Consider the following 144179-nt stretch of genomic DNA (forward strand, 5'->3'; position numbering starts at 1 on the left):
CAAACAAGTGCAACTTGTCACATGTAGGGATGTTGAGTTTGGGGATATTGGAGAAGTCAGACTAGTCGTGGTGTTATTAATCACAAATGCTATGCTGCCTAGGATAAGGTAAATAAAGTATATAAGCTCTTTTGTGGCTCCTTGTAGAGAAAAACATTGACATTGCAATGCCATCAAACTCTAGGATAGCATATCACGATTTGGCTAAAGTCTCCAATCTTTCCACAGCTTTTGGGTTAGTTGTTTGCTTCAAGGCTTATGTTTTTGAATTTGGCAAGCTTCCTAAAGGGCATCTTCATCTTGTTGCTCTTTCAATTTTGTGGTGATGCTATTTTCTGCCTTGATCAATGTTTGTATTGTGCTAGGGAGTAGAGCCTTTCAAAGTTTCTTTTTGTTAGAAACCTTAAAGTCAAAGATTACAACCTCTCCTCCTTGGTCTTAGCATCTCTTCAGTGGTTCTTCTAAATCTTCCCATTACACTTCACACCCTTGGTAGTAAAGAGGAAGGTCTACCTAACATCTTTTTAGTTGGGCCCCGTAATGCACTCAATAGTTTTTGTGGGGCCCCATGATGAAACTCATGTTTTTGATGGGTTTTGGTGGGGGCCTATAATGTAATCAATAGTTTCATGTGGCACTCTTGTATCTCTAGTGCCATCTCCACCATTGCTTGTGAACATTGAGGCATGTCACTAATACTCTCCCTCGGCTCCTCAAATTCATGTAGTTCCACATAGGCTAACATGGAGGACATGATCTCAAGTGGCTATATGCATGTGAATTGTTTTGGCTATGAAGGGTTGGTTCTCTGAGTCCTACAACTTCAAACCCCTAATCCCTATACCCTATATCCTTCAAATGACATATAAGCGCCTCTCTTTCTCTAGATGCTGGGGATAGCATTATCAATCATCCGAAGCATTTGCCTCTCTACCATGCATAGGAATAGGTAACACTTTGTGAAGCGCGAGTGAGAGATCAAGGGAGGCTCAATTTTTGCTTACACAATAGCTATTTTTGAAACATGCATGGTTAGATTAGGAAAGGAGAGAGAGCGATGTTGAGATTTCCCTTTGTTACAATAGGTTGCAATATGTTATTGTGCAATCTAGAAGCAATCTTAGGTAGGAAGATAATAAAATAGGTACATGCCAAATGCATGCTTTAGAACTCTAGGGGAAAGACTCATAGTGGTTGAAAAACAAACGTGATAAGGGAGCCCCTTCTAGATGGAACTGAGAGATAGTATTGAAGTGTGAATTCGAGTGTTACCATTCAAGGGCGGGAAGCACTCAAACATGGAAGAGCTAAAGGGAAAAGAGTTCAAAATCAAAAAGAAAAATAAAATAAAATAAAAAATTACATGAGAAAGTAAGTAAATGACATGGGAAATCTCTTTGAGGAAGGTTAGATGTCAGGGGGTAAAATGTTGAAGAGTGATGGTTGAAGTTAATGAAGAAGACCTAATGACAGTGGGCCTAAAAAAAGGGGGCTCAAGTGCCCATCAATAACTGCACTCGAATTGTATAAGAAGAAGAAGAGCATGAGAGGTGTATCCAAGTGCACATCTGAGTGTGCGATTTGATGCTAGCATAGAGCAAAAAGGGTAGTCTCTAAGGATGAGGTATTTTGAGAAGAGAAGATAAGCGGGGGGGAGTGTATCAAAAGAGAAAGGGGGAGTTGCATTCAGTGCATCATTTGAGTGGGAGCATGAATTGAGTATTGATTGAGCAATCGAACTGAGTTCTCTTAGTCATCTGAGTGTGATCAAGCTATCCAAGTGACTTCTCTTGAGTCATCTGAGTGCAAGCGGGCAATTTGAGTAATGAAAAAGAATCCACTCAAGTGATCCAAGTATGGGTGAACAATCCCACCCACTCGAGTGATTTGAGTGTGAGTAAGTCATCCAAGTGCAATTGAGCAATTTGAGTAATTAAGAAGAGTCCACTCAAGTGATCTAAGTGTGTGAGTGAGTCATTTGAGTGCAAGTGAGCAATCCAAGTAATGAAAAAGAGTCCACTCAAGTGATTTGAGTGTGTGCAGACAATCCCACTCGAGTGATCTAAGTGTGAGCGAGTTATCTGAGTGTGAGTGAGGTATTCAAGTGACTTCTCTCGAGTCATCCAAGTGTGAGCAAGGTATTTGAGTGACTTCTCTCAAGTCTTTTGAGTGCAAGTGAGTATCGAGACCTAAAACAGGCTTGACACTGGCTCTAAGTCTCTAATCGCGTCTCTATGCTCAACCGAAACACCCCACTGTCTCGCGGCGGCTAGGAGCATCTAGAGGCTGGATATTGATCTGACCAAATAAGCATTTGTATGGCTCATACTCCAATTGATAACCCATTCCAAAATCCTCACAGAGAGCCCCTATGCATATTGGTGTTATACACCACCGTAAAACAGACATAGGGAGGAGCACCCCTCGGCTAATTACCATGGCCCCACTTGGCCTCGAGAGATTCATCGTGAACACATAAAGCATGTATGATATATACTCCTCTCTTTTAAACAATCATTCCATGCGATAAAAGATAATATTTCCTGATCTTTTGATGTGACTTGATTAGTTAAGCTCTAATCAAGCTCAAAAGGGGGGACACTATACCACTCCCTTACATGTGATGTCCTCTTTAGTCACTCTTCTCGCTCTTACTCCTTCCTTTAGGAACACGTTCCTTGGAAGACTCCTCTCACCACCCAAATAACAAAGCATAGGTAGGCACCTAGCACCTTGGTACAGGGATCCAAGTAGTGCTGGACTCTCACTAGCCAAAACCACCAACCCCGATGTCTTCACTTAGAGGGATGCCATACCCTAAGGATGGGCGTCAGCTTGAAGGTGTTGTCCCATTGCGCACCCAAGAAAACACTGCTTTAGAATAGCATTCACTTGCTTAGGCAAGGTGGTGCCATCATTGGTATGTGTACAAGCTTGTGCACAAGTTTACAAAATGAGGATCTCATCATTTACCTCACTCCTTTTAACTTAAGCTATGCAATGTTCTTATTCTTCACCATTTGTAGTAGAAGTGATTTCAATCAAAGGTAAAATTTCTTTGCATCTCCTCTTCCATATCTTTGAACTGCTTTAATACTTCTTCTAGCTTTTACACTTTATTTTCCTAGTGTCTTGCAAGGGTTTTTGCAATACATTTAAAAAACCTTCTAATTGTAACAAAGATTGATATATTACATGATTTTGATTGATAATATTGATATATATGAATATTCCTATCTAAACATTGCAATAACCTAATAGAACTTATTCGCCATTCCCAACAAAAATGAGAAATAAAAAATGGAATTAAAAGGTGGATCTAGCCTAGTACTAGGATTATTTGGATATAAGAAACCATCTATCCAAAGACTAATGTTTTATTTCACTCTAAATGATATTGGGAAGCAGTTGTTACATCTAACCCTTGCTTGCTATAGGAGGTCTTTGTAATTGCATGCTTTTCATCCACACAAACATGTAAATCCACTTTCCTCTTGCGATTGCTTATGTCCATAAGCGGTTTTGTAAGGAAATGTAAGGGAGAAGAGGAAATCCACTTTCCTCTTGCAGTTGCTTATGTCCTTAAGTAGTTTCATAGGGATGTAAGGGAGGAGAGGAAATGGCGTATATTGATTTTTCAGTGTAATACTCATTTAGAAGGATTAGAGGGAAAAACAGAGCATGAAACATGCTTAGATAAACATGTAATATGGTTAAGCACATAAGAGATGAAAAAGACCACTTTTGAGAAGGGAGAGAAAAATGCACTTTTAGGATCAAAAGTAGTCTACCCTATTAATGTGGCACTTAAGGAGTAGTGGACCTTAAAGTTGTTGTTATATAACTACCTTTACAAGATCCCATGCACCACATGTGTGGGTATTAAAAAATATAAATGAATTTGGAGGTAATTTAACGAAAAATATTGTGAAAATTTTGAGTATTTTAAGTTGCAATATGAGAGGTACTTTTGCAAAAAAAAAAAAGATATATTTTAAAAAAATTGATCATTTTTGGGGTAAAAGGAAGTGTGACTTGCTGATGTGACACTTTTGGAAGAATGGTGAGTTTCAACTTGGAGGATGAAAAAGGGTAGTTACCAAGATAAAAAGAAGGGGGGACCCCCTCTTTTTTAGGTATAGTCCACCACAAAAAGTAGGATGGAGCCTAGGAATATAGGAATAAAATACAATGATGAATATGGAAGAGGAATTAATCCAAGATTAAGGTTTTATAATCAATTTCTTACGAGGCCCCTTTTTGAGTCCATATTTTTCCTAATACACTTGTGGATGCCGTAATAGCCAACAACAAACTCCAAAATTGTGAAACCTATAATTGGCAACTTGTGTCAAGCAACCTGCAATCTAAAACTACTTGTTTCTATTAGTCTATCATTGGTTATTAATGTCTAGTAACCTATAAACAATGTCTCTACAATGGACACTATAAGCCTTCACATATTTTGCAATATTTGTAAAACTTGTGCAGAATTGTAGAAAAAGACAAAATAGCCAATGTAACACTTAAGGTTAAAAATGAAGCCCAAATAGACCTAAAAATAGAGCAAATTGATCCCTTAAGGGCTTGCCACAATAAATTTTTGACCTCTTCACGCACGTCAAATCTCATCTAAAATGGAGACTATAAAGATTTATGTTGGCGATGCTCACTAGAGATTCCCTCCCACAATGTTTCTAGTTGATGGAGCCGCAATGAGAATGGGGATTGCACGCACACACGCGCGCACGCGCTCACGCGCACGCACACCCACACCCACACACACACACACACACACACACACATGCGCGCGCACGCACGCACGCGCACGCGCATGCGCACGCGCACGCGCACACGCACACGCACACACACACACACACACACACACACACAAGGTTGGAGGATGAGAAGGTTTGGGTACATATCCTAGCCATGCTAGACTTACCATTTTAGATGAGGACGACTTTAAATAACCAAACTAAAAGGGCGGGACAAAAAAAGAAAGGCCAGAAGCAAAAAGTGTAAAGCATTGCATACCTATGCACTTAATGCAATAGAAAAAATAATTGAAGTGAGAGTAGTCCAATCAAGTGAACTAGATGTTGAGGGTGAACCTATAAAACCACCAACCTCATGCTCATGAAAAAGAGATAATTCTTACTAGATACTCTCGATGATAAAGTGACAGATTATAAAATCTTATTGGGAAATCCAAAGTTGTGACAAATTTATCACAACCTTGAATCAAGGAAACCATTTTTATTATAAGATTCAAGTATTAAGGAAACCCCTTGAAATCCTCAACCTCGTATCGCGATAAGCAAGGGGGATTCAAGTATCAAGGAAGCCCCTTAGCATCCTCAACCTAGTACCTCAACAAACAAGGGGGATAAGGTAAAGAATTGATGGACTAAATGAATCAATAGAAAAAACAATGCGCTTATTTTTCAAGACACTCCCTTAAGTGAAACCAACATGAAAGTTCAAAAACCCAAAGGAGTATATAAGGTGAAAACAACCAATAACCTAGTCATAGGTGAAGAGTGCTAAAAGACAAGGAAACCCCTTGAGATCCCCAACCTAATATCTCGATAAGCAAGGGGGATAAGGAAAAGAGTTGATGAATGGGACCAAAAGAATTAATGGAATAAAATAATAAGCTTATAACTCAAACCACATCCTTAAGGGAAACCAACATGAAAGCTCAATAACCCAAATGAGTATATGAGGTGAAAACAACCAAGCCTCAACCAAGAACCTAGTCATAGATAAAGAGTGTGAAAAGACAATACCAAATTGGTAGAGCCTATGAGGTACTATAGAAGGCAAAGCACAATACTAAGTTGGCCACCCAAAAGTTTAGAATACAAAACACAATACTAAGTTGGCCACCCAAAAGTTTAGAATAGATACAAGTTTTCTATGAAGGAAATTGTTTCCTTTGGATACTTACACCCAATCAAAAGGTGTAGTCATTGTGTCCATGACAAAGAGCCAAGCCCAATCCAAGGGCTGGACAAGAGACAATGCCTCACACAAAAATTGTGAAGTCAACCAATGCTTTCAAGTGTGTCTTTAAGGCATAGAGTGATCCAAAGTTGACAACCCATAAAGCCGAGGGGCAACCAAGAAAGCCAAGGGACAACCAAGAAGCCAAGGCTTTGGCAACTAAGGACTCCATTACAATGAATCATGTATGGCACTTCAATGGCTTCAAGAAAGACTTTCTTTTAAAAAGCATCTATGAAACAACAGTGCCAAGATGTCCTGAGAAAGGGGAGTCATGGGCTTCCCAAAGGATATATCTTCTATTTGAGTGATTGGCTTGCCGGTATACATAATCTCGTTCTATAGTAGACAAGTCCACTATTGATACCATGGTTTTTATTCTTAAAGTCAAAATTGGTTCTACAATTGGTTTTTATCCTCATGAAAATCATGCTACAATGGCCAAACTTGGAGCCCAGATTATGGCAGGTCTCAGAGGAGTGATTGGCCAAATGGCAGTCTCAAAGATATGTGACCTATGTGGTGCTAACTTCCTTTTAAGTACTGATTGCCATTTGGGGTATGGACTTAGTTGGAGCTAGCCAAGAGAACTCTCTGATTGATAAAATTCTCACTGAGGAGGAGCTATATGTTGCCAGTAGACTCAGACAAGATACCATGCTACTCAATGTTGCATTGTTATTGAGTAGGCTGCCACAAGTACTCGATGCATGTGCCACACTCAAGTACAATCCTGAGTTCTACAATTGGTTTTTATCCTGAGTTCTACAATTAGTTGTTAGTTACTAGTATGTCAAAAGACATACATTTCAAAATTAGGTTTAGTGTGAGAAGCTCTTTGGATATATGTGCATGCAACTCCACATCATAAGCAATCCAAGAAAGTGGTTTTCCTTTGAGAAAATGGATTATTGATCGTACACATTCATGATGCTTCTCTCTTTTATAGAATAACATATTGCTTCCATTGATTATTTATTTTGAGGGTTTATTAGTGTCAACATTGTGTAACAATATCCTAGTATACAAGTCTAATAAATTATCCCCACAATTTGGAAGCACATTGTGTTGTCAAAACATGATCCCTAGCACAACATTAGTCACTTATCTAAGCCTTCTAACTAAAGAAAATTCTTGTTTTACCTCTCTTGCATAGGCTACTATACATGATTCCATTTAGCCAAAGTTATCTTTTGGCTTACAAAGTAAGAACAAGGAGTGAAACCATAACACAAAGTACCAGGATTTTTCTAGTCATCAAGTGCTTACTAGTTGCCATATGAGACACTAGAGAACTAGGCATAAGCCAATTCATGAATGGTTTAAAATGATAAAAATATCACTAGCTTCACGTGTGTAAAGTTTAAACCAAATGTTGTCAAATAGCCATATAATCAAAAAGGTGCTTCTTAAAAGGCCTATCAACTCGTGCAGAGATTAAGGTTGATTGCAAAGAAAATTTTCATGAAATTTATAAAAATGTGTTTACAACCATGACTCCCTTTTAATAAGTGGCATGTGAAGCATAGAACAATTTAATGAACATGGCCCTAGCATGCCTGTCAACTTGATGCCTTATAAGCATTTGGATTTACGTGCAAATTTTGCATGGCCTATGATATGCATATCATATATTCCCAAATACTTCTCATACAAAGGCATGTGAATGCATAATCAAGGCCTAGTTTTACACATGAAAAAGTGTTACAAGAATGATAAGAACAAAATTGCAACTAACAAATTTCTTTAATAGTTTGAAGAAATAGGGCTCCTCATATCTCTCAACTTGATGCCTTACAAGCACTTTGGATTTATATGCAAGTTTTGCATGATCTATGACATGCATAACATTTGTTTGATGTGTTACTCATGAACATATAAAAGCTTGAGGTATTGCCACATGCAAAAAAAGTCTATACAATTACAATGAGAGTCAACTAGTGGCTGTGTTTTTTCAAATTTTTAGATGTATGTGTGGAATGAACCGCTTGCCCACCTGACATTTAATGAGTTGCTCACATAAATTTGTGATTTGTTGTAAGATAAACTGCAAGTTTTCAAAAACCTTCAAAGACTAGAGAAGTTTCTCTTAAATCTTAACATTTATAAAAGTCACAAATATATAATTTATAGCAAAGGGGAGAGAGAGAGAGAGAGAGAGAGAGAGAGAGAGAGAGAGAGAGAGAGAGAGAGAGAGAGAGAGAGAGAGAGAGAGAGAGAGAGAGAGAGAGAGAGAGAGAGAGACTGTGTGTATACATATATGTGTTGTCTATTACACATGCAAATTGAATACAATTGACTAGTATACTTAAACAATAAACACCCAAACCCACTAATCCTATATACTACACTTATACACATGCATCCCATTCATACCCACACATATTTTCTTTGAAACTACTCACACGCATACACACAAACACATCCATTTATAAATCCTTCACCCATCCACCCATACATATACACTCTACATGTAAAGATATATGCCAAACACCCACATGCTTCCTCCCAATATACACACACGTTAATACAATCAATTGTGGATAATATACATCACTAGTTACACAAAGATAGAAAAAAAGAAGAAGGTAAAAGTCCCCCTAAATTTGATCATTGGTTTGATCTTGCTTGTCTTGATTAGAGCTTGAACTATGAACCTCCTATTTAAAAGGTTGTGCTCCAATCCAACGTGCCTCACAAGAACAATCATAAAGTGCATTGTTTATGTGTTTTGTCACAATGGCTTTTGCACACACAACAAGCTCATCTTATTATGAAGCAAACCACATGGCAAGTCTGACATCCTAAATATGAAATGCAAACAACTTTATAAAACATAAAAGAATTGAATAAAATAACAAATTTATTTAAAAATAAGAAAAAACACATGATAACTTCCCATGACAAAAACCATGGTTTACGATCCTATATTATTGAATGTTGATTACATAGCTATTTATATTCATATTATTTGTCTAACTTCAAAGAAAGTACAAATATCAATCAAACTACAATGTTATGAATTAAGAGGTTTCATGTAGCTTATCGCAATTGATACATAAAATTGTGTATAATGAATCATGATGTTTTGATATCACCATCATGTCAAGGACATACCAAAACTCCTAAAAGGACTTTGAAAACTCTGAATTTTAAATACAAATAAGGAAAAAACAACAAAACTAAGTTTTTATCATATTCTCATATTTTGCATGCGATCCTGCTACATTTGTAAAAAAAGCTTAGGCCATATAAGGAAAATAACAAAGCATTCCATAAAGAAAGTTTATTTTAATAAAAGCATATGTTAAATCTAATCATTTATTATTATTTATATTACAATATCAAAATAAATAACATAATAACATTAAAAATCAATGATTCCACTAATATTAATCACTAAAAAAGCTTAAATTTGTAATCCACAAGTAAAATAATAATAATATAATATAAATATATATAATTATGCATTATCCTTAATATATGAATTTATCTAAAGATTTTTTATACTCAATAATTCTTCAAAAATATTAATTTATCTATTTTTACCTAATATAGTATTTTTTATTATATCTATTGCACAATTCCACAATATAAGTTATACGTATCACATTCTTAACCTTATAATCTACAAAAAAAACTCACAATGATAAGTCTATTTTTCATAATACACAGCCAATTTGATTAGCACACACAAGCTAGTGGCACATGTTAGATGGACTAGTGGTAGCTCCATGCATAGATCCACCCTAAGTCCACACAAGCACGCACACAACACCCATTTCCTATATACACATGCATGCACACACTTAGTCCACCCATTAGATGGACTAGTGGCAACTCCATGCATAGATCCACCCTTAGTCCACACAAGGACGCACATAACACCCATTTCCCATATACACATGCATGCACACACTTATTAATGCACACCCAAACCACACATTTTGCACTCTCTCTCTCTCTCTCTCTCTCTCTCTCTCTCTTTGTGTCTCTCTCATTTCTAGTTTTTTTGTCACATAGATTTCACGATCTATCACCCCCCTTCCCTTCTTGAAGTTTGATCATACATATCTCTATCTTTTCCTCAATCTTGTCCTCCCCTCCCCAATAGTTCAAAGACGATAAGTACCCAAGATAGATGGTTAGATTTAGCTCTTTCCTTAACATTGATGTATGCCAAAAGACTTTCTCAACACACCCAGTAGTACCTCCCAAGCCAAGCCCATTAGAGACATAACAATCTCAACAAATTTGCAACTTTGAAGTATAAAATATAGTATCAAAGGACTCACTTGCCAAAGGCACTTTGCAAAGCTAGAAGAACAATTGTCGATGGAAATGGATAGGTATAAGAAGAAAGACAGCCAAGGAAATGGCAAACCAAGATGCAAGGTGGATAAGGAAGGAGACATATAAGCAAGTTATGACAAAACATTATCTTTTCAAAAGTTAATGAAGATTGATTGCAAAAAAGGTTTTGTGAGATATTTGTTTCATGCACATCTAGGATGTCTCCCTAATGGATTGGCATAAAGAAGCACAAGAGGAACTAAGGTTGATATGAGGTTCGATTGGGTGGTCCCATGGTGCCTCACCAAGCGAGTGAAGACTCCAACTTTGGAGTAGCAATAAAGCAATGAAAATGTTTCAAGCAAAACAAAACGTGGATCATAGATTAACTTACAAGCATAGCTTAAAGCATGACCAAGTGAAATCCCAAGCTAGAGGCAACTAGAAAGGAGGGCAAATGAGCAATTTATCAAGGTGAAAAGGCTATCATAGAGTTTAGCAAGCTGAACAATTTCAAAGCCTTTATGTCCCCAATGTTCCACACACGTTCTTAGAGTTTGCATTTAATAGAAACTACTACCAATCAATCTATTTGTCATTCTAAAACATTCTTCTTTCATTATACATCTTGCTTAGCTACCAATCAACTATTTGTCATTCTAAAACATTATTTCTTTATTATACATCTTGCTTTGGTTCAAGATTTAAGGACATGGTATCAAGTGAATAGGCTGCCTCAATGCAACAAAAGAGCACTAGTGTAAGCGTTCAATATAATGGTTCTTTGAGATGCTTCAATTGGACAATGCACACCCCCAAAAACATTTCTACCCAAGAACTCTCCAACCCTATGTGAGCATGTTCAACTATCCAAGTAGAGATGTATACTACCCTCAAGCAAAGAAGTCAAGAAGTCAAGATATGCTCAAAGCCAACAACAATAGTAAAAGCAATATCAAAAGTACAAGACAAGGTAATAACAAGAATGCCACTTGCCGAATGCTTGAATCTTCTCCAGTACAATATGGAAACTTTGTAGTCCATATCTCATTGTACTAGCACACCACCAAGATAATCAATGACTACCTTGTCTTTCTTTTTCATTTATTCTCATGACAAATTAATCATCAATAGCCACACCAAACAATGCACCTTAGATAAAAATTTGGCTTGAGAGGAATGGTGAGAATATGGACACACAATGTTTGTCACAATATGTTCTAGGGGTAAAAGCATCAGATGTTTACATTCATGATAAGAAGGGTATCGCAGGTTGGAAGCCAAAAGATCTATGAAAAAAATAATTTACAATGAAGCACCAGCATTTCAATTTTTGTGAAGGCTCCACAATTTTTAGCACATGAATCTATCTATCAGAACTTCAAACCTAACTAAAACGATCTTTGCATTGTCAACTCCATCGATGTATGATACAAGATCAAGCCCAAAAGAATAAAGCCCATAGTCTCACCAAGTGCTTTGGCTCTCAATAGTTTGCCATAAGGAGTCTTTTGAATCTTCCAATTGGTGGGTAAACTTCTTGCTTCCCATTCTAAAACTCAGAAGTCAACACCCAATAAAAGCACAGAGCTGGTAGTCAACCAGCCAGTGGCAAGCCCAGAAGTCAAAACAATATCACCAACAGAGCATGAGGTGTAAATTCTGTATCGAGAGCAAATAAAAGAACGGCCTGAAAAGAGTCGCACAACCATGACATTGGTTATAGGCCATCATACTTGTGCTCAAGGGTTGTAAGAACAACTCATTGTGCAAGATAAAAGTCACAAGAAATCCGCTAGTTTCAAGAGCATAAATATATTTCTGCACTACCTAAAGGAAACCAACTGATTCTAGACTTGCACTGTGACCTGTCAGGTGCAACTCTAAGGGCCATTAAAATAGCTTCGCCATTTCCTTAAGCAAAAATTAGTTCTTTGATGTTTCTTACTATCCTCTACTGCTTAGCTGAGAACCATTATCGCTGGCATGTGACATCAGCATGTGGCAGGGCAGGATGGTAACCTGTCATACAGTATAGTCTTCAATTTTGTGCTGCAATTACACGTTGAGGAACTGCAGCATAGGCATTGCTGCTGACGACTCTGAATTAGTCCAAGCAGGAGTTTACGATATAAGGGCACATTTCTCGATGTCATTGCACTGTTTGCTTCTTTACTGCAGTCTTCACAACATGTATACATCACTGATACACTAAAACTAATGGCAATTTATATGAAATCATGCACCAAGGTATTTTTTAGGAAAGACTGGCAACCAAAAGCCTTCTTGCTTACCACATTTTAAAAGTTCCAAGATATCATCAACTCTTAAATCGGACACTTCGGCTAATATTAGTACGTATTCCAGTAGACTCCCCTCCATAAGGTCCATCTGCATTCTTAACAGTCCGGACCTGTCCCTTGCGGCGAATGACAGCTTTCTGGTGCTTCAACTGCAAAAAATTACAGGGTACCTTTGTCTTATGTACCACACAAGGAATGGTTATGAGGAAATGAACCTTGAGATATGAATTTACCTTGTACTTCTTCCGTGGATTTTTTGTTAACTTCTTCCGATGAGGAGTAAGACCCTTATTCTTTTCCATCTGTATCACTAAATGATGTCAGCTATAATTACGGAGTCACACTGCATATGGACAGGCTGTTTTGGACTCACATGAAAATGAAAATAAGGACCTGAATATTTTGGAGTTGCAATTATAAGATGGAAAAAGTTGGTGTGTGTTAAGCCACAATGCACATGATTAGCCCTTAATGTAATATGTTTTTGTTGGCTAATTATATCAGCTCTCAAACAGCCCCAAAATGTTATTTTAGTCCATTATTTAGCAAAACACAAGACATGAAACACGTTAGAAAAAACACTAAACAGGGTTCAGTGCATGACCATTCCCCTTATCATTAATCCTAACCTTAAACCTAACTTATCCCTAACCTTAACCCTAACTATGAATCCAGCTCCTTTGCTGCGTTTATCTAGTTGTCACCATCCAGCCCATCTCCACAGCACATGCCCTATTGTTGCTCACCACTCCACGCCTTATTGCCGACTGCTCCTGTAACTTCTGCAACAGCTGCCGTCAGCCCACTGCCATCTTCCATAGCCTGCTACCTGGTGACACCTCAGCCAGGCTATCATCATCATATACAGCAGATTGTTTTTTACCCACAACAGGTGGTTTCCATTCTTCTGCTGTTACAGAAGCACCGTTCCTGTGTAGCAGGCGATTAATACCAGCAGCTGCCCTCTCCTACAGCCCCCTGACCTGTGTTTGGCAGCCCAGCTTCTCTTCCTGCTCATGGGCTGTTTACAATTTGCTGCAGTTATTGATTCCAGTCACATGTCTCTAAATGTTTGCTGCATTTGCAGTCATTGCAGCATTCCCCATCCTTGGAGACACCTCCCTTCTCCAGCATCAAGAGACCATGATCTGCTGCATTCTGGATTCATTCAGAGGTCAACACACTCCTCGCCATCCCCCAGCCCACTCTCAGAGACAGTGGCCGTTGGAGAGCATTCTGCTCCATTGGTCTCTCTAGTTGTACTTGATTCATCAATCATTATGTTATCAATTTGTTCTTTGGCTTATTCTGTACTTTTCTCTCAGCCCTACTATTTGAGTTCATTTGTTAGTCATAAGTTTTCATACACTGTTTTCTATGTGAACCCTAGTATCTCCTCACATAGTATTAAAGCTAGGTGCCTAAAGACACTTGATTCACTGTGCACGCTACCTTTATGGGAACAACAGCAGACTAACTCGTGATATCTCAGCCTTAATCACCCAAGTTCTCATCTTCTGAGACAATGCTACAGTAGAATATGAAGGATTGATGTCTGAGTTTCACTCCAGTATTTCTCACTTGTTTCTGACCTTTGGATTCATCTCATGGACTGTTATGCAGATCATGGTCACACTAGGCATAACAACATTGAGTATGCACTCCAGCTGTTCTCCGTTTCAAAGGGGGATCATCCGAAAGTTAAGTTGCCAAACATAGGCAATTACTTGCCAAATTCACTCTTATTGGCCTTTCAAAGCCGAAATATGACGAGGTTACTCTATTTCTCAACAAGCTCGTACGAAAGTACTGTAACTTTATGCAGCAAATTATCTCCCTTTCCTGTATGCCCACTTTCTATGGCTTAGAGGCTAGCTATTGCAATTCACAAGGCTTGGAGGACAAGTATACAGAAAGCCTACTTCTTCAGAGGGAGCTCCCCTTGTTTCTACTCTTCGAAGGGGAAAGCGGAGGCCAGTCAAAAGTCAAAGGGGGTTAGGGGTCATAATGCAAAAAATTCCTTTCAAGACAGCACTGAGAGACCCAATTGGCTAACTATCCCCAACAAAAATTGGCGATGCACCCATTGCTAGAAACCTTGCCAAGTTGGCAATGAGTGTTGTAGCAAGGCCAAGGGTACCCACCTTCTCAGATATCTGCTCCCATTGGAACCAAAAGAGGGTCTTCCACATCTCAACAACAAAATCAAGGTGCACACAACAATCAATGGTGTCCACCTCTCAATTCCAAATATTTCTGAGCGATGCACAAAATAGGATCCCCCAAAAAAAATAAAAAGTCAATGACCCGCTGCACCCCCCCCCCCCCCCCCCCCCCGCTGTAACACACACACACACTCTCCCCCATTCATTTCCTGGTAAGGTGGAATACACCTGAATGTTAACAAATGGCCTAGTGAGACAAGCATGTCGCCATTTATCCTAGTTTCCTTTGCCCTATCATAGTGTTGCATGTGTGTGTGTGTTTGCAAATGCCTGCACAAGTGCAAGCTCACACCCGTGACCTCACCCATTCGCTCACCCAAGCTGCATCATGCACGTGCACCCCCACACCTCCACATACACATGCACTACATATCATTCCAAGAGAAGGGTGCGATCCACATCCACACACACATACACATGCACTACATTTCATACCAAAAGGAAGGCAATGATATCAACCTTGACCTTGAATGCTAAAATGTATGAGAATGTTAAGTGAACCAGGAAAGAGGATGTTAGTTCTACCTGGTTTCACTTTGCTACATGCATGCTGGGAGTGATCATGAGAATATGGCCATAATTTATTGGCAGTGACAAATGGGTCATTTAGTCACTTGAAATCCAATTGGCAGATCCTAGAAGGCAGCAGCCATAATCGTCCTCTCACTCCTTAAGGGCAGGGACACATAAGTTGTGCAAAGCATCATTTAAAATTAAATAAGCAGCAAAAGCTGCAGAAACAGTAACCACAAAATGCATATCAAGAGCCCAAAAGTTCAAATAAGGAATGGGTGCAAGACATTTTGCAGCATCAGTAAGAATGTGTGGCTATTTTTTGTGCACTTTTGCTTCCTCTTATAAGAACCAAAGCTGATATCTCATTGTGAAAAGATCTTGCAATTCGCCTCTAAAGCATTAGATAAATAAAAATCTACCAGATAGATTGTTGGTTGACTTTTATTGCCATGGTGGAGTCAGCTGGAGGGTCTTCTAATACAAATGATTAACAATCCAGTTGGTCGCTAAGATTAACAAAAGGATGATCATGCTTTGTTCTTTGTTGGATAAGACGGTCGGCTTTGTGGATTGGACAGCAAGAAACCACATGACCTACATTTGGGCATGCCCTTCTCTTTCAAAAGTCATTCATTATTGCCTATCTATCTGATAGTTGTGTAAGTTATGCATGGTATAATTAAATAATTCAATTGAGAAGAAAAAATACATATAATAATACATTTTGTCCTTGTTTATCTCAATCATTTCTTAATGTCCTTGCAGCATGTTACTTCACTTAGCTTGCTAAACTAACCTGGTAGGAAATGTGCCGCTTCCCAACTTCGGGCTCCAATATTGGTTCAGAGATCTCAATCCTGCCCAGTAAAAAGAAGCTGTTTTTAGCTCTTCAGAAACTTAAGTCAGTTGAAGTCACAAAAGACTTCACTATGTCAAATATTTCATAAATCATAATCCAACATTCACAAAGTCTTATTCCAGCTCCAAGAGCATTCTACAAAGAGTTGAATGCCAAACGAGTGTCAAATTAGGCCTTCCCTCATTCATAAATTTAGAGAGACAAACAGCATATCTTCTCAAATAGCAAAGCACGACATGCTTTCATAATGGTCCAAGGTTCTAAATTTGACTGCATACTTTTTGTGCTTGAGCTCTTTTGCAGCCTGTTTAGCCTCTTTTAGTTGTTTTGCCTTTTGGTAGAAGTCATCTTCCTCCAGCTCAAAACTATCGTCATCCTCTTCATTTTGAGCTTCATTCTTGTCAGAAGAAACTTTTTGCATCTCAAGCTTCGCTCTTCTTTCGCCTATATCCTCCCTAGCTGGTAAATCCATATCTCCAGAGCCAACCTTTGGAAGAAACAAAACGTGATAATTGTCAGTCTTCTGTGACCTCATAAATCCCAACTTTGGCATGCTGCAAGGTTCCTTTATTCAGTAACTTAGTGAACAAATCAAACCTAGATGTTTCAAGGTGACAAGCCTAGTAACTGTTCAAAAATGCAAATTATACAATATACACCTGCCATTAGGATCAGCTCCAAGTTGGGGCCACAACGGCCACACATGCATCACAACTTGATTCTCTAAAATAAGAAGAATGCTAGTGGCATAAGGGATATCACAGAGAAAACATGTTTGCTGTTTTGTGTGTGTGCGCACGCGCTCACGCACGTGTGTGTGTGTACCAAAAGACACTAAAATCGAATGTAGAGCATGCGAAACAAATACATTCTATTTAATCATTTCAGTGTTATTAATGTAGCTTCCATACTTGATTGAAAGTTAAACCAGCACCATTACCTTAATGTGACACTATACATCAAAAGAGGAAATAATAAAACTATTTTTTACTGAAATAAGGCAGTACACAACAAAAGAATTCCAAAAAAGCACTCTCTCCTCAGTCTACAAAAGAGACATTGCAGACTACTATAATTTATACATCTAATCTGTAAAAAGGCAAAAAAATTATGCAGATAGACTGTCCTTTTCCATGTATACTGACATAACATGTGCTATTGAACTCTTGATTTCTGTCAACCAGGTCATGAACTAAGCAACAATACAATACATCTCTCAGTCAAAGGCCCATCATGTAGTTCACTGCTTGCTCAGGAGGTTCTACCTTGATCCGGAGTGATTCTATTGCTTGTGGTGATCCGGATTGAGGGGTTTTTCTGGACATATTTGGGACTTGTCGTGCACACTGCTGCAGGTCACCTCCAAGGTTTGGGATACCATCACATGGAAAAAGCTTGTGCTGATGATTAAGGAGAGAGGTTTACATGGTGAAGGGACAGCCAGTCGTGCCTTTGTGGCTGGCACATCTACAATCAGTAGAAGGGCAAGAAACCCAAGGAGCAAGAAAAGGAGGACGACAGAAGTTGAAGAGCTCGGATATCCCAAGTGCCCTAATTGTGCAAAGGCCACCAATTTGGAGTAGAAATGTTGAAAGAAATACCCCCACCTTCAACCAAGGGTGAAGGATGGAGCAAAGGAGTCCAAAGCTACACTGGCCATATCGAAATCTGTCTTTATCCATCTCTATGAGGTGGATAACAATGTACTTGCTGCTTCTTCAAAGAAGCCTTAGCTAGTGGACAGTGGAGACTCTACCCAAATGACTTGCCATCATGATTAGATATAGGATCTCAATGAGTTTATTAGTGTTGTGTAGTGACAGGTTAGGCACGGAGATCTAGACAAACAGTTGTTACGCGTAGTGAGAGACAAAGAGAGTGAGATAGAGCAGAATCAAGAGTGAGCACGTTTGTAGGTACAATGACGAGAGTGTACCTTTAGGTTTTTAGATAGATATATATGTGTAAGTACAAGTGCCAAGGGTGTGTTCACACCTGAGCACATTTAAAAGGCAGGAGGCCTTTATTTCCAACAACCTCCCACCTAAAGGCAATGTGCCTTAAGAGGAGAAAAGAATCAGCTAAGTCTAGGTATGTACAGAGCTGAAATATATATATCTATCCAACTCCCATCATCTGCAATTAGCAAACCGCTCTGCTGGAAGAGCCTTTGTGAGAAGGTCTGTAGGGTTATCATCTGTATGCACTTTGACAAGCTCAATGCTCTTCCTGTCAAGTACATCTCTAATGAAGTGGTACTTCACCTGCATGTGCTTGCACTCTGACTATCACAATGGAGAACAGGTAACTCTGAGATGCCAAGCTCCTTGCCAAGGGTTGCCATTTATCTGCTAACCACTCCCACTGCAAAGGCAATGCCAGGACGTGTAGCAAACATAGCATACATCAAACTGCCAACAACTAAAGCATATGGTATCTTGGCCATTTCATCCTTCTCATCATCAGATGTAGGGCTTTCCCTTGCACTCAGTTTCACATATGGAGGCAATGGAACCCCAATTGTTTTTCCCCCCTCCATATTGAAACGTTGCAAAACTTTGAAGATATACTCCTATTGAGATAGATAGAGTAAGCCTATCGACCTATCTCTAAGTATTCACATGCCAAGAATGTGATTTGCATCACCAAGATCCTTCATGTCAAAGCTGCCATGAAGACTTTGCTTCAATGAGTCCAAGGCATGAGTATCCCTGCCAGCAATCAACATGTCATCAACATACAAAACCAAGATAATCAGGCTGCCATTTGTTGTCTTCTTGGTGTACAAGCAATGATCCACTTGACTTCTATGAAAGCCTTGAGACTGCATGAATGTATCGAACTTATGATATCCTTCTCTTGGTACTTGTTTCAGCCCATACAAACTCCTTTTGAGTTTACATACCATTTTTTCTTTCCCTTGTTCAACAAACCCTTCAGGCTGCTGCATATATATGTCTTCATGCAGTTCACCATGTAAAAACGCAATCTTTACATCCATCTGTATGAGCTCCATATCCTCAACTGCAATGAGGCCCAAAATGGTTCTCAATGTAGTTATCTTGACTACACGAGAGAAAATCTCATCAAAGTCAATTCCATGCTCCAGCTTGTACCCCTTTGCAACCAATCTTGCTTTGTACTTTGGTGAGGAACCAGAAGTGATCTTCATCTTGTAAACCCATTTGCATGGAAGGGTTTTCTGCCCTTTAGGCAACTGCACCAAGTCCCAAGTGCCATTTTTTTCAAGAGATTCCATCTCTAACAACATGGCTTTATACCATTTCTTGCTGTCCTATTTGTCCATTGCTTCCTTAAAGCAAGACGGTTCACCACAATCCGTCAACATGACATAATCAGCCACATTATTTGCACCAAGAACAAATCTGTCAAGTTATCTAGTAGCCCTAGACGATCTCCTAACCCAATGGTCATTGTTTGCTGGTTGTTCCTGCAAATTTCCATTTTCAACATGCTGTCCTGGCATTTCAGCCTACAAATCAGCATTAACAGCTTGTTTTCCGGGCTGTTCCTACACATGTAGTGGCTCATTTTCATGGGCAATAGCTAGCTGATCATTTCCAGCATTCCCGGAATACAACCCTACTGACCTCCTCAGTCTTTTCGGACTGTTTGTGCATACGATCTTCCCAGAAGATAACGTCATTGCTGCGTACTACTTTCCTTTTCTGGGGATCCCATAATCTATACCCCATTTCACCCTCGTCACCATATCCTAGGAAAATGCATTTACAGGACTTTGGCTCAAGTTTTGCTGCGATTTTCTTTACAAATATGCACAAAAGCCTTGCAACCAAACACTTTCAGATGAGCATATAAAGGTGGCTTGCCCGACCACGCTTCTTGGGGAACTGCTCCCCCAAAGACCTGTTTGGTGACCGATTAATTAAGTGAACGGCTGTCATCTGTATGGTCCAATTCATATGCTCTGTAACTCTGTTTTGGGGCGGATTATGAGGGGCAGTGAGCTCCCTCTTTATCCCTTTGTTGTCACAAAATGCCTGAAAGGCCTTGGACACATATTCCCCACCATTGTCTGAGCGAAGACACTTAAGTGTCTTATCTGTCAGATTTTCAGCCAATGCCAATAAATTTTTAAACTTCTCAAGCACTTCATCCTTGCTACGAATAGGCTAAACCCATACTTTCCGTGTAGCATCATCGACAAAGGTGACAAAATTATTCTTTTCCCCTAAAGATATGTCAGAGTGCAGCGGTGCGGAAGCGTAGGACTGAGAGAGAGAGAACGCAGAGAGAGAAGGGAGAGAAAGAGACAGTGTACACTGAAGATCTGCTGTATAAAGAATGCTGAATACAAAGATATACACGGGCGCAGTGCGCTGGACTGCGTGTCTCCACCTCGACGATGCGACCTGCTGTCCACCTCGAAGTCTGCTGCAGTCTGCACTGTCTGCTGTCTAAAATCTGCGAACAGAGACAGAGATCTGCACGGCACCGGTCTGTAATCTGCGACAGAGAATAGTGGCCAGACTGCTGAAAACGTCAGCAATAAATAGGCGAAAAATCACCTAGAACGGGGCTCAAAACTGGGGCGCAGCCTGGAATAAGTGGCTGCAGGCAGTCGGACTGCCACGTGGCAGTCCGACTGCACAGTCCGACTGTCCAGCTGGACTGTGCAGCTGCTGCCTGCACCTGCTGCCTGTAAACAGGCTATGATCTCTGACACCCCCTCTCAGAGCCTGGACAGGGCAGAAGCCTGAGGGATCTGGAATGTTGCCGAAGTAGAGCCTGAGGAAGCGCCTTCGTAAACAAATCCGCAAGATTATCCTCCGTCTTGCAATACTCCACAGTGATGGTCTCATCCAAAAGCTTTTCTCGGATGAAGTGGTACTGGATCTCAATGTGCTTCGTCCGGGCATGAAAAACAGGATTCCTTGCCAAGGCAATGCAACTCTCATTGTCACATCGCAGCAATGTAGGACGAGTCTGGGGGCACCCAAGCTCCTCCAACAGTCTCCGAAGCCACACAACCTCGCATGTGGTGGAAGACGCGGCCCGATACTCCGCCTCAGTAGACGAAAGGGCTACCGTGGGCTGCTTCTTGCTACTCCAAGAAATGACACCTGCACCCAAAGTAAAGCAGTAACCTGTTGTAGACCGCCTGTGGTCCACGTCACCGGCCCAATCCGAGTCGCTCCAACCTGCAAGTACAAGATCTGACCCATCTATCCCTGCGGGGTAATGAATCCCCAAATCAGACGTCCCCCTCAGATACCGAAGTATCCTCTGAGCAGCCTGCCAATGCACCGTCTTAGGTTCACTCATGAACCCTGCCAAGAGACCAACAGCAAAACATAGATCAACCCTGGTGTTGAGAAGCCAAATCAAAGACCCTATCAACTGTCGATAGCGGGAAGCATCCGCCAAAGGAGAAGCTGAGTGGGAAGTGGCCTTCCAGTTCGGATCCATAGGAGTAGAGAGGGCCCGACAATCTTCCATCTCAAAAGACACCAAGAGCTCCTGAACATATCTCTGTTGGGAGAGAAAGATCCCCCTCTGAGACTGAAAAATCTCATGTCCTAAAAAGAAATGGAGTAGCCCCAAATCCGTCATCTCAAACGTCCGATGTAAAGCTGACTTTGTCTCCTGGACCTGCTGTGCATCATCACCTGTGACAATCAAATCATCAACATATAATACAAACAGCACACAACCATCCTCGGAAGTGTGAACATACAGCTGCGGATCGGCCTTGGACCGCCGATATCCCAACTGAGTCTGGAGGAACGAATCAATCTTCTCGTTCCAAGCTCGCGGGGCCTGCTTGAGACCATACAGGGCCTTCTTCAACCTGTAGACTTTCCCATCTGAAGAACCAAAGCCAGGAGGCTGCTCAACGTAGATCTCCTCCTTCAAATCACCATTCAGGAAGGCCGACTTCACATCCAACTGATAAACAGGCCATCTTCTATGGCCAGCCAAAGCAAGAACAGCTCTAATGGTTGCCATACGAGCTGTAGGGGCAAAGGTGTCATGACAGTCAATCCCTGGGCGCTGGGCAAAACCCTTAGCAACAAGGCGAGCCTTGTGCTTATCCAAAGTACCATCACTGAGATATTTGGTCTTGAAGACCCACTTGACTCCAATCACCTTCTTCTTCGGGGGGCGTGGCACAAGTGACCAAGTGCCATTCCTCTCAATAGCCTCCAACTCAGCTTCCATAGCTTTCTTCCATGGGGTGGACTGTAAAGCCTCCTTCACGGAGGTGGGCTCTCGATCCTGCATAACTCGGGACATCAAACAATAATTGGAGCACACAAGCTCCGAAGAATGCGCCTGGTGCCTCCGTGACCGCCGCGGACCATCCTGCGGTCCCCACTCCTCAGGAACCCCCTCGATCCCTGAATCACGGAGTGTGTCACGGGCCCAGCGAGGAGGAGGCCGAACCTCCCCTCGTCGTTCTCCATCAGTAGAAGACTCTAGAATGTCCACCGGTGGTAACTCCTCAGAAGGATCTGGTGGAACTGTAGACTCTGTGTCAGAAACAGAATCATAATCAAACGGCACAGGCTCCAGTGGAACTGTAGAAGGAGCCAAACTCTCCCCTGGATCTCCAAGAACGGGATGCTCCTCACCCATTGAAGAAGCCGGAACCTCCACAAACCGCACATCACGGCTCGTATATACATCCCGCTTAACGGGATCAAAGAGTCGGTAGCCTTGGGACTGGGAGCTGTAGCCAACAAATACCTGTTTGCGGGAAGCCGCTTCGAATTTGTCACGGTGACCTTTGGGAATGTGAACATAGGCATCACACCCAAAGACCCGAAAGTAAGAAACATCTGGCTTCGACCCAAAATACGCCTCAAATGGAGTCATCCCTTCCACGGCCGAAGTAGGAGATCGGTTAAGGATGTGGACTGCAGTAGCCACAGCCTCAGCCCACAGAACCTGGGGGGTCTGTCGGTGCTCCATCATGGTGCGCGCCATCTCGATCACACTGCGGTTCTTCCGTTCGAGAATACCATTTTCTTGTGGAGTATTCGTATTGGCAAACTCCTGGTGAATTCCTCTATCTGCACAAAACCGAGCAAATTCATTAGAGACAAATTCACCTCCCTTGTCGGATCGCAAGGTCTTCAACTTCCGGCCTGATCGGTTCTCCTCAAAGAGAAGCCAATCCTTGAAGTGCGAGAAAGCTTCTGATTTTAGTGCCAAAAAGTAGGCCCATGTCATCCTGCTATAGTCATCCACGATCAGCATGAAGTACGAGCTCCCACGCAGGGACTCATTCCTCATAGGGCCACATAGATCCGTAGATACTAACTCCACCGGTGAAGTAGACCGCCGCGAAGCGGTGTGGGGAATGGCATCCCTATGCTGCTTCCCCTTTATGCAGGAGACACATGGCTGCTGGCTCACCACTATATCCGGCAACCCTCGAGCAAGCTGTCCCCGTGACGCCTTCCGAAGATAGTCATAGTTCAGGTGACCAAACCTAGCATGCCATAATTCAGACTGTGACTGTGAGGTAAGAAGAAGAGTAGAGAGGGCAGTGGAAGACTTCAGTTTGTAAATGCCGTTCTCCTCATATCCACATGATAGAACCTTCCTCGACTCACGATCAAGGACTCGCACTGTAGAACTGTCAAACTCCACCAGAAGACCAAGGGAACAAATCTTATGGACTGAAAGGAGATGGTACCCCAATCCTGGTACATGCAAAACCTCTGAAGTATGGGTGCCACCTCGTCCATCCGGAATAAGCTGCATCTTACCCCGACCTGCAATAGAAACTGAAGAGCTGTCTCCAATGAGAACCTGCCCACGCAAAGGTCGCAGCTGGGCAACACCATCTGATGAAGGAGTCATGTGCCGTGAGGCACCACTATCAATAATCCACTCTCGAGATTGGGAAGCCGCCATCGCAGCATCAGAAGCATTCGGTGAAGCGTCCTCAATGACAACTAGATGTAGAAATGCAGCTGATGAGGGTGCAGCCACCGCTCCAGAATCCTTGGTGTCCTTCTTCTTGGTGTCCTTCGAGTCTTTGTCAGGGCAATCCTTCTTCCAATGGCCAGTCTTTCCACAAATATGGCATGTGGAGTCTTTGTCCTTGTCCTTCTCCTTGTCCTTCTTGGACTTGTTATCCCCCTTCTTCTTCTTTTGGTCCTTCCCCTTCTTCTGAGAGGCTTGACCTGTCAACGCCTCCGTCTTGGAAGCATTCTGTCCCTTTAACTGTTTCTCTTGGTCCAAGACCATAGGAACCAACTCCTCCCACCGAAGAGTAGACTCTCGCCCCGAAGCAATAAGGGCAGAGTAAAATGTACCGAATCGTGGCGGCAACTGGGACAAAAGTGTAATCGCTATGTCTTCGGAGGAGATCGGCTTCCCCGCATTCTGAACCTGCATCTGTAGCTGCCTTAGCTTGTTAATGTGTTCCCTTAGCGAAGAAGACTTATTGACGGACAAGGTCCGCATCTGTACCTCCAAAGAAACCCTCTTCATCAGGGTCATCCGATTGTACATTTGATCAAGCTCCAGCCATATCTCACGAGCCACCGTCAAGTGCTCGATGTGAGCGATCACGGCTGTAGTGCATGATAGGAAGAGAAAGGATCGAATCCTGGCATTCAGTTTGTCCCAATGAGACTGGGCCCTGGCCAGCTCCGCACGAGCATCGGAAGAGAGTTTGGACTCATCTCTTACCGAAGGCCGGTCAATATCTTCCTGTACCAACTCCGCCAAATCATAGGACTCCAGAATGGCCAACATCATAACGCGCCAAATGCGGTAGTTGTCGCCGTCGAGCTTCTGATCTGTAGGAAGAGCCGGTAGGACAGGCACCTTCCGGTCCATAATCGCCTGGAACTCCAAGTCCATCTCTGTAGACATCTTCACCTGCAATGCCTTCTCAAACGCAAAAGCAGCCCCCTCTGACTGAGTAGACTCAGCCTGCTAAGGCTCTTCAGCGTTCCGAAGCTCCTTCACCCGCCGGAGGCGATGAAAAAGCAAAACCTGCACTTTTAGGTTGAAAACTCAAACTTTCTCCGCGACAAACAGCAGTAAACAGCAGCAAATCCACCACCTGTACTCCTTTCCTGTGCGCCCACACTCGTTTCAGCCTTGTTCCAAGGCGCAGCCCTCCTGTCTGCCCTTAAACGCAAAAAACGCAAATTTGTGTCGCGATGGAAACTCCTCTTCAGGTTGATTCTGCGCTCAGTCAGCCCTCAAAAACTGCTCTGATACCATGTCAGAGTGCAGCGGTGCGGAAGCGTAGGACTGAGAGAGAGAGAACGCAGAGAGAGAAGGGAGAGAAAGAGACAGTGTACACTGAAGATCTGCTGTATAAAGAATGCTGAATACAAAGATATACACGGGCGCAGTGCGCTGGACTGCGTGTCTCCACCTCGACGATGCGACCTGCTGTCCACCTCGAAGTCTGCTGCAGTCTGCACTGTCTGCTGTCTGAAATCTGCGAACAGAGACAGAGATCTGCACGGCACCGGTCTGTAATCTGCGACAGAGAATAGTGGCCAGACTGCTGAAAACGTCAGCAATAAATAGGCGAAAAATCACCTAGAACGGGGCTCAAAACTGGGGCGCAGCCTGGAATAAGTGGCTGCAGGCAGTCGGACTGCCACGTGGCAGTCCGACTGCACAGTCCGACTGTCCAGCTGGACTGTGCAGCTGCTGCCTGCACCTGCTGCCTGTAAACAGGCTATGATCTCTGACAAGATAATCCTGGCATCTGACATACATCTGAATGTACCAACTCCAGAGGAGAAGATTTCAAAGAAAGAGACTTTTTATGAGATGTCTGTGCATCTTTACCATAAATACAATGATCACAGTGCTCGAAATCAGCATAACGAAGACAAGGCAAGTAACCCAAACGAGAAAGCACTTTCATTCTTGTTTGACTCATGTGTCCCAACCCGCCATGCCACAAAGAAACGCTTGGCTGCTCGGTCACGGCAACAACATGGTTACGCACACTAGATACATGAAGTGGATACAAAGTATCACTCTTGCAGTCTCTGGCAATCAATCTAGATCCCTTACATATCTTCCATTTTCCATCACCAAAGGTGGTATGAAAACCATCATCATCTAGCTGCCCTGTGCTAATCAAGCTCTTCTTGAGCTGAGGTACATGCCATACATGCTGAAGTGTAAAGACAAAGCCATGCTGAAACTGTAACTGCACATTGCCAATACTTGAAATGTCACATACATAGTTATCCTCAAGATGGACAACACCATGTTGACCCCCTGTATAGGTAGAGAACCACTCATGATAAGAGGTGACATGAAAGAAAGCACTTAAATCGAGAATCCAGATATGCATGTCATCATCTATATCTACAAGTAAAGCATGTGCATCAAAATGTGAAGAGACAAAGAGTACATCACTCCCACTATCACTGTCATGAGTGACTACATTCACCTCTTCAATTTTTACACTGCTCTTCCTAGGCTGACTGTCCTTCTTCTCTTCCTTGCTATCATCAGTCTTCTTGCCTTTTCCTTTCTCTTTCTTCCATTTGTAGCAATCACATTTAAAGTGACCCTTCTTGCCACAATGATGTCATTCAACATCTTTGCCACGTGATTTACCGCGTCCCTTGCTATCATACTTTCCCTTTTGCTGTGATTTACCCCTAGTATGCAAAGCACTGGAAGACTTACTAGATGCATTGTTCTGCCGATTCATCTCTTCCATAAGTAGAGCACTCTCTACATCAGCATACAAAAGGATTACATTAGAATTGCTCATAGCAGTCCTGAATATATTCCAACTTTCTAGTAGAGTGCAAAGCAAGAAAGTAGCCTTAGATTCCTCATCAATCATGAACTTCAAAGCAACCAGCTAGCTGAAAATGGAGTTAAACTCACTCAAAAGAGCAGACATTGCTGTACCCTCTTTCATACGCAAATCCATAAGCTTTTTCAGCCAATATACTTTGCTTGCAATAATCTTTTGTGCATACAGTTCTTCCAGTCTAGTCCATATAGCATATGCAGAATCCAAACCTTCAATGTTGAACAACAAGGAATCAGAAATCGATAGCTCTATGGTTGAGCGTGCAAGCTCATTTAACTCGTCCTAATCATCCTATTCAATGTCCGTGGGCTTTGCCCGTTTGGTTTTGATTGGCTTTGCCTGCTTCTTTTGCAACAAGATATTGTAGCACTGCTTTTGCCAAACTGCAAAGTTATGTGCGCCTTCAAGCTTCTTTATGTGCATCAGATTATTGTTGTCATTGCTGCCAGCCATGATTTTCAGCCCAAATGTGACCAAAAAACAGCAAATGCAGGCCCAAAACTGTCACCCAAGTGATCAAGGTACAAATAAGTACCAATCAGCAATAAATGACCACACAAAAGCATAGATTTCAGATCTATAAATGTAGCGCATTATCCAACTGATTACAGCCGTTCCAAGGGCATATGCATCACATTACATGAGAATCCCCAAATTTTAGCTGCAATTTCTGTTGTACATGTACCCACGGGCATAAAATTTGACACGAACAGTCAAAAGCCCCAAAATTTTGTGCTCAAAGTATCAAACACACATCTGTATTTTCTCTGTCATGCATAGAACATGCCAATTTTGCCAAAATAGAGAAATTTCAGCAAAACCCCCAAATTTTACTAAGTGTTGATGTCCAAATTGCGTGGAATTCAACTTGCATGTATATAAAATGACCAAACATTACACACATTTGGCCCAAACTACAAAATCCCCAAACTGCACGGGGTCCAATGTGCATCAATGTCGAAAAGTTGGGTAAATTTCAGCGCAAATTGTGCATGTACATGAAAAGCCCCAAATGTCGGGGACAAAATGTCACAAATTCCTGCAATTTCTAAGACAGATTTGCTTGTCCTGCCCAAATTCCCCAAATCTGGGAAAAGCCCCAAATTTTTGGGTCAAGATTGCACGAAAATTGGAAGTTGTGCCTCCACGCGTGAACTCCCGTTAGTGGGCAAAAGGAATTTCAAAAAAGAAATTGATTTTGTCAGAAAATCATGACGGGTCCATTGGTCCACCAGGCGGGTCGCATGATTGACGGCGCGCTAGCAGCCGTCCCCTGCCTGCCGCTCATCACGCATCGCGTCGTCAACGCCGGTTGGTCCACACCCCACCGGCTGCTGCCCATCATGACCAGTCCCGCCGACTGCTAGTCCTCGTTTGCAAGCTGCACGTTACCCGCTGCCCGTTGCAAGCCTAGTGCCCCGCTGGTCCTGTCGCACGCTCTCCTCGCTGGAGCCTGGCCTTGTCACCTATGACTGGCAACACGACTGCTTCTCCTGCACACAAGCCTGCCTTTGACTTGTCTCGCCTACTTCCTCGCGAACTGGAACTGTCGCCTTGGCAGTTGCCTCCTCACCGAGCTCACGCTTGACGTCTTGAGAAGCGTGCAAAACCTGATGGCTCTAATACCAATTTGTAGTGAAGGGTTAGGCACGAAGATCTAGACAGACAATCGTTACGTGCAATGAGAGACAGAGAGAGTGAGATAGAGCATAGTCGAGAGTGAGCACATTTGTAGGTACAATGATGAGAGTGTACCTTTAGGTTTTTAAATAGATATATATGTGTAAGTACAAGTGCTAAGGGTGTATTCACACCCGAGCACATTTAAAAGGCACGAGGCCTTTATTTCCAACATATTGTTTGTTGTTTTTCTTTTTACTTTTTTTTTTTTTGGGGGGGGAGGGGGGGGGGGCGGGGGGGTGGGGTGTGGGAGGGGGGGAGATTGTGTAATGGCATGCGAGATGAAGGCATTAGCTGAAGAGCTAAGCTGAGCTGAGAGTTAGAGAAGTGAACATAGAGATAGGTGTATCGTTGTGATGGTACACAAAAAATAAAAGAATGTATTTATATGTTAGGGTACATTAAGAGTGTCTTCACACCCGTAAGTCTACTTAAACGGAGACGAAGGGACTTTACACCCAACAACCTCCCACTTAAAGGCTTGAAGTGGTACCTTTAAGCTAACCAACTCCCACTAAACGAATGCAATGCTCATGCTGAGCCTTTGCAAGAGACTTAGTGAGAACATCTGCAGGGTATCTTGGGTTTTGACCTTAGTCAGTGTGACAAGACCATCATCCAAGACCTGTCGAATAAAGTGATACAGAACATCTATGTGTTTGGTACGTGCATGGAACATGGCATTCTTAGCCAGACATACTGCACTTTGGCTATCACAACCAAGCATTGGAGTACCTGAAGAAAGACCAAAATCCCTGACCAGACAGCCAAGCCAAATAGCTTCCTTAGAAGCTTCAGTGACTGAAATATATTTAGCTTCTGTAGTACTCAGTGTCATAATTTTTTGCAATCTTTAACACCAAGAGATAGTCCCACCAACCAAAGTAAAAACATACCCACTGGTAGATTTCCTAGTATCAAGATCTCCTGCCATGTCTGAATCACAAAATCCCTACAACTCTAGTGTACCCTTTCCATAGCATATACACTTTTCTTGTGTACCTTTCAAGTATCTGAAGATACATTTCACTGCTTCCCAATGTGGCTTGCCAGGGTTAGACATAAATCTGCTAACAACTCCCACTACATGAGCAATGTCAGGGCGAGTTGCAACCATGGCATACATCAAAGATCCACAAGCTGATGCATAAGGTATACCCTTCATGACACTAGCAACTGCATTATCCTCAGGGCTATCAGATTTGCTAAGCTTTGTATGTGGCAGTAAAGGCACACAAAGAGGCTTAGCATCAATCGTATTAAAACTGTCAAGTACTTTGCTGATGTACTTGTCCTGTGAGAGAAACAACAAATGTTGCCCTCTGTCTCTTTTAATGTGCATGCCCAAAATGTGTTCAGATGCCCCCAAATCTTTCATAGAGAAGGCTGAACTCAGTTGCCTTTTAAGAGCATTCAAAGTACTCTAATGCTGTCCTACAATCAGCATGTCATCCACATATAAAACCAGCACAATAAGGCTACCATCATCAACCTTTTTAGTGTATAAGCAGTGATCTGCATGACTGCGTTTAAATCCATGGTTGAGCATAAAGGTATCAAATTTTTTGTACCATTGTCTAGGGACTTGTTTCAACCCATATAAGCTATGTTTCAGCTTACAAACCAAATGCTCTTTTCCTGGAATAGCAAATCCTTTTGGCTGCTTCATGTACAAGCTATAGCTCTTCATCCAAGTCACCATGAAGGAAAACAATCTTCACATCCATCTGGTCCAACTCTAAATCCAAGGATGCAGTGAGAGCAAACAAAACACGGAGCGTAGTCATCTTCACCTCTGGTGAAAAGACCTCCTAGAAGTCTATGCCTTCCTTCTTTGTATAGCCCTTAGCAACCAAACGTGCCTTGTACTCGCGCTTCCCATCAATACATTTCACTTTGTAAACCCATTTATTAGGAATAGCTTTCCTATCCTTGGGAAAAGGTACAAGCTCCCATGTGTTATTTGCATATAGAGAACAACCTAAGAAAGAGCTTTGGTAAAGAGATTCACCAAGTTATCTTTTGTCTTACAATATTCCACAACGATAGTACCATCCAAGATCTTATCTTGAAGAAAATGGTATTGAATCTCTATTGCTCCATCCATACGTGAAACGACAAGTTCCGTGCAATGGCTATATAACTCTAATTGTCTCATAGAACTTAGGAGAGAGGTAGAATGGCTCTAAGGACAGCTAAGCTCTCCCATTTAGATGATCCTACTCTATACTCGGCCTTCATAGAAGATAGGACCACCATTGGCTACTTCTTGCTACTCCAAGAGACACACCTACACCAAGTAAGAACTAGAAACCAATAGTGAATCTCCAAAAGATCAACATCACCAATCCAAACGAAATCTATCCATCCACATGACACTACAACCGTGTCTCCTAAACCTACAGGATAGAAGATGCTAAGGTCAAGGGTACTCTTGAGGAATCAAAGAATTCTTGTAGCAGCCTAGCAATTAGTTTTTCTGGGCTCACTCGTTAACTCCAAAAGTAGACCTATCAAAAAAATAAAAAAATCAATCCATGTTTAAGGAATCAAATTAAGGATCCAATCAACAACTAGTAGTTGAAAGCATCAACAGTTGAGGAATACACATAGGCTGAAATCTTCCAATTAGGATCCATAGGGGTAGAGAGGGGACGACATGCAATCATCTCAAAGGCAATCAAGAGCTCCTACACATCCTGCTATGAGAAAGAAAGAAAGAAAGAAAGAAAGTTATATTAATGTCTACAAAAGGCCAAATCGACCTATCAGACCAAAATGCTACATTTCCTCCTCAAGAGCCTCAAACTTTGATAGCTCCACCTATATTACCTACAACAACCACAGGTTGCCTCGATCTCCAAGCATAGGGTGCTCCTCACCCCTCGCTACAACCCAGCTAGAAGCTCAACAAACCAAATGTCTCTACTAGAGTAGACATCCTAGAACTTTGGATCATAAATATGGTATGCAACTAACTTGGAATTATAGCCCATGAACACCTATCTAGAAAACTTTGAATCCATCTTATCAAGCTCCTTCAAAATATGAACATGCATGCAAAGACCCTAAAATAAGAAACACCAACTTTGCACCAAAGTAAGCCTCAAATAAATTTACACTTTGAATCATTGACATAGGTGATCTAGAATCTGAGGCATCTTCCAATGCTTCAACATAGTCATCGCCATCTCAACGACAGCCACGTTTTTTTGCACCAAGAAGCTGTTCTCTTGCCAAGTATCGGTGTTTGCGAACTCTTCATGAATACCTCACTCTGCACAAAAACAAGTCATCTTGTTGAAGGTGAATTCTACATCTTTATCAGCTCTAATTCTCTTTAGCTTCTGCCCAAACTAATTCATTGCAATGAACTAGTCTTAAAAGTTCAAGAAGCCTTGTGACTTAAGCTACAAGTGATATATCTAAATATCTTGCTATAACGATCCACAATAAGCATGATATATTTGCTACCCTTAAGGGACTCTCAATGCATCTATCCACATAAGTCAATGAAGATGAGCTCCAAGGGGCCCTTGGCCTGTCGAGAAGCCTTGTTTGAGATTGCATCATGCTGTTGTTTGCCTTTGATGCAAGACACACAAGGAGTATGGCTCACCTCAACATCTAGTAACCACAAACCATCTATTCATGAGACAAGCATGCCAGGTCTTGGTCTCGGATTGAGAAAAGAGAGGATAGGAAGTGAGGGCCATTGTGTTCTCGACCTTGTAAACACCATGTTCCTCCTTCCCATCGCACACCTTCCTTGTTTGGCCATCTAGAATCCAAAAGGATTCCACATTTGAACTCCACAACAAGGCCTAGTCTATATGTCTTGCTGACCAAGAGCAAATGGTGGCAAAGACCTAGAATATAGAGAACCTCCTATGTAAAGGCACCACCTCTACCATTGAGAATGATCTGAATCTCACCTATGCCATGAACAAGGACGCAAGAGCTATCAATAATATGGACTTGACCTTGTATCAAACACAAATAGTTTATTTCTTCTTTGGAAGAAGTCATGCGGCTAGAAGCACCGCTATCTACAATTCATTCATGAGTATGAGGGCCATCAATGCAACATTTAATGATAAAGGTGTCTCCAACACCTCTAGGTGGAGAAATGTTGATGATATAGGAGTAGCAGCTGCTCCAAAAGGCTTGAAATCCTTCTTCAACTTGTCTTTCTTGTCCTTTTTTTAGCAATCCTCCTTCCAATGCCATGTCTTGCCAAACTTGTGACAAGCGGTGTCCTCCTCCTTGGGAGTTGTTCTTTTCCTTCTCTTCTAGAGACACCCTCTTCATAGGCATCATCCTATTATATAGCTGCACCAAGTGTAACCATATCTAACATGCACTTGTCATAAGTTTCACATGAGCAATGAATACTTGTCTACAAGAGAGAAAGATGAACGAGCAAATGCAAGCATTCAAGTTGCCCCAATGTGCCTAGGCCTTCTCGAAATACGCTTGCTAGAATGCGAAAAAGTGGAAGAATCTTCAACCATCAGAAGATCAATGCGCTCACAAGCTGCACTAGATCATAGGACTCGAGGATAGCCTCTATCATCACCTTCCAGATGCTGAAGTTTTCACCAACCAATATCTGATCTTGGGGAGATCACTAGGACAAGGACCTTAAGATCCATGATAGCTTGGAATTCCATGTCCATCTCGGTAGACATGTTATTTCCGCCTTGAATAGATCACACATGCTGAGAAGTCCCCCACTGTGGTTGTGAAAACATAGCCATCTACGATTTCCTTTGCTCGAACCTTAAGGTTAGTCAACCGTTGCATGCAATTAAAACTCAAAATTTGCTTCGAAAGGCTTAAAGTACAGCCTTTTCAAGACTTCTACATCTATTCTCGCACACAAAAACAGCAAATAAGCCTCCATTCATGCGCACCTACACTCATTCCAATCATAAGTTGAGATGCAGCCCTCCCGCTCACACTTATAGCTTATAGAGTACAATCTGCACTAGATAAGCCTCAAAAAGTGCAAATTGCAATGTGCCAAAGCTGATCCTACACCTATGTAACTTGAAGTAGAAATGACTACGTAGTGTTCTTTGGCTCGAACATCATTTGCTAGAGCCGACCGTAGAGGGTCATAGGTCGTATGGTTGATGGACCCTTGTATAGCATCCATAACTTCTCTCGCGCCTCTAAAGCTATCTTGCATGAGGTAACCACCGAAAGCACCTCTTTAGAAATATACCTAAGAAGAGCAAAATAAGCACAGCATTATCTACACTCCAAGCAAGAATTGCTTCTGTCATACATGACCAGCAACCCCCCAAACCAAATTCCCCCCCCCCCCCCCTCTCTCTCCACCAAGCTCAAAAACACTTTTCCCACTTACATGGTCAAATTTTGCCAAGTGGCAACCTTCTAATCCCGTTTTCCAGCATTATCAAACTTATTAAATTGATTTCAGAATATTAGTTTTGAAAATCAATTTAATAATTATTTTAATGCCCAAAAAAATAATATCACAAACCAATAATTAAATTGGCTAGGCCAGTTTGTTGACCCTTAAACCAACATTAGTTAATTAATTAATGCCTAGTCTCTAATGCCACTACTTACATTCATGGCCAATAAATGGGTATGGGCCCAAATCTAACATCGGGTACCACCTAGTACTTGTCGGGCATAACTTATTACAACTTTTGTCTTTGGCACCAACTAATATCTCAGAGCCCTATGTCCCACATGATGAAATAATTAACTTACATCTCACATGCACAAGTCACCTTTGCATATTTGATTAACTTTCAATAAAATACTAGACAAAGCATTAAAATTTCGCCTCCTCATGACACCTCTGCTAAGTCATCCAACTTCGACTTGGATCCTCCGACCAAGGTGAAGGTGCACAAGATACAAAGAGGAACTTCCTTGACGCATCAACTAAAGTCTAGCAAGTTTTCAAATCTTGGAGCTAGAATTGACTTCCTAGTTCATGATGGATTGTTACTTGACAAGATTGACTTCTAGTCCAAGCTCACATGAGGAGACACGTTGGCAATCTAGTTGAAGATAGAAAACCTATATTCACGTATGCTCACATGTATTTTTTGACAGGATGGTCATGTATGGCACTACGAGGCATTGTTGACAAACACAAAGAGTTGCTATGGTTCTTCTCTATTTTTAGTTTCCAGTACAATCGACATTGATATCAGGTTCTCTTGGAGGCATCTTGGTAGTGGCTTGATCACCCACTCTTTGGGTATCCATGGTCCTATCTGGTGGTCTTTGTTGAATGGACTATGATGAGTCCTTATCATTGCATCATTATATTTTTTCAAACTACCCATGATCTAAGAGAGAGTATTAGCAAATTTATGAACTTATGAGTGAGTCCATGCATGTGGTTTAGTGGACCAAACATTACATTGATTTTAGGAATTTTTTGTATGTCATTATTAGGTGATTTTGGCATTTATGGCCAGCCAACCAGCATTTAATGTTGACTAACCTGATCATAATGATGGCATATTTTTATGCTATATATTTAGGCTCTCTCCTCCAGAGTCATTCATTTATAGCTTGCAAATTCCAATGCAAATCATATTGGAGAGAGGGAACCAGTACTTGTGCCCACGCAGGCAATGACTCACTATTGTACGCAACTATCTCATCTTTGGTAATATGGATTCCATCAAGCATATCTTTGAGTTCTCCCTTTGCAGTATTCTTTTGTCTTCTTCCATTTTCTCTTTTCTCTCATGTTGTGTAGCCTATTACAACAATCTTCTGCACTTCCATCATTGCACCCACTTCTAACAGAACCAACTCCTTCCACTTAAGGATCTTCGTCAGCCCTAAAGCAATCAAGGTGGAATAAAATGCATTGAAACAAGGTGGCAACAACAAAGTGATTGCCACATCCTCTAAAGTGATAGCCTTTCTGACTTTCTGAACCTACATCTGCAATTGCCACAGTTTATTGGCATGCTCTCACATAGAGGTAGGCTTGTTTGGGTTCTAAGTCTACATCTGTACCTCCAAAGAAACTCGCTTCATCACGATCATCCTATTGTAAAGCCGGTCTAACTCCATACATATCTCACGAGCATTAATCAGATGCTCAATGTGAGCAATCGTGATTGTCTACAAGAGAGAAAGAGAAACAAGCAAATGCCCCATTCAACTTATCCCAATGGACCTGTACCATCACTAGCTACATTTTCTCCCCTTGAGAAGTATGGAAGAATCCTTGATCATGGGGATCATGGGCTCAATCACAAGCTCCGCCAAATCATGAGACTATGATATGGCCAACATCATCACCCTACCAAATGCGGTAGATGTCATCTTCAAGCTTCTAATCCTATGGAAGAGCTGGTACCACCGAGACCTTGAAGTCTGTAATAGCTTGAAACTCCATATCAGCTTTGAAATACATGATTAGCTGAAAAATACTCAACACAAACTAGATAGCCCCTTTGACTTCAAAAAGGCAGCCTACTAGGGCTTCCTTCACTCGTCAAGAACATGAGTGGCAATGAAAAACTCAAATCTGCTGCAAAAGGCTGAAAATGCAGCCTTTCTCCTACTTTCACAATTGTTCCTATACAAACACAATAAATAAATGTCATTTCGCATGCATCTCTACTCACTCTAGCCTTGTGTCAATGCACAGCCCTCTCACTTGCCCTCGAACACTAAAAATGCAGCCTTCGAATCGCACTAAAATCTCCTCTTCAAGAATACCCACAATCAATCCACCCTTCAACATTGCTTTGATACCATGTCAGTGCAGCGATGCGGAAGCGAATGACCGGACTAAAACAGTAAATAAATGTCATTTTGCATGCATCTCTACTCACTCCAACCTTGTGTCAATGCACACCTCTCTCACTTGCAATGTTGAATACAAAAGACAATGAAACCGGCTTGTAAATCTAATCTATAGGGCAGTGACATAAATCTACCACATACACACTATTGAATTCAACAAAGAAAATAAATCGCATAAAGAACTTGATATGAATTAGCACAAATCTCAATCCCAAACTGATTTGATTTTCCAAATAAGGCCATAGACCTGATTGTCCAACAATCTTAGAGCTTTGCCCTACGCAATGCAACTTCAATTCACAGTCAAATTGAAATAATTCAGACCTATAAACATGCTATCCATAAGCCCTAATCTCTGGCATGCATTTGCCTTGAGATTGGATCTTGAGTTTAATGCTTTCAATGGCTAGGAAATTAGATCTGCACATCTGAATACATTTTTCCTAATGCCTTCCTTGAATCTTCAATGACTAGGCAACCCAAAACAAGGGGGAAATTGGGAGTTTCAATCTAAATCTTCAGCAGGCAACTCCACACCCAAAATGACTAAATTCTCCAAACCATAGCCACTGATCTATTGTAAACAGCAAACCCTAATTTTGATTTGCTATGAAACAAAGCTTGCACTGCCTAATAGAAAGAAAGGAGAAGAAAGAGATTGATTTCCAGCTATCAAACACCTCGGGATGGCTGCAAAACACTCTCCTCTTGCTATTCATTGCAAACAATCAGCAAATGTGCTTCTCCTTTTGTTGCTACAGCTCTCCATACTTGGGCTGACCACTTGCTCTTTAATCAAATCACATTTTTTATTAAGGGCTAATTAATGACTTTATCATTAATCATAAGGGTTAATTAATGACTTTATCATTAATCATAAGTGAGCCGCTCAATGGACGAAACTTTAGCTCACAGCCTACTTAATGACCTAAGAGCCATAAGTGAGCTATTGATTGGGTGAAACTTTCAATGTAACTCAACTTTAAGGTGCAAACTTTCAATTCAACGAAAGATTCACATTGCACCTTGTTCCTTTTACCTTGCTTTTATACAAGTTTCCTTTCAAGTGGAGCACTTGGATTACTGGGTGGACAATGTCTCTTTCACTCTTAATAGGGCACCTTTTTAGGCTTGAGAGGTGGTGTTGAGCAACCAAAGTCATTAAGTCTATTATATTACATTATTTCATATTTGGTTTACATTTACAGCCCCAAAAAGGAATTATTTGCTTCCTTTATTATTATCTAGGCACTACCCAAGAGAGTCAGGTGCCGCTCTAGAGAGTTCAATGACTTGTATGCCTGTAAATAGGGCATGGGCATTCATCCATCTTCACTCTACACTCACTCACTCATTCATTCTTCGTCATTTCCCCATTACACCTTCAACCTTAGCCCTCTGCTACTATGGTCCACACCCCTAACCTTGTGGATATATCAATTCTTGGTGCTATCTAGTTTATCGTGGAGCCTTACTAGCTGCGCTTTCATTCTGGAGGTCTTCTTCACATCACCATCAACTCCACACACTCCAAATTGCTGCATTTTGAGTCCACACAGCCTAACAGCCTATTCTTCATTATCTCCGTTGCTGTGTTTGCTAATTTCACTCCTCCTTGGGCTGGTATAGCAGATCATCTTCATCATTATTGTGTGTTTCCGGCTCTTGTTGCCACACCTAGACAACAATTCCCAGCCATCAATGACGGAGGTTGCATTTGTAGCAATTTCAGGCCGTCTATAACACTTTTCACCCTCTTTATCAACCCTGCATCAAATACCTAAGTTTTTTAGTTTTCTTCACTCCCAAAGGGTTGCACAGAAATCGCCTATTTGAGCCGCTTACACGGAGAGATCTTTATCAACATTCTTGGATTTTCTTCTCCAATTGACTGCTCAACAGTCTTCTTGACAGTAGCCATCATCTCAAAGAGATTAGCATCCCCGACAACTTGAGCACTGCATTTCGCCCTTATTGCTATCCTTCATCTTCCAGCATCTACTCCAACACCGCTTGGAGGACTACATTTCACTCCCTCCATAGAGCAAACCTTTTCCTTGTCATCAACATCTCTCCCCAAAGGACTATGTTTCAGTCCCTTCACAGGACAACTTCCTTCTAGGCAATGCCACTTGATCAACCAAGATAGTGCAACCACCTCTCTGCTCTATTGTATCAGCATGATTCAATGTTTATTATCTTCTTCTTCAGTGTTTTTGAGCTTCTCATATCTCCCCACAAACCCTATTGTCTCTTAACACAATATCAAAGCATACCATTCCATCTTTCAACAAATCATAAAGCATGATTGTTATCAAGGAACGCTTGAGCCAATCGTTGGCAATCGAGATCAACAGATGGCCAATTTGTTTTGGAAGGGGCTATTTGAAAATATGGGTACCATGCTGAAATTTTCTTCGTTCTTCCATTGACAAACAAATGGTCAATTTGAAGGGGCAAATTCCAATGTCTTGGATCTCTTGAGGTGCTATATATCAAAGCATAAGACACAGTGAGAGGAGGAGGAGTACTTGCCTTTGGTTGATTTGGGTATAATAATAAGTGCATAGTTCCATTCCTAAGGCTCCATTTGAGATTGTGGAGGGTGGCAAGAAAGTGCCTCCTAGTTTGCACTAAGGATAAGATCTTTGAGGCTAATCGCTATGTTGAGAACATGAATGAAGGTAAAGGAAGCACTTCAAAGATCGCAAGAGAAGCAAAAGAGTACAACCGATTACCATAGGCATGCATTGCAATTTGCATAGGCGATTATATATCATTGTGTTTTGAAAAGGCAAGGCTACAAAAGACGAAGGGCAGAAAGAGAATGTATCCAAAGCTGAATACGCATTACTATGGGCCATTTCAAGTATTGGGGTAGGTCAATGATGTTGTATATCGGTTGAAATTGCCTCCACACTAACAAATACATAATGCCTTTCATGTGAGCTTATTGAGGCCTTTTCATGGTGATGTTTGCCTAAGGTTGAGGAGCTAGATGAGATTTTGATACCCAACTAGTATAACCAGCCTTCCTTCTCGGATAGGGTGGTGATAACCTGATTTAAGAGTTAATTACAGCAATAAATAAATACACATAAAATGAAATACACACTTTACCATAACATTCTTGGACAATAGACACCTTGTTGGCCCCAAAATTGGCGCCCCTTGCGGTATTTCTTTAGCTTTTATTCAATTGGAAGGAGTACAACTTGAGATTCTTCAATCTCCTCCTGCTAACCAATTGCTCTTGCTATCATAAATGACCAGCAAGCCTTTTGGGTCATTTGCCCCTTGATTCACCCAGGACTTCTTCTCCAATTTGACCCTTGGCTGGCCAAATGCTGCCCCAAATCAATTCAAGATGGATTGGCTCCTGAAATCCCTTGATAATCTTCAATTATCAGCTGCTGATTTCAGTCCCTTGAGCCCTCAATCTCTGGCACGAATCCCAAGGTGGCTGCTAAACCCTAATTTCTGCTGTAAATTAGGGTTTACTGCAGAAATTATAGATCAGCCCACCAAAAATGGCTGAGATCTCCTCCGAATGGCTGAGAATTGCTGAGAATGGCTGAACATAGGCTGAAGGAGATCAGAGAATGCTGTAGAGAGAGAAAATTCTGAGATTTTTCGCGAAGAACTGATCAAATTCAGCAGCTTGCCTACTGTACCAGCCCCAAACGGATGCACCAACAACAATAGGAGCATCAGAGACTATGATCTTCAGGAGAAAGTGCATCAGCAGCAATTGCCAGCCTCCCAAGGTCTCCATCACCAAAATGGTCTCCAATGGCTAGGAAATGGCCCCAAAAGCTGGCAACAACAGTCCAACACCTCTTCCCAACAGGTCCAAAATGAAAAAACGAGATTTCCCTCTCCCTTCAGCCCTATTTAGCCTTTCCCCCACTTGCATGGGAAAGTTTTGCCAAGTGACATTTTTCTTAATCCATTTTCAGGAATTTCCAGCCATTTAATTAATTTTCAAAATCAATTAATTCTGAAAATTAATTCAGCCCTTAATCCATGCCCAAAAAATTGACCTTGCCCATCCAAAAATTAATTGGCTAGGCCATTTGCAATCCAAAGTGGTCCCATGCATTAATTGACCCTTGGACATGCATTAATCCATTAGTTAATGCCTAGGCCCTAGTATCACCACTAACACTTAATGGCCAATAATGGTCCTAGGGCAAACTGACACCATAGTTCACCTAAGAACCTAACAAGTATAACTTGTTACAACTTTTGCCTTTCACACCCATCTTTTTCACAGGGTCCTCGGGCCTTCAACTGTAAAAAAAAAAAGTAGCTTGCACCTCACATGTGCAACACATGTGCATCTTTTAATTACACATTTGATTAAACCTTTATTCAAATGTCAATTAAACATAAGCAAAGCATCAAATTTTCACGTCCTCGTGACAACTAGATTTGGGACATAAGAAAAAAATGGTTATAGATAAAACTTCCATGAGATATTTAGTAAAGTTTCAAAACTATTAACCAATGAATACTAAATGGATGAAAGACAGGACCATCCTCAATTTTTGCAACTTTATCTCAATGTTTTTCTTCTTAAACCAACTTTAGATCGAGCTTAGTCAAGTTCAACAAAGCAACACCGTCCAAAGCATTACTTGATACTCAAGGGAGAGGAAGCACTTCCACTCCTGAAGTGATGGATAACTCTAGTGTATAGTGGATCTCATATGTATTCGGCATGCATCCAAGGTATTATTACTGATAGTATGTCTACCATGAGATTACTATTTAGTATACTTATATCACTATAATTGATATGTATATGGATAAAATTTTCATCGTTGCTCTAAGACTTTACATTTGGATCAATTATCAAGGATATTTGGCTTTGATTTTATGGACAACAAGTATATTATAAGGTGCCATTGATAATTCAATCATGGTTTATGCTCAATCTATGCTTCACTATAGTTGATTGGTCATATAGCACTTGTGCTATTTTAGTAATGGATAAATTACATGAGGTAATGGAAGAAGTTTTGGAATTTTTTTTTTTTTGTATTATGTTTTGGTTATACTAACTAGAAATTTTCAGCATGTGTTTGGTAGTAGCATGATTAAGCAATAGTGGATGTTATTTTACTATGATGCCTTATGGAAATTTCAGTACAATATCTTCTACTTTTGACACATTGCAATGCAATTGGGGATGATTGCAAGGATTTCATGGGGAAGGTCTATCCTGAGGACATGTATTTTTAATGCTTTGCTTAGCATTTGGTTTTGGCATTAATCAAATGTACATATATAAGGTGCACATGTGACGTGCAAGTTAGTTAAGTCACAACGATGAACCAAGGACCCCAAGTTTACAATGGGTGTCAAAGGTAAAACTAATAAGTTATATTGATCAAGTACTAGTGGATGCCCAATGTCGAATTTGGCCTATGGCATTTAATTGGTAAATAAATGTTAGTGGTGACATTAGGAACCATGTTTTAATTATTTAATTAATGCTAGTTCAAGGACCAATTAATGCATAGGAACACTTGGGAGTCAAAATGGCTTAGCTAATTTAATTGTGGATGGGCTCTTTCAAATTTTTAGGCAAGAACAAAGAGTTGATTTAATTTTTAAATTTATTAATTCAAAAAATTAACTAAAATAGCTTTAAAATCCAATTAGAAAGCTACCACTTGGCAAAACCTTCCTATGCAAGTAAGAAGAGGTTAGTGGAAAGCCGAAGAGACCATTCTCGACTAAGGAAGAAAGGGGGAACCATTGGGCTAGCACTAAGACATACAAAAGGCCAAAGCTAATTGCACAACTGCCACAAGACGAGCAACAAGTTTCCTTCTCCACCACAATGAGAGGTGGCAACAAAAGACGAGGGCTCACCAATTGCACCGGAATTTTACCTCCCTGGGTTATCACGGGCATCAATGGGGCCAAAGTTGCACCAATACCTATACATTAAAATAGAACATTCAGTAACATCTGCTGATCCAATGTTGGTCACATAGTGACAAGTTCAAAGCTGCCTGCCCAAAGTTCTCAGTCCCTTCTTCTAGATCTTCCAATGAAAACAAATATCTATCTCTATCTGCCTGTATTATTTGCTTTTGCTAGGCCCTTGCATCTTCTTCATTGACTTGTAACACAATCTAGAAGGCCGAATGGCTTGATCAACCACTTATTGACCAGCATTGTCATCCAAGACTTAAGAGGTGTGCTAAAGCAATTGAATGGGGTTTGGATAAACCAACAGACAATAGACTTTAACTTGCAAGCACTCAATCTTAAGAACTGAAATTCTATAATGAAAAAATATAGTGGAGCCAGAATGCTCCTACACCTAAGCACAACCAAAGAGTGGCCCCAAAGCCTGGCACCCCTTGCAGTAATTATTTAATCATTGCTAAATTGCTGGTACAGCTATGTGAAGAATCTTGCTCCCTTGATCTCCAATCTCAGCCTTCAATAAGCCAATTCAATGAAGCTGCTCAATGGACCTGCAATGTTCAAAAACCCATCTTCAATTGCTCTCACCAACCAAGAGGAAGAATGCATCTAAGAATATCTGTTACGGATATACAAAAGCAAAAGAAGACCAATCTGCCTGAACCTAAGATCTCGCCAAGTTCTCCTGCTGCATTGCTAGGAAAGCCCAAATTAGATAAGGTCTTCACTTCCCGCACACCTAGCACACTAGCCTTCACCGTAAGATCACAATCTTGCCCAAATCCTTCACCATCAATGTAGAAGAAACCCTCCAATAAGATCTTCACAGCAGATCTTTCCCAAATGCCACAAATTTCAACAGGATGAACACATGACCTTGCAGGAAGTGCTCAAAACAGCTCCAAAACCATACAAACAGCCCCAGAACTGCACCATCTAACCATGGACAGCATTGCCTACACCAAAATAACCTTTACCCTGCTCAGAACTGCCACTGGCTTGTCCATAAAAGCCATTGCCAGCACACAGGACAACAGGCCAACAGTTAGAACAGCATGATCAGCTTTAGGAATAGCACAATCACCAGTCCAATGTGACTCACTAGTTGCTGGCAGCCACGATCTGCCTGATAGAGCATTCGTGTGGTTGAAAAGCTGCCTTCTTTTGCCATTCATGCATTTCTCCTTCTTTTCCTATGTTTTACCTCCCTTTCACATTTCAGTTTAATAATTAAAGCTAACAATAAAACTTAATTAATATTTTTCCATTAAGTTATTAAACATCAGTGTCCCAGCCCAAAACTTTGGCCCGTTCCCAAATTAATGAATTCAATGAAACTTTCATAAAACATGAAGTCTAAAGGTGCAAACAAACTTGCAAATTAATTAATTCATTGTTTATTTACAGAACCTTAGCAACTGATGGAACTGCCCATGTCCAACAGAATTCATGGAATGTTTTGGACTTGCCCAAAGGGCCATAGATAATTTCATGTCCCTCACGGGTCCTCTATGTGGCATCAGGAATTGTGGGGTGACAGTATACTCAGAAAGATGCAAATAATCCCCTCATGCTGCTTCTAAGAAAAACAACGAAGCTAGTGTCCATCAGTTCCTGGATGGAAGAGTGTAGGATGATCTACCATTCTGCTGTACATAATGTAAACTCTATTAATTGAACAGTCAAAGTGCCAGAAATCATCTTGCTTCAAAACTGAACTATTGCTAGAAGTAAAAGATGAGAAAACAAAACATCTTCAATTATAATAGTCATTGTTTGATCTCATTGTTTCGCCCACTAGACATGCTTGAACATGACTCTGCTGCAAAATAATTCCCTTTGAATCATGTTTCAATGTTTGTGAACATTTGTCTGTTCACACATCAGCCTATGTGCTGCTACAAGCACTGGTCCTAAACATTAACATGTGACTCTGACACACTAGCATTAAAAGTGAACCGCATAAGTAAATGTCAATACTTACACGTTTGCTGGCCTTCACTTTTGTACTAATAATTCTGTGCAATGACTTTTTCCTTGGCAAGATATCATCATCCTCACTACAACAGAGCTCAAAGTCAGTTAAACCCATAATTTCAGTTGAACAATCAGCAAAAGAATAAATGCAATGAACCAGACATATAAGTAGGCTCTTTCCAAACCACACTGATGCTCAATATGAGGTCAAACCTTTCAGATGATGCCAAAATTTTCTCTTGCTCAGATGATTTTCTCAATTTGTGTATCCCTGCAGCATCTTCACCCTAGGAAGTAAAAACAGATAAATCAATAACAAGGTAAACACCAATTCTCAGCTTCATCTTCGCCCTAGGAAGTAAAAATAGACAAAGCAATAACCCGGTAAACAACAATCCTTAGCTTTCAGACAAAAACGCAATCAATGTCAACGATTAACTTCCAAAGACACTAGCACCTTTTTAAAAAACCAATAAAGCTTAATAAAAACAAGTTGATGGCGTTGAATAAAGAAAAACAAGATGATGAATCAAACAGTAATATTTACACACCTGAAATTGTAGGATATTCCATAGGTCAAAGGGCGCTGTTGAGCCACTAAAATTCAGGTTGCACTAGTTAATAATTGCAATGCATTAAACCCTAGTTATTCTCCTTACAGCCCACTTCTACCTACTGCTGCCTATATGGAGACAACTTCATTGTTCTGCCTAATCAGGCAGAAGCGCCTATGGATGAGGATGCATTGTGTAGGGAGCGAAACTCAGTCCTCCAAGAAAGGGGATGCCAGAGAAGACACAGATGATGATGGACAGCAGTAGAGAGAGCAAAATGCAGTCCTCAAGAGTTGTAGATGATGACAAAGATGATAACGCTTTATCACGTAGTTCAATGTGCTCTTTTAAGACACCAGATGATGATGGACAGCAGTAGAGGGAGCAAAATGCAGTCCTCAAGAGTTGTAGATGATGACAAAGATGATAATGCTTTATCACAAAGTTCAATGTGCTCTTTTAATTGAAAATTAAGCGACGAAATCTCTCCCAATGGTGGCTGCTATAAAGACAATTGTTGGGCAGCCAATCTGGAGGAGAAAACACAAAATATGCTGAAGAAATCTCTTTGAAATGATGTGACTTGTGAGCTGAAGGCAAAAGAAAGTTGCCTATTGTAGAAGAGAAGAATGCTGTGTCAATGAAGTCAACAGCTGCTAATGAGAATGATTGGCATGTGTGTAGGTCGACAGCAGTAAAATGCAAAGATGATGAATGTGACGCCTGTGAAGATATGCTAGTGTTTGCACATAGAAAACAGAGAATGTACAAACACGACTAAAACACAATAACTCAGACAAAAATGCAAAACGCAAAACATAGAAGAAAGATGACTCTGAAGTGAATGAATGAATGTTGTAATTGAAGGAAAGAGCATATAAAATGCTCGAAGGCAAAGCTGTCCAACAATTGATGACACTCGTGGGAGCAGGCTGAGGAATAAGTTAGCAAGTGGCATCCACCAAAGACAAATCCCAAGGGCTGTAACCAGCTGACGGAGACTTCCAAGAACTGAGCAGCAGCAAAAGAAACTGATTTGAATCCATAGTTTCCAGAAACGACATTTCAGACTTGCTGAAATGGAATGGCCATTTCTGTTTCTTGGAAATGGCATTTCGGGCAGGTCAAGTAATAGACACAGTAAAACCCTCTTTCTAGCTGTGTTTTTTTGTTGATTGCTTGTTTCGCCTATTCATTGCATGTTTTGGACTGCTGCACCCACTCAAACTGCTGCGAACCTGCCCCAACTGCTGCACAACAGCCCATGGTCACCTTGGCAACATTGAAAGTTCCCTTCTTGAAAGGAAAGCTTCAGATGTGTCAATAGTTGCCAAGAGTTCCTAAAACGGGAGGTATGAACTAGGTTTTATACGAGTTTCCTAAAACATTAGAAACGAGTTTCATTTGAGATGGAAGAAAACTATAATGAGACTTTATATGTGTAGAGCATGACTCGTATTTTATCATAATTCATGATTCTATACAATGTAAATGAAGATTCAACATAGCATCAACATATACATGCATAATGGTCCATTATCGATGACAATATTGGCTTTTGGTTATAGAAGAAGCCATCAATATATACATGCATCATAGACTGTTGAGATATCGAGCTCCACTCGTGATATGCCAGGGTGACCGTTGTGCATTTATGTCACCGACTTGTCAGTTGCAGATGCGGTTGGTACACTGCCCATGAATAATAGCTAGATGACAGCTATCCTTATCTACTCTAGTTCGTGGCTCAGTTAGTATGCCACCTTAGTTAGTTGAGTTTGGTTTGAGACCCATATATAGGGTTCTTCTATTTCTATGTGCTTGAGTTCTTTTTGGCTTACACAACTAAGAAGAGGAAAATTGTTTTCAGCCTCCACCTTTGTGTGTATTCCCCCATTGTGCAAGCAAAAGCTACAAGTGAGACTCCTTCCTTCTCTCCCACAATCTTGACATGGTATCAGAGCCTTATTCGTGGTAAGGAGCTCAAGAAAGCAAACTAAGTTTACGGTGTTCTGGTAAGAGGACCAGTGTTGCTTTCATTTTTCTGTTTAGGGAGCAAGACTTTGCAGGTAGCACAGCCGAAAAGGGCAAGAGTGCATTGTCCAGATTGAGACGCCCTTCGTGGTGTAGCAAGAGGGCAGTATATGCTGCGGGACTGGGCTTTAGCCCTTGGTTGCTCTGTTTTTTTTATTTGAGGCCATTTCAGGGCCTGTTTTGGAGGCGGAAGTTTTCTGCACGCACTCAGGAAAATGCCATGTTTTATGCTATGCGACCACTGTTCTATAGGTCGGTGAAAAGTTACTGTAGAAATTGCGTCGTATGCCTGTGCACAGAGACATTGGGAGTTACAGAATCATCCTTGTTGCATGTTAATGCAAAATCGTCACTAGGAAGTGACTGTGTGGTCAAATACCACTTTCGTCAGTTTTGTAGATTTGCCCTTGTGAGGCTGACGCTGTGTTTTTTACAGTAACAGAATTTTTTGCAGTATTCTGTAATGGCATCTGATTCTCTTTTACAGATTGTCACTGAAAAGCTTGACAAGAACAACTTCCAAGCATGGAAGTTCAGAATGACGAATTTCCTTATGGGAAAAGGATATTGGGAATTCGTTGTAGGAGATGAAAAAGAACCAGTTCTTCCTAATGTTCCCAATCAACAGCAAATGCAGGCATTTAAAGCATGGCATGAGAGACCCAGGAAAGTTATGTACTGGCTGTCTATCAGCATTTCAGACTCTATGATTGTGCATATTCAAGATGCAAGTACGCCAAAGAAGGCATGGGATACTTTGTCAAAAATGTATAGCACAAATACGCAAGCCAGGAAAATGCAGCTCAAGCAAGAGTTGCACAATGTGCAAAGAGAAAGTATGAGCATCAATGACTACCACATGAAGGTGAAGAAGATTGCAGATGCACTTGCTTCCATTGGGTCGCCAGTGGAAGATGATGATTTAGTTTCCGTGACCTTGAATGGTCTAGGAAAGGATTATGCACAGTTCCGAACATCCATTTCCATCCGTGAAAGATTTCCTGATTTTGAGGAGTTGATTGCTCTTCTAATTTCTGAGGAGCAGAGAAATGGTAGTGCACCTTCTTCAGGTGGAACTTCAAAAGAAGCTGTCTTCTACTCAAATGCTGGAAGAGGTAGAGACAGAGGTAGAGGAGGCCGATCTGGAGGCCGTGGTAGAAATCAGAATATGCAGCAAACTCAAGAAAACCAGTCCTATGGAGGAGGACGTGGTAACTCTAGAGGCAAGGGGAGCCAAAGAGGTCGTGGTAGATAGCAAAGAGACCAAAATGCAAACAGCAATGTTGAATGCTACTACTGTGGTAAAATGGGTCATATGGCTAAAGACTGCTATAAAAAGCAGAATGACATTATGAACGGAAAATTGCAACAAGAGAATTATGCATCTTCTAGTAGACAAGGTGATGACAGAAATGAGCATTTGTTTATGGTGCAACACATGACCAATTCTGTGACAAGTGCAGAAGAAAGCAACGATGTGTGGTATGTTGACTTAGGTGCATCAAACCACATGACAGGTCATGCAGAATGGATGCAGGATGCAAGGAAAATGGAAAAACCAGGATTTGTGGAGATTGGTGATGATACTGCACATCCTATTGTGCAGATAATTCCTTTGTCTATGCAGGATGGGAAAAAGAAATACCTATCGGATGTATTTCATGTCCCGAATATCACCAAGAACCTAGTTTCTGTTGGTCAAATGGTTGAGCAAGGCTTGCAGGTCAGATTTAATTCTCATGGATGCTTTGTTGAGGATATGAAAAATAAAGGTCGCTTGATAGCAAAAGGAAATAAGAATGGCAGAATGTTTGCGTTGGATACAGACATGCCTGAATTGAGTGCAGCAATGTTTGCACATGGGACCGGTGTAGTTGTAGATATTGACATCTGGCATAAACACATTGGTCATGTTAATGTACAGCGACTTAAATCAATGCAAGCCCAAAATATTGTTGCAGGATTGCCTAAATTCAAGGTTGCAGAAATGCATAAGGTATGTGAAGCTTGTCAGTTTGAAAAACAGGCAAGGAAACCATTTCCTAGACATGTTCAAGAGAGTAAGAAGCCATTGGAATTAATCCACTCTGATGTGTGGACTACTAAAGCTGCATCTCTTGGAGGCTGTCATTATTTTGTCACTTTTATTGATGACTATAGCAGAAAAGTTTGGGTGTATTTTATGAAAAAGAAAAGTGAAGTTTTTGGGTATTTCAAAACTCTTAAAGCTATGGTTGAAAAAGAAACAGGCCTGCAAATAAAATGCCTAAGGTCAGATGGAGGGAGAGAGTACCTCTCAAATGAGTTTGCAAGGTTCTTACAGGAGCATGGCATAAAGCAGCAATATTCATGTAGTCATACCCCACAACAAAATGGAATTGCAGAAAGAAAAAACAGGCATATTGGAGAGGTATCTCGTGCCATGCTCAATGAAAAAGACCTGCCAGATTTTTATTGAACTGAGACAGTTGCTACAGCAGTCTACATAATGAACAGGACTCCCACTGCAGCAATACATGGGATGACTCCAGAGGAGAGGTATACTGGTAGGAAACCAGATATTTCTCATTTGAAAATTTTTTATTGCATTGCCTATGTTCATGTGCCAGATGAGTTGAGATCCAAGTTGGATCCAAAAGCTGAGAATTGCATCTTTATTGTTTACTCTTTGCAGCAGAAAGGGTATAGATGCTATAACCCTTCTACTCATAAGTTTACAGTGAGCAGAGATGTTTTTTTTAATGAGATGAGTAGCTGGTATAAACCAGTAAATGTGATTGATAATGTAGATGCACAAAATGGTAATGCTGCACAGAATTCACAGCAGCAGTCACAATATATTAGTGGACCTGGAGCGTCCTCTAGCAGTGGTTCACATTCTTCGCCATGGACAGGCAGATTGAGATCAGGAGAATCTTCTCAAAGCAATGCAGATAGTGATATGCAGGTATCACGAAAAGAAAAAGAGAAGGTAGATCAGCCCATGTTTGATGTGAATGCACGTCACTCTTATGTGGATGGTGAATTCAGTGGCTCAGAACAGAGCATTGATGATGAGTTGGGTATTCCTTCTATTGTTACATCTGGAGTAAGGAAGACCAGGGATGTTTTGAGAGCACCTGGGAGTGAACCTACTTTGCGCAGGTCTACCAGAGCTAGGTATCTGTGGATAGGCTGAAATATGATAGATTTACAGCCATTCACTATGCATATATGGTCAAAGTGATACAGGAACCAGAACCCACTTCTTTTGAGCAAGCCATGGGAAAAGAAAAATGGGAAAAAGCCATGGATGAAGAAATGAATGCCTTGGAAGCAAATGCTACATGGGAATTGGTACCTTTGCCTAAAGATAAGAATGCAATTGGTTGTAAGTGGGTTTATAAGGTGAAACACAATGCAGATGGTTCTGTGAATAGATACAAGGCAAGATTAGTAGTCAAGGGGTATGCACAAAAATATGGCATTGATTATGAAGAAACATTCAGTCCGGTTGCAAGGATGGCAACCGTAAGAGCAGTCATTGCTATGGTTGCATCAAAGGGATGGTCTTTACATCAGATGGATGTAAAGAATGCATTCTTGCATAGTGATTTGCAAGAAGAGGTCTATATGGAGCAGCCACCAGGTTATGTGCATGTTGTTCATCCTGAGTTTGTTTGCAGGTTGAAAAAAACCTTGTATGGCTTGAAGCAAGCACCTAGAGCATGGTCTGACAAGATAGGACAGTATCTTGTTACTATTAGCTTTCAGATTTCCAAGGCAGATTTCTCACTTTATGTGAGAAAAACAGAGAAAGATATTATGCTACTTGTCATTTATGTTGATGATTTGATTATGACAGGTGACAGTGATGAAGATATCCTTCATGTGAAAATGCTATTGAAGCAGAAGTTTGAGATGAAGGATTTGGGAGAGCTGCGTTATTTCTTGAACATTGAGGTGATTAGATCACCAAGTGGGATACGGCTCTTGCAGAGGTAGTATGGATTGGACATGCTATCCAAATATGGGATAACAGGCTGTAAGACTATTTCAGTTCCTTTGGAGCAGAATGTGAAACTGAGCGCAGATGCAAGTGAGCTTCTGGAAGATCCTACTATGTACAGACGTATAGTAGGAAGTTTGATTTATATGACTATTACCAGGCCAGATTTGAGCTATGCTGTTGGATTGGTAAGTCAGTTTATATAGGCTCCAAGGAAACCGCATTTGGATGCGGCTAGACGCATACTCAGGTATGTGAAGTCCACATTGCAGTATAGACTACTTTATGAGACTGGGATTCAGATACAGTTGTATGGATACACTGATGCTGATTGGGCTGGTAGTATTTCAGATAGACGATCTACCAGTGGATATGTGTTCTCTTTTGGAGGTGTTGCAGTCACTTGGAGCAGCAAGAAACAACCTACAGTTGCCTTGTCGAGCACAAAGACTGAGTACAAGGGCGCAGCAATGGCTGCATGTAAGGTAGCTTGGTTACATAAGCTACTTTATGATATGCATCAGCCTACAGATGGGCCAGTTGTCATTTATTGTGACAACATGAGTAGTATACACTTGGCAAATAACCCAGTCTATCATATTAGAACAAAGCACATTGAGGTGCATTATCACTATGTGCGGGAGAGGGTTTTACTAAGTCTCATTAATCTAGTTTATGTCAGCACAGAGAATCAAGTAGCTGACATATTCACGAAGGCATTGGGCGCAGAGAAGCTGCGCAAGTTCAGAGACCTGCTTGGTGTGCAGGAATTGGGATTGAGCTCGAGGGGGAGTGTTGAGATATCGAGCTCCACTCGTGATATGCCAGGGTGACCGTTGTGCATTTATGTCACCGACTTGTCAGTTGCAGATGCGGTTGGTACACCGCCCATGAATAATAGCTAGATGACAGCTATCCTTATCTACTCTAGTTCGTGGCTCAGTTAGTATGCCACCTTAGTTAGTTGAGTTTGGTTTGAGACCCATATATAGGGTTCTTCTATTTCTATGTACTTGAGTTCTTTTTGCTTACACAACTAAGAAGAGGAAAACTGTTTTCAGCCTCCACCTTTGTGTGTATTCCCCCATTGTGCAAGCAAGAAAGCTACAAGTGAGACTCCTTCCTTCTCTCCCACAATCTTGACATAGACAACTCCTCAAGAAAAATCTTACAATCAATATCAATGTCCATGTCAGTGTGACAAATGTTGAACACAAAAGTTTGAACCCTTTTTTAATGGTAGGGATTCTTTTTGGAGGGAAATTTGAAACATGTGTTTCATAGGTCTTTGAAACATTCAAGTATGGAACAAGTTTCCTAACCTTATGAAACAGGTTTCTCAACTATTAGCTGCCGCAAACATTCAGCCTGTTTTCCTGTAAATGTCAAACCTGAATTTCTGCAATTTTCAGCCAAGGTATACGAAAAAATTTTGTCTTGTCAGCCATGTTCCCACTATTTCAGCCTCATGAATCATTTGTTTGCGAACATTCAGCTTGTTTTCTTGTAGATTTTAGATCTAAATTTCTAAAATTTTCAGTCAAGTTATAAGAAACTTTTAGTCTCGACAGCCATGTGCACACTATTTCAACCTTATATGTCATTTGTTTAATGTTTAGGCAGCTTGCAGCCAGCAACTTGCCATGGACCCAAATCCTAATTGGTGCCATGTTACTCTCATGAACTTGACTTTTAAGTTCTGAGTCATGATTCTCAAATGACAAATGTTATGATGTTACACTTCTGATTTAGGTTTCATGTGACATATCACATGTGAGCTGTTTCATTTCAAAATATTGTCAAATGTGAGCTATTTTATTTCAAAATATTGCAAGTTATTTTGGGTGATTTAAGATTATTCAATACTAATGAATCTTACAAGTTGCAACCTCCAAACTATGTGAAATGGCACAATCCGAATCATAGATCTTGGATTCTTGTGTTAAAAGTTATGATTGTTTAGTAACTCTGGTCTCTAGTATGTTTAGTATGTGTGCATATATGCATTTATATGCATTAAACATACATATTATTATTTATATTATAATTTATTTAAATATACCAAAACATCGTTTCCACAAAAATTGCAAATGGTTGAAACTCCGAAACTCTAATTCTTCCAAATTCCAAAACTCCCATTTCGGAAACGCATGGAAACCATGCCCAAATCAAAATGCAGCAATGTTCACCTCAAATTTAGTAAAAGCGGCATCTACAAAGGCCAAATCAGCAATTGCAAAAGTCATGAAGTCTATCCGAGTCAATGGAGATGTGCAGAAACTTGTCAGCTTGTAGCAAGACATGTAAACATGGGCTGAACATATGGAAGAGGCAATGCAGTAGTTGATATCAATAGTAGGACTGAAAATGTAGCTGTAGACAAGGCACCTAGGGCTGGTGATGGCATGGCAATAGTGTGAAGGCTGGACAACCACTAGATGGCGTGGCCTGATGGCTGGAACCTACAAAAAAAGGATGAACAAAGTGACTGGGTTATAGATGTGGATCCTCCCAAAATTAGGGTTTTGGCTTACAAGACACAAAGACTTTGCTAATTAGTAAGTTTTGGGGCTATTTTCAAGAGCTAATGAAGATTGAAATGTATAATGCATCTTTTTCAACTTAACAATGCGAGTTGTGAAACGCGGATGCTCTTGTTAGCAAATTTGTTAGCTCATGAGTAAGTCTAGGCATGTGGTTTAGAGGACCTAACATTGTAGTGATTTTAGGCATTTTTTATGTATCATTATTATGGTGATTTTGGCATTTATGGCTGGCCGACCAGCATTAAATGCTGGTTGACATTATCATATTGATGCCATATTTTTGTGCTATATATTCAAGCTCCCTCCTCCACAATCATCCATCCATCACTTGCAAATTCTAGTGAAGGTCCTATTGGAGAGAAGGAGCTAATGCATGTGCCCACACAGCCACTAACTCACTATTGTGCGTGACTATCTCATGTTTGGTATTGTTGGGAATAAAGGCCCTCGTGCCTTTAAATGTGCTCGGGTGTGACCACACCCTTAGCACTTGTACTTACACATATATATCTATCTAAAAACCTAAAGGTACACTCTCGTCATTGTACCTACAAATGTGCACACTCTAATCTGCTCTCTCTCACTCTCTTTGTCTCTTCATTGCACATAACGACTGACTGTCTCAATCCTCGTGCCTCTCCCGTCACTACAAACTGGTATCAGAGCTGCGGTTGAGGCGTTGGTACTTCTCAGAGTTCGAGCAGGAGCTGACATGCAAGCTCAGGTCGTGAGTTCGTGGGCGACACGTCGTGCAGGCAGCCATTGAATAGGTCATGAGCTATAGAAGGCGGGCTGTGGAGAGTGCGACAAGGTCATTCTCCAACTGACGAACGGCTATTGGACTGGCGAGTGGGGCGACAGCTGGCAGTGGGGCGCTAACCAACATGGCGACAACCAGCGGGGACTGACGGGCATCTGCATCACGAGATTAACGGGCGTCTGTCTTGCGCAACAAGACTGCGTGGCGTGCGCGGCGGGGCTGACGATGAACGTGGCAGCTGACTCTCGCAAACGGGCGTTGTCATCCCTAACGGGTCAACGAACCCGTCATCCAACTTTTTTTTTCCTTCAAATATTTTTAAATTCCTCTTCCTGTTACCGAGTGTTCACACTTGCAAGCACAGAAGGCAAATCTGTGTCTTGAAATTTGGGGGTTTTCCCAAATTTGTGCCCAACACACATTGCAATGTTCTCTGGACCAAAAATTGTAGACATTGAATGCGCATGCCTCAGAAAATTTTTTGGGGATTCTCAAATGCAAGTGAGATTTTTCTTGGATGAGTCAATTTCACTGAAATCTATGCAATCTTGGCCAAAATATTTGGAGCTTTTCCCAGATTTGGGGAATGTGATGCAAGACAAGCAAATTTGTCTCAAAAATTGCAAGAATTTGTGAAATCTTGCCTCCGACATTTCGAGCTTTTCATGTACATGCACAAATTGGGTTGAAATTTACCCAATTTGTCGACATTGATGCACATTGGACCCCGTGCAATTTGGGACTTTTGCAGTTTGGGCAAAATCTGTGCAGCATTTAGTCATTTTATGTATATGCAGGTTGAATTCCATGCGATTTGAACATCAACACTTGGTAAAATTTGGGGGTTTTGCTGAAATTGCTGTTTGTTCTATGCATGACAAAGAAAATGCAGATGTGTGGTGATGCTTTGAGCACAAAAATTTTGGGGCTTTTGACCGTTCGAGTCAAATTTTATGCCCATGGGTACATGTAAAACAGAAATTGCAGCTAAAATTTGGGATTTCTCATATAATATGATGCATATGCCCTTGGAACAGCTGTAATCAGTTGTGGAATGCTGTAGCACATGGTTTGGTACTTCTGAAAATTTAATTACAGATCTGAAATCTGTGCTTCTACGTGGTTATTTATTGCTGGTTGGTACTGATTTGTACCTTGGTCACTTGGGTGACAGTTTGGGCCTGCATTTGCTATTTTTTGGTCACATTTGGGCTGAGAATCATAGCTAGTAGCAATGACAGCAGTAATCTAATGCACATAAAGAAGCTTGAAGGAGCACATAACTTTGCAGTTTGGCAAAAACAGTGCTACAATATCCTGTTGCAAAAGAAGCAGGCAAAGCCAATCAAAACCAAAGGGGCAAAGCCCTCACACATGGAACAGGAAGATTGGGATGAGTTAAATGAGCTTGCACGCTCAACCATTGAGCTATCGATTTCTGATGCCTTGCTGTTTAACATTGAAGGTTTGGATTTTGCATATGCTATATGGACTCGACTGGAAGAACTGTATGCACAAAAAAGTGTTGCAAGCAAAGTGTATTGGCTGAAAAAGCTTATGGATTTGCGTATAAAAGAGGGTACAACAATGTCTACTCATCTGAGTGAGTTTAACTCTATTTTCAGCCAGTTGGTTGCCTTGAAGTTCTTGATTGATGAAGAATTTAAGGCTACGTTCCTGCTTTGCACTCTTCCAAAGAGTTGGGATACATTCAAGACTTCTATGAGCAATTCGAATGCGATTCTTTTGTATGCTGATGTAGAGAGTGCTCTACTCATGGAAGAAATCATAAATGAATCGGCAGAATAATACATCCAGTAAGTCTTTTAGTGCTTTGCATACTAGGGGTAGATCACAGCAGAAAGGCAAATCTAATAGCAAGGGACGCAGTAAATCACGTGGCAAAGATGTTGAATGCCATCATTGTGGCAAGAAGGGTTACTTTAAACGTGACTGCTACAAATGGAAGAAAGGGAAAGGAAAGGGCAAGAAGACAGACGATAGCAAGGAAGAGAAAAAGGACAGTCAACCTAAAAAGAGCAGTGTAAAATTGAAGAGGTGAATGTAGTCATTCATGACAGTGAAAGTGGGAGTAACGTACTCTGTCTCTTCATACTTTGGTGCACATGCTTTACTTGCAAATACAGATGATGACATGCATACCTGGATTCTCGATTCAGGTGCTTCCTTTCATGTCACCCCTCATCGTGAGTGGTTCTCTAACTATACAAGGGGTCGACATGGTGTTGTCCATCTTGGGGACAACTATGCATGTGAGATTGCAGGTATTGGCAGTGTGCAGTACAGTTTTAGCATGGCTCTGTCTTTACACTTCAGCATGTACGGCATGTACCTCAGCTCAAGAAGAGTTTGATTAGCACAAGCCAACTAGATGATGATGGTTTTCATACCACCTTTGGTGATGGAAAATGGAAGATCTATAAGGGATCTAGAGTGATTGCCAGAGGTTGCAAGAGTGATACTTTGTACCCACTTTATGTATCTAGTATACGTGACCATGTTGTTGCTGTGACCGAGCAGCCAAGCATTTCTTTGTGGCATGTCCGGTTGGGACACATGAGTCAAACAGGAATAAAAGTGCTTTCTCGTTTAGGTTACTTGCCTTGTCTTCGTTATGCTAATTTCAAGCACTGTGATCATTGTATTTATGGTAAACATGCGCAGACATCTCGTAAAAAGTCTCTTCCTTTGAAATCTTCTCCTCTAGAGTTAGTACATTCAGATGTATGTCAGATGCCAGGATTATCTTTAGGGGGAAAGAAATATTTTGTCACCTTTGTTGATGATGCTATACAGAATATATGGGTTTACCCTATTCGTAGCAAGGATGAAGTTCTTGACAAGTTTAAAAAATTCTTGGCATTGGCTGAAAATCAGACAGATAAGACACTTAAGTGTCTTCGCTCAGACAATGGTGGGGAATATGTGTCCAAGGCCTTTCAGGCATTTTGTGACAGCAAAGGGATAAAGAGGGAGCTCACTGCCCCTCATAATCCGCCCCAAAATGGAGTTGCAGAGCGTATGAATTGGACCATACAGGATAAGGTCTGTACGATGCTGTCTCATGCTGCATTACCCCATGGTTTTTAGGCAGAGGCTGTTATGACAGCCGTTCACTTAATTAATCGGTCACCAAACAAGTCTTTGGGGAGGCAGTTCCCCAAGAAGCGTGGTCGGGCAAGCCACCTTTATATGCTCATCTGAAAGTGTTTGGCTACAAGGCTTTTGTGCATATTTGTAAAGAAAATCGCAACAAACTTGAGCCAAAGTCCTGTAAATGCATTTTCCTAGGATATGGTGACAAGGTTGAAATAGGGTATAGATTGTGGGATCCCAAGAAAAGGAAAGTAATATGCAGCAATGATGTTATCTTCCAAGAAGATCACATGCACAAACAGCCCGAAAAGACTGAGGAGGTCCGTAGGGTTGTATTCCGGGAAGAAATACCTTTTGGACAGCAAAATGTACCCGTTGTACAACAGCAAATACTTGCTATAAATGAACTTGTAAATGCTGGAAATGATCAGCCAGCTATTGCCCATGATAATGAGCCACTACATGTGCAGGAACAGCCAGGACAGCAAGCTGTTAATGCTAATTTGCAAGCTGAAATACCAAGATAGCATACTGAAAATGAAAATTTGCAAGAACAGCCAACAAACAATGATCATTGGGTTAGGAGATCGTCTAGGGCTACTAGACAACCTGACAGATTTGCTTCTGGTGCAAATAATGTGGCTGATTATGTCATGTTGACAGACTATGGTGAACCGTCTTGCTTCAAGGAAGCAAAGGACAGACAGGACAGCAAGAAATGGTATAAAGCCATGTTGTCACAAATGGAATCTCTTGAGAAAAATGGCACTTGGGACTTGGCGCAGTTGCCTAAAGGGCACAAAACACTTCCATGCAAATGGGTTTACAAGATGAAGGTCACTTCTGGTTCCTCACCAAAGTACAAAGCAAGATTGGTTGCAAAGGGGTACAATCAGGAGCATGGAATTGACTTTGATGAGATTTTCTCTCCTATAGTCAAGATGACTACATTGAGAACCATTTTCGGCTTGGTTGCAGTTGAAGATATGGAGCTCATACAGATGGATGTAAAGATTGTGTTTTTTCATGGTGATCTGCATGAAGACATATATATGCAGCAGCTTGAAGAGTTTGTGAAAAAAGGGAAAGAAAAAATGGTATGTAAACTCAAAAGGAGTTTGTATGGGCTGAAACAAGCACCAAGAGAATGGTATCATAAGTTCGATACATTCATGCAGTCTCAAGGCTTTCATAGAAGTCAAGTGGATCACTGCTTGTACACCAAGAAGACAACAAATGGCAGCCCGATTATCTTGGTTTTGTATATTGATGACATGCTGATTGCTAGCAGGGATACTCGTGCCTTGGACTCATTAAAGCAAAGTCTTCATGGCAGCTTTGACATAAAGGATCTTGGTGATGCAAATCACATTCTTGGCATGCGAATACTCAGAGATAGGTCGACAGGCTTACTCTATCTATCTCAACAAGAGTATATCTCTAAGGTTTTCCAGCGTTTCAATATGGAGAGGGGGAAAACAATTGGGGTTCCATTGCCTCCATATATAAAACTCAGTGCAAAGGACAGCCCTACATCTGATGATGAGAAGGCTGAAATGGCCAAGATACCATATTCTTCAGTTGTTGGCAGTATGATGTATGCTATGGTTGCTACACGTCCTGACGTTGCCTTTGCAGTGGAAGTGGTTAGCAGATACATGGCAAGCCATGGCAAGAAGCATTGAGATGCAGTGAAAAGTATTATGAGATACCTCAAAGGCACAAAGGAGTTGTGCATCTGCTTTGGAAAGCAGAAGGCATCTATTGTTGGCTTTACGGATGCAGACTATGCTAGTCATGCGGATTGCAGGAAGTCCACTTCTAGGTATGTGTTTACTTTCACGGGAGGAGCAGTCTCTTAGATCTCCAGACTACAAAAGTTTGTTGCACTGTCTACTACAGAGGCAGAGTATGTAGCTACCACTAAGGCATGCAAGGAGGCTTTATGGCTTTCACGTCTGGTGGGAGAGCTTGGCATCACAGAGTTACATGTTCTCCATTGTGATAGTCAGAGTGCTATCATACTAGCATGGAATGCAAAGACAAAGCACATACAAGTGAAGTACCACTTCATTAGAGATGTACTTGATAGCAAGAGCATTGAGCTTGTCAAAGCATATACAGATAATAATCCTGCAGACCTTCTCACAAAGGGTCTTCCAGCAGAGCGGTTTGCTCATTGCCGACACATGATGTAAGTTAGATAGATATATGTATTTCAGCTTTGTACATACCTAGACTTAGCTGATTCTTTTCTCCTCTTAAGGCACATTGCCTTTAGGTGGGAGGTTATTGGGAATAAAGGCCCTCGTGCCTTTAAATGAGCTCGGGTGTGAACACACCCTTAGCACTTGTACTTACACATATATATCTATCTAAAAACCTAAAGGTACACTCGTCATTGTACCTACAATCGTGCACACTCTCTAATATGCTCTCTCTCGCTCTTTCTGTCTCTCCGCTGCGCATAACGACTGAGTGTCTCGATCTTTGTGCCTCTGCCATCACTATAGGTATATGGATTCCATTTCCCAAGCATATCCCTGAATTCTCCCTCTGTATTGTTCTTTTGTTTTCTTCTCTTTTCTCTTTTCTCTTTCCTCTTGTGTTGTGCAGTCTATTACAGCAGTCTTCTACAAGTCCAACCCTACACACACTTGTAACATGGTATCAAACATCCATGTTCAGGCTTTGGCCGCTGTTTTATGCTGTGGACAGTTTGCGCCCTCACAGTTTTCTGGTGTGGATCTGTCTTGATTTGTCTACTGCAGCTTGGGTGACCTGTTTCCAAGTACTTTCAGCCTGTTTTCAGAGTTCAATCTTTTGTAGTTGTATGCTCCAGCCTGCGTTTTAATTTTTTGCAATATTTTAATGCTGCACAACTGCCATTTAATCCTTCTATTGCTTGTGTTTTGTACTCAACATTTGTTTCGTGCTCCTGCAGGCTGGGCGACAGTGTTTTCAACCTCTATCAATCTTTATTGGTTGTTGTTACTCTGCTTCTCCCAAATTTTGAAGACTTTTGTGATCAGCTCCCCTTGACACTACATGTGAACTCGTACTTCATGCAATATGTGTTGTGCTCTCTCTCTCTCTCTCTCTCTCTCTCTCTCTCTCTCTCTCTCACCGCTTCCTATCCTCTCCAGATGGCTCTTTCTTGCCATTCTACTGATGGCACACTTCATGGCCCTAATACTTAACCTAGAGTGTTGTTATGAAAGTATGATTTGTGCAGAAGTGATTGTGGTATGTGGTATTTGGAGCTATTGAGTGTCCTCGACCTCCCACGCCTCTTCCAAATGATTGGGACCAGGACAACCACAAGGAAGTTGTGCTTACATGGGATTATGATGATCCCCATGCATATTTTGCTCTTCTCCATTGTATCTCTAAAGAGGCTCTACCTGCAATCACCTCCTGCACTACAACTTCAACGATATGGACAAAGCTTTAGATGTTGTACGAGGCTCCCTTGACCGTGTGTGCAATTAGTAGTTACCCTCTATGGGTAGCTCTGATAGATGAAGTTCAAGCCCAAGGATGCTATCCAATCATTCTTACTTCAAGTAACACAAGTATAGGATTAGCTTCGTCACATGCAGTTCGCCCTTTCAGAGGCACGTCTTGCGGGGATTGTGCTCTATAAGCTCCCTCCAAAGTTTGGAGTAGCCAATACTTTGCAGGCACAAATATCATTGACATTGGTGAGCTTTACATATATATATATATATATATATATATATATATATATATATATATATATATATATATATATATATATATATATATCCTTGATGCTACTTGAGCATGAGACATCTTATGGTTACAAGGGAGGCTTCCATCTCAATATGGTGGCTCTAATGAGACATTTGCAACTTCAAATAGGGATGCCAAGAAGAAGTCGAAGGCCCAGTGCTATCATTGTGGTATGAAAGGACATTTGCACAAGGATTGTAAGAAGTTAGCAACTTCAAGGAAGAAGGAGAAGAAGAAGGGCATGTTAGAGATCACAGCTAGTGCAGTCGGACAGGAGCAGCAGTGTGCAGTCGGACTGCACAGTCGGACTGCCACGTGGCAGTCCGACCTGTGCAGGCAGTCGGCTGCATTTAATGCAGCCGACACTGCATTTAATGCAGCCGACAGGCTGTTTTCTGGCGCCCTATTTTCGCCCAGTTTTCTGGCTATAAATAGCCGATTTTCCAGCAGTCTCCTACACTTCTCTGCTCGCAGATTACAGACTGGTGACACGCGCAGATTCCGTCTCTGTTCGCAGATTTCAGACAGGAGACAGTGTAGACTGCAGTGGACTTCGAGGTGAACAGCAGGTTGCATCATCGAGGTGGAGACACGCAGTCCAGCGCACTGCGCCCGTGTATATATCTGCATATCTTTGTATTCAGCACACTTTATACAGCAGATCTTCATCTTCCACTGTCTCTTTCTCTCTCCTCTCTCTGCGTTCTCTCTCTCTCAGTCCTACACTTCCGCACCGCTGCACTATAACATGGTATCAGAGCAGTGTTAGAGGGCTGACTGAGCGCAGAATCAACCTGAAGAGGAGTTTCTATCGCGACACAAATTTGTGATTTTCAGCGTTTGAGGGCAGACAGGAGGGCTGCGCCTTGGAACAAGGCTGAAGCAAGTGTGGGCGCGTAGGAAAGGAGTCCAGGTGGTGGATTTGCTGCTGTTTACTGCTGTTTGACGCGGAGGAAGTTTGAGTTTTCAGCCTACAAGTGCAGGTTTTGCTTTTTCATCGCCTCCGGCGGGTGAGAAGGTTCAGGACGCGGAAGAGCCTTAGCAGGCTGAGTTTTCACAGTCAGAGGGGGCTGCTTTTGCGTTTGTGAAGGCATTACAGGTGAAGATGTCTACAGAGATTGACTTGGAGTTCCAGTCGATTATGGACCGGAAGGTGCCTGTCTTACCGGCTCTTCCTGCAGATCAGAAGCTCGACAGCGACAACTACCGCATTTGGCGCGTCATGATGTTGGCCATCCTTGAGTCCTATGATTTGGCAGAGCTTGTACAGGAGGAGATCGACCGGCCCTCAGTAAGAGATGAGTCCAAACTCTCTTCCGATGCTCGTGCGGAGTTGGCCAAGGCTCAGTCTCATTGGGACAAACTGAATGCCAGGATTCGTTCCTTTCTTTTTCTATCATGTACTACAGCCGTGATCGCTCACATCGAGCACTTAACGGTGGCTCGGGAGATATGGCTGGAGCTTGATCAGATGTACAATCGGATGACCCTTATGAAGCGGGTTTCTTTGGAGGTACAGATGCGAACCTTGTCCGTAAACAAGTCTTCTTCGCTGCGGGAGCACATTAACAAGCTAAGGCAGCTTCAGATGCAGGTTCAGAATGCGGGGAAGCCGATTTCCTCTGAAGACATGGCGATCACACTTTTGTCCCAGTTGCCGCCACGATTCGGTACATTTTACTCTGCCCTTATTGCTTCGGGGCGAGAGTCTACTCTTCGGTGGGAAGAGTTGGTTCCTATGGTCTTGGACCAAGAGGAACAGTTAAAGGGACAGAATGCTTCCAAGTCGGAGGCGCTGACAGGTCAAGCCTCTCAGAAGAAGGGGAAGGACCAGAAGAAGAAGAAGGGGGATAACAAGTCCAAGAAGGACAAGGACAAGGACAAGGACAAAGAAACCACATGTCATATTTGTGGAAAGACTGGCCATTGGAAGAAGGCTTGCCCTGACAAAGACAAGAAGGACACCAACAAGAAGGAAACAAAGGATTCTGGAGCGGTGGCTGCACCCTCATCAGCTGCATTTCTTCATCTAGCTGTCATTGAGGACTCTTCACCGAATGCTTCTGATGCTGCGATGACTGCTCCCCAGGCTCGAGAGTGGATCGTTGATAGTGGTGCCTCCCGGCACATGACTCCTTCATAAGATGGTGTTGCCCAGTTGCGACCCTCGCATGGGCAGATTCTCATTGGAGATAGCTCTTCAATATCTATTGCAGGCCGGGGTAAGATGCAGCTTATTCCAAATCGACGAGGTGGTACCCATACCTCAGAGGTTTTGCATGTACCAGGCTTAGACTACCATCTCCTGTCAATTCATAAGATTTGCTCCCTTGGCCTTTTGGTGGAGTTTGACAGTACTACGGTTCGAGTCCTTGATCGTGGGTCGAGGAAGGTTCTATCATCCGAATATGAGGAGAACGGCATTTATAAATTGAAGTCTTCCACCGCCCTCTCTACTCTTCTTCTTACCTCTCAGTCACAGTCAGAGTTATGGCATGCTCGGTTTGGTCACCTCAACTATGATTATCTTCGGAGCGCGTCATGTGGACAGCTTGTTCGAGGGTTGCCGGATATAGTGGTGAGCCAACAGCCATGTGTCTCCTGCATTCGGGGGAATCAACATAGGGATGCCATTCCCCACACAGCTTCGCGGCGGTCTACTTCACCGATGGAGCTTGTATCTACGGATCTATGTGGCCCTATGAGCAATGAGTCCTTGCGAGGGAGCTCGTACTTCATGCTGATCGTAGATGACTACAGCAGGATGACATGGGCCTATTTTTTGGCATTAAAGTCAAAAGCTTTCTCACACTTCAAGGATTGGCTTCTCTTTGAGGAGAATCGATCGGGCCGGAAGTTGAAGACCTTGCGATCCGACAAGGGCGGTGAATTTGTTTCTAATGAGTTTGCTCGGTTTTGTGCAGATAAAGGTATTCACCAGGAGTTTGCCAATACCAATACTCCTCAAGAAAATGGCATTTTTGAACGGAAAAACCGCAGTGTGATCGAGATGGCGCGCACCATGATGGAGCACCGACAGACCCCTCAGGTTCTGTGGGCCGAGGCTGTGGCTACTGCAGTCCACATCCTTAATCGATCCCCTACTTCGGCCGTTGAAGGGATGACCCCGTTTGAGGCTTACTTTGGGACTAAGCCAGATGTTTCTTACTTTAGGGTCTTTGGGTGTGATGCCTATGTTCACATTCCCAAGGCTCACCGTGATAAATTTAAAGCAGCTTCCCAAAGACAAGTATTTGATGGCTACAGCTCCCAGTCCCAAGGCTATCGATTGTATGATCCTGTCAAGCGGGATGTGTACACTAGTCGAGATGTGCGGATCACAGCCAGTGCAGTCGGACAGGCAGCCAGTGCAGTCGGACAGGTAGCCAGTGCAATCGGACAGGAACAGCAGTGTGCAGTCGGACTGCCACGTGGCAGTCCGACCTGTGCAGGCAGTCGGCTGCATTTAATGCAGCCGACAGGCTCTTTTCTAGCGCCCTATTTTCGCCCAGTTTTCTGGCTATAAATAGCCGATTTTCCAGCAATCTCCTACACTTCTCTGCTCGCAGATTACAGACCGGTGACGCGCAGATTCCGTCTCTGTTCGCAGATTTCAGACAGGAGACAGTGCAGACTGCAGCGGATTTCGAGGTGAACAGCAGGTTGCATCGTCGAGGTGGAGATACGCAGTCCAGCGCACTGCGCCCGTGTATATATCTGCATATCTTTGTATTCAACACACTTTATACAGCAGATCTTCATCTTCCACTGTCTAATTCTCTCTCTGCGTTCTCTCTCTCTCAGTCCTACGCTTCCGCACCGCTGCACTCTGACAGGGCAACCCCTCCTACTACTTTCTAGTGCAAGTGATGCAATCATCCCTCACAACTCTTCAATGCTAGAGAGGGAGTGTGAGAGGGTGGTGAGGTGGGGCAGGTAAGCCTCATCTATATAGGTATACAAGTGCACAGGATCCAAAGAGGGACTTCCTTGACACATCGACTAACATCTGGTAGGTTTTGAAATCTTGGAGCTAGGATCGACTTCCTAGAGCTGGGATTGACTTCCATGTTCATGATTGGCTGTTACTTGATAGAGAGCAAGATTGGCTCCTAGTCGGAGCACACACGAGGGGACACTTTGGCAATCTCGCTAAAGGTAGGGAATTTATATTCATGTATGCTTAGAGGCATTTTTTTGACAAGATGGTCATGTATGCTACTACAAGGCATTATTGACAGACACAAAATTGTTATGGTTCTTCTCCATTTCTAGGTTCTAGTACAATAGACACCGACATCAAGTTCTCTTCAAGGCACCTTGGTGGTGGCTTGATCACCCACTGCTTGGTTATCCATGGTCCTATTTTGGTGGTCTTTGTTGTTTGGACTATAATGAGTCATTATCATTGTATCATTGCATTGTATCAAATCGCCCATGATCTAAGAGAAGGTGTTAGCAAATTTATCAGCTCATGAGTGAGTCTCGGCATGTGGTTTAGGAGGCCAAACATTAAAGTGATTTTAGGTATTTTTATGTCATTATTATGGTGATTTGGGCATTTATAGCTAGCCAACCAACATGTAATGCTAGTTGACTTGATCATATTAATGGCATAGCTTTGTGCTATATATTCAAGCTCCCTCCTCCACAATCATTCATTCATCACTTGTTGCAAATTCCAATGCAAGTCCTATTGCAGAGAGGGAGCCAATACATGTGTCCACGCAACCAGTGACTCACTTTTGTATGCAACTATCTCTTGTTTGGTGTATGGATTCCATTTCCCAAGCATAACTTTGAGGCCTCCCTTGGCAGTGTTCTTTTGTCTTCTATTTTCTCCTCTCTCATGTTGTGTAATCTATTACAACAAGCTTCTGTGCTTCCGTTGTTGCACCCACTTCTGACAACTCTAGGTAAGGCGACAGTTGAGGGAGCATAATGAGATGTTAAAAAGCAGCCAACGCAACTATCTAATATGCAAACTAATGGGTAGTAAACAAGTTGCTTCAGCTACACTAATGTCACCAAGCTAAGGGAAGGTTTTGCCAATTGAGCAGGCACTTAGGTGGACTCCACAAACTATGATGTCCTCCATGGAGGGGTGTGGAGTCTAGACAACAGTGGAGAGTGTTGAAGGATAGCTGAAAGAGGACGTAATCTTATCTGAATGAAGATGAATACATGAGGGGGTGAGACTGCCCTATTTATAGGGGATTTTAGAGCATGTTCTACCATGTGGCATAAGTGTTAGTAAATACAAATAAAACGTTTTTGGGGCTGTTAAAGGAAACCAAAAATAAGAATTAATGCATGCATATGCAAGGTTCCTCAACACTCAACGATGGTCTAACATAGCCATGGAGCAACAACTCCCTATGCCCCTATCGCCAACACACATCCAAGAAACCTACATCACAAAAAACACCCTTCACACCATCCCAAGCAAAAGCACCAGATAAGAACCACTTATTGTGGTACCCACCACCTAAATCCTATACCAACCTATTCAAGACGATCGAACTCATCAAGCATGGATCAACAGTCCCATGAGTGAACAAACAGAGATTAAGTGCATGTATTGAATCTTGTGCCAATGTGCAAATCAACACTCTCATACCAATGAAACATCTCTTAGGTTCCAACTTACAAACAACACACAACACAAGCCATGTTCATGACATGGAAACCATAAGGAATGTTCATGACATGGAAACCATAAGGAAATTGACATCACCCTCCCAGCCATAGAGCAAAACAAGCTCACCCCCAAGCTAGACCAAAACATTTGGGCCACACTCTTGAGTTGGCGTCCCATACCACCAATCCACACTATTCCAATGTACAGATGTCATGACCATTGGGCCCAAAGTCCAAGAGTAGTGACACACCATGAATGTGCAAATATGGCCTTGAGTCCTATAAGTAGGAATCAATTGCCCGAACCCTAAAGTACCGTTATTGTGTTCACCAAGTCACTCATGACCCAAGGTTGTTGCCAATGCTACAAGCACCCATCCCAAATGGGCAAGGATGGGCCACTTGGGACAAAAGATTTGTACAAGGTTGTCTCATACCTTCCCCTACCTCCTTTTTTGCTTTAAAATCCTTCCTACCTTTGTCCTTTTCTTCCCCCCCACCCATCTTCTGATCCTTGGTTTCTAACCCTTGGCCCTTTAACTAACCACACAACACAACCTCAAAACACAAACCAAAAGAAAATAAAAAGCACAATGTGGCATGCATTGAAATTTAGATCTTTCTCCCACTCAATCATCTATCTCATCTTCCACATACTGGGACTTCATGGTTTAGGCTCCATGATAGCATCCATATTATCACCAACTGCTTATTGGAACTGTGAGAAGCTTGGGAGTGAAAAGAGATTGTGTTGCAGCATCATAAGTGCATGCACTTAGTAACAAGAAAATGTTAAGTATCAAAAAGAGCATCGAGGACAAGAAAGCAACTTGATAAAGATGAAGGTTACACAAGAGTTACGCCCAAAGCAAGCCACCAAGAACACTCACAAACAACAAGCTCATGCCAAGAGGGAATTACTGAACAAAATCAAGTAAAGAATGCATGTTGATGTGTGGAGTACCAAATAGCCTAATAGGATTGTCTTAGTATAGGCTACATGTTGGACGAGACTCAAGAGAGTCACATGTACAAGAGCCTAGAGAATCAACTATGAGTGCTTCACAAGATGAACCCCAAGAGCAATTTATAGAGTAGCATATGTATTTCTAGCACCACTGAGATGAATATCAGCTCCTACCAATCTTAAGTCGCCCCTCAAGAGTCTAAGACAGCCTTGGTCACAAAAATTAAAGGCAGCAGCCCGAAAAGGCCAGCTGGGGGGATCAACTCCAAGGAAGTCTGATTGGCATGAACATGGATCGCATATACTTCCATCTTGGGCTAGAGTACTACCAACCTATCCTTCAAATACTAGAGAGGGCAAATCAGATCCTTTAGCAAATCCTTTAGGAAAGTCATGAAATTTGATATCCATTTGCTTCTTGGGACTTCAACATGAGCATATCTGCTTCTATGTGTCATTGCTTCAGCATTTGACAGGTGGAAGAGACCCAGCAACAGCTTTTATAATTGCAAGTCTGATTCACATTCAGCAAGATTACCTAGCAAGGTTACCTGTCACCCTGCTAGTCGGCAAAATATTGAGACCTACAGAACAGGAAGAAATAAAACTGTCCATGTTTAGCCTATAGGCTGGTTCTCATATGAGCTGCATTACTGGAGCTTCTGTGGAGCCTTACATCACAAATACTGACTTTTAGTAGAGGTTTTATCAAAATACCTTGTCTACTTCAACAGGGGAACTTTTTACAGCGTTGTTGCTCCAGCTCTTGTCCTGTCTTCTCTGTTTCAAGTTACCATCTTCCATTTTGTCTCCTTCCAGCAAGGTAGTTTGCTTGGAAACTGGCTTGACAGCTAGCTTTACATTAGCCTGTTTACTTGCTTTCACCTGTACAGGAAGAACCAATGGTTGAGTGCTACATCCTGTAGCCCCCCTTAAAACAAACAAGTCCTGAGAGAGAACATTCGATACTGCAACAATCTTGTTCATTTTGTTACTCACATTATCACTGCTGTAAATAGATTTCTCAATTTCCTTAGACATGGAAGGTCCTGTTGAAACACGCAACAGTTTATCCATCTGATCCTGGAGCTTTTGCTCAACTGGTTGAATCTGTGCACAATTGTGAGTAATTATTTAAGTAACTACAGATTCAGAGGAGCAGATTTTGAAGCCAATGTAAAATATTGATCATTTCATACCTTCTCTATAAGAAGGCGAATTTCCACAAGCCGAGCAATCACAGGATGATCTTGAACAGATCGTCTCTCTGACTTCATGATTAAGTAGAACAGTATGGACTGACAATAACACAAAAGCAGCATATGTTTTGTCTCTAGAAATTGGAGACCCTCCTTGGTCACAAGATTTCCTGCTTTGGCCTAGTGCACAACACAAGAAATACCCTGAGAAATGGTCCCTAGTCTCTCATGTCTATGAGAACTTGAAGCAAACACCATCTTTCCAAAATATCAAGGTACATGTGAAACATACTTTGTTTAGAAGGGGTTCAATCTTGCTTTGAAGTTCCTCTAATCCTTCTCGGAATTCTGCAAGTAGTCCAACCAGTTCAGGTGCATCACTGCAAAGGAAGGTCCAAATTTGTAGAACATTTTCAAAATATTGCCTTTCTCAAGACATAGTCAATCCACCTTCGTGAAATAGCATCTTTATTTTTGTCATTATCCAGCTGATAGTCATACCTCATCACAACTTCCAACTTCTCCTCTTTTGACAAAAGATCCAGATCTTTCTTTACCTCTTCCACAAACACCTTTGTATCTCCTTTTAAAGCACCAAACTGTCGTATTTTCAAAAGATTATGACCACTTGCTTCATCATCATTAGCCTCCTTTCTTTCCACAATTTCCTGCAATAAAGATACTAGAAAACCATCAAACAAGTTTCCACATTTCTGCAAGGACTGATGCACCAGAATTGTTGAAAGCAGCACCTAGTGGGACTTATTGACAAGCTTCAAATGTCTCTCAATCAGAACACACATACCTGGAGGGTGTGTCCATCTTCTTCCAAAGATGTTTCCTTGCCATCTTCTTCACTTAAGTCAAAATCTTCCAGACGAAGAGATTCTGCCCTAAGTCGCTGCAACCTCAAGGCCTCTGCTTCTTCTTCCGCAGGTGCTTCTTCATCACTAGATTGCAGCTGCACAGTCATTGCAGTCACTTACAGTTGATGTGCATTCACCATGTACTCCACTCACTTGCTTTCTGAATTTCATAACATCTAGGAAATGAATGATGTCTACAAGATAACATATCATAACAGAGCACTTTGATTTGTGTCAGGCATAGCAAATTGATCTACAAACTTTAAAGCACAAACCTTCTCAAAACACAGCCTTTAAAAGCTGACCGAAAGACAAGAACAAAAGGTTGCTAATAAATATCGCACCTCATAATCCACATTGTCTGCACTGTAGTACATTCTTTTCCGCTTCCCCCAAGGGGCCTTTTTATCTTTTTGATCATCATCTTGATCCTCATCCTCCACTTCTTCGTCTTCAATTAAGCTGCTTTTCTGCCTTAAAATCTTTGCTTGCTTAGCAACTGAAATTTTCCAGTTTCCAGAAAATCTTTTAGAAAAAATATGTTAATGACTAACTACCCCATCTTTAGTTCCACTAGAGAATAAAATAGAGCTTATTTATTTCAAATACTAAGCTACTGCAGTCACTGGCTATTATGTATGATGAACAAGGTCTGATCCATACTTTTAGCTGCAAGACCAGACAACTCTTCGTCATCTAGATCATCTTCATCACTCTCCTGCATAAGATGTAAAAGCTTATTATGAACCAGTCTAGCATCTGCAGATTCATTTCTACCACAAACCTCAAAGTGACAAAACACTTACAACAGATTCATTTTCTTCATCGCTCTCTCCCTGTAAGCAAATGAAGTATGTTGATTAAAAAGATTTAACTACAACTCCTAAGTGCACACAACAAAACAGAGTATAAGTGTACCTTCAAGTTGAAAACAGGTTCTTCCATTTCTTCCTCAGAAAGCTCTGCAACCCAAGTATACAAGGACACATCCAACAAAGTATCCAATTTAGAAGGCACGTCATTTGTGTTAAACTGAAACAAACAAATTATCAAAGAAAGAACAATAATTGACAGAATGTTGCTGTCTAACCCATCCAAATAAACTTGGCATGAGGAGAAAACGGACTTGCAGAGGTTCATAAATTTGCAGAATGTAATAACTATTCAACCTAATTCATAGACCAGTAAGGCTGAACCTTATTAATCAGAGAGCAGTATGATAGAGCCTTAAATCCTACAATCAGAATGTTCTACAGTCAGAGTAGCGTTTACAAAAGATTGTTTAGTGGAAACATTACCAAAATCATCACCCACATCCAAAGGAATCTTCTCAGACCCTTTATGAACTGCACAAGGCAATAAGGTGACAGTCAGTACACAGTTGTAGTTTAACAGGCAATAATATGTTTTGGCATAGATAGCAACTCACATTTATCAATGTCATCATCAAACTCATCCAAATCAGCACCGGTACGTCGTGAAGACAATGATTTTTCTTTCTGTTTGCGTGAGGATTTTCCCATTGGCTCATATCTCTGCTTCTTTTGCCAAGGTCGTCCCATTTTTCTCTGAACTTGGTGCTAAAGGGTATCTTACTAGGTGATCGGTATGTTTTTCACCTAAAGCAACAACTGCAACTATCTCTTTTGACCTGTCTATTACCAGAAGCTTGCATATGAACGACTGCCGCCATGAAAACAGCATAGAAATCTTCGAGGACTGTCTCTTAACATCACAGAAGCCACCACTGCCCTGAAAACACAAAGGTCCTTACCTCACAAGCCAAGTAAAGATGCAAGATTGCAATGCATGCCGTGTAGCAGACGACGGTGCTTGCAAGTTCGAAGAAAATCGAAACGCCTGTAGCAGCCGACCGTGCTCGCGCAAGCCTGAAGAACACAAACGATACTGCAAACTCCTCAAAAATAAACTTGTTGATCGCATTAAAGTGCCAGCGTGCCTGTTTTTTTTACACACGAAGGCTATTCAGCAAAACATAGAATTTGACCAAAACACTAAAAGCCAACTCAGCTTGTTGTAAAAGACCTTCTCGACTTAGGCTATCAACACTTTGTTTCCAAGCAATCCCCTCATAGACTAAGATTCCAAAACTTCCCCAATAAATCTCAAGGTCACTACCTTAAACAATTTTACTGCCTTTAAGATTTCCTCATCTACCTCGATTGCCAAAAAGAGTTGCCTTTAGGCTAAAGTAGTTTTAGAATCCCATAGCATGGAACCACTTTTTGATGCTTCTTCACTTGCAAACATTTCTAAAAGTGATGAAGTGTAGATTCCTTGTGCCTTCTACACAATGAGCATAGGGGAAAGATTGGCATCTTTCTCGAATCTCAATCCTTTGTTAACAACTTAAGCATCACAACCTATTCCACGAGGACAAGCTCGGTCTTGGGGATAGAGTCACTTTCTATACCCTCCTGCCCCTCCTCTTCCAAGACCTAAGTTTTGAGATAGGAAAGTGTTTCATCTCAAGGGTTCAAGCATGGAGAAAATGTCTAGAAGAAGGGGTGTTGAAATCCCCTCTACTCTTGCTACTTCACAATGATTTACCTCCTTGAGTTTGGGGAATTTTGCCAAACAATCCATACTAGCAAATCCAATTGTTTGCTAATCATCTTTTTCCTTCTCAAAGACAAAGACCAACCAATCTTTTTCATTATTGCTTAGGCTAAATCTTTCTACAACTCAGTCTATACCTCAAAAGGCCTATATGCTCGCATTCTACATATCATCCCATGCTTCCATGCCCTTGTCATGGACGACTTTAAACAACCTATATTTTCTAAGATAGGGATGAAAGGTTGGAGAACCTCATCTTGTAAAATGAGTAACCCCTCTAGGGACTACGGAGGGGATACCTCACCCATGGTATCAATGCACAATTGATTAACTAAGCTTTTCCATGTAGGAAGAAACTATATCTAAAACAAGATAAGAAGTGTAAGTGTTTGCTTGAATTTTAACTCATGTAGTTAACTTCAATGTTGATGTGGACTTATAAGTTTCAAGAGGTGGTTTTTGAGATAATGAAGAAGATATTCATTCCTCCATCACTTATATGTTCCTTAGGAGGATCGTGTATGTATAATTTATGGCCTCATAACTGGATCCATTTGGGGATGTACGCATGCAAAACATGTTATCTCCAATATGACTTATGGAGGGTCCATGGGTGTAAGAAGCCAATGCTCATTGGCTACTTTATTCTATTCATCCAATGAGGACCAATTATTGTGTACTAATAATGGGCTAGTGCCTAAGACTTTGTGGGTTTACTAGAAAATAACACAGATACTTCATAAGGAGAAATTACTCCAAAAATACCACCTTACTAAAACTAGAAATTAGGGATATTCGAAAGTACCCCATTTTATTATCTTTTATCCCATGGATGAGCCTCCAACTTATAAGCACGTGACACCAAAAGAATTTTATGGGGAACGAGATTTCGGATAAGTATTATAAGCTTAAGTTACAACACAACCAATGGGTCAAGGTTTTTGTATACATACTTACTTGTATGTATATCTATATATATATATATACTGAGGGAAATCTTATCCATGAATTTGTAAGGGAATTTGATAAAGAGAAACCTCTTAAGCTACTAAGGTTATTTTGACAAGCAAGCAATTTCATACCTAACCCTCGCTTAAGTAGAGATTGTTTACCTACACTACCCCTAGCTCCATTATCCCAACTACTCCACCACCCCACATACCTCAAGTACCATCTTCCACCCATCCCATGTTGACTACATCCTCTACCTTGAGCTCTACTACTCATAACCCCTCTTATCACAAGTACCTAACTCCACTACCCCAACACTCTTAACTACCCCTCAAAACCACCCCACTTACCTTGAGCTACTGGAACCCAAGTCCACTACGTGCTACCCTAAGACACTTGAGTAGACTGCCACCTCCAACAACTCTACAAGGTCACCCCAAGTGGCTTACATTGAGTTCTCTACAACTTGAGTGACTTAATCACATCCCCCTTAAGGTGATTCCACACCCAAAGGGCATAGCACCACCTTTACCACCTCGACTTTAGTACCACCCCAAGTTTTCACAACAATGCCACCTTGAAGCTACAACCCCAAGCTCCACTCCATACCCCAAGTTGACTTTGAGGACTATTCCATGTGAGCTCATTGACCTGAGACTACCCCCCTATGGCATGACCCATCCACACCACTTCAAATCCATAGTGCATCCACACTTAGACCTTCATGCCAATAGGAGTGCTTAACCCAACAACCTTGAGTCTCTACCAATGCATCATCCCTACCCCAAGTCGCTCCTTTACTTTGATCCACTGAGTACTTGTAGTAACTCACTCCGCCCACTAAGCCACTAAGTACTTTGAGTAACTCACTCTACCCACTACTACCTCAAACCACTGAATAGCCACCTTGATTTCGCTACCTTGAGCGGCTCCACTCCACGCCACACTACACTGAGCCCTCCACAAGATGATAAGGCGTGCATCCACATCAAGTTGATCACAAATTGTGACCAATCCACCACCTTAAATTATCCATTGCACCTTATAGTCACATTGAGCGTTGATCATAAGCAAACCAAGCCTTACATCGAGCCCCTGCAAATGCTTTATGATCACCCAAGAGGCATTACATTGAATATTCACCCTAACAACATCATTGTCACTATCCCAAATCAAGGCCATATAGACCAACAACCACCACCTTGAGCCATACCACTTTGAGTGCTGCACATCACTACCTCGAGCATAGTCATCCCAATCCCCATCATCACCTCATCCACCTCAAGCGGCAATCAAAAGCAAAGTGCATGCATCCAAAGCCAAAAGCAAGCATAAGGCATTAGCAAATGTGAAAAAGCACAAGTCGAAAGTAAATGTGCCCAACAATAGGGCAAAAGTAAGAGAAGGAAAGAGAGTGCTAAAGCAAGGAAAGACAATACATTATCGAGACATTGCGTGTCTAAAGTTGAAAACAAATAGGTTCTTTAATATTATAGGGTTTCAACGAGTGCCTATGGGATGAGTTATTTAGTGATTTATGTGACCTATGAAGAGTAAGTCAGTGTATGACATAATGTAAAGTATTAATTCATATGCAAGATATGTAAGTGACCAGCATTAAATTGTTAGAGGCCATTACTAGAGTGCTAGGACTTATTTTGAGTGGTACAAGTCTTTGAAGCTAAAAAATATTAAAAAGTTACATGCCTACAAAAACCTAGCATCTTCAGCTATTCTAAAGGGATTTTTCACAATTTTGTCCATGGTGACTTGTTGACCAAGTCTATTTGCTTCGATTTGAGTATCCTAATGACCCTTCTCTGAGTTCTTATGTAAAAGTTATAATCGTAACAAGTTGCAGCTAGGCATTAAAAAAAAAAAACAGGAAAAATAAATAGCAAGAGTTTGGAGGGCAAAAAGCATGAACTATTGTAAATAGTTATAAATAGTGATTTGAGCCATTGTTACAAGCCTGGGGAAATAAACAAGTGATCCAATGTTGTGATTAACAAGGCTGGGCAAATAAACAAATGATCTATTATTGTGATTAATAGGGCTTAAGTAAAAGACAAGTGATTCTACCTCTTTATGGGTGCCTTTATCCTAGAAAGGCCTACTTGTAAGAGGTTATTTTTAGGACAAATCTAAAGATTTATTTACCTATTGTTGTAGGTGAGGACAAAAAGATTTCCTCGGTGCTTGCCATTGTAATTTCTCTTTAGTTGAAAGAGTGGTGCTAAGCTATCATCTCAAACAGAGTTTGCTTATGCTATTGTCTTAGGTGCAGTGTATTTAGCTTAAAGGGATTTATTATAGTTGTACAAAAGAGTAATACAATTGCTTGTTTGATCTATTTGTTTCTTATGTTTTGCATTAAATTCAAGAGTCATTATTCTGGTGTTTCTTTCTATCATTAATCTTCTCTTTTCTTTGATCCTGAGTGGGTTCAGGCCTAGACCTTTTCATCCCTCAACATTTGGTGAACCTAACATGAAAGGCCTACCTCAAAGTCTACAAGATGAGAAATTTAGTTGAAGTTGAAGTTGTTACCAAGACAACATATATCAAAGATTTCATAAGGACTTATAATTTGATTAAACACGAAGAATGTATTATCGAGGCTCTGCAAGAAGTGATTGTAGAGGGTTAGTTTCAACAAAGCCCTAAAAGAGGAGTATTTCATAGAGGATGCAAATAGCGTAACCAAGTGAACTTTTCTAGAGTGGATTCATAAACTTGCAAAGGGCCTCTCCATCTCTAGACCTACAAAGAGAGTTTGAGATGAAGTTTGATAAATTGGATAATGTAGAGCAATTATATTTGCTTACAGAGAAAGTTCTTTTGTTTTTACCGGCTGTGGACCCTCCACTACAACTAGAGCTAGAGAAGCTATTAGAGGATGATACTATACATAGCAAGGCATAAGGACTAAATGGAAAGACATGCAATATGTTTTATCCAAACTAGTGAAGAGACAAAGAAGAAGAGAGCGGTTGACTATGCTCAGGCATGGTTAGTCAACACGGGTGTCAGAGCCAATGATTAGGCACTCACCTCCTACGCCTTCTGCATATTCTTCAAAAGATAGTGCCATGGATGAAGTTATTAAAAATATGTGGGGTTTACAAATCAAGATTGCTAATCTTGAAGAGTCAGGGAAAGCTTCTACTTCAAAGACTCCACTTAGGGAAGATTTTGTTTGTCATTGCATATGGTGTGATAGTATAGAGCATGACTCCAGAGACTCCAAGTCATATAGAGATGCTTTAAGAAAGAAATTGATTTTTAGAGGGATGGAAAGACTCATGCAAATGGAGCTAGTATACCCCTTTCTACAACTTCGAGAAGGGAGGTGTGCTGAAGGTTCTTGAAGATCTTGCAATTGGAAAGCATATGCAGCCGTAGATGCTACTACATATGGGTTGCAAATAGAGGGATCTCCAGTATCCAGTGTAAGTAAGAAAATAAATTATATACCCATGCCATGCAAATTATAGGTAAGGGTAAAGTGCCAAAGACAAAGCTAAATGATGCAGGTTGAAGCATTAGAGGGAAGACTAGGTAGGACTCTTATGTGGATTCATATTCTATTTATGCCTGTTTGGTAAAGCAATTGAACATAGTTGTAACAATGGAAGATTTAAAAAAATAGATGATGGGAATCTAAGGACCTCAAAGAGGGTTACTAAAGGGGGTGGTAGGATAGAGCCTCAACAGTCTACACTTTTTACTAGACCTGGCCCAAAGCAGAAGATGGAAGATGTGCACATGAAGAAAGGGCAAAAAGACAAAAAGGCAGGAAAAGTCAAAGGGAAAGCGATCAGGATACAAGCTGCTCTCTAGTATAGAGACAACTACGGATTTTGAAAAGGTTTTGGAAGAGAGGATTCTAAATAGCAAAGTCGAGTTTGCATTGGGTGAAATTCTTGGAATAGCAAGAGTTCCATGAAGAAATGTGATGCCAGGAGGCATATTTCACGGTGGATTTCGTGCCACGGTGGATTCTGTGAGGTTTTACGGTGGATTCCGTAAACTTTGATGACTGGGGCTCATACAGAAAGATGGATTCTTTGTGCGAGAAGTTGATGGGGACGCCTATCCTTTTCTGGCGTTTCATTAATTTAGTGTGTACATGGGTGATTCCGCAAAATGCATATTAAATTAATAAACGTTTATGAGTTTAGAGTGCGCACTCGTAATAAATTAAGGTTAGGATTGATTTCTAACCAGTTGATTTATTTATGTAGCTAAAGACTGCTAGGTATTCACTTTTGTCAGTTTAATTGTATTATTTTACTAACAATTGTGAATGCTTCAGTTGGCAGAGGAAAGCATTGGAGGATAGCGAGTATTCGAGTTATCATTTATATTTTGATAGGCGCATACCTTAGGCATGGCGCCTATATTTTGTCGCGCCTATTTATTGAGGCATTGGATATTTGTTTATTATTTTGTATGCGCATGGACGCACGATTATGTTATTTGTATTTGGACATTGTATTGGGTACGCCTGACTCTTTGGGCACCGCCCATTAGTTTTATTTCTATTTTGTGCTAAAGCAAACTCAAAAGCCAAAAGCTTGCTATTTTGTAATCTGGGCTATTATTTGAGCTTGAAGATGATTAATACATAAAATATATGCTTTGTGGAGCGCTCACACAAGGCATGGGGGGAGATTGCACCCAATTGGTCTCTTGTTCATGTCGTGCATGCTTTTTACCTTGAGTTTTGTGCAAAAAGTAGAGTTCTTTTGTTCTTGGGGACCTTCCGGCATTCACTACGCGAGCGTACAGCATCCGATCTGCGCATCAGTGGTATCAAAGCGAAGCTGAGATCAAGAGCTTCCAATCGCTACCCATCTTGTGCGAAGGCGGAGCTCCTGGAACGATTGAGCTCTACGGTCAATCTCGTCGCGAACGGTCGATACGGGTGGATTCCTGGCGATCAAGAACCTCTATTTCCATCTTCAGATCGCGAAGGACCGGCCTGCAGCAGCGGAGGACCACTCCTACATCCTCTCATACAAGTCGTGGAGTTTCAGAGAGATAACTCTTCTAATCCACAAGTTTAAAAGCTTAATCAAGCTTCATAAGCTTAATAAGCTTGGTTTAAGCTTAAAAAGCTTAAATCTTCCAAATTGTCAACGACTGGTATCAGAGTATGTCCGCGTGAATTTCGGTGGGGGCTGAAAAAAACGGCCCCCCACCCCCTAAAATTCACCGTTTTGATCAGTTAAACTACTAAGCTAAGTCTCCTAAGCTTCCAATCACACAAGTCTCATTAATTCTGCAAGTCTACAAAGTTACTTATTCTACAAGTCTGCTAAATCAGCCAAGTTTTGCAAGTCCTGGTACTCTGCAAGTCACATAAGTCTGCAACTCTGCAAGTCAGACAAGTCATCTGAAGTCAGAACTGACTTGTGCTCAAAACTCATAGAAGGGCTGTTCCTGCGCAGAAACTCCAAACTGCAAAGTTGTTCATTGGAAGGTATTGTTCGCATACGCAGGTTTGCTAAATCATTTTCAGCATGCGCAGAAGATTAAAACACAGATTTTTTTCAAAGATTACAAATCTCGCAATAGCCAAGGACGAAGATTGTGAAAGCCACACACAAAAATATATAAGCCTTGTATACCCGATCTTGAGCTACGCTCATCCCGCTAATTGGATTTTGAGAGTGTGAGGTCTTTTGAAGTTTTGCAGGATGACGGAACCACATATGGATGATTTAATGGCTAAAGGTGATCTTCCTGAACCTACGATGGAGCAAAAGCTGGATTTAATCATGATGCAGTTGGATGAAGAACGAAGAGCTAGGCAAGCACTGCAAGTTCAATTGGCTAATTTAAAAAGATCGACTACCGACAAAGAGGAACCACAATCTGAAGATCTTATTCGACGTACCATCGACGCGACTCTCGAAGCTCAATCTATCCGCAAAGAAACAAAGATAAGTAAAAGAAATTTCAAATTCCGTACTTTCAATGGCACTCGAGAGGGAAAAACTATTCTTGCATTCATCAGTCAGTTTGATGATTACTTTCATGAGGAAACATACGCAGAAAAAGATAAAATCAAGTGCGTCACTAATCATTTAGTGGATAGAGCATCTCTTTGGTGGACCGTGGTTCGTAAGAGTATAGATTCCCACTACCTGGGAGAATTTCAAGAAGAAGTTTATGCAGAATTTCCTTCCTTCACAATTTCATGAAAAAGCCATAAAGCAATGGGACCTTCTTCAGCAACGAGATCGTGAGCCTATTCCTCAGTACACCGAACGTTTTTGGAATGCATTACTCCAGTTACGCATGCTTGAAGACGTACCTGAAGCGACACATAAGCGCAAGTATATGTCTGGATTACTTGGGCATTACTACGCTGAAGTTAATATGTTCAAGCCTGCAACTCTTGAAGATGCAATTTCTTTAGCTCATGACACTGAAGACAAGCTTCGAGGAAGAGACAAGCGTCCACAACAATTCCAAACCAATGGTAACTATGGATCTAAGCAATTCAACTCAATTTTTAAAAGATTTAATCAAGGTCGTTTTCCTTCATCATCTTTTCGTAAAACTTGGGCAAAACCACCTGCTTTACCATCCAATACCAACCAAAACCCCAAGCCAATTCCACAGCCAAATCCTAATATTCCTAGACTTCCTGCCATTGCAAACAATGTAACCAAAGCCAAACCTATAGAGTGTTATAAATGCCACTAACCTGGACATCTAGCAGCAAATTGCCATTCAAAGAAGCCACCTATCCATATCAACTACCTTGGAGCAATGGAAGATGAAGAACATGAAGAAATGCCTGATTTCACGGAAGATGAAGACGACATTACTACTCCTTCGGATACTTTACCAAGTATGCCAACTCCACATTCTTTATTGACAATGAAATGTTTAGTGCATGGAAAGGAAAAGATTATTTTGCATGATGATGGTAGTACTCATGATTTTATTTCTGCAAAGCTAGTGAAAGAATTGAAATTACAAACTGTACCTATGCATTATCGCATTAAAGCAGCATTCTTAGGCACTAGGTATAATGGAACACAGGAAGTGCATGACTTAGAAATTCAAATTGGTGAATACACTGAAAGAAGGAATTTTCTAGTTGTACCATTACAGTCCAGTGATATTATTCTAGGTATGCCTTGGCGTCATCAGCATAACCCTGATATAGATTATTCCACACATTCAATTAATATTCAATTTCAAGGAAAACTTATTACATTGAATGGTGTGCATGCATTTAATGCTTTTCCAATGCTTTCTCATACTCAAGCTAAACGTGCATTACGCAAAAGTAGTAAATCATATCTCATTTGGGTGAATGAACTGCAAGTTAAAGAAAATCATATGCACCCTAGGCATAAAGAATTTCTTGCATACTTTAAAGACTGTTTTGCAGAAGATCTACCACCTGGTTTACCTCCTTCACATCCAGAAGACCATAAAATAGATTTGATTCCTGGTACACAACCACCTTGTAAAGCACCATATAAGCATAACCAGATAGAGCAAAAAGAAATTCAAAATCAAGTTGAGGAATTTCTAAATAGAGGATTGATTAGACCTAGTAGTTCTCCATTTGGTGCACCTGTTTTGTTAGTAAAGAAGAAAAATAATACCTATCGTATGTGCATTGACTATCGTGCTTTAAATAAGATCACAGTAAAGAATAGATATCCAATTCCTAGAGTCGATGACCTTATGGATAAACTGCAAGGTTCTGCCATATTTAGTAAAATAGATCTTAAATCTGGTTATCACCAGGTGAGATTAGATAAGTCAGACATATTTAAGACTGCATTTAGGACACAATTTGGTCATTATGAATTTTTAGTGATGCCTTTCGGATTGACTAATGCACCTGCTACATTTAGTAGAATGATGAATCGTATATTTTTGAAATATCAGCATTGTGTTATTGTCTTCTTTGATGATATTTTGGTGTTTAGTCAAAATGAGAAAGAACATTATGAACATCTGTCATTGGTTTTCAAGTTATTAAAAGATAATCAATTGTATGCCAATCCGAAAAAGAGTGAGTTCTTTAAAACAGAAATTGAATATTTAGGTCATATTGTATCATCTGATGGTATTAAGGTTGACCCTAAGAAAATAGAAACAATATTGAACTGGCCTATACCTAAAAATGTGCATGAGTTACGATCATTCCTAGGTCTTGCTAGCTTCTACAGGAAGTTTGTGCGTAATTTTTCATTACTTGCTTTACCTTTGACCAAACTTTTAAAGAAAGATATTGTTTATCATTGGTCTGATAATCAACAGAAATCCTTTGACTTATTGAAACATGCATTAATCCATGCTCCTGTATTACAACTGCCTGATTTTAATAGACCATTCTTTTTAGTAGTTACTGATGCTAGCGGATCTGGAATAGGAGCCGTACTTATGCAGGACAATCATCCTATAGCCTATTCTAGTTGTAAATTGAAACCTTCCGAACTTAAATATTCCACATATGATAAAGAATTATTAGCTGTAGTACAAGCTTTAAGACAATGAAAATACTATTTAATGGGTTCTGAATTTATGATTAAGACCGATCAACAAAGTATTAGACATTTACTTAGTCAACCTCAAATATCTGACCGACATATCAAATGGGCAGCTTTTATTCAGAGTTTTCATCCTATCATTCAATATCAACCCGGTAAAGAAAATGTAGTGGCCAATGCATTAAGTAGAAGACCTGCCATTCATAATATTTCTGTTATATCATTTGATTCTTTAATTCCTATGAAAGATACTTATCATCAAGACATTACTTTTCATGCTGATTGGAATAAATTAGTTGGAAATAACTGGATTCCTATTGATTCACTGTCTTATAATGATGGATTCATGTTTTATGAAAAGAGATTATGTGTTACAGTTCCATTCAGATCTTTTGTTTTAAATGAGATCTATTGTCCTCCATATCAAGGTCATAGAGGTATCATATCTACTTTACGTACATTAACTGAAGATTTTTATTGGCCGCATATGGACACTGATGTATCTAGCTTTGTTTCTGAATGTTTGATTTGTCAAAGAGTTAAGAGACATCATGGTAAATAGTATGGATTACTTATCCCTTTATCTATTCCATCAAGACCATGGGAACAAATTTCTATGGATTTTATTACTGGTTTACCTAATACTAAAGCTAACCATAATATGATTTGGACTGTAGTAGATAGGTTTAGTAAACAAGCATATTTCATTCCATGTAAGAAAACTTTAACAGCATCACAGGTAGCACAATTGTTTTTGAAAACTGTTTTCACTAACCATGGATTACCAAAAGTTATTATTTCAGATCGTGATTCTAGATTTTGTAATAACTTTTGGATTATTTTGTTTGCTAACCTAGGAACAAAAATTGATTTCTCATCTACATTTCATCCTGAAACTAATGGACAAACAGAAGCCACTAACAGTACTATTTTAGATCTTTTACGTGCTTATACTATTTCTAAACCACAGACATGGGATACACATTTGCATTTATTACAGTTTGCATATAACAATACACCACACACATCTACAAATAAAGCACCGTTTGAAGTGATTTATGGTTATAGATTCTCTAAACATGTTGCATCTTTATCAAATAGAATTCAGAGTGCTGATGATATTGCTATTATGCACGCTACTATTTTTTATGAGGTTAAAGACATGATTGCCAAAGCCCAGCAATCATATACCAAGCAAGCCAATAAGAAAAGACAAGCAATGAATTTTAAAGTTGATGACTATGTTTGGTTGAGAATAGAAAAACGTAGATTACAAAGTGTAGATAGACACCCAGTTGTGAAATTAGCACCTAGATTCTATGGACCATTTAAGATCATTCACAAAATTAATGACAATGCATTCAAGTTAGAATTACCACCTCACTGGAAAATTCACAACACATTTCACATTAGTTTATTACGACCCTTTAGAGGCCAATTACCTGAACACCCTGTTTATGAAAACCCACATTTGTTAGAGGAAGAGACTGAAATACTTAAACCTGAAGCTATCATAGATACTGACTTTATGACCACTAGAACTGGCCGAAGATATTCTAGATATCTAGTCAAATTTAAGAACCATCCTGTAGAAGAAGCCCAATGGATGCACGCTAGAGACTTAAATGCTTTCCCCACTCTGCTAGCTCCACATTGAGCTAATAGCAATTGAGGTCAATTGCTATCCCACCCCAGGGGTATGATGCCATGAGGCATATTTCACGGTGGATTCCGTGCCACGGTGGATTCCGCGAGGTTTTACGGTGGATTCCATAAACTTTGATGACCGGGGCTCATACACAAAGGTGGATTCTTTGTGCGAGAAGTTGATGGGGATGCCTATCCTTTTCGGGCGTTTCATTAATTTAGTGTGTACATGGGTGATTCCATAGCGGGTGATTCCGCAAAATGCATATTAAATTAATAAATGTTTATGAGTTTAGAGTATGCACTCGTAATAAATAAAGGTTAGGATTGATTTCTAACCAGTTGATTTATTTATGTAGCTGAAGATTGCTAGGTATTCACTTTTGTCGGTTTAATTGTATTATTTTACTAACGATTGTGAATGCTTCAGTTGATGTGTAGAGATAGCAGCAGTGGTGGAGGAAAGCATTGGAGGATAGCGAGTATTCGAGTTATCATTTATATTTTGATAGGCGGATACCTTAGGCATGGTGCTTATATTTTGTCACGCCTATTTATTGAGGCGTTGGATATTTGTTTATTATTTTGTATGCCCATGGGCGCACGATTATGTTATTTGTGTTTGGACATTGTATTGGGTACGCCTGACTCTTTGGGCACCGCCCATTAGTTTTATTTCTATTTTGTGCTAAAGCAAACTCAAAAGCCAAAAGCTTGCTATTTTGTAATTTGGGCTATTATTTGAGCTTGAAGATGATTAATACATAAAATACATGCTTTGTGGAGCGCTCACACAAGGCATGGGGGGAGATTGCACCCAATTGGTCTCTTGTTCATGTCATGCATGCTTTTTACCTTGAGTTTTGTGCAAAAAGTAGAGTTCTTTTGTTCTTGGGGACCTTCTAGCATTCACTACGCAAAGCGTACAGCATCCGATCTACGCACCAAAATGATAGACATTATAAAAATATAAGATACTTTGTGTATGAGGAAACTCAGGCTATGATACAAAGTGAAGAAGAAACATGCTTTCAGGGCATATAGTTTGTTTTCTAAGATGATGTAGATGTAGAGGCTACATGTGAAGAAACAAAAGAGTGTATTGTAAACAATGCTCTAGTGAGTAGCATTGTAGAGAAGATTGTGATATGCAGTAAAAATATAAGAGACGTATGGTCTATGCACTATATAGAGGATGAAGTGGCTTCATGGGTGATATCCAATAGTCATTAGTCTAGGAACCATTGGGCTCATGCTACTACGAAAGCTATAATGAAGTTTGGAAAGCTAGAAACTCCATGTGTTGCACTGATAGACCATGGTTTAGATATAAATGGCATGACGAGGAGTATTTATGAGAATGGAAGATGGCTTGTAGATGTCGACCATGAATGGAGGATAAGGGCAACATATAATAACTCGGTAAGAGACATGTATGTTGCTTGTCCAAACATGAAGATTACTACGGGAGATGTACATGACAATCACCATTTCTTTGTGTAAGATTCCTCATCATACCTAGTGATTTGAGGGCAACCACTTATTATTACAACATTAAGGAGACTAAAGTTTTGGATGATTGTCCTATCTATGCAAGAGTCAAGAGTAGAGATAATAGAAAGTAGTTTATGATAGTTTGTGTCAATCATGTAAGAAACTGGGATACATTGAGGGATTATCCACTTCCTCCCAATGCCAATGAGTTTTAGGAGCCAAGTTTTCAGTAAATTCTTTGAATTTGTTTTAAGTCATTGGTGATTTTATGATGCATGAAGAGTCATATGAGAAAAATAGGGCAAAGGCCAGTGATGCTTACATCGACAATGACCACTACATGGACCACGATTCCATGGGAAGAAGGTTTGATCATAGAAGAGCTCTTAGCTCTAAGGATCTGACAACTAAAGAGGAGATGAGAACGTATTGAAGTTGCAATGTAGAGATTGAAAGAGGCAAGACTAAAGAATAAAGAGAGTTTTGACGGGAGATATAGGTTGAGACCCAAGCTATTGAAGAGGGCGATTGGGTATTGGAATCTAGATAATCAACACAATACACTTAGAAAGGTGTCCAATAGGTGTTTTAGACCATACATTGTGATGCAAGTTTTGGCAATGCTACATATGACTTGTGTAAACTAGATGGGATAGAGCTTAGGGTTCCAGTTATAGGTAAAAGAGTCAAGATATTCAAGAGAAGAGGATCACAGGAATATGAAGAGCCACAGCTTGAAGTTGTGGAAGCAGAGAATGATATTGAAGAAGAAGAAGAAGAATTCATAGCTTATGGAAAATGATGAAGACCTCAAACCTGTAGAAGAGTGAGTGGCACTGGATGTCGAGACACTACATGTCTAAAGCATGAAAAGAAACATGTTCTTCAATGTTATAAGGTTTCAATGTGTGCCTATGTGGTGATTTATTCAATGATTTATGTGACCTTTGAAGTGTAAGTTAGTATACGACACAATGTAGAGTACCAATTCATATGCTAGATATGTCAATGAGACCAAAATTTAATTGTTTGAGGCCATTACCATTGTGCTAGGACTTATTTTGAGTTGTACAAGTCTTTGAAGCTGAGAAATGTCAAAAAGTGACACATTTACAAAAATGCAACATTTTTAGCTATTCTAAATGGATTTTTGCAAATTTTTCCCCATGTTGGTTTGTCAAACAAATTAGTTCCCTTTGATTTGAGTGCTCTGAAAATGTATGCAAAAGTTATGGTTGAAAAAAGTTGCAATCGAGCACATAAAAGATGAATACATTAAAACACTGAAAAGCAAGCCTAAAGTACTATAAATGGTTATAGATAGATATTTGAGTATTGTTACAAGCCCAGGTTAATAAACAAGTGATCTATTAATGTGATTAATAGGGTCGAGTAAATACAACTAATCTACTACTATGATTAATAGGGCCTAAGTAAACGACAAGTGACTCTACCTCTTTATGGGTGCCTTTAGCTCAGAAAGGATTGTTTGTATAAGAGGTTTCTTTTGGGGCAAATCTAAAGATTTCTTTCACTACTACTGTAGGTGAGGATAAAAAAATTTCCTTGCTACTTGTTGTTGTAATTTCTTTTGGGTCGAAAGAGTGGTGTTGAGCTATCACCTCGGACAAAGTTTGCTTAAGCCATTATCTTAGGTGCAGTAGTGTATTTAGCTTGAAGGGATTTATTTGCAAAAGAGTAACATAGTTGCTTGTTGGGTCTATTTGTTTCTTGTGTTCTATAGTATACTCAAGGATTATTATTCTAATATTTTTTCCTTTCATCAATCTTCTCTTTTCTTTGATTCCTAGTGGATTTAGGCCTAGACTTTCAACCCTTAACAATGTGAGGGTGGTTAAATACTTGTGGTGAGGTGGTCAACCTCAAATCTACTTATCACCATAGCTAGTGAGACCAAGGTATGCTATACTATTATTTTTTTCCATGCATTATTATTTTAATTCTAATAATTAAAAATTTATCCCCACCATCTTGTCTTACATACCAAGAGAACACAAGTGTCACATCTCAAATATTACTTTAACTCTCCACAAAACTCTTGAGCCTTGACTCTTAACTTGCTACCTCAAGTCCCATCGTGAGACTCACATATCCTTGCTTAAACCAAGATGTAGCTCATCTCTTCTACCTTGAGAAAGGCTTAATCCACTTGGCATTGCTACTAGTATTTGTCATCATAACACCATTAGTTGAGCTCAACTCACTTACCTCAGGTGCTTAACTAGCACCTACCCAAGTTGCCACATGCCCAAAAGTTGACCCAAGACTTTGTCACTCGTACATACATCAAAGTTTGTATGCCTCAAGTTATGCTCAGTTCTTCAAGTAGCACCTACCCCTGACCATCACATTCTATCGATATCTTGAATGGAGGAAACCTCCAACCTCAAGTGAAAAATTTTGATTTCAACACCTTGGATGACACAACCTTGGAGGCTTAGACTTGAGCACTCATTTGCCTAGAGTGAGGGGTAACACAATTGCTACTTTTAGTGGCACCTCCTTGAGTGACACCTACCTTGGCACCACTTCAAGTTGAAACACTCACTTACCACTTGCCTTGAGTTTGTCACCACCTACTTTGAGTGGACTCTCATCTATTTTGAGCAGATCTCACACCTCAACATATCAGTCAATTCACATTGAGGTTACCCCAAGTGATGCAATCACTTATACTACCTCGAGCTACTTGCATTTTAATTCATTGGACCTCCTAGGTTGGGGAATAGTGGCACATTTGTACATGCTTAAGAGCACAAACACAAGACTTGTGATGACGCACATTCTATGCTTAGAGAGAGAAATCAAGCTTGGTGAGAATCTTCTATCGAGACTTGCAAGTCCATGAAGGCTATAGGTCTTGTCTTACCCTAAGCACATTGTTCAATCTCATAAAAATAACTTGACTAAAAAGGAAGAAAGTGCTTTGGTCTATGTATGCACATACACATTGAATTTACAACACACAACTTGGTCCAATGTAGATTTAAGACCTTGAGAGGAGAAGAATTGAAATTTTAAACACAAAACTTGGGATTCATGAGAGCATAGGATAGAACCTTCAAGTGTTGTGCCTAAGGCACCTCTCAGGATAGCTAAACCAAGAGTACTTGAAGAAGTAGCAAACATGTTAAAAGACTCAAAAACATTGGGAGTACTTTCTGAGCAAGCACCCATGTGACCTATATGAAATTGACCAACCTTTCATGACCTAGATGGTTGTGAGACTTGCCTAAAATGAAGCACTCCCCTTACTACCAAGTCTACAAGTAGTGGTTGTTATAACACACACACGCACACATGCACGCACACATGCACACGCACACACACGTACGCATGCACACGCACGCACACACACATGCACATGCACACACACGCACACACACACACGCACATGCACACGCACGCATGCACTCATGCACGCACTCACACATGCGCGCGCGCGCGCGCACACACACACACACACACACACACACACACACACACACACACACACACACACACATGCTTAGAGGAGCTAGACAAACATAGTTCAAGTGAACATATAGGGGATAGCCAAGTTATTGCGAGAGATCCGACACATGCCCAAGACACATACCTAAGATCAAACTCCAAAACCTAAGTAGACAGAGAATGCAAATTAGATCAGGCTCCATAATAGAGGGACCTATAGATATATTAGCTTGAGAAGAGGCAAACAAAGAAAAGAAATAATGAAAGCATAGAACCATAAGCAATCCCCATCACCTACCTTGAGGAGAAAGCCTCATCCTAGCAGACACACAAAGAAACCTATAGCTAATTGTGCCTATTCGACCAATAAGGGCAATAAGGCAACACCTCCTAGCACCATGAGCATCGAAGACTCCAAACTTGTGGTAAGTAGTGTCTTTCTTGAGAGAGTGAATTGTGACATTGATCCCCTTGCCTACACTTATAAGTAGTGTCTTTCTTGAGAGAGAAAATTGTGACATCGATCCCCTTGCCTACACTTATAATCTGACGGGGGCCTTAATAGTTAGAGAAGAGCTAAGCAAACATAATGCTTGAAGCTCAAACACTAGAAACTCGAGGGTTGATCCCACATGTTATGATAACTATGAAACTTGGGCTTTGACCCCATGTGTTATGATAGTTAATTGATTCATTGATATGAAAATAATATGCTATATATTTATTTATATTTATGGATTTTCATTTATCTCTTTGTTGCATGATAATGAGTTGTTGCATGTGTGCAAACATGTGACACTAGTTTTATTATAGTTAGTAGATAGATGGTAGGGAACTAATGTGTATTATGTTTTTGGTTAGTAGCTATTAGAGAATAAAAATATTTTATATTTATTATTGAATCATATTTTAAGTTCATGGAATTATTTGTGCACACATGGATGGACTTATATTATTATGGTTGTATGTGCACACACAATTTTATTATTATATTGTCACATTTGTATTGAAACCTAAGGGTTACACAATTATTTTTGTAACATTACAATAAGTTTATGAGATAGGAGTTGGAGAAAGTATTTAGCGAAAAGCATGTTGTTGATGCAAGGAAATCAAAAAGCCCAAAATAATGCTTTTCATGATTTTTGAGCACAAATCCTATGAAATAAAAGTCCATAATTGCATGCATGATGGAGGTGCTCACTCCTGTATGGGTAGATATTGTAGCCATTCTCTTATCATGCACTCTTGTCTCTAGTTTTTACTCTTGTGCAATTCGTGTCTCTTGATTTTCAATTAATTACTGGTTAATGTATGGTGAAATGCTAGAACACCACAAACTTCCCATAAGATATGCAATGGCTCATCACAGTGTGTGACCATCAAATGAGAAGAACGCACAAGGAGACTAGTGAAATACTTGTAATGGCCTAACATATTAGACATCTCATATAAGAAAGACAACAAAATAGATCCATAACTCGAATACAAAGGAATATCTACATTTCAACCTATATATTTCTTGAATTAGAAATAGCAAAAAACAATAATGAATTTTGAGAAATCAACATAGGATTTTAGGTTGCAACATGTACAGCCCAAAATAGGCATAGTCTTGAATATTTTATAGCATGAGAACTCAAAAGACATGAATCACAATGAGTTACAATTGGACAACCACCTTTCTACTAAAGGCAAAGGGATGTTTTTCATTAGACTATACATAAGCATAAATATTAAGGTTCTAAAGTGTGTAATTCGAGCCTCAAACCTAACATAGCTCAATAGATGATTGGGACAAAGACTTGATGAACTTGAAAGATGCAACTAACTTAACATGACAACATAGACTAACTTAAAGGACACTATTATACCTCGCCAGAGGTGTTACATGACTCAACAAGCCATGCTGAGCAATTGTGAACAAAGCCCCCTTTAGAATGTCCATGACCCTCTCATGCAATTGCATAATAGGCTTTAGAAGTTAGGGTACATGAAAAAGAGAAAGTAACCAGAACTGTGATGTCATGCATGAACTAAAATAAAAAAACTACAAGAGATAGTATGATGATCACATAAGGTGAAATGGTGCATATGGCACCATGACCATGCAAGAACCCTAAAGTAGATTGCAATAATTGATTTGCATCTAACCAATCTATAGAGTAGATATCATGAAACAAAGATGATCTCCGAGCTCTTGATTGAATGCACTAATCACTAGAAAACTTTGCCATACCACAATCTTTACCCTCTATTAAAAACTTCATTCTCAACATCCATAAGAACTTCTTTAACTACCTCCTCTTTCCCATCATCTTTACCACAGTCTCTCTCTTAAAGTAACAACATCACATGCTCTTTATTATGTATTTTATCCTCTATGGCACTTTTTCAATTTCGTGCTCAAAATGACATTGATCCTCAAGCTCTTCAACACTCTTATCAAGCATATCATTTTCATGTAAAACCAAATCTTGAGCATGCGACATGAATGACCCTTTAAGCACTATATAGGGTCCAATAATCATTGTAGCCATCCTTGATGTTATGAGTTCTCATGCTGGATGCACTTCGTTAACTGAAGTATCTCTCATATCATCAAATTCAAATTGTAACACTGTTGTTGCATCAACATCCACTTCCATATTTTGCAAAATTTATTGTTCCACATGTAGCAGCGTTTGGAGTCTACCCAAGAGCATTCTATGTTCTACTTGTAAGGCCACATAAGTATTGATAAAAGTTTGCATCTCAATCATATGCTTACCCCCCAAGCTCCTCAATCCATTTTTTAAGCAACCTATAGATATTTTATCACAAGGCACCACCTCCTACTTAGTTGGGGGTAAAGGCACCTTTGCCTAACCACCCATGTATTCATTACACACTAACAACACTCGCATACTTGTACACTACAGGTGGTAGGTGCCCATCAATGCTACTTCATTCTTTATTCTTTCAGTGACATTTGAATAAGGGAAGGTTGGTCACATATTGTGATTGTTGGAGTTCCCACATATAGTGTCTCTCTTTCTCTTGCTCTCTTGCTCCATCCACCATAGCTCTTGCTTTTGCTTGTGTGCTTCCACTCGAGCACTGCCCTTCAACTGGTATCTAAGGCAACCGTTCAAGGAGCTTCTTCATCCTTTGCTTCACCCAGTTCAAAGCTTCAACTCAAGGTTTTACAATAGCCATTATTTTTTACTCTGGAGATATGCATCGAGTCCTTCCTTCTTCTAACTTGTTCCAACTTGCTTTGTGCTTGTTGAGGAGCTTCTCAAGGCTTAATTGAGCCTTGTTGAGTGCTTATCGAGTTGAGGAGCAACCATTTTAGCCATTTTGAGTGGATATAGAGCATGTTATAGAAGTCATGGATATTTATGGCAGCTTAACAACACTATCACACTTTGGCCATAACTTTTACATATAGTATTGGATTTAGGTGCTCTATAGCTAGGCATGAAGAGTGCAATGAGAGCTACAAATTTGGGCACTCATAGAGTTGATTATGTGCAGTTTTCTATTCTCTGTTTCACACAAAATAGATTAGTTCTAGTTTGGATAGCAAACAATAAATTCCTTAATGCATGTTTGATGCTTTAAGGATGCTATTTTGGTGCCTGAATGCTATGATTATGCTATTGGGACTAATTTGAGCTTGAAATAGATCAAATATCACTATCATTTTAGTGTGTAATAACAAGGTAGCAAGCTTTTGTTGAGAATAGCAAATGATGCTTGTATGTACGCCCGTAGAGGCTAGATGTAGACCTAAAAGAGGGTGCCCATAAGAGGCTTTGTATGGAAGATATGAGAAAAGATGTATGCTCTAGAAGCTCTAGGGAGAGATGCCCTAAATCCCATAAGCATAGCGAGGAAGAGTGGTACTATTCAAAAGCTATATAAGCATGTACTTGGCACTCATTTCAAAAAGCAATGGAACTATAAGTTTCAGCTATTCAAGACTGTCTTTATGAGTCCAAGCTAATCTATATTGGAACCTAATTCACTTGAGTTACAATCTCTTCTCTTTATCATGTATTGTGTGCTTGATTTGCATCCACCATAGCTAACTAGCTCTAGATCTGTGTTTCTCAACATGGTATCAAAGCCAAGTTGAGCTAGGTAGCTAGTAGATGAAGTTTCTCTCCTTCTATGAAGTTCATGTCACAGAAGCTCCTTTACTGGTTCATTGGCTTCAAGCAAAGAAGGCCTAGGCAGCTGTCAACGTCATCACTGAACCAAAGACCACCTAGTGCTGGATCAAGAAGTTTGCTTGTTATTAGTGACTTTTAACAAATGTAGACAAGCCAAGGTATTTCGATACTGCAATATGACAGTCATACAGGTATGGCACTGTCTTAAGGTGCAGTTGATGTCGTTGCTGGGGAACCAAAGCCACGTGTAAGAGCTCGACGAGGTCAAGCAACTGATCCCCATAGTATTGTTGAGCAGCTCTGGCAGAAGAGGATAGTAGAACAAATGAAGGCGCTTCAAGACTTGGTTCCGAATTCTAATAAGACTGACAAGTCATCAATGCTCGATGAAATTACTGAGTATGTCAAGTTTTTGCAATTGCAAGTGAAGGTCCTTAGTATGAGCAAGCTTAGAGGTGCTGCTCTGCAGTTCCACCTCTTGTTGCAGATCTACCTGCTGAGGGAAAGAACACATTGGTAGCAATAGCACAGGGTCAAAATTGAGGGTCTTCTCAAGATGCCATGGCAACAACTGAACATGAAGTTGCGAGTCTAATGGAAGAAGATATGAGCAGAACCATGCGATACCTTCAAAGCAAGGGCTTGTGTCTCATGCCCATATCATTGGCCACAACAATTTCAACTAGTTCAAGCCAAACTTCAAACAGTCAGGTTGAGCAAGTACTTAACAGCAATGAACAGCTACAAATGGGAATGTTCTCATCATTCCTTGCACACAATAACAATGTGGATGCGAGCTTGATAATGCCACCTGCTACAGGAGCATATGGAATTAATGCCACAAAACACTGATTGTGCAATGAACCAAAGGGACAACATGCAGCCGGTTGGTGCTAGAATAAGTAATGGTTCTGTATCATTAGCTCAATCATCAATGTCTTCTATTCAACCATCGAGCACCGCTAGATATGATTCGACTTCGCACTACACTAGCGGGCCATTGCCATTTCTAAAGCAGAAGAGTAGCTCACCCAGCTGTGAGTTACGATATTCACCATCTGCTGGTGGGTTGATCTGGATCCGGGCGGATAAATCGTGAAGAAGCTTCAGTAGTCGTGGTCTGTGGAGGTTCACGAAAGCAAGAGAAAAAAGAGTTGGGATTTGTTCGTGGATGCTCAACATCAAGATATGTGGGATGCTTGGTGCACTGACAATCTTCTGTTTGTCCAATTAGCAACCCACTGGAAGTTGGTAGACAGAGTGTTTTTCACAATATACACTGTTGAAACCCTTAGAAACTGGCATTATTATAATGACACAACAATGATCCTAAGAAGAATGAGTTTTGATACTTTCAGAATGGAATATCTCCCCCTCTGTACTGGTTTGAAAGCTGAATTTAGAGATGTTGAAAAGAAGGAAGTAGAAGAGATGTTAGCCAGAGAAACCCCCAGAGACTGAAGCCCCTCTCTGATTCTATTCTGTTGAGTACTGAACAACCAGTTGGAGCCAACTCCCTAATAAATGACATAATCAAGAGGCAAGCGTTAGAACGAGTCTAGAGGTACGTGAGAAGAGAGAAGGCAAAAATCAAAGCTGAGAACGAGCTTGTAGCAGAAGCTTCCTTTGACGCCCTAAAAGCACTCTTTACAGAAGTTCCCATGGCGACTCAAGGTCCCCTTCCTAGTTAGATTCATCCTGGAAATATTGATGACATGCACCACTACAAACACAATGTAGATTTATGAACACATCATTTTTCTTGTCTATATACCCCGATGAAGCAAGCAAATGTAGTCCCATTGCCAGTTTTTAAGGGAGAGTACAATGAAGACCCTGATCTTCATGTAGCAGAATTTATGGTAGCATGTGTGGCTAACAATGCCAGAACCCCTGAGCATTGGTTAGCAATATTCCTCGCCACTTTCAAGGGCACGTTGTTTCAGTGGTATGAGAGACAAGCAGCAGGAACTTTTGGCATTTAGGACGACCTGAAGTTGGCCTTCCTCACTAAATTCAGGCGTGAAGGTTTTGAAGAGCAGATGCAAGAGGAGTTCATGAACCTAAGTCAGTCCTTTGGAGAAAGAGTAGAAGCTTATGTCTCGCAAATGGAATCCATCCTGAAGAGATGGACTAACCATCATTTGGATGAAGAAATCCAGAAAGGAGTGTTTCTCAGAGGCCTACAACTGGAAGTTCACAAGTTCGTGGAATTGAGAAGACCAGTCAATCTACAAGCTGCAGTGGAAGGTGCAAGATTGTATGATGAAGTTGAAGCAAGGTTGTCAATGACTCCAGGAAGAGGAGTCTTACCTCCTTCTATGCCATGAATGGGTATACCCACCAAATGCAGTCCCAGAGACAGTTCCCTACCCCTATCCCCAGATGCAAACAGTGCCGCAGTATAATGCACCTAATCCACTGTGGTCACCACAGACGACAGTGCCTCAAATGATGGTTCAATCACAACAACAGTGGCCTCAAACAGTTCCTCCAATGGCGACTCAACAACAGTGGAACCCTACCAACTGGAATAAAAAACCCCAAGTCTCAGTAGGAGCTCTGAATTAGAACTAGAACAGAGGACCTTCTGGATCAACCCAACCAGTGTATGCAGTAATTACAAAAGCTTCTCGAAACCCTACTACAAGCACTTCAGGAGGTGAAAATCTGAAGGACTACTTATCTAACTTAGTTGCAAGTATCAAGAAAGAGCTTATGGATGTGATTACAGAGTAGTTATAGACGCTGAAGGTGAATACCGCCAATATATCCACTCCTGTGAGAGCTGGAAGAGATGTGATGTGCTCTAATACATGGTGCAGAAAGTGTCATCAAGGGGACATTTAGCCACTGAATGTACCCGAAAACCAACCATTCTAGGAGCCTTATGTTCCTACTGTTTGCGGAAGAATCATACAGAGAATATTTGCTCTCTGAAAGAGATGCGCGAATGAAGAAGAAGGATGAAAATACACGATTCAACTTGCTAGAATCCAAAATGACAACACAAGATATTGGACCAAAGCCTAGGGAATTCAGTCCTAATTTTGGTCCAAGGAGGTTTCCCTCTCAAAGTTACAGAGGACGACAGTCTAGCGGTGGTCAAACGTCAGAGGTGGAATGTTACAGGTGTGGAAAAAAGGGTCATATCTCCTCGAATTGTTCAAACCCTAGACGATCTGTGGATTACAAGCCCTTATACAGCCGATGCAAAGGAGAAGGCCACACTGCAAAGGACTATCCGAGTCCAGCTCCCTGTCAAGGCCAATGCTACTGATAGCCAATAGAAGGCACAAGAACCTGCCTCCAATTTGGTAGAGTTGTAAGTTGCCGTTGTCATGCGCACCAAGAAGAAGGAACCAATTGTTTAGAATGAAAACAACTTTCCTGCCAAGATTGTGAAGTTCAACCTACCAACAGAGGGACAGAGCAGTACAGAATATAACAGTGCAACACAGAGCACTGTAGTGCCACAGAGCGTCACGGAGATAGTCCCAAAGATAGGACCAGAGGTCCAGGAGATAGAAGATACAGAAGCACCTCCAAAAACAGAAGAAGTGTCGATGCTACCATTGTTAGAAGAAAAAAGAAAAAAGAAAATGGGAGTAGTCCCATTCCCCAGCAGACTGGAGAAGCCTGTGGATCCTATCAAAGATTATGACTTGGTAAAAGATCTAGACACTTTTAAACCAAATCTAACATTTCAACAGTTGCTGATGCTGTCTCCCAGCTGCCGAAAGAAATTCAAAAGCATATTGACAAAAAGACGGGGACTAAGGATCGCTTCTTCAACAGCGATGAAGACCAATAAGGCCCCGGAGCCTGTAAAGGAAGTAGATGTGGCTAATGCCTTCCTAGATCCTGGAACCTCAGAGATTAGTGTATGGATAGAAGGATGCTTTATTTCAGATGCATTGATTGATGGAGGCTCATCAGTAAACATAATGATGGATGTGATAATGAAGGACTTAGGGTTGTAAGGAATTCAACCTACACAGTGGCTTATCAGATTGGTAGACCAAAGTAAAATCAAACCGTTGGGCATCCTCCCATACGTAAAAACAACCCTTGCAGGAAGAGACTATTGGCTGACATATTTGGTAGTCAAACCAAATTCTTGTGGGACCTCCTACTCTCTCTATTCTTGGGAAGACCTTGGCTTTTTGAAGCGAGAGCCAGGATAGACTGGTTCAAAGGAACCCTAACCCTAGGCAGAGGACCCAACAAAGTGGTGTTGAAATTGTATGGATCGCAAAAAGGCAATGTATCCACATCCATTGAAGTCATAATGACTCCTCCAATAAGGTAACAGATGGTACATTAGCAGATGAAGAGGCTGTTAAACAGATCTTTTCCAAGAAAGCAGAGGCACAGTCCCTAACAGTAGTGGGCACTGTAAGCCAACTGCCAAGGGAAGCAAAGTCCTTGTCCATGGGAGAATACCTCCTGCCTCAACTTGAATTGACTTTTGAAATAACCTCTGACAATGAAATAGAAGCATGGATGTACTGTTCTCCCTGCTACATGGCAGTCGCAGAGACAGAACAGAGATAGAGCAGATACAGAACAGAGATAGAGCAGATACAGAGCAGAGACAGAAGCAGAAGCAGAAGTAGATGCAGAGGTAGAAGATCTGTTCTTCTCCTATAGAGCCTCTACAGAAGCAGAGATAGAGCCTCCAGAGGAAGAGGATGAAAATGATGAGGAAGAAAACGAATAAAGTTATGAAAGTGCAGGTGAAGAATTTCCTCTGATAACGGATGATCTTGTTGATGTCCCTATAGAGACCTTAGAGGCCGAAGATCTCAAGGTGTTGGATGGAATGACCATGGTTTCATTTGGGTTGATCAATGGACCACAAAGTATGCAGAATCTGTATAAGCAATGGATTAAAGGCATAAGAATTAAGTTTACCAGTGGCTCCTATCGCCCTAAAGGTTTAGTCCAGAGAAAAGATGATGATGATGCCCCCTGCACAACAGAAGCCAGAGCTATGAAAGCCTCGGCTTCTAGAAGGTCCGTGGTATGTGACAATCTTGGATGCATCCTCTGAAGATGAAAACCTAAGTCCAGAAGAAATCACCACTTACACAGAAGCAAACAAAGCTCTGATACCCTTTCAGCAACCTCAACAGATAAATGAGTCATCTGTTCAGAAGGAGGACATTGGTTCTAGTGGAACATCAGACGAGGACACTACTCCCTTAAAAGAGTTAGGAGACCTCTATCCAGAAGCAATCCGTGGGACATTTATCCGCGAAGTGGAAGGTGAAAGACAAGTGACATTCCTAGATACTGACAGTACTGAACATCACCTGAAAGTGGGTCTCAATCTTCTAGAAGAAGAACTGGTGGTCTTGCGAGATCTACTAAAGGAGAACTTAGATGTGTTTGCTTGGTCATATAAAGATCTAAAGGGGGTTGATCCCATAGTGTGCCAACATCACATTGACCTAGAGCCTGATGCCAAACTTGTAAGGCAAAGACAAAGGCATATGAATCCTAATTATTTTGCTCTGGTGAAGGCTGAATTATTAAAATTTTTTGAAGCAGAGTTCATTTTTCCCGTGGCTAATAGTGAATGGGTTTCGCCCATTGTGGTTGTACCCAAGAAGAATGGGAAACTTTGAATATGTGTGGACTTTCGAAAGCTCAATTCGAAGACGAAGAATGATCATTTCCCTATCCCTTTTACAGACCAACTGTTGGATACAGTGGCAGGCCATGAGCTGTATTCCCTCTTGGATGGATTCAGTGGATATAACCAAGTCCAAATTGCAGAAGAGGATCAATCCAAAATAACCTTCACCATAGAATGGGGGACCTATGCCTATAGAGTGATGCCATTTGGGCTTTGTAATGCTCCTGCCACCTTCCAATGAGTAATGATAGATGCCTTCCAGAATCATTTGCATGATTTCATCAAGGTGTATCTTGATGACTTTTGTGTCTATAGCTTAATCCGTGAGCACTGGGGACACCTAGAGCAATGTTTTGACAGATGCCGAGAGTATGGGATTTCTCTCAATCCCGACAAATGTGTCTTTGGTATCTCATCAGGAGTTATTCTGGGCCATATTGTCTCTGCACAAGGGATTGCAACAGACCCGGCAAAGATTGAGAAGATTGTTGCCTTAACAGCACCAACAAACCTCAAGCAATTGAGAGGATTTCTTGGCCATGTGGGCTACTACAGAAGATTTATTGCACATTTTGCAACTAAGGCAGCTCCTCTGCACAAGCTCCTAAGGAAAGATGTTGATTTCCTTTGGACTGATAACTGTGAAGAAGCCTTTAATACCCTAAAACAGTGCCTTATCTAAGCACCTATCTTACAGCCTCCTGATTGGACGAAGGAGTTCCATGTGCACACAGATGCATTAGTTGAAGGGCTAGGTGCTGTCCTATGTCAAAAGGGCCCCTCTAAATTAGATCAACCAATTTATTATGCAAGCTGCAAGGTCACTGATAGGGAATGGAACTATACAGTGACAGAGCTTGAATGCTTAGCAATGGTGTTTGCACTGGAGAAGTTTCGACACTATTTATTGTCAACGCATTTCAAGTTCTACGTGGATCATGAAGCCCTGTCCTTCCTCATGAATAAAGCAACTGTTAAAGAAAGACTGATGAGATGGTTGCTCCTGTTCCAGGAGTTCGATTTTGAAGTGTCACTAAGCCTAGACGTTCCCATGTCCTAGCTGATCATCTATCACGGATCCCTCAAACTGTAGACGAGGAACAGGATGATCCAGACCTTCCTGATGCTTCTTTGTTTCTAGTTGAAACAGTTACTCCTTTTTCTGACCCTACACCTTTTGTTTCTCAGTGACGGTCATGTCGTGTGGGGACGTTCGTGGTTGGTTTGATGTGTGGTACTAGGTTCTTGATGATCGGTTTACCCTTCCTACTAAGGTTTTAAGTGTGGGGATGCGTCCCTGCGCGTCTATGTGGCATATCCCCATGCATATACCTTGCTATGATCATGCATCTATGCCATGACTTCATTTTACCTTGATGGGGTCCCTTCCCCACTCCTCCGTTCTATTTTACCCTGTCCTCGGAGCTATTTCTTGACCATTTGCCTTTCTTCTTTGTTTTGTGATTTTTCCATGCGAATGCACCCTATATTCACTGAGAATCATATCCAACCTTACAGCAATGTTCGTCCCTTTGAACTCCTAATTTTTCCTTTTTAGCAATCCTTGTTTCGACACAGACGGTTCTAAAGTTATTAATTTTTGAAGCAATTCTCGTAAATTGGACGATTTTCCATGTGAACACATCTTTATTGCTTCGAAACATTGATATGATGTGCCAGCCCTATCCTACCTATTCCTCATGCCATTTTTCCTTTTTACTCCATGTCCTTCCGATGTACGGTTTATCCGTTATTAATTTTCGCGGGTTTTCGGGCCCTTTTTGTGCCTATTTTTCACTTTTTTCCATGTGACCATGCAACCTTGTGAATCCCTTTCTTCAAGACATTTTTCCTTTTTACTGTCCTCTATTTCGGTGCACGATTCTTCTCGTATTAATTTCTGAGTTTATTTTCGGATCCGTTTTTGGGTTTTTCCCATGTGAATGTATCCTATCTCAATCAGAACTGTGTTTTGCCATGATAGGGTTGTTGGACAAATTATTTTGCACATTTTTTCTTCTTTTCGCACTTCGTTCCGACGCGTGAATTTTCTGGTATTAATACATGTAAGTGTTTTCGGGTCTGTTTCTTGCATTTTCCCATGTGAACATCCTGATTTTGCCCCGGAACCTGTATCACATTTTTCTATCATCTTTCCCTCGTCTCTCGGCACATTTTTTCTTCTTACAGTTTTTCGATCCGACGTATGGTTTAGGTCTTATTAATTTTTATTCCTTTTTGCTGTGTGGCCATGTTTCTTGTGTCGTGCATAAACGCGCCTGTTTTTGGTTCTATGTGCCTCAGGACGCCCCTGTGACCTCGGTGCCTTGCATGTCGCCGCCCCCACGCCGTCCACCACTCTCCTCCTCTCCCTGTCAGTTATTAAACTAATTTAGTTTACTAAACTCACCTAATTAGCTTAGGTTACTAAACTACCCTAATTAACTTAGGTTACTGAACTAACTTACTTTAACCTAATTACCTTAGGTTCCTTAACTCACTTGCCTTCCCTTCCCTCTACTAACCCCCGTTTCCCCCCGTGTTAGCCCCCGTTTCTGCCCCTTCTCCCCTCTCCCTCCCATGTTCCCACGTCGTGCAGATCTTTCGGTGTGCGTGTGTGTACGGGTGTGGTTAGCGGGCGTTCATGCGCAAGGATGCGCCTCCGACTTGACCGTGCAGTGGTGTGTTGCAGTCAGTTGTTCACATGCAGTCATTTTCAGCTGTTCACACGTAGCTCGGGTACTGCCTTTTAGTTTCAAAACCCGACAAGCACATAAAAAACACATAAAAATAAACATAAAATACCAAAAAACTTAAAAATTTCATTTAAAATCCAAATAAATTGCAAAAAAAATTCTAACTTTTTTTCAACATTGCTGAAATCCTTTGCAATATTTTCTAAAGTGGTAAGTCAAGAAAATAAATTGCAAAAAATTCAAAAATTCAAAATTTTTTCAAAAATACATGCAAAATGAGCAAAATTCATTAAAAATTAGTAAAATTTTAGAAATATTTTTAGAAAAATTTCAAAAAATTTCACAAATCCCCTTGCCCCTTTTTCCAATAATTTCTCAATTGAAAATGCTTTCATAAATGGCCAAAGTATTATTTGAAGCCAAAATCCTACTTTTAATACTTCACCTCATGAAAATTCATTTTAAATTTCAAAAATCAATTGAAAAATCATGGATAAATTCAAACACATTGTTGACACTTGTTGGATTGCTACAATTCCACCCTTACACTTCACAACATATTCATGTGTCCTATATCCCGTTTTAATCATTAGAGAAAAAAAAGGAAGAAAAAGAATTAAAAAAGAAACAAAACAAAAAGATATACAAAATACAAACACACTTAAAATACAATTAAAAAATAATATAAATAAGTTAAAAAATAAAAATAAAACAAAAACACTAAGGTGCTTTAATTTTTTTTTCTAGTCAGTGGTTTTTGTTTTTTTGATTGGATTCCTTGCATTTGGGACTACTCAGGGCGCCTTCAGTCTCTTGCATACACACCCCTACCGGGTATTTAGTTTTTGAGCTTTGTTTATTTTTTATCATCCCTTAATGACAGTTAATTGTTAAAATGAACTTTATTCACCCACTTTTTCACGCGTGTTTGCGCTAAACACACATTTTTCTAATAACTTAAAAATCAACCAGCTATTCACTTTGCACGTGTTACGTGCGCTTCACAGGCACTTTAATTTTTTAATAAAAAATAAACCAATCGTCACAAAAAAGCACAGGGTTCTTTGGACATATCAGTCCCTTCATTGAACAGTTTAGTGCCAAGAGATGCTATTCCATTCCTTTGTAATGACATCTAGAGTTCGATTGAACTCTCAGTGACAGCTTGTGTTCAACAATTATATGCTTCTTTCTATGAAGAATTGATGCAGTCCAAAGACCAGTTGCATAAGGCAACCTCAAAGTTAGCCTCTAACAAAGATACTCTTGCTAATCTGTTTAAGTAGATGGAGCAGCAGACCCAAATGATTGAGACCCAGAGAGAATAAATATATTCTTTGAAGATTCAGTTAACAGACTCTCAGTTAGAGGTCACTAAAGTCTCGGAAGAGAAAGAGAGAATGTCCAAAGAAGCTCAAGAGTTTCAGACTCTTTTAGATGCAAAACTGTCAGCTTTGCAGACTGCTCATAATACATTGGAATCACAAGCTTCCGAGATTAAGCAGTTGCAAGACCAACTAGCACAGTTAAGGTCCATTCCTCCAAGCCCCAATGTTCCTATGATTCCTTCTATATCTCAGCAGGACTTGGCTGTTCTCCAGAGACAGGCCACATTATATCCATTGTTTCAAGAAAAAGTGGAAAGATTACAGTCCTTGTTATGGTCTACATTTGAGCACTTTTAGGAGTATGTTACTCTGGACCATTCCTTCTTTGTTCACTATCAGTTTGCAGAAGTTGGCCTTCTATATGAAGCTTTCAACGATGGATCTTCCTCTTCTAGAGGATGGTTGGAGTGGGGCTTGGTCTTCTGATTTGCTTACAGAAGTTGTCCGTATGGTTTTTGAAGATTCTGTAATGACGGATACCATGTTGCTGTCTTACATGTATCTACGAGGTGATCTGTTGATTTCAGATGATGTACATTTGGCTTTGTATGTGGGGGATGTGGTTTTGCAAGCTGTTTTATATGTCAACTATTTGGAGTTGAGGATAGATGACATGTTCCAGTGTTATTTTTCTAAAGTGGCTACTTGTCCGAACACTTCATGGCATTTAATGATTGATTATGTGGTCCTGAATCAACATCAGAATACAGCTTCTACTTATGTGTAGAGCACTAACCAACTGAGGGTGGATCTCCTAACTTATCTTTCCAAGAACCATCCACTTGATTCACCCTTCTTTGATGCCTACCAGAGAAGATCTGTTTTAGGTCCCTTTGTTCCTAGCCTATTGTACTATCAACAAATGGCCCACCACTATGATACTTATCTTTCCCTTTATCAAATGAACTCAGCAGCTATCTTACCTCTCCTTTTCCAACCTCAGGGTTTTCCTCAAATTCCTATATTTACCTATTGTTTTTTCATCAAAGATCGAGTTTTTTCCCCTTCTCCACCATGTCCTTCTCCATCTATCCATATACCTTCTACTTTTCCTGCTTATCAATTGACACCTTTCCTAAGTGATTCACTTAAATTTTCAGCCACTCCTTCTTTAGCTTATTTCTCCTTTTATGATTTTGCCTACCCATCTCTTCATCCTCTTTTACTTATTCCACTTCCATCTCCTGCCACTTCTATTTCTCAACCCTTTCAGTTGGTTAGTGGGTACGAAGGATTTGATCAGCAGATTCCAAGAAGAAGAGGATGGAGCTCAACTGATTCTCTCACAAGACCACAGATTAATTGGCCATTAATTACAGGGGACTGGGCAACTGCTAGTCAAGCATACCAGAATTACCTCCATTTTGCTCACTAATATTCACAATCTCTGGATCCTTCAGTGAGATTGACAGCTCATTTTGCTTGGTATTTAGCATATATGCATAGGCATTCCCATAATGATCAAAAGGCCATTCCAAAGCTTTGTATGAATGTCAATGTGAACATTGATTCTCAACAGTTGGATGCCCTATATTTTCATGCCCTATGTCTACCTAACAGATACCTTGTTTTGCTAGAAAGGATGTGTTGCCTTCAGTTCTTTCAAAATCCTCCCAAGACATTTGTGGATGAGTCCTTCTCCATGGATCGTTTTCTAATCACCAAGTCTTCAAAAGGGATCACCTTCATTGATACCTTTGCAATGTATTTTGGATGATTCTTAATGAGATATATCTCTCTTTTTGGAGGTGTCATTCAAATGGTTGTGTTTAGTGTTTGTGTGTGTGTTGTAATAATCTTATGTGATGAGTTCGTGTTGGTTGAATAATTTGTTCAAGAGCTCTTTTCAACTATTAATGGTGATGATGAATGGAAAGTCTATGATGGAAAGCTGAAGAAGAACCTCTTATATCCTTTACAAATTTGTTATGACTTTTAATTGTTTATCATATGTGTTAATGAATAACGAAGTTTTCCTTTAGAAGTATTTTTTTCTAGAGATACAAGTGATAAGTTGGGGTCGTGGTTTGGAGAGATTATTAAAGATACTGAAGGAGATCAAAATTGAGCTCTTTAGTGAACTTATATTCTTCTTTTCCTTAGGTCACGAGGACGCTTCCTTTCTAAGTGTGGAGATATGTTGAGAGTGGAAAAAGATTGAATTTTTGACTGATTTTTGTTGTTTTTGAGGGATGAATGATTGATTTTTGATGGATTTAGAGTGATGTATGGTTGTTAATAGAAGTGTTTGAGAGTGTTTTGGATGATATTGATTATGTTTTGGAATCTCATGATGATTTTTAGTGGAGATATGAAGCTATGTGATGTTCTGATAGGTTATGTTGAGGTTTTGATTAGTTATGTATACCTTCTGTTTTGTTCTGATTTTATTCTATATGAAGCATGGATTGATGATTGATGAAGGTTGAAATATTTTGAAAGCTTATTGAATAGTTTTTGATAGTTTGCAATGGTTTTAGTATGAATTATGAGGATTTGTTGTTCTCTGATGACCTTCTGTAACCCTCTGTAAACCTTCTGTAGAGCCTATGTATCTGTTCTGTATCTGCTCTGGTCCTGTACTATATTTTTCTGTAGAACTTTTGTAAGTGTTATGTAGAATGTATGTGTGACTTTGGGAAAGTTTTCTAACTTTTGGAAAGGATGAATCTAAGTTCAAAAGAGCTAAAACAAATGGAAGAAGCAGCTACTGAAGACTGAAGAGAAGACTAGAACACAATATTAGTGAGTTTGGGAATCTCCCAATTCCCATTTTTTGAATACTAAAAAGGTGGCACCCAGATAACATGCCCATAAGTTTCTCAAAACTATATGATGTGACCTATCATTGGAAAGCGCTTGAAAAATGGAATCTATTAAGCTATAGAGAGCTCAATTTGGAGTTATAGTGTTCAAGTTATGACAAATCTAAAGATTTGACCACGTGTCCCAAACTTATGAGAAATTCCCACATTCCCCAATACGGTGTTCTAGAGTGACAGTGACAGTAATGAGCTATGAAGAGACACTATAGTGGCTCTGGTGCCTCTTCACATCAGACATATCTCTTGGGAGGTGTATCCACGACCTAAGAAGGATTATTGAGAGTCATTATGAGAGTACTGTAGTGAGGAGATGATGTACTATTGATAGAGAGAGAGAGAGAGAGAGAGAGAGAGAGAGAGAGAGAGAGAGAGAGAGAGAGAGAGCCACAGATAGTCAATTCTATCAAAACAGTGTAACTGTACATGAGAGATTGAGAGAGAAAACTATCAAGACATTGAAGATGAACATTATGTGATTGATTCCATTCAAAAATGGTGTATTCTTTTATCTTCTTTGTTCTTTTGATGGATTCTATGAAGAGGTTGAAGAATATGATTGATTCTATCAAATCCGTGGGAGATATCTACTATGATGCTGCGTGAAGAATTGCTGTTTTCTTTGTTTTGGTCATCAAAAGAATGAAATAAAAGTTTGTTGATGTTACAAGATAGATTTTCTTGCAGTAGAATCCCCTTTTCCTTGGTGTTCCTCTTGGGGCTCCAGAAGACCAAATTCCTTGCATATGGCTACAGTGATGATATTGACTCTAGAATTGCTATGCAAGAGGACATTATGAATATCATACCTTAGTATCAAGCATGGATTACTACAATGATAGGATTGGATTATGGTCTAGGTGACATAGGAGTGCTTTGGACTTTCTCTAACTCATAACTACTACAATGATAGGATTGGATTATGGTTTAGGTGATATAGGAGTGCTTTGGACTTTCTTTAAGTCATAATAACTACTGTCGTCATAGTAGCCACTTTCGACATCGAAAGAGTTGGATAGTTAGGCTAGAGGACTTTGAGGAGATGGTCCCAAAAGAATGAGACCAAATTTAGTAATTGCCCAAATGGGATATTGATTGAATATGATAGTAGAGCCAAGTCTTGAGCTGGAATGTCACCCCCCCGATTTGATGGGGTAGAGACATCCATCAAAATTGGCACCCCATTTGGCTGTTGTTGTGTAGAAATAAAAACATCAACTGGAACAAAAACTAGATCCAAATCTGATATTAGTGCAAGAGCCACAGTAAACCATTTTGCCACTTGATGATGAATGGATTCTTACTTATACTCTGGAACTCTCGTAGGTTCATCTAATGCATGTTTCACTCACTTTCTTGAGTGGTGGACCACAGTGCATATAGGGTTGGAAAGTTCTTCTAGTATGACCATGCTCATCCAAGGCATTGGTGCCTTACCTTAACTTGCATACTTTTGAGCATCATATGCTTGAGCCAATGGGCACTTAAACCACTAGTGCCCATCCTACATATGAATAAAACATTATTCTTGGAGAGGTGAGAAGGTCCTTGACTGCCTTGGCCATGTTTGTGACCACCTTGGCCCACACCAAGGAAAGAAAAATACTGTTGAGTGTAATACACCTTCAGTGCAACCCTAGCAAATGGTCTTAGTTAATTCTAATTCATGGAATAATTTATCATGGTATCTTGCCAACTACCACCTTGAGACATTAGAGTGCAAGTATTGTATTTGTGCATTTTCTTATTATGGGTGGGAGTATTGCATAGTCTGCAATCTATTGCCTAGTGACTTGCATTTAGAATATCGAAAGGCCTTTGTAGTAGATTTTCACATCTCATCCGAGGATTTTCTACCCTTGTCCTTACTTTTGGACTTTCATGTCTTTAGGGTCCTCCTCTTCAATATTGCTATTTGCCTCCATGTCCATGTCCAAATCTAAATCACTGCCCTAAGATTTGCAGCTTTTGTCAATTGATTTGGAAGACTTCATTTACTTCTCGCTAGATGCAACTAGCATCAACCATGATTGCCCATAAGATCCATTAGAATTTAGAGTGCAATCAACAACACCAATGGAAGTCAAAGGCGTCACAAGCTTTGGTGATGCTAAACACTATCACTCATGTCCTAGGCATTGAGCTTAGAGGAGTTAGTGGTGGTGATGGTGCACCCTAAGATTGTGTAGAACTACAAGCACTAGGTCACCTTTAGTAAATAACCATTGTTTAATGTAAAAATGTATGCATTGCTAGTAATGACCATGATTGATGATCTTTCACCATAGAACATTCAATGTCCATGTGATTTAGTGTAACAAAACGCCATGTTTCCAACAATCTCATCAATGAGATCATGAACAAAGGTTGCACATTTTCTTGATTCAAGTTATGTTCAAGTGTGTTTAAGTGTAGAATGCATAAGTAGGATTTCTCTTTTCCCAATAGTTTGTGAATTCACCAATCAAATAGACTTACAGCCTTTTAGAAATCACAATGCAAGTCAATGGTGTTGTTTCACCTTTTGATTTGGTTGATTTTGAAAGTGAATTTTGTTTAGGTTTTCTCAGTTGATGTGAGTTGGATTTTTTATTTATACCTATTCTCCAAGGCTTCGCCTACTTTGATTAAGTGTGTCCTTAATTGGTGTAAGCTCAGAGGTCATGGGTTTGATCTCATGTGCATTGGGTTACATGCAAGTGGACACATGTGTCCATGTATGCATGATGATACACAAAGGGCTATCTACACAAGGGTTGCAAAAATTAAGAGTCCTTGGGATGCAATTGTGCATGTACAAATGTTTATGTGTATGGGGATGAAAGTTGGGATTGCAATCCTTTGGGTGTGTGTGAATGTGAGTGTGTATGCTAAGTGCAATGGACTAATGTGTTGAAATTAGCTAGGTGGTTTGTGCTTGAGAGCCTCTATGTATGAGGTTCTATGTTCAAGGTTACATGCACAAGGGGTACACTAGTGAACATGTGCATTAGTCTATGTTTGCTAGGCTAGATGCTAATGGGTGGTTCAATTAAGTGAAACTATGCATTCATAATGGAATGATGTGTAGGGGGTTAGTGTGTAAGGATTTCATGCACAAGGGTATGCCCTAAGATAACTACACAATGCTTGTTTTGCACTAATGCACATGTGCACATAGAGCACCCAGGGTCATGTACTAGGCAACACTAGTGTATTGGGGTAGTGTATGTGCACTAGGGCATGCTTATATGGATGAGTTGTGATGGTTAGGTGAACTAACTGCACACCAAGTGCACACTAGGTTATGTGTATAAGAGAGTATAGGGGTGGTATGCAAATATGCACACTAGTGCACAAGTGCATATGGGCATGGTGCTAGTGCACTAGGAGTGTACTAGTGCACATGTGTTCTAGAGTGCAATGATGTGAGGGCTATGATATGGTCAAGTGGATGGGTGGACTATGGATTGCAAGAGTGCACTAGAGGATGGATAAGTGCACACACATGCATAAGGGTATACTAGTGTGCACTAAGATGCAATGGTGTATACTATGTTTTGTGCAAGGAGGTATACATAGTGTATATGTAGCATGCATTGGTGTATAGTGATGTATGTACTAGATAGTGCATGTGTGGACTATTGTGCCTTGATGGGATGTACTAAGAGGTGGGTTCAAGAATATACTATCATCATGTAGAGTGCCATAAGGGATGCTTGTACTAGTTGGTGCAATAGTGGGGCCAAGGGGATGTTCACAAGTGAAGTTGCAAGGGGTTGCATAAGTATGCACATGTGCAATGTGCGAGAAGGATGCACATAGGATGTGTACAAGAGATTATGCATGGGGATGCACTATCATCTAGTGCACAATGGTGTGCAAGGTTCATGCATGCTAGTGCATACTAGATAGTGTGAATGGTGGAAGGACTTAGTGAAGAGGGATCATTTTAGCGAATGTGTGCACTACGGTGCAAGTAAGGGTGCATTAGTACATGTGCACATATGCACTAGTGTATGAGCATTGATGTGGAGTTGAGAGCAGGATTTTTAAGACATGCCGAAAAAGAGCGGAATGATGCAAATTTAAAGTGGAATTTAAAGCCCGATGGAAGCAAAAGATGCGAACTCGACAATTCTAACTGACCGTGGAAGACATGAATGCAAATTTTGACCTTTGCAATGGTTGCAGATTTTTCATAATTTTTTTGTGTGCCAAACCGAAGTAAGGCCATTCAAGACCTCAAGCCAAATATGTAAGATTTTTCAAATCTCAAATTAGTCGGTAGATGGGGAAGAAACTGAAGCTAGGCATCTAGAAGGCCAAATAATGGGTCAAACTTCAAGTGGGCATGGCCTTTGGGGCTCAAAAAAGGACCTAATTAAACAACTTTGTCGATTGGGGGGGGGGGCATTTTTCAAACGGTGTTGATCAAGAAACGCCACCCCTCCCATCACATTACAATTTCATGGAGAGAGTGATGAGAGGCTGAACACAAGCACCCAATTTGATCATTGCCATGGTTTTCTTGAAATTTTTGCTCTTCATCACTGCCTTCCATGCGTAAAATGGCTACTCGGTGTCAAGATTGTGGGAGAGAAGGAAGGAGTCTCACTTGTAGCTTTCTTGCTTGCACAATGGGGGAATACACACAAGGGTAGAGGCTGAAAACAATTTTCCTCTTCTTAGTTGTATAAGCCAAAAGAACTCTCTTACAAAGAAATAGAAGAACCCTATATATGGGTCTCAAACCAAACTCAAATAACTAAGGTGGCATACTAACTGAGCCACGAACTAGACTAGATAAGGATAGCTGTCATCTAGCTATTATTCATGGGCAGTGTACCAACCGCATTTGCAACTGACAAGTCGGTGACATAAATGCACAACGGTCACCCTGGCATATCACGAGTGGAGCTCGATATCTCAACACTCCCCCTCGAGCTCAATGCCAATTCCTGCACACCAAGCAGTCTCTGAACTTGCGCAGCTTCTCTACGCCCAATGCCTTTGTAAATATGTCAGCTACTTGATCCTCTGTGCTGACATAAACTAGATCAATAAGACCTAGTAAAACCCCCTCCCGCACATAGTGATAATGCACCTCAATGTGCTTTGTTCTAGCATGATAGACTGGGTTATTTGCCAAGTGTATACTGCTCATGTTGTCACAATAAATGACAACTGGCCCATCTGTAGGCTGATGCATATCATAAAGTAGCTTATGCAACCAAGCTACCTCACATGCAGCCATTGCTGCACCCCTGTACTTGGCCTCTGTGCTCGACAAGGCAACTGTAGGCTGTTTCTTGCTGCTCCAAGTGACTGCAGCACTCCCAAAAGAGAACACATATCCACTGGTAGATCGTCTATCAGAAATACTACCAGCCCAATCAGCATCAGTGTATCCATGCAGCTGTATCTGAACCCCAGTCTCATAAAATAGTCCATACTGCAATGTGGACTTCACATACCTGAGTATGCGTCTAGCCACATCCAAATGCGGTTTCCTTGGAGCCTGCATAAACTGACTTACCAGTCCAACAGCATAGCTCAAATCTGGCCTGGTAATAGTCATATAAATCAAGCTTCCTACTATGCGTCTGTACATAATAGGGTCTTCCAGAAGCTCACCTGCATCTGCGCTCAGCTTCACATTCTGCTCCAAAGGAACTGAAATAGGCTTACAGCCTGTCATCCCATATTTGGACATCATGTCCAATCCATACTGCCTCTGCAAGAGCTGTATCCCACTTGGTGATCTAATCACCTCAATGCCCAAGAAATAACGCAGCTCTCCCAAATCCTTCATCTCAAACTTCTGCTTCAATAGCATTTTCACATGAAGGATATCTTCATCACTGTCACCTGTCATAATCAAATCATCAACATAAATGACAAGTAGCATAATACCTTTCTCTGTTTTTCTCACATAAAGTGAGAAATCTACCTTGGAAATCTGAAAGCCAATAGTGACAAGATACTGTCCTATCTTGTCAGACTATGCTCTAGGTGCTTGCTTCAAGCTATACAAGGCTTTCTTCAACCTGGAAACAAACTCAGGATGAACAGCATGCACATAACCTGGTGGCTGCTCCATATAGACCTCTTCTTGCAAATCACCATGCAAGAAGGCATTCTTTACATCCATCTGATGTAAAGACCATCCCTTTGATGCAGCCATAGCAATGACTGCTCTTACGGTTGCCATCCTTGCAACTGGGCTGAATGTTTCTTCATAGTCAATGCCATATGTTTGTGCATACCCCTTGACTACTAATCTTGCCTTGTATCTGTTCACAGAACCATCTGCATTGTGCTTCACCTTATAAACCCACTTACAGCCAATTGCATTCTTACCTTTAGGCAAAGGTACCAATTCCCATGTAGCATTTGCTTCCAAGGCATCCATTTCTTCATCCATGGCTTTCTCCCATTTTTCTTTTCCCATGGCTTGCTCTAAAGAAGTGGGTTCTGGTTCCTGTATCACTTTGACCATATATGCATAGTGAATGGCTGTAAATCCATCATATTTCAGCCTATCCACAGGATACCTAGCTCTCGTAGACCTGCGCAAAATAGGTTCACTCCCAGGTGCTCTCAAAACATCCCTGGTCTTCCTTACTCCAGGTGTAACAATAGAAGGAATACCCAACTCATCATCAATGCTCTGTTCTGAGCCACTGGATTCACCATCCACATAAGAGTGACCTGCATTCACATGAAACATGGGCTGATCAACCTTCTCTTTTCCTTTTCATGATACCTGCATACCACTATCTGCATTGCTTTGAGAAGATTCTCCTGATCTCAATCTGCTTGTCCATGGCGAAGAATGTGAACCACTGCTAGAGGACGCTCCAGGTCCACTAATATTTTGTGACTGCTGCTGTGAATTCTATGCAACATTACCATTTTGTGCATCTACATCATCAATCACATTTACTGGTTTATACCAGCTACTCATCTCATAAAAAACAACATCTCTGCTCACTGTAAACTTACGAGTAGAAGGGTTATAGCATCTATACCCTTTCTGCTGTCTGCAAAGAGTAACCAATAAAGATGTAATTCTCAGCTTTTGGATCCAACTTGGATCTCAACTCATCTGGCACATGAACATAGGTAATGCAATAAAAAATTTTCAAATAAGAAATATCTGGTTTCCTACCAGTATACCTCTCCTTTGGAGTCATCCCATGTATTGCTGCAGTGGGAGTCCTGTTCATTATGTAGACTGCTGTAGCAACTACCTCAGCCCAATAAAAATCTGGCAGGTCTTTTTCATTGAGCATGGCACGAGATACCTCTCCAATATGCATGTTTTTCCTTTCTGCAATTCCATTTTGTTGTGGGGTATGACTACATGAATATTGCTGCTTTATGCCATGCTCCTGCAAGAACCTTGCAAACTCATTTGAGAGGTACTCTCCCCCTCCATCTGACCTTAGGCATTTTATTTGCAGGCTTGTTTCTTTTTCAACCATAGCTTTAAGAGTTTTGAAATGCCCAAAAACTTCACTTTTCTTTTTCATTAAATACACCCAAACTTTTCTGCTATAGTCATCAATAAAAGTGACAAAATAATGACAGCCTCCAAGAGATGCAGCTTTAGTAGTCCACACATCAGAGTGGATTAATTCCAATGGCTTCTTACTCTCTTGAACATGTCTAGGAAATGGTTTCCTTACCTGTTTTCCAAACTGGCAGGCTTCACATACCTTATGCATTTCTGCAACCTTGAATTTAGGCAATCTTGCAACAATATTTTGGGCCTGCATTGATTTAAGTCGCTGTACATTAACATGACCAATGCGTTTATGCCAGATATCAATATCTGCAACTACACCGGTCCCATGTGCAAACATTGCTACACTCAATTCAGACATGTCTGCATCCAATGTAAACATTGTGCCCTTCTTCTTTCCTTTTGCTATCAAGCGACCTTTATTTTTCATATCCTCAACAAAGCATCCATGAGGATTAAATCTGACCTACAGGCCCTGCTCAACCATTTGACCAACAGAAACCAGATTCTTGGTGATATTCGGGACATGAAATACATCGGACAGGTATTTTTTTTTCCTATACTGCATAGACAAATGAATTTTTCCAATCTGCACAATAGAATGTGCAGTATCATCACCAGTCTCCACAAATCCTGGTTTTTCCATTTTCCTTGCATCCTCCATCCATTCTGCATGACTTGTCATGCACCTGAGTCAACATACCACACATCGTTGCTTTCTTCTGCACTTGTCACAGAATTGTTCATGTGCTGCACCATAAATAAATGCTCATTTCTGTCATCACCCTATCTACTAGAAGATGCATAATTCCCTTGTTGCAATTTCCCATTCATGATATCATTCTGCTTTTTATAGCAGTCTTTAGCCATATGACCCATTTTACCACAGTAGTAGCATTCAACATTGCTGTTTGCATTTTGGCCTCTTTGCCATCCACCACGACCTCTTTGGCTCCCCCTGCCTCTAGAGTTACCACGTCCTCCTCCATAGGACTGGTTTTCTTGAGTTTGCTGCATATTCTGATTTCTATCACGGCCTCCAAATCGGCCTCCTCTACCTCTGCCTCTACCTCTTCCAGCATTTGAGTAGAAGACAGTTTCTTTGGAAGTTCCTCCTGAAGAAGATGCACCACCATTTCTCTGCTCCTCAGAAATTAGAAGAGCAATCAACTCCTCAAAATCAGGAAATCTTTCACGAACTGAAATGGATGTCCGAAACTGTGCATAATCCTTTCCTAGACCATTCAAGGTCACATAAACTAAATCATCATCTTCCACTGGCGACCCAATGGAAGCAAGTGCATCTGCAATCTTCTTCACTTTCATGTGGTAGTCATTGATGCTCATACTTTCTCTTTGCACATTATGCAACTCTTGCTTGAGCTACATTTTCCTGGCTTGCGTATTTGTGCTATACATTTTTGACAAAGTATCCCATGCCTCCTTTGGCGTACTTGCATCCTGAATATGTACAATTATAGAGTTTGAAATACTGATAGACAGCCAGTACATAACTTTCCTGGCTCTCTCATGCCATGCTTTAAATGCCTGCATTTGTTGTTGATTGGGAACATCAGGAAGAACTGGTTCTTCTTCATTTCCTGCAACAAATTCCCAATATCCTTTTCCCATAAGGAAATTCGTCATTCTAAACTTCCATGCCTGGAAGTTGTTCTTGTCAAGCTTTTCAGTTACAATCTGTGAAAGAGAATCAGACGCCATTACAGAACACTGCAAAAAATTATGTCACTGCAAAAACTCAGCTTCACCCTCACAAGGGCAAATCTGCAAAACTGGCGAAAGTGGTATTTGACCACACAGTCACTTCCTAGTGATGATTTTGCATAAACAGGAACCAAGGATGATTCTGAAACTCCCAATGTCTCTGCGCACAAGCATACGATGCAATTTCTACAGTAACTTTTCACCGACCTGTAGAACAATGGTCACACAGCATAAAACATGGCCTTTTCCTGAGTGCGTGCAGAAAACTTCCGCCTCCAAAACAGGCCCCGAAATGGCCTCAAATAAAAAAAACAGGATCGCCGAGGGCTAAAGCCCTCACCCACAGCATATACTGCCCTCTTGCTTCACCGCGAAGGGTGTCTCAACCTGAGACAATGCACTCTTGCAATTTCCGGCTGTGCTACCTGCAGAGATCTGCTCCCAAAATAGAAAATGAAAGCAACACTGCTCCTCTTACCAGAACATCGCGAGCTTGGCTTGCTTTCTTGAGCTCCTTACCACGAACAAGGCTCTGATATCATGTCAAGATTGTGGGAGAGAAGGAAGGAGTCTCACTTGTAGCTTTCTTGCTTGCACAATGGGGGAATACACACAAGGGTGGAGGCTGAAAACAATTTTCCTCTTCTTAGTTGTGTAAGCCAAAAGAACTCTCTTACAAAGAAATAGAAGAACCCTATATATGGGTCTCAAACCAAACTCAAATAACTAAGGTGGCATACTAACTGAGCCATGAACTAGAGTAGATAAGGATAGCTGTCATCTAGCTATTATTCATGGGCGGTGTACCAACCGCATCTGCAACTGACAAGTCGGTGACATAAATGCACAACGGTCACCCTGGCATATCATGAGTGGAGCTCGATATCTCAACACTCGGATGGAGATATCAAAATTCAATATTTCTCTCTCCTCTCTCCTCTTGATGCATGTTTCTATGGTTCAATCTATGAGAGAAGAGGGTGGATTGATTTGAGAGATTTTGAGTGGAGATGATGTTGAGACATGATGGAGCATAGATTGATGTTTAGAGGGGCATTAACGACTGTTATTGAGCATCAATGACATTCCAAATACGAGATACATGTGAGATAAAGCACGTTTTTATGAGCAAGTGAGAAATTTCATTGTTTTATGATAGATCTTGATTGCAAATGGTTGAAAATGATTTCTCTTGATTGTGAATGATCTATTTTATGAGAAACATTAAGAAAATTAGCAAGGATCAGTTGCCTATACTGATCCTCGCAAAATTGCAGTTTTAGGATAAATCATGGATTTTAGGGGTTTTGATATATCAGTCGTATTCTCATAGGTTGAAATGAGGGATGAAAATAATTATCAGCCAGTTTAATCAAGTCACATCAAAAAATAAAAATAAAAATCAGTATTTATTGATAAATAAATAGAAAAATAGAGAAAATTAAGTTTTCTGTGCTTAAAAAATAGAAAAAAAGAAGTATCTGTGGATATATAATAGGGATGAAGTATGAGGTTTAGTCTTAGTTTAGATCTGTCTTTATGTTAAAGTGATTATTTATTGTTCTTTATGAAGAAAAATACATCAAAATGCTCTCAAACCTAATGCACAAGCCTAAACAATAGGGAGAGGAGGGTGTAATAAGTACTGATTACATGCTAAATCTAATTTTTTAAAATGCATTTTGCATATAAGATACATGTGCTTTGAGAATTAAAGGGTTCGATAGTACGAGCATGCTTGGTGTTGATCCTATGTAATGCAGCAATTATGCTTAGAATGGAAGCATGAAAAGAAATGGTTTCGCACTATCACAATGTTGTTTTAAATGAATGAAAATGGTTGAGCACTATGAATCATTCACAGTTGCATTGCATTCAACGCATGGTATCATCGTGGATGCATGGCAATTGTCTTCATAAACATTGACCCATGCCGAGAGTGAGGTATCCCAAGCCTTCGTAGGACTAGTGATCGGTTTCTTTGGGGAGTGTGTAGTGAGAATCACATTCTATCTCCTGGAATGATTAATTATAAGAGAGGACTATGTATTGTATGTGTTATATGTGTTTGCGGCGCATCCTGAGACCAATCCCTGGGGTCTAGCAGAGTCATAGAGGGGCCATGGAAATTAGTCGATGGATGCTCCATGTGATTGTTTTACATGGTGTATAACACCAATATGTGTAGGGGCTCCCTATGAGGAGTTTGGGAAGGGTTATCCATTAGACTATGAGCCATACAAGGGCAAATATCTAAATTAAAAGTTAGGTTAGTGTATCTCTTAGATGCTCTTGGTTGTGAGGCCATGGGGTGTTTTGGTTGAGCATAGAGGCATGAGCTAGAGCCTTAGAGCTAGTGTCGAGCCCATTTTTAATGAGTTAGTAGAGGAAGATGCAAAAATTCACATTAATGAGTTCCAAAAGTTAATTTTCAATTGTTGAATCCAAGATGAAGGACACTTGATGATGTTCTTTAATACGACTCTGAAAGGACAAGGTGCAGCATGGTATCATAGCCTAGAGGCTAGAACTATAACTACGATTGATCTATTTTTGTGGCTTGCTGAAGAGAGTTTGCCCTTAAAAGGGGAGGCCAGTATTGGCTATGTGTTCTCAATGTAACACGTCAAGAACCTCATGAGAATGTTCGAGGCTATGCCAAGAAATTGAAGGAAGTATTTTGTAAATTATAGACTTATATTCCCATTCTGGATGCTACTGCTCAACTCCAATACCTTTTGCATGGGCTAGACTTTAATGTCCCAGTGCAATTGAGCAATGTTGCTATTGCCAACATTGATGCGACTATTATATGAGCAGAGGAGATAGAGTCATGATTACAAGTGGCCTACGCCTCTAGGGCAAACTCAAATTCGAGTTTAGGGCTTGGAAATAATTTGGTGTTAATTGGTGGGAGCCAAGGAATACCCATGACAAATTTGAATGGAAGAGGAAGCATAATGCAAGATGTGCCTATGTTACTAGCTCCCTCCAATGTGACTATGTCGATGGCATCAGATGGCTCGATTGAATAATGGAAGCTAAATGACAAACCCTAATGCCATTCCAATTAATCAGTAGCAACCGATTGCTAATTAGTTGGTTAGACCAATTGAACGGCAAGTAGAGGATCGTGGCTATGAGTCTAGCACATCAAATGTTCTTGGCAAAGTTAAGGACATGATGAAGCACTATACTGATATAATAATGGGAGAGAGAGAGAGAGAGAGAGAGAGAGAGAGAGAGAGAGAGAGAGAGAGAGAGAGAGAGAGAGAGAGAGAGAGAGAGAGAGAGAGAGAGAGAGAGAGAGATTATGTGGATAGGAAAGAGGGTGTGGTGGAGGCAATGCTAGGGGGCATTTAAGGGAGTGGACTTGTATATAGGGGGCCTTACATTTATATTAGTGGCACTCACATTGTTGATGGGTTTCTTTACTTGTTCTCTTCCTATCATAATGCTTGGTCCTTCTGCCCATGAAAGAAACATGAAGAGATCATTGTGGTAGCCAAATAACACCTAATGAAACTTAGACCACTTCCTGCTATAGGATAATCTAGCAATTCTTCAAAGAATAGGTCATTACTTAATTCACATTTTTTCTTAAACAGTGGGTGCTAGATATTGTTGTTGGTCTTGAATGTTGGCTCTTTCCATACTTCTTTGGCTTACTACCTAATGTACCCCTTGTGATTGGCTCAAGTTTAACAACCCCAACATACTCTAGTGATTGGCTCAAGTTTAGGCCCAATTTTTCAATCGCTTAGTTATCTTGCAAAAGTTGCTTATCAAGATACCTAAGCCTCACCTAAGCACATTGTGAAAATTGGCTAGATTAGTCATATGAGTCTAGAGACTAGGGTATACAATGTGGAAATTGGCTAGATTAGTCATATGAGTCTAGAGACTAGGGTATACAATGCAAAAAATCCTAAGGTGCAAAGTGAGGTGGAGATCTAGTGGCCCAACCTTATTGTGTTGCAATAAAGTGTAGTGGAAATAAGATAGAATTTGTAAGGCTTAGTGATGCTAAATGAGGTGCATCTATTGGAGCTATCCTAGGTGTGTCTAGAGATGTGGCTCTCAAAAGAATGTGTGTAGTGTTGCTAAGTAAAATAGGGTCCCTATAAGAGTAGGATACCCTAAGTTGATGTAGAAGAGGTGCACCTAAGAGGGATGCTAGAGTTATCCTAGTAGTTGGTGTAGCCCTACACTTGACTAAAAGGAGGGAAAGGTGTTGTGGGGTGTAGTGTGTGTACCTAAAAATGGAGTACAAATAGATTAAATCTAAACCCAAGAATGTGGTTGTGAGTGTATCTTAGGTGTAAAAATTACATGGCATAGAGAACAGAATCTGAGAAAGAGATAAAGAGTACACAACAGATAAGAGGAGAATTAAAAAAAAATATTTAACTCCAAACAACTGATATAAAGATGGCTTTGTCCACCCGTGTGCTTCCACTGTGAAGCTTAGATGGCGATCTAGATAAAAGATAGGTGGAGAGCTTAAAGCTAGCTGGAATAACTCTGACTAGGTGAAAGATAGATAATAGATGGCTATGAAGGGGTTTAGCTTTTATAGCCCACAAAGGTGGTTAGGTCAGCATGACCGACCTACCATATGAGCCTCCACTAGTTGGCCATGAAATATTATAGGGAATATTCCTTTTACCATCAGGGGCGCTGCCCCTAGACCCCCGCTAGGGGCTCGCTGGCCCCCCTGGGACCCCCCAACCAAGGGCCACTTCCACGGCCCCCGGTTGACCCTAGACCCCAAAATAGGGGCCCCTAATAACTCCCTTACCCCGCAACTCGATATAAAGTGCCTCGAGTTGCTACCAACTAAACTACTCTATCTAACCCAGAGATTAGACCCACAATGGTCACCTTTTTGCCATCCGATCACATAGACCTCGTCTAATATACAAGCTAGGACTCAACCAATATCCAAGCTCACATATGGCTTCTCCTCATAATAGGGGCCTTACAACTTTGAGCACCATGGATCATTGGTGGCACCTTATGAGGGTGGGGCATTGAGCATATCTAACACCCTCCCTCAATGTCCACAGGTGATTGAACTATCTCCTCGGCCCAATGCCGAGTCTCTAAAGATGAACTTGAAGTAGATCCTTCGTAAGTGCTTTGGCGAAGATATCTGCTCCATTCTCCTCTGTTGTGGACAATAGACCAGTTCCACTATCCCATCCTCGATCAAATCATGCACATAGTGGTACTAGATCTCTATATGTTTGGTGCATGCATGAAACATTGGATTTTTGGCAATGGTGATGCAACTCTAATTGTCACATCTCAGCACAATTGGTTCTTCATCCTGCACTCCCATATGCCATAGGATCCTTCTCAACCATATTGCTTCACATGTAGCAAAACAAGCTGCCTTGTACTCTGCTTCGATAGAAGATAATGCCATTGTTTGTTGGCTGCTTCTTACTAATCCAAGAGAAAATTCCTGAACCCAAAGAGAAACAATAACCAGAAACTCACTTCCTGGAATCATTGTCTCCTGCCCAATTTGAGTCATAGTTCTCCACAAGAGAAATTTCGAAATTGTACGTGATACCAAAGTCAAGAGTTTTCTTGAAGTATCTGAGCACCCGAATCCGAGTTTTCCAATGGCTCTCATGAGGTTTATTTGAGAACCTGCCCAAAACACCAACAACAAAATTTATATCTGGTCTGGTATTACATGACCAACCTCCTGTACCTGCCAATGTCTACTAGTGTTGATGTATCCTCAATGGATAACTTTGCATTCACCTCCATAGGTGTAGCTATCTCCTTGCACTTGGTCATACCAAATGCCTTCAAGATGTCCCATGCATACTTCTTTTAGAGATGAAGATCTTTCCTGACTCTTGCCGGACTCCAATCCCAAACAATAGTGCAGCAAGTCCAAGTCTGTCATTTCAAACTCACAACTCAAATCCTTTCGAGTTTGGTTGATCATATCTTCAAAGTCACTTGTAATAAGAAGGTCATCCACATATAGGGGACAATCACTATAGACTTTTCACCATCCCTATAACCATACAAGTTAGCATTTGAGGCACATCTTTTAAAGTTTAAACTTAAAAAGAACTTATCTATCTGTGCTGGTACCATGCTCTGGGGGCTTCTTTTAGCCCATACAGTGTCTTCTTTAGCTTACACAATTTGTTCTCAGAATGTGGGGCCTCAAACCTTGGTGGCTGAGCCACGTACACCTCCTCCTTGAGGTCACCATTTAAGAATGCTGACTCAACATCCATTTAGTAAATTGGCCACTACTTGTGGCTGGCCACTGCAAGTATTGTGCGAATAGTGGTCATTCTGGTAGTTGGGACAAATGACTCTTGAAAATCAAACCCTTCAACCTATGAAAATCCTTAGGTAACCAGTCTGGCTTTGTACTTTTCTAAGGTACCATCAGCCTTGTACTTTACCTTCTAGATACACTTGGTGCCAATAACCTTCCACTTTGTTGGCTGATTCACTAACTCCCAAGTGTCATTCTTCATTATGCTATCATAATCGGCTTGCATAGCTGCCTTCCATGCTGGATCTGCAAGTGCTTCTTCTAAGTCAGTTGAATCCTTCACTTCTCTCATAATCTCAGCCATCAAGGCCAATTACCATGTGAGTAGAAGCCCTCCTTTGCTCCTCTATTGTTTGAGGACCTCCTTGGTCCATCTGCCTTCTCCTCAACAGATGTAGGCATAGGATTATTGTGGTCACAGAGTTGCTCACCCAATGCGGCAGTGGCTTTTCCGGTGGGGTGATGTCAAGTTGGTGAACTTTTTCCTCATCATCTGAAGATGATGCTTCCTCCTCCTTAAGGATAGGGACAGCTCTTGGGACAAGTTCATAGCGGACTACTTCTTTGCTTGATGATAAGGTGGAAGAACTTGCCTTCTCCTCCTCCATTGTATATGGTTGCTCCTTGAACACCACATCACGAATCGCAATGATCTTCTTTGTCTCTTGGTCATATAATTTGTAAGCTTTTTGCTCATCACTATAACCTAAGAAGATACATTTTTTGCATTTTGGTTTTAACTTGTTTCTCTTCTCATTTGGAACATGTGCATAACATTCACATCCAAAAATTCTGAAATGTGAGACAGATGGTTTCTTACTAGTGTAAGCCTCATGAGGTGTTTTTCCCTTGAGAGCATTTGTGTAGCTTCGATTTAGAATGTAGACTGCAGTATTAACAGCTTCGACCCAAAAATGGTTAAGCAATCCCTTGCCCTTTAGCATGCATCTTTCCATCTCCACAATGGTGCGATTCCTACGTTCCACAACACTATTCTGATGAGGTGTGTGAAGCATCGTCAATTGATGCTTGATCCCTTTTCTCTTGCAAAAGTCTTCAAACTCCTTTGAGTTGAACTCACCATCACCATCTGTTCTAAATTTCTTCACATTTTTCCTTGTTTCATTCTCAACAAGTTTTGGCCATTCTTTAAACTTACCAAGAGCTTGAGCCTTATCACGAAGGAAGTACACCGACATCTTGCTACTGTAGTCATCAACAATCAACATAAAATAAGAAGATCCCCCCAAGGCCAGTGTAGGCATCTTACCGCACAAGTCAGCATGCACCAACTCTAGAGGAGCCTGTGCTCTATTCTTGCTTTCTTGTGGAGATACCTTTCTTTGTTGCTTGCCCATCATATAAGCTTCACATGGTTCCTTCAATTCAGTCAACACTGCAAGTAGGTGAGCAACCATATCTTGCTTGTGCATCTCCTTCAACACTACAAATCTGATGTGTCCAAACCTTTCATGCCAAAGCTTACTTGTGCCCACTCCAATAGTGGCTGTAAGAGCACTTAGCTCATATAAATTGTTCCTTCTTTCTCGTTTGCCAACAAATTTGCCAGCATTGTCGAAAATTTCTACACTTGTCTTCTTGAACCTCACTTCATGACCAAGATCAGTTATGGCAACAAAAATTGATAACATATTTCTCCTAATTTTAGGAACATACAACACATTTGAAAGCTTTTTGAGTTCACCATTTGTAGCAACAAAAGAAGTAGTACATGTGCCTCCAACAGGGAATTTTGCATCATTTCCAACTATCACACGTTGCATGGAATTGTATAGACCTTTCTTGTCGGGAGGCCCCACTATCCAACACCCATGAGTTAGTGGTAGATTCTTCTTGTTCCAAGGAGCACACTTCCTCAATGTTCACCATGAATAACTCCAAATTTGCTTCAGCCATATTGGCTGTCTCTTTCCCTTTATTTTTAAGGATACCATTCTTTTCATTTGCCTTCTTGACACGACATTCTAAGATTGCATGTCCTTTCTTCTTGCAGTAGAAGCACTCTCCTTGAAAATTCTTCTTACCGCCCTTATTCTTTTTGTCACCTGTGTAGGTCTTGAGGGTACTTTTTTTTGTATGGCACTTGGTCAAACTTTTAGCTCTTTTGGGGAAATGTCATTGAAGGTTTGCCCATCCCTATTAACTTAAAAGGCATGCTCCTCACTTTTTGTCTAAACAAGTCAACTTCCCTCTCTTAAGGGAATAATATGTATAGCTAAAGTGGGGAGAATACCCCCTCAATTCATCATAACTCCAGGCAAATATCTTGTGGAATTCTTGGATTAAGGACACAATGTCCTTTCTTTCATTCATGTTGAGCATAGACCCTAATTTGATCAATTGCAAAGCATTCAATGAACCAAGGTCTATCTCTATCACATCGACATCTTTGATTCTATCTTGAGCTTCTATAGGCTCGTATAGAGTTACCTAGTAAACATCTTCCATAGTAGACTTTGATTCATCACTCAATTGAAGTTTCACTATGAGAAGGCCCCTCTAGCGCATCCAATTCTGTTGAGGATATGGGTGCTCTCTTGCTTTGAGGCAATTCTAGGTGAGTATATATTATAACTCATTTGGCACCTCTGCCAAGGATCAAACGACCAACCAGTATGTCAACTTAGCAAGTTGGATTGCAAGATCCACAACCTTCCTAATAGCACTTGGTAGCTTTGGCCTGCAAACCTAATGACCCTAAAGTTCAAGATACACTCGATGTTAGCAACTATCACATGGACTTTAGTAATACAACCTTCTGGTTTTCTCAAACTATCATCGGCCATCCTTAGAATTGTGGAGGCATTTTTTTAGATTTATAATCCTATCCTCTCCATCAATTCCAAGCTTATAATGTTAATAGAGGATCATGTATCCTTAATGGCATGGTCCACCGATATACCATCAACATAAGTTGGCACCCTTGGCCAGTGTTTTTTGGCATGCTCAAATCAGTCATCACCAACAGGGGCTATGCCCAAGGATTTGACAATATACCTAGTGTGAAAGATCTTCTTAAACTCCTTATATACTTCAGGGATAGTTTAATTAGTTGCAAGAAGTTGACATTGGGCTTGAACTCACAAAGAGAACTTGCTAGATCAAATTCTTGAAAGATAGCAATAGCTCTCTTCTCTCACCAAACCATCCACTCTCTTGGTTGCTTCATAAGCTTAGGTGCCTTTTTCTTGGCCTTCACTTTCTTCTTTGTTGGCTCATTATTCATCAGCAGCCTTCAAAGGACCACCTAGTTCATTAGAGCTAAGGGTTTGCTTGCCCTTACTATCCTGTTTAGGGGTTTTCTAATTTGGTTATGCATTATCTTTATCTCCCTCTTTGGCCTCATGACCTCTTGTAATTATTTGTAAATTAGTAGCATCCATGCCATTAACACACACTGCTTCTATCAAACTTACGCCACTGCTAGTAGGCACTTCGTTCACAATAGCCTTTCCTCTATCTACTTCGGTCCCTCATCTTACTAAAGATTGTTTTCTTGTCCTTGGTGATGATTAATAAGATCTGACTGTCTATCCTTATTGAAGGGAACTAATCTTGCTCTAGTAGGTGCTAGCTAAGTGGTTAGACTTCCCATGTATGTCACATTTAACATTGGGACAATTTCCAAGAAAGTGTTGATCACCACACCATTTATAGCTAAACCTCGACGGTCCACCTTCTTTAGGGCATCAACTTCCTATTAAGTTTTGTTGCTTCTTCAAGAAGTTTACATCTATAGCTAGTTATCTATATTGTTTAGTTATTATGTTAGTATAATGCTTCGTCATAGGTGAAATGGGAATGGAGGCTTGCAATTTAGAGAACACCTCCTTTAATTTCTTGGCATAAGATTGAGCATTCTCATGAGGTTCTTGATGTGTTACATTCAAAACATGCAACAAATACTGACCACCTCTCTTAGGTCAAACTCTCTCTTCTGAAGGCTGCATAGAATAGATCTATTGTAATAGTTCTGACTTCCAAGCCATGATACCACACCATAGCTCTTCTTTTCAAGTTCATATGAAAGAACCTCATAAGAAGTCCTTCATCTTTAATCCAAAAATTAAACATTATATTTTGGAACTCACTAATATGGAGCTTTGCATCCTTTTTTGCTAACCCATTAAAAATAGGTAAAGGGGAATCAAGGGCTGACAAATTTGGTGTTTCCATAGGTATCACAATTGGTTGCACCAAAGTAGCAACCGAGTTTGCTCTAGGGGTGTGTATTGGTGGGACTACATTCCTAGTTGAAGTAGGCAGACTTTTCAAGGAAAGAGAGGTGCTAGAGCTTCCTCCTCTTCCTAATGGATTGATCGGGGTAGTAGGGTCAACAAGACCTCTCCCTCATTGGGATATTGGACTGCTATGCTTAGGAAACATCTCCTAAGGATCTCTGCTCTCCATCTAGCCCTTTTGGCTCTTTCTTGATGTTGAATCTTGGCTTGAGAGTTTCTATCATGATATATTGGATCCATCTCAACACTCTTTGGCATACACTAATTGACTAGGCCCTTATTAGCCAAGGTTTGAAAACTAACACTTATTAGCAGCTCCTCCTGGCAAATACAACACTTGTTTAGACCAAAAAATGGGCTTGAAACTAGCTCTATCAGGCTCTTAGATACACTAGACGATCCCACACGGCCTCGCAGCCGTAAGCGTCTAGGTACTATACATGACTTTTCTTAACATTGCATTTGTAGATGTGATTTTCAAAATGTAGTCCAACAAATCACCCTTTCGGACTCCAAGTAAAGGGAACTTGCCATATGTAGGTGACTACTTCATCTCAATATGCACACACAAAGGGCACCCCCCAGTTGATTGCTATGGCCCATGTATGGCTCTCCTACACTGGGATTGGCCCCAAGATGTGCCATCTTAGACCTATTAACACATCGAAACAAAATCCTCTTTTAGTGTTTATTATTTGAATATACTTTTTTCTGTAACCTTGCACAAATTCTCCCCAAAGAACCTGTGTTATCCTATAGCTAAGGACCTCTTTCTCTCAATAAAGGTCAACGGTTTTGCAAACAAGTTCTATGCATCCAGGAAATTTAATGGAAACCATTCTTTTCATTATTTGTTTGAGTGTAATGTGAGGGCCATAATGATCAGGAGGATGTGAGGATCTAATAGATCCTTGTGAGACTTTTTGCAGGCTCTCTAACTGTGGTTGATAACTAGGGTTGGCTATTTGGTAACAAGAGGCTCCTCTTGAAAGATCACCCTACGTACCTAAATTCACTGGCTCTGATTGATTATGCATCTTGCCCTCATGAAATACATCATCATGGATGTCCAGTTGATCTTTCAGGCTTGTGGATCCCAAAGGCAATAGCCCATCTCACATGCATTACTATATTTAAGAAATGTGCATTTGATGGACTTTGGATCTAGCTTGTCACATTTTTCTTTGGGAATATAACAAAAGGATTCACATCCAAAGACTCTCAAAATGAGCATATGAAGGAGGTTTACTAGACCATATATTCTCTACAACTCTACTACTATCAAGACTGGTGCATGGGGATCTATTAATCAAGTAAACAACAATAACGATTGCCTTAACCCAAAATGTATGTGGTAAGCTTGCTTAATTAAGCCTAGTACATACTCTTTCTTGAATAGTCCTATCTATGTGCTTTGCAACACCATTCTAGGGTGGAGTATAAGGGATAGTCAAATGACATTGAATACTCCTCTCATTATAAAATTTCTCAAAAGCACGTGAGACATATTCACCCCCATTGTCAAATCTTAGGCATTTTAGCTATGCCCAAAGTGGTTCTCAAACATAGCAAAAAGTAATAAAAAGTAGGTAAAATGTTTGACTTCTACTTTATGGGATATGCTTAGAGCTTATGCAAATAATCATCAATGGATGTAACAAAATGCTTTGCACTATCCAAGGATTAATGCATGGGAGCACAAACATTTGAATGAACAAGAGCCAAAAGTTCACCTATGTGTATAGAGATAGACTTTTTATACTTGCTACAAGTCTACTGGCCATATAAATAATGATCACATGAATCAAAAGATGAGAAATCGAAGGGTAGAAAATACTACAAACAAGTCAAGACTTTCATTTCTTTGAGGAAAATATACCCAAGATGGTGATATTGAAGAGATTGGAAGATTATAGTGCCAGATACAAGTAAGGGATAAATATTACCAATTTTGGCACCTCTAATCAAAATGACATTGCCATGAGTGATTTTCCATGTAGAACCCCCAAAAGGGACATGATATTTAGCATCATCTAACTATCCTATAGAGACAAGGATTTTGTTCAAAGACTATACATGATACACATAATGGAGAATAAAGAAAGTACTAGTGGAAAATTGCAAACATACATCATCAATGCTAATAATATCACAAACATGATAATCTCCTAGTCTCAGGAACCTATCATAGGATGATAGATATAGAATCAAGCATGATGCGAGGTGATATAAAAGGAAGCTCTTGAATCAAGCAACCAACATTGGGAGAAATAGAATTGATTATCAATCAATTGGGCATTAGGTGAATAAGCAACTAGAATGTACTCATCAAAACTATAGTGCATTTATCTCCTTAATCTTGAGAGTAGACTTTATGATGCTATGATCGTCCGAAGGCTTAGTATTATCTTGCACTTTTCACTTACCTCTATCTTGCCTATCCTAGTGCATTTTATGGCACTATGGTCGAATATGAACATGTTACCCACAATGATGACATGTAAGAGATGATGGAGCCCCAAGAGGAACACCAAGGAAAAGGGAATTCTCTTGCAAGAAAATCTATCTTGTAACACCAACAAGCTTGTTTATTAGGTTTTATATGATCACAATGAAGAAAAGAACACCAGGCACAACAAATCTTCATGCAGCATCATGTAGATCTCCCATGGATTTGATAGAATCAACCATATTTTTCAATATCTTCACAAAATCCATCAATAGAACAAAAAAAGCAAAGGAATACACCATCTTTGAATGGAAATACATCACATAGTATTCATCTTCAATATCTTCATAGTCTTCTCTCTCAATCTCTCATATACAATCACTCTATTTTAGTAGAATTGGCTATCTCTGACTCTCTCTCTCTCTCTCCATCAATTATATATCATATCCTCACTACAATCTCTCAAAATAACTCTCAATAATCCTTCTTAGGTCGTGGATACCCCTCCCAAGAGGCATGTCTGATATGAAGAGTCACCAGAGCCACTATAGTGTCCTTTCATAGCTCACTACTGTCACTTCACTTCAGTCTTTACTTGAGTCTTCAGCAGCTACTTCTTTCACTTCTTTTAGCTCTTTTGCACTTGTATTCACCTCTTTCCAAGGCTAGAAAACTTTCCCAAGCTACACATACATTCTACAGAACACATACAGAAGCATACAGAACAGTCACAGTACAGTACCAGAACAGCTATAGAACAGAGATAGTACAGAGACAGAAGCTCTACAGAAGATCTACAGAAGGTTACAGAAGGTCATCAAAACCTCATAACTCATACCAAAACCATTCCAAACTCTCAAAAACTATTCAAAAAGCTTTGACAAGATCTCAAACCCTATCAATCATCAATCCATGCTTCATATAGAAGACAATTAGAACAAAACAGAAGCTATACAGAAGGTATACAGAACCAATCAGAACCTATCAAAACATCACAGAACCTCATATCTCCACTGAAAATCATCATGAACTTCCAAAACATAATCAATATCATCCAAAACACTCTCAAACCACTTCCAAACCAATCAATCATCTCATAAAATCAACCATTCAGCTCTCAAAAACAACAAAAATCAGCCAAAAATAGGTCATTTCAACACTCAACATATCCCCACACTTAATAAGGAAGCGTCCTCGCGACCCAGGAAAAAGGGAATACAAGTTCATTCAAAAGCTCAACTTTGATCTTCAATATGTCTTCAAAAACAGTCCATCCAACCACGACCCCAACTTATCACCTGTATCTGATATAAAAATACAACGAAAGGAAAACCCTTTATACATTAACACCTCTTATCAAACTAGAAATCACAACAAACTTATAAAGGATATAAGAGGTTTCTTCTTCTTCTGCATCAGCATCTTCAACTATCCAACCACGACCCCATCACCACAATTCTCCAAAATGTAGCTCGCACGAAAACCAATCCAACATAAACACTACACACAACACAACCATCTGAATGACTCCTCCAAAAAGAGAGATTTTATCATTAAAAATCATCTACCATACATGGCAAAGGTATCAATGAAGATGATCCCTCTTGAAAGATTGGTGATTTCGGAAACAATCCATAGATAAGGATTCATCTACAAATGTATTGGGAGGATTCTGAAAAAACTGAAGGCAGCACATCCTTTCCAACAGGACAAGGTATCTGCTAGGCAAACACAGGGCATGAAAATACAATATATCCAGCTCTGCTGGGAATCAATATTCACATTGACATTCATGCATAACTTTGGAATAGGCTTTGAATCATTATGAGAATGCCTATGCATATATGCCAGGTACCAAGCAAAATGAGCTGTCAATCTCACCGAAGGATCTAGAGACTGTGAATATTACTGAGCAAAATGAATATAGTTCTGATATGCTTCACTGACAGCTGTTCAATCTCCTAGAATTATTGGCCAGTTTATCTGAGGTCCTATAAGAGAATCATTCGAGCTCCATCCCCTTCTTCTGGAAATCTGATGATCAAACCCGTCATAGTCACTAACCAACTGAGGTGGTTGAGAGATAGAAGTGGCAGGAGATGGAAGTGGAATAAGAAAAAGTGGATGAAGAGATGGGTAGGCAAAATCATAAAAGGAGGAATAATTTAAAGAAGGAGTGGCTGAAAATTGGAGAGAATCACTTAAGAAGGGTGTTAACTGATAAATAGGAAAGGTAGAAGGTACATGAATGGATGGAGAAGGACATGGTGGAGAAGGGGAAAATACTCTATCCTCGATAAAAGAGCAATATGTAAATATGGAAATTTGAGAAAAATATTGAGGTTGGAAAAGAAGGGATAAGATGGTTGTGGAATTGGTTTGATAGAGGGAAAGATATATATCATAACGGTGAGCCATTTGTTGGTAATACAGTAGGGTAGGAACAGAAGGACCTAAGATAGATCTTCTCTGATAGGCATCAAAAAAGGTAGAATCAAATGGATTATGTTTGGAAAGATAAGCTAAGAGATCCACCCTCAGTTGATTAGTGCTCTGTACAAGGGGTAGGGGCTGTGTTCTATCTTTGATTCAGGACCACAGAATCAATCATGGTATGCCAGGAATTATCAGGGCAAGTAGCCACTTTGGAGGAGTAACTCTGAAACATGTCATCTATTCGCAACTCCAAATGGTTGACATACAAAACAGCTTGTAAAACCACGTCTCCCATATACCAGGCCATATCCACTTCATCTGGAATCAACAAGTCTCCTCGTAGATACATATATGACATCAACATGGTATCGGTCATGACAGAATCGTCAAACACCATACGGACCACCTCTGTCAACAACTCGGCAGACCAAGCCCCACTCCAACCATCCTCTGGAAGAGGAAGATCCATCGTGGAAAGCTTTATGTAGAAGGCCAACTTCTGTAATTGATAGTGGACAAAGAAAGAATGGTCTGGTGGAACATATTCCTGATACTGCTCAAATGAAGACCATAACAAATCCATCCTGGACTGCAATCTTTCCACTTTATCTTGGAAGAGAGGACACAAGGTAGCCTGTCTCTGAAGAATTGCCAAGTCCTGCTGTGAGAGAGAAGGGATCAAGGGAACATGAGGGCTTGGAGGAACAGACCGTGACTTTGCCAGTTGATCTTGCAACTGCGTGATTTGGGAAGCTTGTGATTCCACTGTGTCATTAACAATCTGTAAGGCTAAAAGTTTGACATCTAAAAGAGTTTGGAACTCTTGCGCTTCTTTGGACATCCTCTCCTTCTCCTCTGAGATTCTAGTGACCTCTGATTGAGCCTCTATTAACTGAATCTTCAAAGAAGATATCTCATCTCTTTGGGTTGCAATTAGGAGGGTTTGTTGCTCCATCTGCTTAAACAAAACTGCTAGGGTATCCTTAGCAGAGGCTAACTCGGATGTTGCCTTATGCAACTGGTCCTTAAACTGCATCAGTTCTTCATAAAAGGAAGCGTACAGCTGTTGAACACAGGCTGTCATCACTGACAGTTCAATGGAACTCTGAATGTCTTTACATAGGAAAGGAATGGCATCTCCCGAGACTAGACTGTTCATTGAGGGGACTGATATATCCAACGAACCTTCTCGATGTGCTCTGAACAGGTTATTACATGTGAGATAACCAGGGAGATCACTGCCAGAGGTAGCAGGAATGGGCATTGAAGGAAGAACTGAAGGAGCTTTATCTACTATCTGCTTCAAGCATTTGTGCTGTATGACCAGGGGAGGCGGAGAATCCAAATCCTCTATATCAATTGGTTCTGACTCATCTGAAGGTGGAGGAGGAGGTATTGGTTCAGATGGAGGAGGTGGAGGCACACTCTTCTGTAAACCTGAGTAGGTCAAGAAGACAGACAAGTACGATCCATAGGTGACATTGGTAACATTGCCCCTGGTGACTTTGACGAAATGTTGATCCATCTTGGTGAGTAGATAAGTGCTCCAATCAATAGCTACTCCTTTTAACACCATCCTTGAAGCTGTAAAGAGCTCTTTGGACAAGTAATGGGATGGCGTTTTTGCAGGTATAAACTTGTCTTGGAGAAACTGACAGACCAACTTCCACACAGGATCAGTGATCATGGAAAAGGAAACTCCTGAAGAGTTGATCACCTTCTTAACATCTAGAATTTCCCTGGTCTGCTTTTGTAACAGCTTCAAAATCTCTTCGTTAGAGAAAAGTTGGCGAGTTGTAACAAAGGGTTCACCTTTGGAGGGAAGAGATAGAGCCTTTCCGAGGCCTCGAGGTGTCAAAGTCATGGAAGTACCCGGACCAGTCCCGACTTCTTGCTGTAGGAGGCCAGAAACTCGTCACACATCGATGGATCCTTTGGAAGCAATGGAAAGGAGGCAGCCACGAAAGTGGCGAGTCCCGCCTTTGTGAGTGGCTCAAAAGTGAGTAGGGAAGAGTAATCCCGACTGACTAGTGGGGCATACTGGATAGGGGGAGGAGCATAAGGCGCCATTCAGATGGTAAACACACACACCACAAACACAGACAAACAAGGAGAATGCCTGCAAAGCAACAGACAAAAACCAAGGATAAGATATCAACCAATATGATAAAACGTGACTTGACCAACTATCCCCAAGTAAACCACAACCTAGAAAAAATTCGACATGATCTCTAGACATATGCGACCGAAAGCTTCATGCTATGCAACATGCAAACACCCAAATCCCCGTATCAGGCAATAAAGAAAAAAAACTACACACCATACCCTTAACCGTAACTGAACTAAAACATAACAACAACCCACACATATCAAGACCACAACTTTGATAATCATGTTTGACCATGGAGACAACTCCAAAGACTTCGCATACCCATCCCACGAAATGAGTTCATTAAAAAGGGGAAATAAGTGCAATGAGGGAGAAATTAATTTAATGAAATGTTCATTTTAATAAATTATTAAGAAATGGGTGAATTTTTATTAAGTGATAAACCTTATCAAGAAAACGGCGGTTCCTTCTTAAAAATTTAATTACCAATTATTAGGTTAGAGCGGTGCTTTAATCCGAATCCCGGACTTCGATACCCAGACTGGGTCTCTAAATGCAAGTTCATTTATTAAAAATTAAGATGATGTGGAGCGCTTTTTTGCCAGCGCGTGCTCTTGTGACGGCTGGTTCATTTTTATTAAAAATATTAAAGTGCCTCTTAAGCGCACTTAGCGCGTGCTAAGTGAACGACTGGTTTATTTTTATTTAAAAAAATGGTGTGTTGGACGCGAATGCGCATGCCATGGTGGTGTTTAGGGTTCATTTTAAAAATTAACTGTGAATTTTGGGGTAGCGGAAAAAAATAAAAATAAAAGGAAAATATCTGGGAGTGGGTGTATGTGAATGCAATGAATGCGCTCTCCTCAATCCAAAAAGGTATCTGGATTTTTTTTGAGATTTTTCAGTGTGTGATTTGAATGAAATAGGATTTTTTTAAAAATGAATTTAGGTGTTTCATGAAGTATTTTGACAGCTTAGAAAATAGTCCAAAAATAAGTAAAAATATTAATAGAATTTTTAGGAATTTTTTGGCAATTAATTTGGATTTTTTAAGCATTTTTAATGATTTTTTTAATTTTTTGGGTATTTTGAAAAGAATTTTGAATTTTAAAATGGTCTGAATTTGTTTTTTTCCTGAAATTTACAGGTTAGAAAAAATATGGCAATTTGCTGTAGAAATATTGGGAATTTTTCTAGATTTTTCTGTAATTTTTTGTGTGAGTTTTAAGTGTTTTTTAATGATTTTTTAATTTTTCAATGTTTTTTAAAAAGGTTTTCGGGTATTGGAAATTAACAATCCGGGAAAATACCCAGAAATAGACTGCGTGGCAGCTGCGTGTGAATAGCCAGCTAACAAGCTCCCACACCCGCACACGAACAATCACGAACAATCTCAATCACCCACTCGCGCGTGTGTCAAGGGCTGAGAAAAGGTGCCTGCGGGTTCTGTGGGGTTTGGGTGGGTGCTGCTGGTTTCGGCGGGTAAAAGGGGGCTTATGGAGGGGTTTCTGTGGTTGGGTTTCTGCGGGGTGTGAACGGTATTTGAGCAGGGATTCTGCGGTTCTGCGGGGGAACAGGGCTTATGGAGGGGTTTCGGGGGTGGGGTTCTGCGGTGTGTACCTGTAGGGGGGAAGGGGGGCCTCCAGAGAGGGTGAGTGTGTGTGTGTGATTGTGGGGGGGGGGGGGGGGGGGGGGGAGGGGGGCTTAGGTAGGGTAATGGGGTGGGTTAGGTGTGTGCGGGAAGGGGGGCTTAGGTAGGGTAATGGGGTGGTGTGATTCTGTGTGTGACACGTGGTGTGCAGGGGCCACGAACGGCGGATGGCGGGCAGGGCCACAGAGGCCACGGCGACGGACAGAGGCGTCAGGCGTACAAGGCGGCGGGGAGGACTTCACGGGCCAGAGGGGCGGCGCAATGGCGGCATTCGGGTGCAGAGGCGCAGGCACCAGTCGTCACAGGGCGCAGCGAGGCCACGACGAGGCGGCAGGGACTGCACGGGGCGGCCACGGGCGTCACGCAGGGCGCAGCGCAGGAGGGCGGCGCGGCAGGTGTGGCGACTGGGAGGACGGGCAGAGGGCGTGGAGGAGAGGAGGGAGGAGAGGAGCAGGCAGGGCGGGAGAGGAGGGAGGGAGGAGAAGCGGATGAAGAAGGGAAAGGAGAGGAGGAGGAGGGGAGGAAGGAGAGGAGGGGGAGGGTGAAGAAGATGGAGGTTGAGGTGGAGATGGAGAGGGGATGGAGGGAGACATGCAGAGGAAAGGGAGAGGGAAAGGTAGTTGGGGGGGAAGGGGTCGGGGAGAGAGAAGGGTCGGGTGGGGGATAGGAAAGGGTATGGGGGGGGTGGAAAGGGTGGGAGGGCCCATGGGATGGGGGTGCCCAAGGGAGGGGATGGGCATAGGGGTATGGGCAGGGGCCCATAGAAGGTGCCTATAGGGGGAGAGAATGGGCGGGAGGGCCAGAAAAGAGAGGCGTACCCCCGTCCCGCGCGTGTGCGCGGGGCGGGGTAAAAAAAATTTGCCGTGACGGGATCGAAATAGCGTCGGGATGTCGGGACGGGGCACGCGGACGCGACCGGGGCATGTGGAGATGCGTGAAATTGAAAACGGGCGCATTCACGTGCGGATGAGTCGCGTGAAAACACGTAAAAATAAAGAAAAATTAATATCTCCCAATCCGGTCATCAAAACAAAATGTCGTAAAAACAAAAAGTGGGCAGGACGGCAGGGGGAAGACAGGGAAAATGTGCAACGGGGGTTCCAGGGGAAAGACATGGCGTTCACATGCAAAAAACACAAAAAATAGATTAAAAAACGCAATTAAAAATTAATATCGAAAGATCCGTGCATCGGAACGAGGTGCAAGAAAAAGGAAAAATGTGCAGAAAGACGTTCTTGACAATTCTATCACGTCAAAACATAGTTCCGACTGAGATAAGATGCGTTCACGTGGGAAAAACCCAAAAAACAGACCCGAAAATGGAATTGGAAATTAATATTGGACGAACCGCTCGCCGGAATGACATGCAGGAAAAAGGAAAAATGTCCGCAGGAAGGGGGGTACAGGATTGTAATGTCAAAACGTAGGTCCGACAAAAGTAAGAGAGGTTCACATGCGAAAAACACCAAAAATACTCCCGAAAACACATTGAAAAATTAATAATTAAGAATCCAGAAGGCAAAAGAGGGTGGAGGAAAAAGGAAAAAGGTGGGGGAAGGCACGGAGGACACGGCTGTTAAATCAAACTTGAATTCCGATGCAAACAGGGCAGGTTTACATGGAAAAATGTCAAAAAGACGCACGAAAAAGTCTTAAAAAACCGCAAAATTAATATTGGACAAACCGTGCATCAAAATGACATGGAGTAAAAAGGAAAAATGTCAGGGGGAAAGTGCTTGTCAGGGCTATGATGTCCGATCATGGTTTCGAAGCAAGAAAAGCACGTTCATATGGAAAATCGGCTAATTTGTATAAAATGCTTCAAAAATTAATAACTCGAGAACCGTGCACCAGAACAGAGGTAAATAAAAAGGAAAAATGGTCAATTCACAGGGAGGAACATGGCTATAAGGTTGGATGTGGACTTTGGTGAACGTAGGATATGTTCACATAGCAGGACCGCAAAATCAGGAAATTAAGGAGAACTGCAAGGGAATAGCCCCGAGGGTGGGTGAAAAATGGACGGGTGGATGGGAAAGGACCCCATCAGGGTAAAAGAAAGTCATGGCATACATGCATTAGTAGGTTGAGGCATATGCAGAAGGGTATGCAATGTAGACGCGTAGGGACGCGTCCCCACACTTAAAATCTTAACGGATAGGGTTAACCGAGCAACAGGGACATAAGGACCACACAACAGACCATCCACTAACGTCCCCACACTTAAAACATGAACATCACTGAGAAACAGAAGTTGTAGGGTTAGAAAAACTTGGCCCATGTTGTTGAGAATCAAGGTTGATTGTCAATGGCACGTCCAGTGTTGTTATCGGCTGCAAAAGGTACCAAGGCATCTTCTCAGCACTCGTCCTTCGTGGCAGGGACCACGCAGCAGCACCCAGGGAGGTAGCTGATTGAAGGAATCGCATCGAGTCGATGTCGCTGACGAAGGAGAGTCACTCAACTCAAAGTCACTCAAATGGAATGAAAGAACTGTCACTCGCCCCATGACTAATATCACTCGAGGAAGAATGATTGAAACCCATATCTCATACCCGGTTTAGAAATCGACAAGGGAATGGTGCAGAGGGAGTATGCCAGGGTGCACAGTTGATGGTGCATTAGTGCATCCAACCCATCTAGCATAAGTGCAAGGAGGAAGGCAATGGAGCCTGACAGTGCAGTGTACAGAACAGGGTGACGTGTCCTGTGATGACGGTAGAGACCCATCCTGTGGGTGCATAGGGAAACGGGAACATACCTGACTCCAAGTGTCGTAACGTCCCTCAATCTCACCTCTCGATAATTGATTGAAGAAACTCCAGTCACACTCAGACCACCCTCTGTCTCACGCTCTGCTGATAGATACAGGAGGGCAGCCATGTCTTGAAACCCATTGATGTTATCCTCACGGTCACTTGTGCAAAGGTTGTATGCCTTGTGCGCATTTGATGGTGCAACTGTGCATCCCGCCCTGTGCCGGCATATGGTGCGAGAAGAAAGGCCAGCGAGCCTTATAGTGCAGTGCACAAAAACAAATTGTGCTTTGTGCATTGAGAGGCCCGTGCGTGCAACACTTCACTCACACTTCTCACCTCTCATTTGATTTGAAGGGAAAAGATTGGTCTCTCGCCCTACCCTCTGTCTCACACTCTGATAGATACAGAGGGCAACCATACTCACTTCCCCATCTGGTTAGGATGAAAGCTCGCATCATTCGATTGTTTGTCGATGAAGATCGCGTCGTCAGTTATTGAAGAGGCGTACCTAGGGAGGCAGCCATCAAATCGAACGTTGTGTTGGATAGGAACATGTCGTCTGCTAGAGGACAGTTAGACACTCTGCAGAGAGACCCAAGACACAGCGTACCAAGGGAGGCAGCTTCGGAACTAGATCCTTGGGATATCAATTGATGAATCCACTTTCTGGACTGCTGGGTGTTGCCACCTTTTCCACAGCCAGCTTCTCGCCCAAGGGTATTTGCCACCTTTTCTTGGAACGAGGCCTGCTATGACAGGGAATTGCTTCCTTTTCTCCCATAATAGTTTTGTTTTTCATGTTTTCTTTTTTTCTTATTTGTTTTTCTTTCTCTTTTTCTCCTACTCCCGAGGGTGTTTCCACCTTTTCTCGAAGAATAGGTTGGCATGACAGGGACCTAAGTCCTTTTCTCCCATGACCGATATGTATATTTTTTTTTCTTCGAATTAAGCAAGGGAATGGTAGAAATACCACTTGTCAGAACCCACCTCACCACTGCCGCTGGTGGAAAATAGAGGATAAGAGATCAAGGCTGGAAGGTGGGGCTGAGGGGACAGAGGGTTGCGTCCACCTCATCAGAAGTGGCTGAAGAATGGCTATCAGAAGTAGCATCATGAGTGACAGTGCCACGCCAACGAGGGAAAGGATCAAGTGACCATGATTGTCAAGATCCCCAAGGAGGAAAGTACTTCTTCAGGCGATATCCATTGATCAGGAAGGGGTCATCAGAGGCATCAATGGTCTGCACTTGGACAGAGCCATTAGGGTTGACAGCAAGTACCTTATATGGGCCCATCCACCGCTGTTGAAGCTTGCCAGGAAATTTGCCAAATCGTGAATCATAGGCTAGGACCAAATCACCTTCTTTGAACTCCTTGTGCTTGATGAAGCTGTCATGGTAAGCCTTACGTCGAGTTTGCGTGGCTTCCATGCACTGTAGAGCCATCCTGCGACTTTCGTCCAAACATTCCAGGTGCAAGAGACGGCGTTGTAGTGAACCATCGTCCCCCAAACGCTCTTTGATAGCCACTCTCAAAGAGGGCAATTCCAGTTCAACAGGGAAAACAGCTTCTGTACCATACACCAGCTGGAAGGGTGTCTGTCCTGTTGCTGCTTTATGGGAGGTCCTATACGCCCAGAGGGCCTCTGTAAGTCGATCATCCCAGTCACGACGATGTGCGGCAATCGTTCTTGTCAGAATCGAGCAGAGGATGCGATTCGTGACTTCGACTTGGCCGTTGGCTCTGGGGTAGTAAGGAGTGGACTTGCGATGGCGGATCTTATACAGCTCTGTCAACTCTTCCATGACTTTATTAATGAAATGAGTGCCTCTGTCACTTACCAGCTCTAAGGGATTGCCAAAACGGGTGATGATATTCTCGTACATGAACAGGGCCATGCTGTTACCATCGCCCCGCTTTAGGGCTTTAGCTTCACACCACTTTGTGACATAATCCGTACATACGAGGATGTATCGATTCTGTTTCCTTTTGGTGGGAGGATCGATTCGGCCTACGAAGTCAATGCCCCACTTCTCAAACGGCTTCAAAGGAAGGATAGGTTGCAGTGGCATGGCACTTGTCTTGGTAGGTCTCCCCATTCTCTGACAGGCATCACATCTTTTACAGTAATCATAGGCATCCTTATGAATGGTAGGCCACCAGTATCCTGCTAGTAGAGCCTTCCTGGCTGTGGCTTCTCCTGCAAAGTGGTCCCCACATGGCTCGTCATGGCAAGCCTTCAGAACAATCCCAATCTCATCTCCTGCAACACATCTTCTGAGCACTTCATCTTTGCCTTGTACAGTGCACTGCCTAACAGGGTGTAGGGGGCTGATTCCAACATAAGCTTCTTCCTTTCCCGACTAGAAATGCCAGGAGGGAACTGTTGGGTTGCCAGTAGATTGGCAATGTCTGTATACCAGGGGGTTACAGTTTCTACCAAGAATAGGAAAGCATCAGGGAGGTCTGGATCATCCTGCTCCTCGTCTGCAGTTTGTGGGATACACGACAGATGATCGGCTAAAACATGGAAATGACCAGGTTTGGTAATTACCTCAAAGTCAAACTCCTGGAATAGAAGGAGCCATCTTATCATTCATCCTTTCACATCTGCTTTGTTCATCAAGAAGGATAGGGCCTCGTGATCCACATAAAATTTAAAGTGGGTAGACAGTAGATAGTGGCGGAACTTCTCTAGGGCAAACACCATTGCCAAGCACTCAAGCTCTGTCACTGTGTAGTTCCGTTCCCTATCAGTGACTTTTCGGCTTGCGTAATAGATGGGTTGATCCAGCTTCGAGGAGCCCTTCTGGCAGAGGACAGCGCCTAAGCCTTCAATAGATGCATCAGTGTGTACATGGAACTCTTTCGTCCAATCAGGAGGTTGCAGAATGGGTGCCTCAATCAGATACTGCTTCAGAGTGTTGAAGGCTTTGTCACATTCTTCTGTCCAAACAAACTCTGCATCTTTCCTCAAAAGCTTGTGCAAGGAGGTTGCCTTTGTTGCAAAGTGGGCTATGAACCTTCTGTAGTAACCCACATGGCCTAGGAATCCCCTCAATTGTTTGAGGTTGGTGGGTGTTGTCAGAGCTGCAATCTTTTCGATCTTTGCAGGGTCTGTTGATATCCCTTGTGCAGAGACAATGTGGCCCAACAGAACTCCAGAAGAGACCCCAAAGATGCATTTGTCGGGGTTGAGGGAAATCCCATACTCCCGGCATCGGTCAAAGCATTGTTCCAGGTGTCCCCAGTGTTCACGGATCAAACTATAGACACAGAAGTCATCCAAATATACCTCAATAAAGTCGTGCAGATGATTTTGGAATGCGACCATCATGACTCACTGGAAAGTAGCAGGGGCATTGCAGAGCCCAAACGGCATCACTCGGTAAGCGTAGGTCCCCCATTCTGTGGTGAAGGTTGTTTTGGACTGGTCTTCTTCTGCTATCTGTACTTGGTTATATCCACTGAATCCATCCAAAAGGGAATAAAGCTCATGTCCTGCCACTGTGTCCAACAGTTGGTCTGTGAAAGGAATCGGAAAGTGATCCTTCTTCGTCTTGGAATTCAACTTGCGGAAATCCACACATATACGAAGCTTTCCATTCTTCTTGGGTACCACCACGATGGGCGAAACCCATTCACTATTTGCCACTGGATAGATGAACTCGGCTTCTAGAAGCTTCAGCAGCTCTGCTTTCACCAATGTGGAATAATTTGGATTCATTCGCCTCTGTCATTGCCGTACTGGCTTGGCATCAGGCTCCAAATCAATATGATGCTGACATATTGTGGGATCAATCCCCTTTAGGTCTTTGTAGGACCACGCAAACACGTCCAAATTCTCTTTCAACAAGTTGTACAAGGTTGGCAACTCCTCTTCTGGTAGGCTGCTACCCACCTTCAAGTGGCGTTCAGTGTCATCTGCATCCACAAAAGTTAACTGCCTTTCACCTTCTACTTCACGAATGAAGGTCCCGCGGACTGCTTCTGGATACAGATCCGACTCCTTCAAGGGAGTGGTGTTCTCTTCTGATGTCCCACTAGAACCAACTTCTTCTTTTGGTGGAGACTTAGGTTGCTCCTTGAGATGTTGAAATGGGATTAGAGCCGTTTCGGGTTTGGTTTGACGATTAATTACCTCTTGGCTTGAAGACTCATCTTCTGATGACGCGTCCAGGAATGTCACATAACAGGGATCCTCTGATGCCTGTTGGGTTTGTGGGATTGGTGCTTGTTGGCACGGTGCATCATCATCATCTTTCTTTGGCAAAGGTGGTTGAGGACGGCAAGAGCCACTGCTGAAAGATGGCTTGCTCTTCTTCAACCATTTCTTATAAAGATTTTGCATATGAGAAGATCCATTTACCAGACCAAATGGTACTATCGCCATTTTGTCCCACAGCATGAGCTCGTCTGCTTCTGATGCTGCTGGAACTTCTTCTTCATATATATCCTCTTCGGGTGGGATAGATTCTTCCATATCACTTTCATAACCTTCTTCTTCAATATCATCTCCTTCCTCTTCTGTCTCTGTCTCTGGCTCTGTAGGAGCTCTGTAAGAGAAGAACAGGTTCTCTGTTTCATCTTCTGCCTCTGTCTCTGGCTCTGCTATGGCCATGTAACAGGGAGAGCAGTACATCCATGCTTCTATCTCACTGTCAGAAGTGATCTCTGAAATCGTTCCTAGGTCAGGCAGGAAGTATTCACCCATTGACAGGGGCTTTGCATCTTGAGGGAGTTGGCTTACAGTATCCACTAATAAGGAACGTGCCACTATTTTCTTGGGAAGGATCTATTTGACAGCATCTTCGTCTGCTGATGTTCCATCTGTAGCCTCATTAGGGGAGTCAGAAGATAATTCCAAGGAGGTGGATCCATGTCCTTTTTGAGCACCATATAGCTTCAGCACCACTTTATTGGGTCCTCTACCCAAGGTCAAGGTTCCTTTGAACCAATCCGTCCTTGCTCTGGCTTCAAAAAGCCATGTTCTGCCCAGTAATAACAGAGGGTAGGATGTACCATAAGAGTTTGGCTTCACCACCAGATAGGTTAGCCAATAATCTCTTCTAGCCACACTGTAGTCTTCACATATGGGAGAATGCCCAAAGGCTTGATTCTGCTCTGATCCGCCAGTCTGATGAGCCATTGGGTGGGTTGCACATCTTGTAGGCCTAGATCCTTCATTGTCACATCCGTCATAATGTTCACTGATGAACCACCATCAATCAGTGCATTTGCAATGAAGCAGCCTTCTATCCACACGCCAATCTCTGGGGTACCCGGATCTAAGAAGGCGTTAGCCACGTCCACTTCTTTTACAGACTCTAGAGCTTTGTTGGACTTTGTTGCTGTTGAGGGAGCAATCCTTAAGCCACGTCTTCTTGTCAGTATACTTTTGAACCTTTTTCGGCAACTGGGAGACAACATCAATAATTGTCGGAATGTAAGGTTTGGTTTAAAGGTATCTAGATCTCTGACCAGATCGTATTCCTTAATAGGATCCACTGGCTTCTCTAACCGGTTAGGGAATGGGGCAACACCCATTTTCATTTTCCTTTGTTCTTCCAACAGGGGCATCATGGGGACTTCTTCTGCCACTTGTGGCACTTTCTCCTCTTCGATCTCCTGGAACTCTGGTCCTGTCTCTGGAACTGTCTCTGTGACTCTCTGTGGCACTGTGGTGCTCTATACGGCACTTTCAGGCTTTGTTCTGTTCTGTTCTTCTGGTGGAAGATTAAACTTCACTGTTCTGGCAGGAGGATTATTTTCTTTCTGGATAGGTGGTCTTCCTCCTTCCTTCTCCTATCATGCATCTCCTTCAGAGAGCAAATATCCTCTGTATGGTTCTTCCGCAAACAGTAGGATCAGAAGGCTCCAGGAATGGTTGGTTTTCATGTACATTCAGTGGCTAAATGGCCTGCTTGATGACACTTACCACACCAAGTATTTGACCGCATTACATCTCTTCCTGCTCCTGCAACATTGGATATGCTAGCGATATTCACTTTCAACATCTATAGCTGCTCTGTAATCACATCCATCAACTCCTTTTTGATATTTGCAACTGAGTTGGATAAATAATCCTTTAAGCTTTCTCCTCCTGAGGTACTGGCAGTAGGGTTTTGAGGAGTCTCTGTAATCACTGCATAAACAGGTTGGGCTGGTGCAGAGGGGTCTCTGTTCTAATTCTGATTCAGAGCTCCTGTTTGAACTGTTGGCTGTTGGCTCCAGTTGGTAGGGTTCCACTGTTGCTGCTGATTTGGCATTGGGAAAATTGGTTGGGACCATTGTTGTTGTGGTTGAACCATCATTTGAGGCATTGATTGTGGCCACTGTGGATTTGGTGCACTGTACTGTGATACTGGGGGCATCTGTTGATAGGGGTAGGGGACTGTCCCTGGGACTGCATTTGGTGGGTACATCATTCTTGGCATCAGAGGAGGTAGAACTCCTCTTCCTGGATTCATCGCCAATCTAGCTTCCACTTCATTGTACAAACTTGCACCTTCTGTTGCAGCTTGCAGTGTGGCTGGTCTTTGCAGCTCCACAAACTTATGGACTTCTGGTTGTAATCCTCTGAGAAATACCCCCTTCTGAATGCCATCATCTAGATTATGGTTAGTCCATCTCTTCAGGATGGATTCCATTCGTGAGACATAAGCTTCTACTCTTTCTCCAGAGGACTGACTTAAATTCATAAATTCCTCTCGCATCCGCTCTTCAAAACCTTCACGCCTGAATTTAGTGAGGAAGGCCAACTTCAGGTCGTCCCATGTGCCAAAAGTTCCTGCTGCTTGTCTCTCATACCACTGAAACGCCGTGCCCTTGAAAGTGGCGGGGAATATTGCTAACCAATGCTCAGGGGTTCTGGCATTATTAGCCACATATGCTACCATAAACTCTGTTACATGAAGATCGGGGTCTTCATTGTACTCTCCCTTAAAAACTGGCAATGGAACTACATTCACTGGCCTGTCATCAATATTTCCAGGACGGATCTGGCTTGGAAGTGGACCTCCAGCAGGAGAAGGAAGGGCTTGATGTGCCATTGGGACTTCTATAAAGAGTTCCGCAAGGGCGTCAAAGGAGGCTTCTGCTGCGAGCTCGTTCTCAGCTTTGATTTTTGCTTTCTCTCTTCTCACGTACCTCTGGACTCATTCTAACGCTTGCCTCTTTATTGCATCATTCATCAGGGGGTTGGCTCCACTATGTTGTTAGTGCTCCACAGAGGGATAACAGAAGGCTTCAGTCTCTGGAGGACTCTCTTGCCAACATTTCTTCTACTTCTTCCTTTTCAACGTCTCTGAATTCTGCTTTCATGCCATTCCAGTGGGTTGCTAATTGAACAAACAGAAGATTGTCAGAACACCAAGCATCCCATGTATCTTGCTGTTGAGCATCTACGAACAAATTCCAACTATTTTCCTTCTTGTCTTTGTGAACCTCCACAGACCAAGACTCCTGAAGCTTCTTCACAATCTCCCACTTGATGATGTCTGGAAACTTCTCAATGAATGCCAAATCTTCCATGTATGGTCATTCTCTCTATTTCTGCTCTTCAGTTTGTTCCCAAACAGTTTGCCACCAAGATGCAAGTTTCTACTGCTTCAACAGAAAGAGGAAACTGTCCATCACATAGAGCATGCATCATGATGGTGATGTGTTTCCGCCATTGTGGGATGAACTTCTTGTGGAAAGTGGCTTT

General features: G+C 41.2%; 1 protein-coding gene and 1 pseudogene across 5 annotated transcripts; one reads left to right on the top strand and one right to left on the bottom strand.

Annotated features, from left to right (window-relative positions):
• Window positions 1-11356: 11356 nt before the first annotated feature.
• Window positions 11357-71806, bottom strand: LOC148026840 (protein THALLO-like). Of its 5 annotated transcripts, none has more exons than XR_015692911.1 (21): window positions 71641-71806; window positions 71296-71517; window positions 71165-71212; window positions 70785-70828; window positions 70673-70702; window positions 70530-70584; window positions 70211-70365; window positions 69806-69961; window positions 69502-69668; window positions 69293-69380; window positions 69001-69180; window positions 68801-68911; window positions 68519-68686; window positions 44653-44726; window positions 44447-44522; window positions 16484-16692; window positions 16143-16203; window positions 12839-12907; window positions 12597-12754; window positions 12325-12484; window positions 11361-11992 (listed from the first exon to the last, which is right to left on the bottom strand). XR_015692911.1 is itself a non-coding variant. In XM_087691379.1 (20 exons), the coding sequence occupies exons 2-19, from the start codon at window positions 71426-71428 to the stop codon at window positions 12623-12625; spliced, it is 1956 nt and encodes a 651-aa protein (XP_087547505.1). In that variant the 5' UTR covers window positions 71429-71521; window positions 71641-71806; the 3' UTR covers window positions 11357-12484; window positions 12597-12622. The 5 variants fall into 5 exon arrangements, 2 of the variants coding, with proteins under 2 accessions (XP_087547505.1, XP_087547506.1); XR_015692910.1 differs by having other exon boundaries at window positions 12325-12477; window positions 71296-71521; XR_015692909.1 differs by having other exon boundaries at window positions 71296-71521.
• Window positions 71807-92845: 21039 nt separating this feature from the next.
• LOC148026841 (transcription factor LRL1-like) lies at window positions 92846-93802 on the top strand (annotated as a pseudogene).
• Window positions 93803-144179: the final 50377 nt, after the last annotated feature.

This window comes from Lygodium microphyllum, chromosome 13 (genome assembly GCF_053477565.2).
Source record: "Lygodium microphyllum isolate KBCC chromosome 13, Lygodium_microphyllum_v1.1.10, whole genome shotgun sequence".
Lineage (NCBI taxonomy): Eukaryota > Viridiplantae > Streptophyta > Polypodiopsida > Schizaeales > Lygodiaceae > Lygodium > Lygodium microphyllum.

Excerpts from the sequence above, each read along its gene's own strand:
- LOC148026840 (XM_087691379.1), bottom strand. The coding sequence starts at position 71,428 with ATGGGACGACCTTGGCAAAAGAAGCAGAGATATGAGCCAATGGGAAAA. Across the intron at positions 70,829-71,164 it reads GGATGTGGGTGATGATTTTG|AGCTTTCTGAGGAAGAAATG; the intron begins GTAATGTTTCCA and ends CTTGGGTTGCAG. Across the intron at positions 16,204-16,483 it reads AAAGAGCTCAAGCACAAAAA|GATTGAGATCTCTGAACCAA; the intron begins GTATGCAGTCAA and ends TTTACTGGGCAG.